Here is a 144,179-nt window from a genome sequence, read left to right on the forward strand (position 1 = left end):
ACAATTTATACAATAAAAACCACATTGTGATGACAAACAACTTTGAAAAACTTAAGAACTCTAACACAATTACTAGTCATGATTCCAGTGGACTCATGGAGAAACCAGGTACAGACTGAGACAGCTATTTTTTTGGATGTGGTCAAAGTGGGAATTTGTTTTGCTTGACTATGCATATTTGTTACAAGGAAAAAAATAAAAATAAGTTATTATTGTAAAAATCTTAAGGACTTGGGCTCACTTCAATGAGTAGAAGGCCAGCCTCTATCCACTATGCCAAGCTGTATTTCACTGAATCATTATGATGTGCTTAATGTTTCAGCTCCAAATTAAAATTTATAGAATAGTGCTGCTATCAAATTAATTTAACAGCATTATGCAATGAAACTCTAAAAGGTTTTTAAGTCTTTTAATAAAATATATCATTCCAGGGAAAATTTAGGTACTTAAAAAATACCCCATATGCTTATTAAATACACTTCAAAATCATTTGAACCATTGTCTATCATCCCAACCAAAATTACATATTTCTCTCTTAATTAAGGAAATTGGAAGACAAGGTTCAGGAAACATAATGATACAATTTATTACGAAACCATATGGTTAGTGAATATGAAATAACTCTTAAGAATGTAAGCTTTAGCAGTGATTTGTCTTTTGTAGCCACTGGTATGTTAAAGGTAAAAAATGTAAATTCTTTTAACTTTTTCATCATAAAGATATTGAGAAGGTACTGAAGCTCATGAGAGAAAAGGGTATCAAGAAAAGGTACTTATTATAAGGTTATCACAATTTAGAAAACACTAAAATCACGAACTTTTGCCAGAAAAAAAAGACAATGACCATCATTTTTACAATCAATCTGATTTAAGGAATGAAGCAAAGTGACAAAATTTTGACTTGTGGGCTCTTTTAAAAAGTAAAAGCTAATTTTACTTTTAATGAATGTCAACGACATATTTTAAAGCTGTCTTACCTATTAAATTGCCAGGTATAATAAAAATATAGTATTTTTTAAAGAAACTAAAGAAAAATGCAAAATCAATTTTTTTACAGAATAGTATAAATGTTTATTTTTCCTTATGATTTAATCTTGCTGCTTTGTTTTTACAATATAGAAAAGTGTATTTTCTGAATAGCTCTAGTAAATATAAATTTATTCTTCTCTACTTTTGGATGTAAATAGAACTAGAAAATGATATACCCAGCCCACCCCAAATATTCTTTTTAAAATAATTGAATGAATGTGATTATTAATCTTGTTGAGAGATTTGATGCAAATGGCTAAATACAAAAGGAAAACATTTAGGAAGTACTATATGGGGAGGAAAAAAAAATCTTAATACTTTTGATAGCTTGTTGAAAAACCAGAGAAACTAAAAGCAATCGATTGCACCTTCAACTCTTTAGAAGAAAAACATTCTCAACAGTGCCATCATACATAATCTACAATTATAAACCAAATTTCACAAACATTTTCTGCATACAGTATATATAAATACACATCACAAAGGTGCAATTAGAATTAAACACAGAATATGTACAAAATGAACACAGAAGTTTAGTTGTAGACAAAAAATTGCTGTAATTTTTTTAAAAATAACTTGATTAGGTATTATTTTATCCACTTACACTAATTTACATTTATACAAATTTTAACTGAACATACTAGGTTTGATGTGCTAAGATAGCTGTACTATCTACATTTAAAGTTACTGCACTGTTACTTTGAAAGTCCAAATAAGAAAAAGAAGATACTTTAATGAATAACGGATTTTCCCCTTAAGGATTATTTAATGTCTATCTTCTACCTGTTGAGTGGACATGCTCACACATATGTACGCACTTCACACATGCTACAAATTCCATTGTGGGAAATATAACAATCATGTACATGTAATAATTACCAAGAAGGCAAGATATCTAAAAAAATGGCTGAATTCCAACATGGTTATTTCTTTTTCATAAAACCTAGAGCTCTACTGAATCATATCCTTAAATAAAGGTTTCTGCGTTACAGAAAATGTTTTTAGTAATTCTATGAAAAAAATCAGACCTTCACGTATCACACTACCATCTCCTAATGACAGATTTGGTTTGGATAATTCTGATTCTTTACCAATGCACTAGAACATCTTTGATAAAAACATGTCGTATTAAATTTGTCTTTTAAAAGAAGCAAACATTGTGATAGCTTTGTTAGGAGGCACACTTCTGTAAATCAAACCAGATTCACAGATCAGGGTTCAAAAAGTTTTCTTTCCACAGAGAAAAAACAAATGATCAGATTTCACCAGCTCTCATGGCTTTGATATCTAGATCTGCCGAACCCTCGACAAATGATATACCTGATAAATACAGTAAAGATGACTCTGTAACATTAACAGATGTTTACTTTTAATCATGTCTAGTATTTCCATTTTAATATCTAGGAAACTTTCTGACCATTTATTTGTGTTCTAAATCTATACCACCACTTTGAAAAAGAAACTAGAGCAATCCCAGAGCACTTGTTAATCAGTCCCATTATACAGAAATATATTACCCGTCCTCGGATATTTAGCTTACAATTTTTATTAATACATTATAAGATCTTTTTAAAAACAAAATAATATTCATTTCAAAAGCTGTGCCTGTGGATTATTATCCTTCTCACACTTAAAATGTGGCAACAGGGCATGACTCCTCTTTTCATCCTAAAGAGTAAATTTTTAAAAGATAGTGCTGACATTCCTGTAACAAAATATTTCTTGAGTATTTTTCTTGAGAATTAGTTCACATGGATTTTTTAAGATCAAGCCTTTAACCAATTAAGTGTTTCTCGCCAACATTTCTTCAGCTTCCACTTGAATAAAGTAATGCAAGGCTTTCCACCATAAATAACAGATAATTTATAAATGCTCTTCAGGTAAAAGAATCAGAATGACAATCTAATTCTAAGAAACTTAAGCCAATAAATTCAAAAGCAAAATAACACAAGAAAAATTCAAAATCAGAGAGTTCTAAGTAGATTTACCTAATTTAAAGAACTAATTCCTCATTAAAAATGTCTTCTTTTTCAGTATTATGAATCCTAGCTCTTTTGAAAATAAGCACTGAATTCCCAATGCAGTCACGCTCTTCTCTCTGCGTGTCCCTTGTCTTAAGTGTTCCTCACTGTTCATTTTTGAGTTTTTGTGCAAGACTTAGCAATTCATGGCACAAGGGTCACTCTTGGCCTTTCCTGCAGAATTGATAACGCGCATTAAGCACCGTCCAAACTCCTCCAGGATCATCCGCTCAGCTGCTGCTTTTGACTTGCCCTTCTTGTCCGCCTGCTCTGCCTGGGCAAGAAGACAGTTACACGTTGCTTCCGCTACTTCCTTGGTCACAAACGTAAATGGTAATCTGAAATGGCAACAAACAAATCATCGGTAATGACACACAATAGGCTTGGTCTAACACTTGACTGAAATTTTCTTTTAATGAATAAAACTGCACGTTATCAGGACAATAAACAAATGCATTTGAAGTAACTTGTGAATCAAAGATCAAATTATGTTCAGCATTGGAACCTGATATTTCAGATGAAAACTAGTGATTCAGGTATGATCAATTGATTCTCTAATTGCTATTCTCTGCCCTGCACGGAAGCTATAAATGATTAATAAGTTACAGGTTCTGTCTTGAAGAATCACGGAGGGAAGGCTTGTGCAGAGAGACAGTAGCTATTTAAAACAAATATTTGTTGAATGAATGAAAGATAACAGACATAACAATTTCACGTTTTGAAAAATTCTCACACTGAAAAAGTCCTTTCAATTTTAAAGTCAAGAAAACAATTAGGAGCATAACAACATTTTTTTTGGCAAACTATCTGTAAATAGGAGAGTTTTACACATTTCAGTGTCTTTTCTTTATGAAATCACAAGTTCCAACCCAGAACTGCGGGGAAAAAATGAGAGCTGCTTTGCAAACAAACTGAGCTCCACCACAAATCCGGGCTTTGTCAAACACTGGCCTTTAATTTTGCTGATATGTTCCTAAGTTTTTCTTGAGGCTAAATAGAGGCTAGCTGCTGCTTTGTACAGTGTGTGGCACACAGTAGGACTTAAATACAGGCTGCCTGCTGAAAAACAACAGAGACCCCGATTGATCTTTCAAAGCCAACAGGCCTTGCTGGGCATGAGATGCAATGAATATTAGCTATGGGAAAAGGGTAACAATCTGCAAACAAGGTTTAAGGCATTTAGTCCTAGTGGAAGTCTTAATTATCTTTCTAAATCGTTTAAAATTAGGAAGTGCTGATAATATAGAAGTTTCATATTACAACTATGGGCAATGAAATGTTTTGTTAAAAACAGAACACTATTAATATAATAAACTTTATTTCTTTGTATTCAAGATTTCTTTATATTCAGGATTTTAATTTTTGATTATTCTGCTCATAACAATTGTTCCAGAGATGTCCTGCTGGTGGGTGTCTCTCTCTGAACTTCCTTTTGCTCTCTTCTGTGTATCTGTAAAATATTTCATTTATGCTTTTAACTTTTTTCTTTTTTAGGTATCACCATGACTAAATTCCTGTCCCTTATGGCCAATAAGCAGCAGCAAGTAAAACAAATTCTTGACCATGACTGAAAATGAGATTTATGCCCAGTAGTGGCAGGAAGGGACCAGGTTATTAAAAGCTTTGAATGCCTCTACTTGAGGGAGACAGGAAGACACTGGCATGCACTAGGTAGGTGGGGAGCAGTGTGTGTGACACAGCCAGATCTAGGCTTTCAAAGCACAACAGCTGGAGTGGGGACAGACTTGAGGCTGGGAGACTTTGAGACTTTTTCAATAACCAAAGCAAGAAGTGATAAGGGCCTGAACTAGGGGTGTGGCTGTATGAATTGCAAGACATATTCATTCCTGGTTTTTTAATGCTTTTAACAGAAACAGGTATTGCAATTTGTCAGATCTAGACAAATATAATAAAAAAAACTATCAAGAAACAAGTTAATGACCTGAACAGAATTTTAGAAAAGTTAGGAGGAGAACAGAAAGAAATATACACTGATGATTGGCACCTTTTAAAACAAACCTGGCTACATGTGAGGGCACAAAATATTCACAAACAATTCTAGAAAAGCAGGAGAAATATTAGTCACCTCCCCTACTGACCACGGTAAAGCCCACAAAAGCTCGGAACAGGCAGAACCTGAGGCCGCACGTCTCCCCCTCAAGAATTCTTCGGTACCTCTGAGGGTCAGGGATGATTCTTGAAGGGTTCTTAAGAGTCCATGAACTTGGAAAGGGGAAAAATGACTTTTTCTTTTCTTCAAAATAATTGGTTTCCTTGGTGACCCTATGTATTTTATTTGATACATTTAAAAATGTGATTCTGATAAGGGGTCCATCGGCTTCACCAGACTGCCGAAAGGGTCTATGATACCAGAAAGGTTTAGAAGCTCTATACCCAACCTCTGACACCCTGCCAGGATTATCAGCTGAAAATCATTTTAGTCAGCCTTAAATATTTACAGTGTAACAGTTGGAACAGCTGGTACAAAATGTCCACCATCTCCCACTCCCCAGTCTGTGACACTCCCTCAAGTGGGATCATGGAGTAAACCTTTTCTGCCATCCTAGTGTGCTGGAGGGGAGGGGGGAAGCTCCCCTTAAGCATGATGAAAATGCAGCCAGCTACAATTGGCTCTGAAAGCAGACACTGCCATCAGCTGCCACTGGTACCGCAAAGTCCTTTGTACCCTTCCTAACTCGCAAAGCCCACCCTTGGCCAAAGGGGAGGAGAGGGCAAGAGAGGGCCAAGCCCCAGACTAATGCTTATTATTCTTAGTAATGGGGGTGGGAAGCTAAGAGACAAAAAGTTAAAGGAGTATATGATAAGAGGGAAATACCAACTAATAACCATAATAATGAGTAGGAATGGGATAACCAGTCAGTGAACACACACTTAGGAGGTGTTTGCTGTGTGCCAAGTACTATACTAGACAGATGTTCAGAACTGCCAGGAAAGGCATCAATTAGTAAACATATATCTAATGCCTACTGCGCTCCTCTGTCTGCTTCACCGTCCTCAGCTGTAAAGTGGGGATAATAGTAGGATCTGCCTCCCATGGCTGGGGTGAGGATCAAAGGAGAGAACGTTTGCAAAGCGCTCAGCAATGCTGCCACTTCACAAACGCTACTTTCCTTCCCTCCTTATTATCAAGTCAGTCCAAAAGAAGGAACACTGAACTTACTTCCCCCCTCCACTAGTTAAGGCAGGTGTTGGTCTAGTGAGCAGGTCCGAGATTTGGGAGGACAACTTGGTCTTCGCTGCCGTCTGCTGCTGGACTCTTACTTCAGCCGCATCTGCCAAGTGCATCAAGGTCTTTCGCTCGGGGCTTTCTTCAAAATTCTTACACCCAATACATTTGCATATTGAGGAACACATTATTTTTGCCTAAAAGATCAAATAAAGAAAGGTTAAGGATGTAGCATTAATTTTACAGAAATAAAAATTGGTAAACAGGATTGTTACAATCAGGTATTTATTTTAATCTGCTTATATAGACACTTCTCAGCTTAAACCCACTCAAGATATGAAGGTGGGGGGAGCTACCCAGACAACAAGAAATGTTCCCTGAATCACTGCCTCAGACATTTACTAGCTGGGTGATCCTTGGCAAGGCTCCGAAGCTCTCCAGACCAAATTTACCAGGGAATCTAGGTGGGGAGGGGGCATGGAGGAGAAGCCCACCAGGGAAGGAACAGTTGCAAGTCCAATAAACTTTCTGATCCCCCAAAGGGGGAGTATAAGGAAAAAGCAAAAGAACCAGAATCTAAGGTGGGGACCCGGACTGCCTTTTAGAGCACTCTGATCAACACAATGACCAACCATAGTTCTGGAGGAGTAAGGAAGAGAGTATTCCCCACCTCCCAACAGAAAGGGGAAACATGTTACTTACCTCTTCAAAGGGAGGGGACTGACACAAAATTTAAAAAAGAGAGGCAATTCTGGACATGGCTACTGTGCAGATTTGCTTTACTTGACTATGTTTATATGTTACAGGGGATCCCCCTCCCTTCCTCCTTCTTGTTTCCTTTTCTTTTCTTTTTTTTGGAGCGGGAAGGCAGGGCAATTGAGGTTAAGTGACTTGCCCAAGGCCACACAGATAGTATGTGTCAAGCGTCTGAGGCCGCATTAGAACTCAGGTCCTCCTGACTCCAGGGCTGGTGCTCTATTCACTGTGCCACCTAGCTGCCCCTCCCCTTCTTGTTTTCAATGGGAAGAAGGAAAAGAAGCAACCGTGATGCCAAAAATAAAAGGGTCAATGGAACATTTTTTAAAAATGCACAGAAGAGGGAGCAGCAGGAAAAGGGACATCTGAGTTCTAACCAACACCACTTCCAAACAGACGTAGAAAGTGCTTCAGAATAAGTCTTGTTTGGGAAATCCAAGGCAATGAGTCATGTTTACAGCCCAGGTTGGCATGGGGAGACAGAGAGGTCTGTGGACACTGGGGACAGGATCTAGCCAGGAATCTGCATTTCCAGCAGGGGGCAGCTTAAACTTGTGCGGGGTTAAGGAGGAGCTAGTAACTAACAGCTCAGCTGCTCACAATCCAGTTCCAGGTCACAGATACAGGGCTGAGTATGGAGGCCTCATGGTGAAACCAATATGCTCATAGAGAAGTGATGGACTGAGTGAAGACCGAGACTTTTTTGGGGGAAATGGACAACATTGTTCCTGTTCTAATAACTCAACAGTGCAGTGGTTACTAACCTTTTTATGTAGGTGAACCCTCTGTTCACTGACACCTCCCTCCCCCCACCCCACTCTTAGAATGGCTAGATGGGGCAACTAGGTGGCGCAGTGAGTGGAGCACCGGCCCTGGAGCCAGGAGGACCTGAGTTCAAATTCGACCTCAGACACTTGACACATTTACTAGCTGTGTGACCTTGGGCAAATCACTTAACCCCAACTGCCCTGCCTGCTCCCCGGCAAAAAAACAAACAAACAAAAAAGAATGGCTTAGATGTCAGTTAAATTTTTATTCACTTAAATGTCTAAAGAATTTATCTCAGGGAGAATTTGTTAACCAAAAGAATGTGATTTATTCTTATAAAGAGATCACTGGAGTATTCCTTAACATAAAAAAGATTTGTGGACCCTGATGATAATGTATATAGTGATTGGGAGAATGACAAAGAGCTATGAATTCCACGATGCTTTTTAAATGGATTTGTCAATATTTTTATCAACACGTTCAAAAAGGTTAATGATGGTAAAAATAACTTTGAAGAAACGCTTTTGTATCAAACAGACTCACTTCACAAAGCCAACAACAAAGTCTGAAATAGGTATATGCCACTGGACCTGTCAAATGATACCAAGAATAATTTATCACAGGCACAAACTATGAAATATTAATATCCAGGAGCACAATTCAAGGGTATTAGAAGGTGACATCCCCATCAACTCAGGCAACAATATGTTAACAAAGAAATGGCTGATTAACGGAGATTTGTTTTTGAAGATGGATCTTATGATAGCCATTAAAATGAAAGAACAGCTATTCTTATTCTTAAGGACAATAGACTTATCAAACGATGCCAATTAGGTAATAAGGTGGTAGAAGTCATGCAACCTATCAATGCAGGTTGTAAGATTTTAGTTATCTACCGGATACCTGGAAAGACATGATGAAGTGGCTAGAATTACATAACAGAAGCTTTTTCTCCTTTATAAACTCACAAACAACAAGTCTCTGCATGACCACTACAAAGCCCAAAACATCCTCCAGAATTCCACAAATAAACTCACCCAGAAGGAGAGCATCATTGCCAGCGGAGATGGAGCCCAAAGCCACCAGCAGAGCCCTGCTCTCACATTTAACAACACTTTCAAAAAGATGTGGCCACATGATATCTTCCTAATCCCCCCAACTATGTAGAATGAAAACGTGTCCAAAGAGATGCTAATGGAAGGAATAATGGCATGGGGAAGTGTTTCCACAATCCGGCTAGCAGCTTCTGTGGGGGTGTAAGATCCACCCACAGCCAGCACCCAGAAAGCTGCCAACAGCACAGGTTCTTTTGATCTGCTTTACTAAGGAAAGCAAGGTGAAGGGGTTAACAAGCTTACTTTAATTCGGCATACAAATACCATTCACTTAGTTCAGGGGAAAAAGCCAGCACCGTGAACTTCAGAGCAAAATACAAACAAATCACAAACATCGACAGACAGACCAAATACAATTCATAGTTACCAACATCTAAGTTTAGCCTGGGAGCTCAGAACAAGGGCTGGCCCAGAGTCACTGGTGCCATCTCTGCTTGTGGGTCAGAACTCCGAAAAAGGCGACTTAAACCCACGTGGTCTAAAAGCCTCTGATGTCCCACGTAAAATAGGCCCACCCCTGAGGCAAGGAGGTCACCAAGGACTCCCAATCTGATCATGGAAACAAAGGCCAAACTCTTCAAGGGCACTTGGCTGAACTGAGTGCTAAGAGCCCATTCTGATTGCCAACACAGGAAGCAAGGTGAGGTCCGGGTGTCTGCCATTTTTGAATTATGCTCAAGATGCTTTCAGAGAATTTGCAGAATAGGACTGATCCTTCATACTTCCTCAGTTCCAAAACAGAGTTATATCACCCCCCTGTGCAGTAATCCAAAGAACATTAGATGTACAAGAACAAAGGCAGGTGAGTGACTTTTCACTGGACTGTTTCTAGCTGAACCCCATTAAGAAAAGAAGACAGTGTTCAGGTAACAACCATAACAGCGGCTGCTTTAACTCCGTGAGGTCAATGCAATCAGCATCCTCATTTTACTGATGAAGAGGCTGTCTCACAGAGGTTAAGCAGAAGAGTACAAAGGCATGATTCGAATCTAGGTCTTCATGACTTCAAGCTCTCTCCATTCTATCATGATGCTCCTCCACTTGGATTAATCACAATCACTGATATATATGTGTGTGTGTATAAAAATAATACACACACTTACATGTATGTATATGTGTATGCATGTATATATTTAAAAACAATTTTATATATAACTGTGGACTTCAGCCTGTGGAAGTCCTATTTGCTCATTTATGAATCGCATAGGATTCCTGGGCCACCTGAAACAATTCTGGCTCACAGTCCTAGCCCACAAGTTGGGAACTATGGAAAAAGATGACATTAAAGTAAATATCTGCTGCCCTTTAAAATTTCCCTTCCTTTAGTTTGCAAAAACACCAGTTAATTAAGAATCTAGAATATGAATTTATGAGTACCACAAAGGGCATCAGCTAATAATATGCTATTATAAAACCACAACTCTCCAAATTCAAGGCTTGATCTTATCTTAAGATCATGCTAATCAAGTGCAAATGAATTAATTCAGTATGAAATGTCACTATTCCAGAGCCACGTAGTGCTAAGCAAACTTTAGATATAGTGCTTAAAGTATCTGGAGTGTTAATTACATTATAGTCACAGATGTTAATTAGCTACTTAAGAGACCAAAATACTATCTAATGTCCAAGATAAAAAGATTAAATGTCAGTTAAAACTGTTCCTATAACACATAAGCAGGTATTAAAAACTGTGCTTACTTTAAAATAATCTACAGAAAAGGATGGTATGCTTACCTCATAGCATTCACAGTAATTTTTAAGACATCCTGACCGTTTACAATTACAGCCTTTGCTGTGACGGCGATCAGACTCTCCCTCCTTTCCTTTCCCTATCTTGGGTTTAAACGCTTCAGGATTTCTGTCAAGGCATGCCTATCAAAAGAGAACAACAAGCATTACTGAACTGGGAATCACACTGCAGTTATTTGTTTATGGAGCAACCACTCTGGGAAGCAACAGGGAAATATTCCAGGAAAGTGACTACAAGGTCCACACATTTTTGTCTCAGAGATCCCATTGAAAGGTACACACCCCAAGAGGATTGATACAAAAAGGAAGGGTCTGTACACTCATGTGACATGTAGGGCAGCACTTCTTATAGCAGCAAAGGGCTGGAAACAAAGTAGGTGCTTATCAGTCAGGGAATTGCTACACACACACTCTCTCTCTCACACACACACACACACACACACACACACACACAAATATAATGGAACATTAATTACTATGCTGTGAGAAATAATGAATATGATGAATAAAGAGAGGCTTGGGAAGATTTATACAAACTGATTCAAAGTGAAGTAAGCAGAATCAGGAAAACAATAAACCCACTGATGACAACAAAGAAAGAACAACACTGAAACAACCCAAACTGACTTTGACCTGATGATATTGACCATGCTTAGCCCCAAAGAAGAGATATAAAAAGGAATTCCCCTCTACTCTGATGATGTAGAAGTGAGAGGACCATGTGGAGCACAGAATACAATGTCAGACTTTGACGATGTATTAGTTAATTTGGGAAATATTTCTTTCTTTCTTCTTTTGTATTCTTTACTATAAGGCAGAGGTGGGGAACTTGCGGCCTCCAGACCACATGTGGCCCCCTAGGTCCTTGGGTGTGGCCTTTTGACTGACTGGGAAGTTTTACAAACAAACCCTTTTATTAAGGGTATTTGTTCTGTGAAGTTTGGATTCCATCAAAAAGCCACACTTGAGAACTAGAGGGCCACCTGTGGCCTTGAGGCTGCAGGATCCCCACCACTGTTAAAAGTGATGTTTCTTTGGGAACCAAAGGGGTAAAGGGTAGGACATGCAACGGAAAAACAAGTTTGTCAATAAAAATTTATTTTAAAATACTGCAGTAGCTGTGGTTTCAAAAACCATAAAATAATACCTTCCACGTTACAATGTCACCCGAAATTCATCTTCTCATAAAATTCTGAATCTCCAAACTATAGTATAACTTAAGGGTTTAGTTAAAGTGATTATGTTACATGTAGACATCTTCAGTTACTCTTTGTTGATATATGCTCATGGCTTCTGTTAATTACAGGTTAAGGGCTTCATTATAAAAATGAAATCAACTGTTTTTGAATTTTAATGAAATAAAGAAATAATCACCTTTATTGCTTTTTGCCTTTCATTTTCATGTTCCAAGTTATTAAAACAATTATTGCAATTGCAGTTGTTGCAGAACTCACCATTTGCAAAGCAATCACAGTATCTGAAAAGTGGGAAAAATGAAACATAACCCATGAATTTACTGGAATTTGATTACACTAGAATTACTTTAATCAGATATAAACTAGCCATTTTACGAAAAATATTTATAGCTGCTTGTTAATGAATTAGCATAATTAACTATGGAAATGTACTCAAACCTCAAAAGTCAGTGAACCTTCAAAGCTGATGGAATTCTGGCCTAGTAGCTCAGTTCAAGCAAGTGCTCACATCACAAGGCCATCTGGTCACCTCAAACTCTGAGCCGAGCCTAAGAGCAAGTCTGACTGTGCTCTCTGAGCTCAATACCTGCTTGTGCATTATCAGCAAGTTTCCATAAAGAGACAGAAGCTGGAGTCAGACTTCAATACCTCCATTGCACTTCTGTGCCTACTTCAACACAAGACAGAACCTTCACTTTCCCAGAGGCTGCTGGGCTCCCTAGAGCAAGTAGCCTTGGGCTGCTAGTACTACCAGATCAAAGGAAGAAGTTCCCTGGCCCTTCAGGCAGGCCCTTTTCACCTCTTCTCTTGATCAGAGTAGGTAGAAAGTCTCTTGTCACATCATCTCACTTGAGAAAATGGAAGAAAAGGAGATTAGTAGAAGAGAGATCTCTTAAGCCAGCTTCCTGGATAAATGACTTCCAAGTGAGCTCAGTACCATTTTCTGCTGCTTCTGGAAATTTTTATGACAAGTGGTCACAGTGACCTGAATGAAGTTTTGTGAAAGTACTTCCTAGCCTCTTTAGCATCTACATGTACCTAAGACGTATTTACTGTAGAAAAAGGCTGTCCCTCTAAGAAGGGGGAGAAGCACAAAGGATGTACTAGGCATATAATATATTATCAGATTAACCCATCACAGGGAACTGCTGAGATACTATTTTGGAAAAAATTAATCAAATTTAGGGCATTGAAATACACACAAGATTGCTACATAGATTCTTCCTGTATGCTAACAAGAGCAATTCCTTTAATTATTTGGTGCCAAATAATTGGGAAGCAGTATAGAATAGGAAACAGTTCTGGACTAAAAGTCAGAAAGACTTGGGTATAAATCCTGCCACTGCCACCTGCCAGGTGTGTGGAAAGGAGCAAGTCACTTAACTGTCTTAGCCTCAGTTTCTTCAGCTGTAAAATGAAGCTGCTAACATTTCACAGGGTTGTTGTTAGAATCAAATGAGATAATATATGTAAAGTGTTTTGAAAATCTTAAAGCACTATATAAATGTTAGTTGTTAATATTATTGTGATCTCAAATTTTAGTACTATGAAAATCACTCACATGACAACTTCATTTTATGGAAAAAATACCAATACCATCACCACACTTAAGAGGGAAAGCATAAGCTTATATGACAATGTCTTAAAAATCATTTGTCAGAAGATTTGTGAGCAAGAATTTTAAGTTAGTATTATTTTTAGGAAACTTTACTGGTTGCTTCAAATGAAAACCACTGACTTTCCCACTCACCCTCCAACCCCATCCCCAAATTCATATATGCACACACTTACAATTTTAAACAGAGTGACTTTGTACAGTTGCAGGGCTTTCTGGGCCGATTTGCAGACTCTGATGAGATTATCCTAAACAAGAAATGGTAAATAGTTTATTATACTTATTGCCCAGAGTTACTAAAGGCAATGCTGGGAAGCATAAGCTCTAATGTATCCTTTTAAGATGGAAAAGGATGAGGGAAGGCCTACATATATGTTTGTTATACAAGAACAGTAAAACTAAGTTCACTGAGGCATATGGCCAGCTTGGCAAAAGAAAACTTTCCTCAACAACTCTCAAAAACCACTGACTAAATTGGAAAGAGAGTGTCCACAACAACAACAACAAAACACCAAACATCACTGACGTGTATTTGTATGTGTGTATATCACTTAACCAATCTAATAAGACAATCTGAAGAAAAAGCAATTTGATTTATCTAATTATCATCCATCTGTGACACTAGGCAACCGTGGCAAAATAATCTTTAAATGTCAGTATTTTCTGATTTTTTTTTTTACAGAACTAAAATAAGGCCTAATGATTGCTAGAATTCTCTAAAATATAGTATTGACCAGACTGTATATAAGTGAAAAGGCAAAATCCAGGCCCCTGTAACAGCATTCTCTTTCAAGAAATATGGAGAGACCCAAATGTGGCATTTTCTGTTGTGTGACTAATAATTTTTAACTGAACTCTTAGGTTAGAGATAGGGTTGTCTTATTTTTCAATTTCACTGGACTCTAAAGATGGTCCTTGATAAAAGGAGGTACTGCGTGTCTCTGGGTGTTTTTTAAGTAACATGGGGAAAAGCTCAGTATGAAAATGAAGAATCCAAAGAAAAAGAGTTCTGGAGACTGACCAAAGAAAGGGAAAGAAATTAAATTTAGCATCATGAAAACTTTCCTCCAAAGAGAAAATATTCAAAGGGGGACTGGACCACATAAAAAGGTGCTTTTCTTTTTTGATTACATATTGGGAAATCCTAACTGAAAAGGGCATGTGAAACTGTTAAACAAATCTTAGCCTAATTAGTAATACAGTAACCCAGGGCTGCACAACCTGTAGAGGATGTTTTCCTCTACATTTTTCACAGGCTGCCCGAAATCCTTTGGCAGGCTACAAGTTGTGCAGGCCTGCAATAACCTAACAAACAATGGTACAAAAATTTTTGGTTTTCCCATGTTATGGGATACAGACATTTTAGATCCTGTTTACACACACACACACACACACACACACTCTCTCTCTTTTTGCCTTTCTTTGTAACCCTGGCACTTAGCATGGTGCCTGGCACATGCTAAGTGCTTATCAAATGCTTGTAGACTACCTCAACTGATCTATGTCTTGATGTATCAATTGTTACATTAAATAGATACTAAATTTCACCTAAAGACAGGTCATTCTTTTCTGGATACTCACCCATTGAATGGAAGTCTTGCCTGGGTCTGTATACTAGATGTCCCAGTAAAACTAGTGTTGCTTGCTATAGACACATATGAAGACTGCTGTAGCTAACAAGACAAAATGAGGAGGATTTGTCAAACTCACAAGGATGAACAACAAATTAATTCAATACTCAAGTGGATTCTTGATCTCTCTGATATAAGTTCTCCCTCTAGTGATGCAGATTGCCACCCATTTAGTCCAACTCTTGCCCTTCCTTGGACTCTCTGGTTTGTCAGGGGTCTCCACATATACAACAAGCTGGGGAACTGCCCCAATTTCTTTTGACATCACAAGATGCCAAAGGGGCAAAAGCACTGTCTGTTGGTTATCCCTCTCGCTTACCAAATGACCAGCCCATTTTTTTGAACACACGTTTCTTAGATATTTTCTTCTGCTTCAACTGTATGAAGGCCTATTATAACAGGTTCCAGCCTACTGACAGCCAATATATATATGCCTTGCTTTGCCTTGGCTTGATACTCATTCTTACTTTGCTGGAGACGTTAGTGTTACACATCTTGCAGTGACAGAATAACTCCAGAAAATAATGGTCATAAAAGGCTAAGTCCTAATGTATCAGGGAGAAGTCTGGGGTCATTAGAGAAACTTTGCAATATCCTGGGCTCAAATGATTGTTCATTGACACTGTCCATTCAAGAAGTGTATACACACAAGTTCTGTATATTGTCCAACAATCTTCATCCACTTAAGATTTTTCTGGGTAGACATAGGTCAAACTCTTCTAAATGGTGATAGATTTCAACCAGGAAATGGTTGATGTTACCAGAGCCGTGTGAAAAACATCATCTACAGAGGATCTCTTTCCAACTTGGCTACTGTGCTAGATCTCTCCCAGGACAGGTCAAAAACCTTTGCTAAGCATGTCTTCCTGGTTTTATGCCTTACGTAATATTAATGATGAGAGGGTTTAACACAGCTGTTACTTTATCTTCGATTTCAAGTAACTGTAACACATGCATGGGATGTGATGTCAATGTAGGTATGCTTCTTTGAGACCCTTGAAGGCAGAGTTTTGCTGTCCCCAATGTGATGCTTTTCTATAATCAATAAATAATACAATAGGATCTGGTATTCTCTCAGTGAACTATATGATGGTGGAGAGGTGTTCTTTTAGGGAATACTGCTTATACCTTGACCAAGAATACTCTTTTTTTTTGTTTGTTTTAATTTGCACTTTTTATTATTAATTGGGAGCATTTATTTTATTTTTATTTAATTTATTTAATATTTATAGTTCTCAGCACTGATTTCCACAAGAGTTTGAATTACAAATTTTCTCCCCCTTTCTACCCTCTCCCCCACTCCAAGATGGCATATATTCTGGTTGCCCTGTTCCCCAGCCAGCCCTCCCTTCTCTCACTCCATTCCCCGCCCCAATCCCCTTTTCCCTTACTTTCTTGTAGGGTAAGATAAATTTCTATGCCCCATTGCCTGTATATCCTATTTCCTAGTTGCATGCAGAAACTTTTTTTTTTGAACATCTGTTTTTAAAACTTTGAGTTCCAAATTCTCTCCCCTCTTCCCTCCCCACCCACCCTCCCTAAGAAGGCAAGCAATTCAACAAAGGCCACATGTGTATCATTATGTAAAACCCTCCCACAATACTCATGTTGTGAAAGACTAACTATATTTTGCTCCTTCCTATCCTATCCCCCTTTATCCAGTTTTCTCTCTTGACCCTGTCCCTTTTCAAAAGTGTTTGTTTTTGATTACCTCCTCCCCATATCTGCCCTCCCTTCTATCATCCCCCCTTTTTTATGTTCTTCCTCCTTATTTCCTATGGGGTAAGATACCCAATTAAGTGTGTATATTATTCCCTCCTCAGGTCAAATCTGATGAGAGCAAGATTCACTCATTCCCCCTCACCTGCCCCCTCTTCCCTTCCTACAGAATTGCTTTTGCTTGCCACTTTTATGCGAGATAATTTACTCCATTCTATGTCTCCCTTTCTCCCTCTCTCAATATATTTCTCTCTCATCCCTAAATTTTATTTTATTTTTTTTAGATATTATCCCTTCATATTCAACCCTCTGCTATTTCAGGGGTTCTGCAGTTCTAGAATTTGTTTACAGTCATTTTTTATAGGTGTTTGGAGGAACCTGGGGGGGGAGCTCACGCAAGTCCCTGCTTTCCAGCCACTATCTTGGCTCCGACACCCCCCAAGAATACTCTTGATGAATATAGAGATTACATTAGTTAAAATTTCACACAGATTGGAAAACAGGTACAGTTATCCCTTCCACATCATGGAGGTTAAGGATGTGACACCCCCGCAATCTGGAAAATCCACTTAAAATTTCTTGTCTCTCCCTTCATACCTGTATCAACAATCAGCTAGCAGATGCTGTGGGGGTGAAAGACCAACACAAGCCCAACAACAAGAACACTGCCAGCACAGGTTCTTTTGATCTGCTTTACTAAGGAAAGTAACGTTAGGGGGTTAACAATCTTACTTCAATCCAACATACCAATATCATTCACTTAGTTCAGGGGAAAAAGCCAGGACCTTACACTTCAGAGCAAATACAAACAAATCACAAACATACATTATAAACAGACCAAATACAATTCATAGTTACCAAGAAACCATCAACATCTGGGTTGACGAGCTGGGAGGCTCTTAGAGCGGCTGCCCAGAGTCCCATGCCAACACTCCTCCAGGAGCGAGAGCCTCAAGGGAGAACACCAACCTCTGGGTTTATATATCTTTTTCAGGGTCAAAGGTGACTCACACATGCGACTCACCCACGTGATCTAAAAGCATCACAAAAATGCGACAAACCCACATGGTCTAAAAGCCTCTGATGTCACAAACATGTCACTCAAACCCATGTAAACTAGGCTTTCCCTTGAGGCAAGGAAGTCATCAAGGATTCCTAATTTAATCAAGGAAACAAAGGCCAAACTCTTTAAGGACACTTGATTGAATAAGTGCTAAAAGCCCTCCTTAATTACCAATAGAATACCAGAGAAGAAGTCTGAATTATTATGGTATTAAGACAGAACACTGGTGCAGCTAGGTGGCACAGTGAGTACAGCACCAGCCCTGGAGTCAGGACCTGAGTTCAAATCCGGCCTCAGATATTTGACACACTTACTGGCTGTGTGACCTTGGGCAAATCACTTAACCCCAATTGCCCTGCCTTCCTCAAAAAACAAACAAAAAGATAAAACGTGTTGATATTATACAATACCATAGACATGTTTCATGCATTTCTGAGTTTCTAAATGTTTTCTGTGTCTTCTGGAGCTTTTACAAAATTCCCATTTAATTTCTTTTGCCCATCCATGATTGATGGGGAAAGTTGCAATGTGGAAAGGATAACTATATAAAGGCTGGTTTTCTTGATAGCCTTTATGTCTTTCTCTTCTTTACATATCTTAGAGAATCAACTCTACAATGACTTCACAACTTTGTTGCCTCCAATCCAATGCAATTCATTTCAATAAACATTAAGCATCTACTATGTGCCAGACACGATGCTAAGCCACCAGAACCATGATGTTCTTGAGAAGAGCTGCTGATGGAGAATGGAGTACTTTGCAAAGTGCTGAGCATTCAGAGCCCTGTGTAAAGGTAGGCTTTCGGAGGAGTTTACTGCTCCACCCTCCAGACCTCCAAAAAGAAGAAAGGCAACTGAGGGAGGTGAGAATGTGATGAATATCAAAAACTGAGTCAATCAGTATGGCAATCAGTTTTCACGTGATCAGTTTATCTGGGGGAGGCAGGAGGTTCTTATGGAGTCAAAACCAAGCAGGGCTGGTAACGGAACATGGAGAGTTCCCTCCAGGAGGCTCCTTTTCTGTGAACTGTCATCAAGCACACCTGCTTTTCCTATCCTTGTTCTCTTCAAGGCCATGTCTGCCTCTTGCATAAGCACATTAAGGGCTGGCATGTACAAGGGTGGTGTCTTCATTGTCCTTGATGGGTTTTTTTTTAAAGCTTATTATAAAAATTCTCACAAATCATTCTATGTCTTTTGTAGGTTTGTGGTTTTCCTTCTACCTTTAATACTGGAAGCCCTCAGGGTGTCTTTGCTTAAATTAGTCTCTTGACAAGCTTTCTTCAAATGAATTTTATTGTTCAAGGCTTCTCTGTTTTAGGTGGCAGTATTTACCATTTCCCACCTTCCTTCTCCAGAAGATTTCATAACTGACTTATATTGGTAAATAAGTTGCCTTTGGCTGTTCTATGTGTTTAGTAAGCAAATCGAGTGGGTTGTTGTTTTGGACTAATATAATTTTTAGCCTCTTGTAGTCATCCACAGGTGGTACTCTGTTAATTTTCATTTCTCTAATGCCAGTCCAAGTTTTACAGAACAAACCCTTCTATTAAGGGGATTTGTTCTGTGAAGTTTGGATTCCATCAAAAGGCCACACCTGAGGACCCAGAGGGCCAGATGGGGCCTTGAGGCCGCAGGTTCCTTTTAATCAACAGTGATTTAGAACATTTTTTCATATGTGTATAGCTTTAATTTCTTCATATGAAAATTGCCTGTTCATATCATTTGACCATTTATCAATTGGGGAATGACTTGTATTCTTATAAATTTGACTCAGTCCTCTATATAGTTGAGAAATGAGGCCTTTATCAGAGACACTGGCTGTAAAAATTACTTATCAGCTTTCTGATTTTCTTCTCATCTTGGATGGATTGGTGCGCCCCAATGTCCCCGCCAAAATAATCTGGTTAATTTGTGTCTCATACTGTTTATGTAAAGTTTAGCTGTTAACTACCCCCCCAAAATTAAGTTTAATTTGTAATTTCTTGTGTGAATAAAAATGTCCTTTATAACTGAAGAGCTGGTTAAATATCTGCCTTTAAAAAGATTCCCTGGGTGCAGACTCTAACGAAATGTGCTTCCAATAGGATGGCAATCAAATTTCTGTATAAAATGTTTCCAATCAGTAATGTCCATTCCTATCCAATATTTTGCATCAAAACTTGTATAATTAGGTCAGGGTGGAATTGTTCTAAATGTATACCTCTTTTTTCTCATTTTAATTCTTTCTTCTAAATTTAATTTTTAGCTCTACTTTCACAAGTTCAATCTATTAGTAAACATTTATTAAGCACCTACTATGCGGCAGGCACTGAGCTAAACAATGGGGACACAAAAGTAGGCAAAAGATAGTCCTTGCCTTCATGGAGCTCACGATCCAATGGGGGAAAGCTGATCTGTCTTACTGCATAAGCTGTTTCAAGAATGATTTTCATATCACTAAGAAATCTGTTCCTCTTCATCAGTTTAATCGGTTTCTTCTTGTCCCCCAATGCTATTCAGTGCCTGCCACGTCTAGAACTTTGTACCTATTTCCTCAAAGTATTCCAGATGTTTAGTTGTAAGGCTTCTATAGGGGCTACAAGTCTTTGGTCTCTCATTCCATACCCCTGACACATATTTTTCAATGTCTTCATCTATGCCTACATTTGCAATGAAATTACCAAGTTTTTTTGAAATGTTGATGTAGTTTGGAAGGTCTTGCATGGTTCTATCCAGAATTTCTCTACTTTATTATCCTCTGCATCATACATTGGTTCATAAAGCTGTACTTATTTTCATGGTGGTCTTTTTGCAAATGATTTTGAAATGATCAAATGTTCTATGAAATACTTATTGTTGCCTTCAGAGACATGAAAACTGTTGACTACTTTATTTCTATGACCAAAGAGAACCTGTGAGCCACCCTAGCATTTAGCTTTAATTTTTCTCTTTCGGGAGTTGGGAAGCGCATTTAGGGTTAGAGTCGGGATTTTATTTATGGTAACAATGTTGTTTAATATGACTCAGTTCCTCCAGCAGTGTGTCCACTCAATTGTCACATCTATAGCAACAACAATTAGTTAATGGTTATAAAAGGTGTGGTGACTCTGTGATTCTAGGACCCTCTGCTCCCTTTACTATTGTCCAGCCAGTGTCACTGCAGAAATGGAAGAGGCTACAAAGGATGAGGAAAGGTTGGGAGTTTTATTTTCATTCATGAGTTCAGCCACTGACCATGGCCATTCATGGCCAAAGAATATATTACACCAGTGGCCTGCCTGCTGGTGATGAGCCCCTCCTGTCTCAGGCCCAGTGGTCCTTGACAAGCAGACAATCCCCTACTGGGAACACATCTCCAAGACTCTCCAGCAGGATGGAACTTGCCAGAGCTCATATACCTGGATGATGTCTTTGAAAACCTGAACTGCATCAATGCTGAGATGAGACATTGGTGGAAGGGTTTGTTTTCACAATTTCATACATTAGATGCACAATTAATGAGCATATTTATATATATTTTTTAGAACATTAGTGTCAGACAAAAATGAAGGTGGGTGTTTTCCCACTACTGGCTTCTCTGCTCATATCCACAGGCCACTGAACACAGATAGATTGGCAATGACACCAACTAGGTACACGACAAATCTACGGTGTTCAACCTCACTGTCCCTCACCGCAGCAAAGCCATCTTTCCTAATTGATTTTTTTGTAGTCTTTTTTTAAAATTTAATTTATTTAATATATTTAGTTTTCAGCATTGATTTTCACAAGAGTTTGAATTACAAATTTTCTCCCCACTTCTACCCTCCCCCCCACTCCAAGATGACATATATTCTGGTTGCCCTGTTCCCCAGTCAGCCCTCCCTTCTGTCACCCTACTCCCCTCCCATCCCCTTTTCCCTTCCTTTCTTGTAGGGCAAGATAAATTTCTACGCCCCATTGCCCGTGTATCTTATTTTCTAGTGGCATGCAAAAACTTTTTTTTTTATTTTTGAACATCTGTTTTTAAAACTTTGAGTTCCAAATTCTCTCCCCTCTTCCCTTCCCACCCACCCTCCACAAGAAGTCAAGCAATTCAACATAGGCCACAAGCGTATCATTATGTATAACCCTTCCACAATACTCATGTCATGAAAGACTAACTATATTTTGCTCCTTCCTAACGTATCCCCCTTAGCAACGAAAAACGTGAGAAGGGATTTAACATCCCTTAGTTCTAGATAATATTCCTGGGCTATTTTCTCTGCAGTCCATGTTTCAGGAGAACATTTATGATTGTTAAGTAGTGTGAGAGCCTCCACCACAGAAATTTTGCCCTTGGGAATGTTCTGGGAAGTCATGAGGTTAAAGTGATTGCCTTTTAGAAGTCTGAGCTCTGTCGACTGAGGTATACTGGCATCTTTCACTCGCACAGGTGGAACAGGATCTTTGGACTCCACATATACTTCTCTTAACAATGTGAGCAGCTTATCATCTTTTCTTTTAACTATTTCCTCTAGTTCTGGATGGTGGCTGAGTTGCTCTGGCATCAAGGCCTTAGTGAAGGGGTGCTTGTGGGCAGCAGACGGCTTCACCTCGCTGATCTCCCTCTCGGCACAGTTATCCAGGTTGAAGTTCCAGAAAGCGCGGGTCACCCTGGCCCCCATCTCTCCCTCAAACCATGATGCATTAGCTTGGGAAGCCGCTGGCACATGGAACGCGGCGGGTAGTTAACGTTCTAACCAGCTGGGTGCCACCGAGTCCCTAATTGATTTTCTATCTCATTCCTTAGAGAAGCTTTTCCACACCTTCCCTTATCCCCTCAAAGCCTTCCATACTTCCCTATCTCCTCTCTCTCTCTCTCTCTCTCTCTCTCTTTCTCTGGTGTGAACTTTGCCTCTTATTTTGCTGAAAAAAAATCACTGATACGGGCTTCTTCCTCTCCCACTCTCTTCTTCTCCCCCAGTCTCTGACGTAGAGTTGGCACTTCTTGTCAAGGACAAACCCTCTTCATGTGCACTTGGTTTCATCTTCAGCAGATCCTCAATTCATCCCCCACTCCCCTCTCGAAGGGGAGTCTGTCGTTTTCTTCCCCAGAGCCTTCAAACATGCCCAAGGCTTCCTCATCCTTAAAAACACCTTTACTAAACCACACCAACCCTTCAAAGGGTACCTCTCCTCCCCTTCTCACCCAAACTCTTTGAAAAAGCTCTCTATACTCATTGTTTCCACTTCTCTCTTCTTGTCTCCCTCCTCAAACCTCTGTGATCCGGCTTTTTATTTCACAACTCATGCAAAACATCTCCCTCCAAAATTAACAGTGACACAAAACCAATGGTCTTTTCTCAGCCCTCAAGCATCTCGACCTTTCTAAGCCACCCTCTCCTCCTGGGTGACTTAGAACTTCAAATGGTGTTGGGATTTTGCTCCAAATCTTATTTGTGTCTAAAACGCTGTACTGAGATTTCCTTCTTAGAATCAAAATCACCCTTTCCAAGGGGAGCAAGGTTTTTATGTACAACATCCCCAGGTGTCACCACTCAGCCAGTTACTTGATTCATTATCATATTCATACTCATCATCCTGAGTTCTACAGTCATGTGGGACAAACAGAAATGGATCCCTGCAGGCCTCATGCCAACCTAGAAAACCACAAATTAACATTATGTTGTATTTTTATTTATTTCGCCAAACATTTCCCAATTGTATTTTAATTGGGCTTTTTAAATGTACATGAGTTAGATATTTCTGATCTTGGGCTGTGTTTGGAAATTTTTTTATTGATCATTAAACTGTGACCTCTTCCTCAGTAATTAATCAGTTAGCTCTGAGAAGCTACCCCTACAAGTGAATGTCAAAACTCTCCATCTCCTCGTGGATTCCCCATAGATTAAAGTTAAGACTCAAAACTCTAACTCCATTGGGAAGGGCAGTTAAACAGAAATTTCAAAGCCTCTTAAAGATATAGTAACAGTATATATATCTTTGTGTAGAAAAGTTAAGCAAAATTAATGAATGTGTCTTTAACTTACAGAAATGTCTATTATAAACTGGGTAATTAGTAGTTGAAATTATCTTGGGGGGGGAAATCAAGAAAAAAGGTGACAATATGAAACTAAGGATTGCATTACAATAATGTTCCTTGTGCTTAGTCAATAGGATATGTGCTTTGAATTGTTTCTATCACTAAGTCAACAAACATTTTATTAGGGCTTACTATGTACCAGAGAAACAGAGATGATAGATATTAACTGATCAACACACTCTTCCCTAGTTCTTCTGCTAATTAAGGATGTGCATTTTAAAAACAGCCATCTGGAGTAAGGTGCTAGTTTTTGTCCATGAAACTCTGTAGCTTCATTAATGCCCTAAGCTAAGCTCAGAAAGCATGTAAGTAATATGTATATAATTGCATATATATAAATACACACGATTGGTAGGTTTTATGATGTTTTGGTTGTAAAATATCTCCAGAGTTCCTGTCATGAACATCATCTACATCTTAGTTTTTATCTGAGAATCATAAGACAGGAAATATGATTAGCACCTTATTGAGCTAACAGGAATGCAAAAATTATGCTACACATCTGATGGATTCGTGAATTTGCCTCTAGAAACTATATATAACTCAGTAGGGGAAACTACATTTTCCCATCAAATTCTCCTTTATTCCTTTCTTTTACCTTATTTCTAGAGTACTCTGAAATTCTCGAAATTTCCTTCCTTAATATTAATAATGACAACCCCAAAACCTAAACTTTTATAATGCCTCACTGCTTTCAAACTGCATTCACATACTCTAGACTTTTGGCTATTTGACTCTGGACTGTGTGTAAGTTTTAGTAAGCGGAACTACATTTCCCATATAATTGCTTGGGGGTCAAGGCCCTGCAACTACTGGGAATCAGCAGAGGCTCTGAGCTGGCAAAGGGCCCGGCTCACATGAGGCTGAGGGCACCTGACTCCCAGCGCAACGGTCTAAGTATCATGTTATGCTTCCATGAAGGTCAGCGCTGCTGAACGCCTCTTCCTCTGCCTCTGTCTATTGAACCTTCTTGGATGTCCTAGTCGTAACTTTTGAGTTAATTATATTTATAGTAATTATAATTCCTGTATAATTAAAAGGGAGGCAATTTGGCATAGCAGACATAGAGCTGGCCCTTAAAGCAGGAAAGCCTGGGCTCGAGACCCACTTGTATGCTCTCTCCTGGCTGTGTGGCCCTGGGCAAGACATCTAAGCACTCAGTGTCCTTGGCAACTCTCTCAAAGTACATTATAGAGAAGATGCCTATCAGCATTTGTTGGGGGGAATTTCTTTATCCAGGAGTTCCCTGTGCCAATGAAACTGAAAGTTTGGTTGATTTTATTGTTCCTCACAAAGCCCCACCGAGCAGAACGGAGGGGAGGAGGACATGGATTGGTGTGTAACCTGCCTAGGGTCCCCAGGCAGGACTTCAACCCTGGTCACAACATTTAGGAGGCTAGCCCTCTATCTACTACCCTCTGCTGTTTTTATGTGTAAGTTTACAATTAAAGTAGGTAAGACATGTTTGATGGTGGTTTCCAAAGACTTGGAGACTGCACACTCTCTAAAAGACCAGAAAGTTAAAGCCTTCACAGGGTTTCAGTTAATGGATCATTTACTTATTAAGCACCTCCCTCTCCACCTCATCTTCAAAACTAGGCACCATGTTGAACAAGAGTTAAAAAAAAAAAAGGAAAATCAACCAATAAGAATTTATTGAGCACCTGCAATGTTCCAACATCAATACTAGGTGCTAGAGGCAGCTAGGTGGTGCAGTGAGTACAGCACCAGCCTAGGAGTCAGGAGGACCTGAGTTCAAATCTGGCCTCAGACACTTGACACACTTACTAGCTGTGTGACCTTGGGCAAGTCACTTAACCCCAACTGCCCTGCCTTCCCCCCCTCAAAAAAAAACAAACAAAAGAAAAAAAAGATACTAGGTGCTAGAGATGTAAATACAAAGACTGAAATATTTCCTACCAGCAATGAGCTTAAGTTCTAATTTGGGGAAGAGCATTAGGGCCAGCATAAATATAAAGTGAATAAAGAGAAATGTGGACGAGGTAGATGCTGCTGCTGCAACCTAGCTGCGAAGTAACGGGGAGGGCCTGAATGCCAGTGGTAGCTGTGTGTGGAGGGAATGTGCTGAATGCAAAAGATGGGTGAGGGAAAGGAAGATCAGGTCAGTCGTGTAGCGAGAGGCAGGGATGACTGGTGGGCGGTACACATGTTCCACTGGTGTTCATGTCATGTCAAGACATGTATAAAAGACCCCGAGCACATGGAGTATCCCAACATTCACGGGCTGAAACAGGCAAGAATCGTGCAGGAGAAAAGGACAGGGGTGAGTTTCAATTTGTAGTACTGGAGAGAACACCCTCCCTGCTACGATCATGGATCCATCCAAGGATCAAAACGGCTAAATCTCTTCCACATACCTGAGTGACGTACTGGGCTGGAAGGACGGCATATCCCACGTTACCCGTCCCAGGGGCTGGTGCGAGAACAGTCCCTGGGGGAAGGTTAGTGAGGTTTGGCTGAATCTGTGGCAGTGGTGTTGCTGGCATAATCAGCCGTTGTTGGGGCTGGCTAGTTGTAACTATCTGTGAGCTTGTACTGATTGGTTTGGGAACAACCTGAAAAGAAGAAAAAAGTATATTACGTCTAATGAATTTTTTAAAAGTACTCTTCAAGTCAATAAGAAGTTAGGGGGCAATTATTGATCACAGAGTCACAGATAGAAAGCTAGAAGTAAACTCTGAGGTCAACTGTCCCAACAACCTCATTCTTCATATGAGGAAACTGAGGCACACAGGTTAAATAATTTGCTCAAGGTCAGAAGGTATTACGTGCCAAAGCTACTCATTCTTAAACTAGCAATTAGAGATGCAGGTCTAACACTGTAGCAACATTTTAGGTGAGACAAAAAAATCACATAATACACACTTGTTTGACAGTTTGTGCTGGAACAATTGGAACTGACATCCGAACAGGGGCTGCATTGACCACTACCGGCTTTGCTGCTGAAAAGAAAATACAAAAAGGAGTTACTTCTTTCTCTAGAAAATGCTGCCAAACTCCTTACATGAGTTATGAATGGCACAAAAAAGGATTTTTCCTAAATGAGCTGATACTTCTGCTCAAATAGTTAAATCCATTATTTGAAGATAACATTCTTAAAGATCACATAGGAATATTCTATTAACTTTGACAACCTAATAAGAGATCTGAGAACTCTTTTTTGTCCCATCCCGTTTTAAGTCAGCAATCCATGTAACAAAATTACCTAATTCTTATTTGATTAAGAAGTAACCACAGTTATGAAAGATACCTTATCTGGCTCTCTTTTATTTATTTAGTTGCATGAGCTTTAATATTCAGCTTACCTATCTGTTTTTAGTTTATTGTGGTATATGGTATAATATAATGGTCTAAATCTATTGCTACCAGATTGCTTTCTGGTTTCCCCAACAATTCTTGTCACATGAATTCCTAAGTAACTTATGTGTTGGTGTTTATCAATGATTAGTGGCTATCAAAAATATCAATTATTTCTGATTGTTCCTCTCATTATTTTTTCACTGACTTACTTTCCTGTTTTTTTAACCAGTACTAAAGAGTTTTCATGTTTATTCCTTTATAACATAATCTGCTGCTTGGAGTCCTTGCTATTCCCCCTTATTTTCATTATTACTCAAGATAGTCTTTATTTCTTGAAGAAGCATTTTGAAACTTTATCTATAGATACTGAACATGCTTTGGTGGACTGAGTCCCAAATATTTTATGTATTTTGTAATCATTTTGAATGGGACATCTTTCCATTACTCCCTTGTTGATTTTTACAGGTATTTTGTAACCTGGCATTTTATGGATGCTGGTATTTTTTTTTTTTTGCTGGTTCCCTAAGATGTTCGAAGTAAGCCACAATGTCAAAAACAAAGAGGTATAATTTTGCTTCCTCTTTAACTATCTCTGTGTCTTAAATGTCATTTTCAAATGCTTGCCATTGCTATCATTTTTAGAATTATTTCAAAATCAGCAAGGAAAGGTGATATCCTTATTTTATGCATGTATCACTGTGAAAGCATTAGTATTTCTCCATTACATAGAATGCTAGTTTTTCATTTTAAACAGAAAACCCCTAGATCTTTTTCAGACAAATTGTCTGTCATATCTACCCCATTTGTACTTGTAAATTGTTTTACATAAGTGTAAGATTTTATATTTATCCATATTTAATTTCATCTTACTAGATTCTGCCCCGGACTTAAGTTTGTCAAAATCTTTTGGGCTACTTTATCATCCAATGTGTTGCCATTCCTCCCAGGTTAGTATCACCTACAAATTTGATGAGCACACCATCTATACTTTTATCCAAAGTGAAATAACACAGAACCAAGCAGAGACTCTTAGGGTACCTTCTGTCACAATGTTACTGAACTATTAATTACTAATTTTTTTAGTCCAGTTATCCAACCAGCTCTAAAGGTTTTCAAAAAGGAGGTTGCAAATAATGAAGGAGAATTAAAAATAAGATCCATTAAAAAGTAGTACCCTGAGCTACACTTTAAAAACATTTTTAATTATATTTTATTTTCCCTCAATTACATGTAAAGGCAATTTTTAACATCCATTTTTCAAAAATTTTGAATTCCATTTTCTCTCTCCACTCACCTTTCCCCTCCTACAGAAGGTAATTTGATATAGGTTATACATGTTAAATCCTGGAAAACAAATTACCATATCAGTCATGTTGTGAAAGACACAGACCTAAAGAAAAAAAACCACCGAAAAATATGGAAAGTGAAAAAAACTGTATCAGACCACCAATTCTTTCTCTGGAGGTGGGCAATATTTTCAGCACGAATCCTTTGGAATTGTCTTGGATCATCGTATTACTGAGAACAGCTAAGTCATTCATAGCTGATTGTTGTACAGTGTATCTGTTACCACGTACAGTGTCCTTGTGGTTCTGCTGAGCTGCATTTTAAAAGAAGCTGTAAATTTTATGAGAGTGTTTTCCAGACATAGGAGACCACTTGTGCAAAGGCAGAGAGGTGGGTGACATGGAATGTCATGTACAAGGAACAGCCAATAGACCAATTTAAACAGAGTAATGGGTACAGGAAGTACAGTCTTATGAAATAAGAGAGCTTTAAATACCAACCTGAAGATTACACACTTTATCCTAGATGTAGCAGAGGGAGCTATTGGAGATTTCTGAGTAGGGGATAGGGTTAGCTTCTGTTCTATTAATATTATTTGGGAAATTGTGTAGGAAATGTATTGGAGAAGGAAATGACTGGAGACAAGGCTGCCCAATTAGAAGCCTATTGTGGAAATAAAAAATACCACAATCACTGGGAGCCAAGATGGTGGCTGGAAAGCAGGGACTAGCGTGAGCTCCCTGCCAAGTCCCTCCAAAAACCTATAAAAAATGGCTCTGAACCAATTCTAGAAGTGCAGAACCCACAAAATAGCAGAGGGAAGCAGGGCTCCGGCCCAGGACAGCCTGGATGGTCTCTGGGTAATGTCTATCCTGCACGGAGCTGGGAGCAGAGTAGAGCCCAGCGTGGGTGGTGCAGACCAACCAGACCAGGAACCGGGTGGAACAGGCCCTAGTGCCCTGAATCAGTCAGCTGCAGCAGTTACCAGACTTCTCAACCCACAAACACCAAAGACAACAGAGAAGGTTAGTGGGAAAAGCTGCTGGTGACAGGATGACAGAGTTCGTGGTTGAGCCACCACCCCAGGGGTAGCAGAGGTGGGGCAGCTACAGAACTACAGCTGCAATTGCTTCCAGCCCCAGGCCCACCTGGTGGGAGGAATTAAGTGGCAGATCAGAGCAGGAGTGCAGAGCCTGCTGAATATCTAAGCCTAGTCCAGGTTGGGGGTTCTTGGGGAAGGAGGAGTGCTGGTGTGGCAGAGCTGGCTGTAATAGCTCTGAAATCAACAGCGCATCCCCCCAAGCTTGGAACATAGTACTCTTTATTCTACAAGCAGTCGTACCCCACTGAAAAACTCAAGGGGCAAGTAAGTTGGCTGGGAACATGGCCAGGCAGTGAAAACGCACCCAGACTCAGTCTCAGACTTTGGAATCTTTCTTTGGTGACAAAGAAGACCAAAACATACAGCCTGAAGAAGTCAACAAAGTCAAAGAGCCTACAACAAAAGCCTCCAAGAAAAACATGAACTGGTCTCAGGCCATGGAAGAGCTCAAAAAGGATTCGGAAAAGCAAGTTAGAGAAGTAGAGGAAAAATTGGGAAGAGAAAGGAGAAGGATGAGAGAAAACCATGAAAAACAAGTCAATGACTTGTTAAAGGAGACCCCAAAAAATTACTGAAAAATATACTGAAGAAAACAACACCTTAAAAAATAGACTAACTCAAATGGCAAAAGAGCTCCAAAAAGCCAATGAGGAGAAGAATGCCTTGAAAGGCAGAATTACCCAAATGGAAAAGGAGTTCCAAAAGACCACTGAAGAAAATACTACCTTAAAAATTAGATTGGAACAAGTGGAAGCTAGTGACTTTATGAGAAATCAAGATATTATAAAACAGAACCAAAGGAATGAAAAAGTAGAAGACAATGTGAAATATCTCATTGGAAAAACCACTGACCTGGAAAATAGATCCAGGAGAGAGAATTTAAAAATTATTGGACTACCTGAAAGCCATGATCAAAAAAAGAGCCTAGATATCATCTTTCAAGAAATTATCAAGGAGAACTGCCCTGATATTCTAGAGCCACAGGGGAAAATAGAAATTGAAAGAATCCACTGATCGCCTCCTCAAATAGATCCCAAAAAGAAATCTCCTAGGAATATTGTCGCCAAATTCCAGAGCCCCCAGATCAAGGAGAAAATACTGCAAGCAGCCAGAAAGAAACAATTTGAGTATTGTGGAAACACAATCAGAATAACCCAAGATCTGGCAGCTTCTACATTAAGAGGTCGAAGAGCTTGGAATATAACATTCCGGAGGTCAATGGAGCTGGGATTAAAACCTAGAATCACCTACCCAGCAAAACTGAGTATCATGCTCCAAGGCAAAATATGGACTTTCAATAAAACAGAGGACTTTCAAGCTTTCTCAGTGAAAAGACCAGAGCTGAATAGAAAATTTGACTTTCAAACACAAGAATCAAGAGAAGCATGAAAAGGTAATCAAGAAAAAGAACAAGAAAAAGAAACCGCAAGGGACTTACTAAAGTTGAACTGTTTTGTTTACATTCCTACTTGGAGAGATGATGTGTATGATTCATGAGACCTCAGTATTAGAGTAGCTAAAGGGAATATGCATATATATACACATATATATCTTTATGTATATATATGTATGTATGTATATATACGTATGTGTGTGTGTGTGTGTGTGTGTGTGTGTGTGTGTATGTATAGAGAGAGATAGAGAGAAAGAGAGAGAGAGAGAGCACAGGGTGAGTTGAAGATGAAGGGATGATATCTAAAAGAAATAAAATCAAATTAAGGGATGAGAGAGGAATATATTGAGAGAGGGAGAAAGGGAGAGATAGAATGGGGTAAATTATCTCCAATAAAAGTGGCAAGAAAAAGCAGTTCTATAGCAAGAGAAGAAAAGGCAGGTGAGGGAGAATGAGTGAATCTTGCTCTCATCAGATTTGACCTGAGGGGGGAATACCATACACACTCAAGTGGGTATCTTACCCCACAGGAAAGAAGGAGGAAGAAGATAAAAAAGGGGGGATGATAGAAGGGAGGGCAGATGGGGGAAGAGGTAATCAAAAACAAACACTTTCGAAAAGGGACAGGGTCAAGGGAGAAAATTGGATAAAGGGGGATATGTTAGGAAGGAGCAAAATATAGTTAGTCTTTCACAACATGAGTATTGTTGAAGGGTTATACATAATGATACGCATGTGGCCTATGTTGAATTGCTTGACTTCTTAGGGAGGGTGGGTGGGAAGGGAAGAGGGGAGAGAATTTGGAACTCAAAGTTTTAAAAACAGATGTTCAAAAATAAAAAAAAAAAGTTTTTGCATGCAACTAAAAAATAAGATACACTGGCAATGGGGCGTAGAAATTTATCTTGCCCTACAAGAAAGGAAGGGAAAAGGGGATGAGAGGGGAGGGGGGTGATAGAGGGGAGGGCTGACTGGGGAACAAGGCAACCAGAATATATGCCATCTTGGAGTGGGGGGGAGGGTAGAAGTGGGGAGAAAATTTGTAATTCAAACTCTTGTGAAAATCAATGCTGAAAACTAAATATATTAAATAAATTAAATTAAAAAAAAAAAGCCTATTGTGGTCAATGAAGCAAAACGTAATAAAGGCATGAAATAGGAAGGGAGGAAGCCAGGTAAGCAGAAAAAGGGGAAAGATGTTTTCCAAGCAGAATCCACATGACCTGTTGTCAGAGTTAAGAGAGCAAAAACAGTTAGAGGGCACTCCAAGGCTACATTAGTAGAAAAAAAGTGGTGCCACTAATATAAATGGCAGAGTCCGGAGAAGGGTACAGGGTTTTGAGGAAAATGCAATCAATTCCACTTTGGACATGTTAAGTTTGAGGTGCTTACATGGCCTACACAGAACCAGAGCTCAGGAAAGAGTTTACGTCAGGACCTCTCAGGTCAGAATGGGATCAAGGATGCATGTGGAAGAACTAATATCAGTGTGAAAATACTGCGTGACCAGAGGGAAGGAGAAGGATGTGGGAGCTGACTGCACAAAGATCATAAATAATCACGGGAACTAATATCACCAAGGGAGAGAATATAAATAAAGAAGAGCATTCAGGACAGAGCTCCTCTTCTTCATGCATGTGGTGGCTGAAAGAACATGATCCAGAAAGGGAGACTGAAAAAGAACCATCAAAAAGCCAGGAAAGGAACCAGAGAAAGTGGTCCAGGGATCAAAACAAGAGAAAGTACCCAGGAGCAAGGAGTGGTTAACTCCCTAATAAAACCAAATTAGGTATTAATTTCAAAGTTACAAAATTCTGAAAGTAAATCAAAGTACATCCTTCACACCTAGTAACTTCACAAAAGTAAAAATAAAAAAAATCTAAAAAGCTTAGGAATCATGACAAAAAAATAAGAGGAATTTCAAGCTGAGGATGGGTCAGTGTTGTAAAATACATACTGGTAGTTTCAATTGAAAATATAAGTGATTTGAAAGTTTCAAAAAAAAGGGGAGAGGAGGGAAGGACTGATCATAGGGGCAAACTCCTGAAGAAGCTAGGAGGGATTAACTTGGTCAAAAAGAATGCCTATCTTTTTTTCAGTGACTGAAGGAAAGGAGGAGAAAAGGAGGGGATGACACAGGGTTGGGAGGCAGGGAGGGAATGCAATTCTAATGTGGAGGAGTTAACTCGGTATGGAAGCATATGAGCAGGACCAGAGGGAAGAAAGAGGATATGGAGAAGTCCTGAGGAATGGAGGAAAGCAGACAGCCTCAGCCTTCCCAGAGGTAGAAGGATAATCTGCACTAGGTCTGGAGACTATCAATTTTTTGGACAGATTTTTAGCAACTTTGGAGCAGGGACAGAGATTGTATGTGGAGATTTATCCATGAAACATTAAAATGGATTAAATGCTGATTATGAAGCCAAGTAGAGCCAAAGAGAAGAATACAAACTGGGAGAAGTGGGATGAGTCAAGAACTATAAGTCATGATAAGGGAGAAGAATAGGTTTAATGTGCGTAAGAGAGGCGGAAGATGGCAAGATGAGTATATGAGGGTAGAATTTCAACATGGTTCTAAACTCGGAGGTGGTACAATATAAGAGATGGTGAAATCTATTATTAGAACAGGTCACTGAATAGCGAAGTCAGCTGAAGAAAGAGGTCATGGAGTCAGAGAGACTGAGGAATTGGGAGGTGGGGCTGTCAGAAGAACCATCAACACTAATACTGAATTCCCCAAGAGGGATGGCAGTGGATGCAGGGAAGAGGAAGCCTGGGAATTAGGCAGAAGTAGGCCCAAGAGGGACAGGGCTGTTAAGAATAAGTATGAAGCCTTGGGAAGAGGCACTGAGGGCACGCAATTTGCTTTTGAGGCAGTGAAACTAGATGTCTGGGACTGAAGAAGCAGGAGTAGGCTGAATGCAAGAAGAGGGTGGTAAGACAGGAGAAAAAGGGTTAGCACTTAGCAGAGTGCCTGGCACATCTAGGTACTTAATAAATGCTTGTTGACTGTTAAAGTAGAAGAAAGAATGATACAGCATTCTCTTTCCATAGAACTTTATGAATGAGAACTATCAAAGTCAATCTACTCAAAACTCGCAATGTAAATTTAAAATTCTGTTTTCTAGGGCCCACATTAAGTCTCACTATAAGTGGCCTTCTTGACTTTAAAAGCACAGCACATATTCCACCATCAATTTCAGGAAGGAAGGAAGGACAGCCAATATTTAAATCTGCATCATGTCTTGACTACTTGGCTTTTGATAGTGCTGTGACGTTCCTAACACTGGTTTGGGGCAGTGGATGGATGGATATATGCTATATAGGCCTATATAAAGTCTCAGAATAGGCTTCAAGGATTGAGGAACAGCTGATATAAAAACTTGCCAAGAAGTCATACTCATGTAAGGCAACTAGGTAGCACAATGGATAGAGCACTGGTCCTGGAATAAGAGAAACCTCAGTTCAAATTCAGCCTCTGATCCTTATCAGCTGTCTGAAGTTCCTTAATCACTGCCTGTCTGTTCCCTAAATTGTAAAATGGGGATAATAATAGTATCCATCTCCCAAGGTTGTTGTACAGATCAAATAAGATAATATTTTGAGAGCGCTTATCACAGTGCCTGGCTTGTTTCACATCTAATATAGAAAGATGTTTTACATGATTGCACATATATAACCTATACAAAACTGCTTACCTTGGGGAGGGGAGAGGAAGGAGGGAGAAAATTTGGAACTCAAAATTTTTTAAAAAAATTAATGTTGAAAATTTTCTTTACATGTAATTGGAAAAAATAAAAATACTATTTAAACTCAAAAAATAAAAATAAAATACTTGCTTCCTTCCTTCATGTACTATTTTTCCTCATACTTTTATATTCCTTCTCTTCCTCAAGAACTTAATTTTGAGAAGGAAAGTGAAAACTGTTTTTTAGATGATTTCTCTTGCGTGATAATGAGGTACAATTCATAATGGGCTGGCCGTGGAGTCTTGTGTTAGTTAGCCATGTGACCTCTAACTTCTCAGTGCCCTAGCAACTACCTAAGATAATCAATTATAGACAAGCTGACAATTTGCACCAGTAGGATTTTGCACATCAGGATTTCTCCCATAAGGATGAAATTACAAGTCAGGACAAAAATAAAATTTTCTTCATAGAGACAGCAAGGAATAAAGGGAGCCAGAAAAACCTGAATTCTAATCCTACTTCTCTGATGCTTAAAGTGTTAGATGCTGGACAAGTCAGTCCTCAGGACTTGCCTTACACCTTAAGCTAAAGAGGGCTGTAATCTGTGCTGGTGGTGAAGAGCTATGCACACTAATGGAATCACAATTTCTGATGAGCTGCATTTATTATAAGATAGTTCTAAAACTATGACTTGACAAAAAGCAACTGTAAATGTACAAACTAAATTTAATTTCCACTTACTTCCGGCAAACGATATTTACTTAAGGATAGTTCACATATGTTCAACTGCTTTTAACAGGCCTTCAGAGGCTCTGAAGGAACTGTCAATGATGACAGCCACAGCCAGCTCTTAAGGGGGAAATTATGCCCTAAGCTGAAAGCTATTTATACTAATGGAGTAATATTACAAAATCCCTTTCTTCATCAACCCGAGAGAAAGGGAAGAATTAGACATACAAATTCCATGATGAAATAAGTACATATTTGCCAGGTTTGGTACCTGGAAAAAAAAAAAAGATAAACCTAATCATTTAATTGCCTTTTATGAGATGATAGATTAAAAACTAAATGCTGAAGATGATCTAAAATTCAGACTTTCAAGGGGCTTAATGGTATATATGAAACAATATAACGAGAAGCTAGATCCATCCAAATCCAAGTGACCAAAAATCAAAACAGACAGCAGTCCCTTCTGGTAATGGCGACAGAGACTAAATGCACAGTAATAAGTATTAACTATCTATTGGTCCAATTCCCATCCAAGTTTTAACAACTGAGTAGCAGTTAAAATCTGTCCTATTTTCCTGCTATCTATAGTATCAACAGATTCAGTGCTGCATTGAAGTGATGACATTTTACCATGGTGTTAGCCAGAAAAAGAACAAATGACTTTAAAAACATGAAGCCCATCCCTATGACAATAGAATGACTCACCTTGCTGAAGAGGCTGAGTGTTTGCACTGGGGTTCTGACTGGACGGCTGGGCTGAACTACTGGTGGTAGCTGTTGTTGTAGCTGTAACGAGTCGGACATAGTGAAACTTGCTTCCAGGCACTTGAATCTGCTGAACATTAGGAGCAGTTGCCAGAGGAATAATAGTCTTAAACTGAGATGTACTCACTCCTCCAACAGTGATGGTCTGCAAAGCTGACTTCACTGCCTATTTAATAACACAACATAGTTTATCATTAATCAGAGGCCTAACATTTGCACTGTTAGCCTTTATTACAATCTGTACCTGTCAAGTAAAAGCATGTTGTACAACATTGTAAATTTTTATGAACAATCTGTTCAAAAAGAAAGGGAGAGAAAAGGAAGAGAGCTGGGAATGCGATATTCCAGAAGCAAAGGATCAATAACTCAACCAGCAAAACTGAGCATAATGCTACATGGGGGGTGGGGTGGTTATAGACCTTTAATGATTCCCAAGCATTTCTCATGAAAAGTCCAGATGTATGTGGAAACTTTGAAATACAAACACAGGAGTCAGGCACAACATAAAAAGAGGGATCATGAAGCTCTGATCAACACAATGATGAAACAAGACTCCAGAGGACTCATGATGAAAACATGCTACCCACACATCCTGACAGAGAGAGGAATGGACATGGCCAAGGAAGGAATTTTTTTGCTTGACTATGAATTATTTGTTATAAAAATTTTAGTATTCTTTGCTTTTCAGTAGGGATAAAGGGATGGGGAGAAAGGTCAGCGAGAAGGTAGATTTTCATTCACTGAAAAAAATAGGTTAAAAGAAGAGGATATGAGTTGAATGTAGTTAGGATAAAAAGAGAAGTAAGTAACCGGAAAAAAGAATCTTTGCAGCAAATTTCCAAGGTTATTTCCAAGATATATATGTATATGGGATGGATTCAAATTTACAAGAATAAGAGACATTCCCCAATTGATAAAAATGGTCAAAGAATAAGAACAGGAAATTTTCATGAGAAAAAGTTCAAGCTATCATTAGTCAATATGAAAAAAAATGCTCTAAATCACTAATAGAGAAATGCAAATCAAAACAACTTTGAGGTTGTACCTCACAGTCCTCAGAATGGTAAAGCTAACAAAAAAGGAAAATGATAAATGATAAAGGTACAGCAGATAGGCACTGATTGTTTATATGATAATAACAATATTATAAAGACAAACAGTCTTGAAAGCTTTAAAACCTCTGATCAACCACCCATAATTCCAGAAGACCAATGATGAAGCATGTTTTATCCACCTCCTAAAAGAAAGACTCAAGATGCAGAATGAGATATACAGTTTTACACATTAAATGTGGGAAATGTTCTGCTTAACTATGTATATTTCTCACAAGGATTTTGTTTTTTTTTTTTCTTCTCTTTTTCAAAGGGGAGAGGTGGGAAGAAAAAATAAATGCTTGTTAATTGAGAAAAAAAGTAAATTAAAAAAATGAATGACTATTATGTATACTGCATCATCTAACTGGATGACTGTTGGGGAACAGAGGACAACTCTAAGTAGCTCCAGAAAGAATGAAGTGGCTAGGCTAGAACTGAAAGGGAGCAAAGCTGCATATGCATCCAGTGATAAAAAAGATCAATATTGTGCAAAAACCCAGAACGTGAGATCTATGCACCAAGGTAAGCTGGATGTGGCCAAGCAGAAGATGGAAAGATTAAATATCAACATCTTGGGTGTCAGTGAACTTAAATGGACAGCACTGGTTGAATTTTTTCTTATTCCCTTTTTCTTATTTCTATTTCTTTTATTTTTTTCCACTTAATAGTATTTTATTTTTTCCAATTACATGTAAAGATAGTTTCATTTTTATAAAGATTTTGCATTCCAAATTTTTCTCCCTCCCTCCTTTTCCTACCCCTCCCCAAGACAGCAAGCAATCTGATATAGGTTATACAAGTACAATCATGTTAAATATATTTTCACATTAGTCATGTTATGAAAGGAGAATCGGAACAAAAGGGAAAAACCACAAGAAAGAAAAAGCAAAAAACAAAACAAAGTGAAAATTGTATGCTTTGGTTTGCATCCAGACTGCAGAGTTCTTTCTCTGGCTGTGGACAGCATTTTCCAGGAGCCTTTTGGGATTGTCTTGGATCACTGTATTGTTGAGAGGGAATTAGTGAATTTAATTCAGGTGATTATCACATAGACTACTGTGGGCAAAAATCCCTTAGGGGAAATGGAGTAGCCCTCATAGTCAATAAAAGGATGAGAAAAGCAGTACAGGGGTGTAATCTCAAAAACGACAGAATGATATGTTTGAGTCCAAAGCAAACCATTCAATACCACAGTAACACAAGTCTATTCTCCAACCACTAATACCAAAGAGGCCAAAGTTGATCAATTTTATGAAGACCAACAACATCTAAAAGTAATATCAGAAAAAGATGTTGCATTCATCATAGGGAATTGGAATCTAAAGCTGGAAATCAAAACATAATTAAAATAACGCTCAAGTTTGGACTTGGAATACAAAATGAAATAGGTGTAGAGACTAATAGAGTTTTTACAAGATAACTCACTGCTCATAGCAAACTGTTTTTTTCAACAACCCAAAAGGAGACTGACTGATCAGAGTGACTTTGCAGCCAAAGGCGAAGCTCTACACAATCAGTTAAAACAAGCCCTGGAGCTGACTACAGCTCAGATCATGAGCCTCTTATTGCCAAATTCAGACATAAATTGAAGAAAATAGGGAAAACCATCAGACTATATAGGTCTGACCTAAATAACATCCCTTATGAATATGAAGTGGAAGTGATGAATAGATAAAAGGGATTAGATCTAGTAGATGTGCCTGAAGAACTATGGACAGAGGTTTGCAATACAGGAGGCAGCAACAAAGAATATCCCAAAGAAAAAGAACAAGATAACAAAATGACTGATGAGGCTTTACAAATAACGAAGAAGAAGGAAAGTGAAAAGTAAAGGAAAAAGTGACAGATACACCTAACTGAATACAGAATTCCAGAGAATAGCAAGGAGAGATAAGATTTTCTTAACGGAGCAATGCAAACAATTAGAAAAAAATAAAATGAGGAAGACGAGAGATCTCTTCAAGAAAATTAGAGATACCAAGGGAATGAATGTTTCATGCAAAAATGGGCATGATAAAAGACAAAAATGGTAGGAACTTAACAAAAGTAGAAGAGATTAAGAAGTGGCAAGAATATACAGAAGAACCAAACAAGAAAGATCTAACTATGATGGTGTGGTTACTAATCTAAAGCCAAACATCCTGGGGAACAAGGCTTAGGAAGCATTGCTAACAATAAGGCTAGTGGAAGTGATACAATGCAGCTATGCTAGCACCTAGAAACAGGCCTGGGAACCATGTGGCAGCTTCTTCGCCCATTACCCAGTTTTGCATCATAGTTCTAGGACAGAGAGTAGTAGTTGCAGTTGAGAGGTAGCAGAGGCTCTACCCGAGTTTGGACCAGAGTGCAGACCAGGAAGACAGTGACCAGACCTCTCCCCAGATCACACCACTCTGGAAGCACCAAAAACCTAATTACCCACATCAAGCTACAGAAGCTCAGGCTAGCCATCCCCTCCAGAGGGAAGCAGAGCCTAACTCTAACATGAAGTTCAAAGTCAAGAAATAGGCTGTAAAAATAAGCAAACAACAAAAAAAGAACCTGACCATAAAAGGTACTATGGTGACAGGGAAGCTCAAGACACAAAACCAGAAGTCAATGACCTGAAAATATCTATAAACAAAGCCTCAAAGAAAAATGCTGACTGGATACAAGCCCAAGAAAAATTACTAGAAGAGATAAAGGTTATGTTTTCTTAAAAGAATAACAACAAAAAAGATTTTAAAATTCAAGTAAAAGTAGTAAAGGAAAAATTAGGAAAAGAAATGAGAGCAACACAAGAATATTATGGAAAGAAAATTAACAGCTTGGTAAAAGAGGCACAGAAAATGTTGAAGAAAATAACTCCTTAAAAATCAGCATTAAACAAATGCCAAAAGAGGTACAAGACTTTACTAAAGAAAATAATTCCTTAAAAACTAGAATTGGTCAAAGGGAAGCTAGTGACTCAATGAGACATCAAAAAATAATAAAACAAAGTCAAAAGACTGAAAAATAAGAAGAAAATGTAAAATAGCTCATGGGAAAAACAACTGACTTGAAAAATAGCTTAAGAGATAATTTAAAAACTACTGGATAACCTGAAAGCCATGATAAAAAAAAAAAAAGACCCTAGACATCGTATTTCAAAAAACTATACAGGAAAATTTGCCCAGATATCTTAGAGCCAGAGGCAAACTAGAAATTGAAAGAACGGAAGGGGACAAATGGGAAAACATCAAGTTTTAAATGTCTCAGATAAAGGTCTGTTATCTAAGATATAAAGGGGTGCATGTGTGCGTATGAACAAAAATCATTATCCAATAAGTAAGTGGTCAATGAATATGAAATCACAAACTATTAATAATCTTATAAAATGCTACAAATTATTAATAAGGAAAAGGAAAATTAAAACAACTCTGAGCTCTTACTCCACACCCTAAAAGTTGGCAAAGGTGACAAAAGATGGAAATAGTCAATGTTGAAGGGATTGTGGGAAGACACCAGCACACTGGGAGTGGAGCTGTGAAGCAGCACAATCCTTTTGGAGGGCAGATTTGGAATTTTGCAAATAAAGTGACTAAAATGACCCAGAGATTCCACTGCTAAGTGTATACCCTAAGAAGGTCATTGATAAGAAAGGCCCCAGATACACTAAAATATTTATAGCCACACTTTTTGTGGCAGCCAAGAATTGGAAACAAAGTAGCTCTCTATGGAATAGGGAAGACCTAAACCAATTATGACACATGAATGTAATTGTTATTGTGGAATATTATTGGGCTATAAGAAATTATGAGTATGACAAATACAGAGAACCACAGAAAGACTTCTATGGATGGATGCAGACTGAAGTATGCAAAATCAAGGAAAACAGTCCACACAATGGCTATCACAGCGTCAGTGGAAAGAATGGCCACAAAGAATCACACAGAACAAGCACGGCCTCAGAGATGACATGTGAGGAAATACCTCCCCCTACTCCTTTGCAGAGGTGGGAAGTCCACAGCTGTGGAATACTACATAGATTTTCTGACGTTTTCAATGTATTAATTAATTTTTGCTGTTTTTCTCTTTTCTTTATAACTCATTGTTACATGAGATAGCACTTTGGAAGAGGGGAGGGATTCTGGGAAAAATAAAAGATATCAATAAAAACTGATTTAGAGCAGGAACTAAGGTTTAAATGCTTTCCTACTGGACTAAGTCCAAATCAGGGACACCCTGATCAAGCTTACCCACATGGTTAACATGGAGGCATGGGAGATGTGCTCTGCTCCATTAATGCTGGGTCCTTCTCATCTTTTTTAGGTTATTGCAAAGTAAACCTCCTTCTATTCCTTATTCCAAACCCAAACATGAACCAGCACACCCTCCAACGTCTACTTCAGGCAACAGGAAGGGAGCCAAAGGCTACCCCAGCAGACCGGGGGATGGGTGGGGGCGGGGAGGGGGAGAGCCATGTGGAAGATTTGGGAGTCCTGTATATGCCCCATACCAGGAAGGGGTACTCACTGACTGAGGGATGAGAGTGTGGACATCCGGTGTCCAGAGACAGATGTGGGTGTGATCTGGGCCTTACAGAGGGCGTTAGATGACAAAGTGAATAAAGCACAGGACTCAAAGTCAGGAGGACTTGAATTCAACTCCTGCTTTACACATTACACATGTGACTCTGGACAAGCCACTTAACCTCTCTCAATCTCAATTTCCTTATCCACAAAATGGTCATGATAACAGCACCAACCTCATATACAGACAAGGCTGTTTTGTTGTGAAGATGCCAAAGCAGATGCCAGGTAAAGTGCTTTTCAAACCTCAAATAACTAGCATACAAATACTAGCTATTATTACTACCCTGATTAAGAACTGTTCCCAATGCTTTGCATGATTTCACATATATAACTCATATCATACTGTTTGTTTTCTCAATGGGTGGGTGAGGGGCAGGAAGGAGGGAGAGAATTTGGAACTCAATGTAAAAAAAAAATGTAATGCAAATAAATAAATAAAAAGCTGTTCCCAGATGATGGTAAATGATGTGAATTGTCACTTGTTGAATTTGCATAACCACATGTAGGAGAGAAGATGAGCACCTTGAAGACAATTAATAAATCTTTGGGAGTTCTCTGGGCACCATGCTGGGATTTAGGAGACCACGAAAAGCCTCCTGAACTTTGACTCTTTGGCTCAGGGCACTGACGGATGGAGACAAACTGCCAAGTGTACCTCGGCTGATTTGCCAGGGATTAGGGGTGCTGTATCGGTTTAAAAAAAGTTTTGCTCTTCGCTTCAGAACTATGAACTGAGACTTTCTCACTGAGATTTCTGGTGGAGGGTGAGGGGCCAAGGAGACCCCAGCAAAGGCTCCAGGTCCCCCTCATCCCCATCTTGGCACAAATGGCAATTGCTCAAACACAGCAGACTGTTCTAAACAAGTCTGAGAGGTTTTCTTTTTCTAGGATGAGTGAGCCAATACTGACACTAATCTAGAGCTCCTCAGTCTCAGAGGCAGCCCAAAGGGTAAGCACAGGGCCCAGAAGACCTGCACTGGAAGCCAAGCACTGGAGGCCTAAGGGTCACTCCCTTGTTGTAGCTTCCTGGTCACCCAAGTACAAAAGCCAGAGAATGAAGAATCTAGGGTTTCTCATCTAGCCTTGACAGACTTCTGATCAGGCTTACTTCAATGGCAAGTGTAGAGGCCAGGGCGCTATGCCCAAACAAATCTATGCTGGGCATATACGACCTACAAATGCCTAGTTAGGGCTTATTTTACCTCACCCAGGACAAAGCTGCCTCTTCCTGTTGGATACCCCATTGGATACTCTTAAAGAGGCATAATGCCTATTATCTCCACAGAGACCTGCCGTAGGAGGTACTAGCTGGGGGTGGATGCACAGATGCCACAGTGGTGGACAGAAACAAAAAAATCATTCCATGAGAATTCTTAAGCACCTACTACGCACAGCGCTAGGTACTGGGAATACAGGTACAAAGAGTGAAAGATCCCTACTCTCAATGAGCTTACATTCTAATGAGAGAAACAAGTACATACAGAAGGAGTGATGTCCAATGAGGCTGGAAATAGAAATTGTATAGGCTTTTAAAAGCTAAACAGAAGAGTTTATATTTTATTCCTGAGGGGATTAATGAGAATGAGATGAATGAGACTGTCAAAAGGAATTTTATGGATCTGGTTGTTAAAGTACGGGGTCCCTAGGGGAAAAAATTGATAGTTAACCCTAGTGCTGATGCAAAAATAGCAAAAAATGGACATACAAGAAAATCAAGTAGGTATTGGTGCTGCTCCTGTCCCTGACAAAGCTTGTTACCTGGCCACAAATGAACACAGGCTTGGCACAGAGATGGGGTCAAGGTCTCTTGGTGCATTTAACAACTACATCTCTACCTAGTAACAAAAGGCCGTATGCACCAAAAACTATGGAATGGCTAAAAGGAGAGTTCAGAATTTCCCGTGGTTACTGTATACTGATCCCCAAGCCATCATTATCCTGGGAGTCTTCAAATAGGGGATACAGACATGCCACCACTCCAGGTACTTAAGCTACCTTGACTGGGCACTAGGGAGAGTGATGACATGCACTCGGCTCCTGCGCTGGCTTCCTCCTACAGGAATGAATTATTGGAATTGCTACCCATAGACACTAAGGGGCCATCCTTGGGACTGCCATATTGGGTAACCCCACCTGGAGGTGGCAGAGGCACAAATGGAATCCATTCGAATGGTGAATCAAAAGAAATAATTAGTTTGAAGTAGTCTCATCTGAGAAAGGTGACAGGAATAGTTGCCTTAACCAAGAACATGGTGAAACCAAGTGTTCTCACCACAACTAATTCATTGTTTAACTTTATAGTCTGCCTGATTCACAAAGCAGGTGGCTCTTGGCATCTACAGGGACAAAACAGTGACTCTAATCACTTCAGTGATACTTGAGAGCAGTACAGGGTGCAGACAGCATGGTCTAGTAAGTTATATGACAGCTCTGATTTTGGCCAAAGCTTTTAAAAATCAACATCCTTATCTGAGAAAGAAGATTCTGATTACATTTTCACAATGCTCTCCTGGGGTTAAAGTCACCAGTGGACTGCCACATGGTAGCTAGGTGGGACTAATAAATGAAGGGTGCATATTTCAACACAATAACATCTTTGTTACTAGGACAATCAAGAGGATGTGGTCCATTCTTTAGATCCCATAGTCCCTCACATGTGGACACAAGGGTAGAAAATAAGCACAAAGATGATTCAGGGTCTTACAGGCAAGCTTGCCCCAAGCTGAGATATCCTTTCTGAGTTAAGTAATGTGGATTCCAATAGCCAGGGCAGACAGCTCTTGATCATTAAATGAAAATGGAACATTCAATGGCAGGCAAAGTTGGGCCTGCCAGAACTAGCTCTTTATATGAGTTGGTGGTTTCTGTGCCACCGAGAGAAGTGTCAGCATCAGGGAGTCCATCATGACCCCCACCAGCCAAATGGGTGCCTGCAGATACAGACCTGCTGTGGAGCAAGCAGGAAAGGCTGGATGAACAGAGATGGCTCTGCCTGATGCAATGGAGACACAAAACATTACAACTGCTGCTGCTATTAAGTCCACCAAGAGCCAAGGAAAAAGAGTGCTTGTTGCAAAGGGCCTGACCTCCTGCTGCACAACTGGTGAGAAAGGACTGACCTAATTCTTGACCAAAAGAGTCACTACAAAAGGTGATCTTCTCCACAGGCTCATGGACATGCAAGTGCAATCTAGGAGTTTAGATAAAGTCCACATGTGGAGGCCAGGCCTCTGCAATGCAGCCATGTGGATGGGTCACAGCTACACATCATGGAGGGTCTGGCCTTGTACTGATCAAGTCACCGACAGAGCTGCCGATCCCTCCTGAAGGCCTTGTGCAGTGCTGGACCCTTGTAACGCTGTGCCCGTGACCCACTCCTACTGTTGGGTAATGAAGTAATGCTTCATCAGGCTGCCTGTCACCTGGGGGAACAATGACATGGCCCTAAGGGACAGGAAGCTAAAGAGCACAACTACCATGGCTGGAAAGAAAGTGAAGAAGGACATCCAGCCCTGAAAGCATCTACCCACAAGTGCTGCAAGCAGACCATACGCAGCCCTGCCTGCAGTGACCATGATTAACACCTTCTCTGAGGAGGAGGCAGCTGATCAAGGCAAACACACGACAGCTGCAAGTCTCACCTGGACTATTACTGGGAAAACACTCCTTCCTTCTGGAGCCCTGGGCCAACAAATCCCATTTATTACTATTAACGGTCATTACTACTACACATTTGGTAGAACTTTACAGTTGTCTCAGCAGCCCAGTGATATGCAAGCATTATCACCTCCATTTTACAGATTAGGAAACTGAGGCTGAGGAAAGCTAAGGGCCTGAGGCCTGTCGTGACACTGTGCTGGACACTAGGAGGAATGGGAAAGCACAAGACGACACACTACAATGAAAGTTAAGGCATCAATTACAATACCCAGAACTACAAAAAAACCCCAATAATCTTTTTACCTTGTTGGGAGATTTCAGAGGCGAGATGGCTATTTTGTTTGGTGTCTGTGCTGTCGAGGTGAGAGTTGACCCTATGACCCCACTCTCAGATATTGTTATGGTCTTCGGGGGAGTTCCTGGAGCAGACTGTGACAGGACGCGCCCTGCAAAGCAAAGGAAGAAGGTCAAACAGGAGCGTGAACCTTCCTCAAGTGTTCTGTAGGACGTCCCCAGAGAGCACACTGTACCTGCATCACTGCATGCATGCTAACACGTAGAACCTGAATGTGATCAAAGGGAATGAACTCATAGAGGGTATAATCGAGCAGGCTAATGACTTTTACTGACACCACATCAAACCCCAAATCTACACAAATGTGCTAGAATTAAAAACTTGAGATAGACATGCAAGGAGAAAATTGCAATCTGGGTTTCGGGAAGCTGCCCTATAGGGAAGGTTTTAGAAAACCTTCTATCCCTGAACTTTGACCCTATGTACTACGTGACCATACTGTAGACAGGCTGAGGACTTCGTCTGATGAATTCCTATTGTGGCCACCAAAAACAAGTTGCCATCACATTTTTGTCCTTTTTAAGGCTTGAGGTCAATTTTGGATTAACACTTTCAAATATTCCTTTCTTCAATAATATTAAAGTTTTCCAGCACGTGGGATTGGCCCAATGTTTGCTTTTTAAATGCACACTATGCCAATCTGTGTGTGCTCTTTTCTGCGCTAACATAACCATCTTTTCCAACTTCAAATCTATTGATGCCATAATCTGGCAGTTTAGTTGCTTTTTAAAAGTTTCATTTTGTTTAATTCACAGATATGGAGCTAAAGGGAAGGAGGAAGAAGAGTAAGAAAGAGAAAATGACTCTTGGCAACTTTAGTTTTCTTTCCCTGAGAAATTAACAAAGCTAAAGTATATAGTCATTCTAAAAGCCAACTTCCTCTCCATTTTTTACACAGCCCATGAGCTGAAAAATGAAGATAGCAATTTTTTCATATTTTGACTCTAACATTTGGGTTGGGTTGTCAAAAGCTTAAAGGCCAAGAAGGTGGCATGTCCAGCGGAAGACCCCCAAACAACAAAGGGCCTGAAGTCTATGTCATACAAAGATCAGCAGAAGGAATGGGATATTTTTAGCCTGAAGAAGAGAAGGCTCGGGGAAGACATGATAGTTGTCCTCAAGTACTCCAAGGATGGCATGTGAAGGAGAGACGAAGCATGTTTTATTGGGCCCCAGAAGGCAGAATGGGGATGGGGTGGAAGGAAGCTTCAAAGAGACCAATTTCGGATTAATGCCAGAAGCTACTCCAAATTGGAAAGGGCTGCCTCCACAGAGGGTGGGATCTCCTTCATTATTACCAAGACTAACAACGATGATACCAAGAGAGGTGATATGCATGTAATAATAGTAATGATGATCATGATGTTGGTGAGGAGCTTGACAAAGACCACCTTGTGAGGGAGGCACTCTCATGATCCTTATCTGACATTGAGGAAACTAAGCCCAAGAAAGGATCCATGACTCCCCAGTTAGGAAGGCTCCAAGGCAGGATCTGGACTCAGGTCCTCTTCCCTTCACTACTCTATCCTCTGGACTACCCAGCTACCTCTCTATAGATCTTCAAGCAAAGACTAGACAACCATTTGTCAGGTACGTCATGTATGCGTTAGACTAGAAGGCAGAGGAGATCCCTTCCAACTCTCAAATTCGATGATTCTTTTCATTTTTAGGCCCTGATTTTATGCAACAGGGTAATTCACATAGCAGTTTAATATGTTCCTGACATCTTTCACATGGTTTTTTAAAGCTACATAATAAGTTACATTTATTGGTATTATTAGTTCAGCACCAAATTAAATCATGCATCAACATCTTGTCAATTACAAACTCAAGTATAATCTAGATACTCTTAACAACTAAAGCAGGGATGGGGCTATTGGGAAATCAGAACTTTTGATGATTTTCAAGAGCAGTTTGTTTCACTGCCGAATACAAATGTAGTATCTGCACAGCTAAAAGTAAACCTGTTACCAAAAGGAAAAAAAACCCACATCTTTTCACATCATTATTTACAATGAAGAGATCCTCAAGCTGATGGCACTTTATTGTTGAATGACACGCAAAATGAATAATTTCTAGTCTAAAAAAACATGGAGATTTCAGTGGAACACAGTCTGAATTGTATGAAAATAAAACATTCTTGGGGCAGCTAGGTGGTGCAGTGAGTAGAGCACTGGCCATGGAGTTCGGAGCACCTGAGCTCAAATCCAGCCTCAGACACTTGACACACTTACTAGCTGTGTGACCTTGGGCAAGTCACTTAACCCCAATTGCCCTGCCTCCCCCACCAAAAAAAATTTAAAATAAAAAAAAGAAAGAAAAAGAAAATAAAACATCGTCCCAAAATTGGTAAACCTTTCCTATACTCACTATGTGATAAGCCAACAATAGGGTTTAGGTGCAGTTTTTAGATATATAAACTCCAAAGAAGGTGCAAATAAAATTAAAGGAAAAAAAAAATAAAACAAAGTCCCTTAACTTTTAATTGAAATACTATGCTCTAAAGTCCAAACACATAACACTTATTATGTTATTATTCAAGTATCATGTTATTATGTAAGCATTATGTTCCCGCATCTCCAAGTGTAGGCCCGTGATTTTTTCTTTTTAAATGCACCTGAAATTCTGAGGTGGCTATTTGTATGTAATGTTTCATCTGTTTTCATTTGAGGAATCAAATTCCGCTTTAGAAGACAAGGTAATGGGCTAGTTTTGCACGGCTGAGCTACACTCTTCTGTGATTAACATACATTGAACAATTATGAATCCTTGAGAGCTAACTGAAGCTTATGTCAGCTGCCTTTCCCTTCCCACTGAAGGCTCACACAGCTGGAGACACTTAGGAATGTAGATCAGCTTCCTGTGAATCTGTATAATATGAAGGTAAAAAATGTAGCTTAAGAAACAATAAATAAATACAACCTGCGATGACTGGGGATACTTGAGTTGTCTGTCCTGTAACTGCTTTACTATTAATTGGTTTTGCGAAGATTAACTTGGTGATCACTGGACCAGAAGTTGGTGTTCTCGTCTTCTTAGCAATCTGAAATGTATAAATAACTGTGTCGATCGCTATAAAGCACTCATTTACTTAGAATTAAGACAGAGCTAGCAAACAGCAACAACAACCATTTACTTAGCCAAATACACAAATGTTAACAACAAAAAGTAAGAATTTAATAAATGTCAGTTACTAAAATATTCACACCCTTAAAAATTTCACAGCTAAAAAAACTGCATAGCTCTTTGCAGTGTACATTATACATTGTTTGCAATAATAGCATTTAAAATTTCGGGAACAGAAATTTATGATTAATCAGAAGCAAAACAACAACACATTTAATAAAAAGTAAAACACCATTTGACTTTCTTTTCCCAAAACATGATGTGAAATGCTAAAAGGAAAAAGTAAGATAGAACCAGGATTCACTTTAGAGAAATAATCTAGTGCCATTACTCCTGAAAATACTATTTTCAGTCAATAGTGAGGTCACTTTTAAATTACTACTCAGGCCTCTGGAAGTATAATACAAATATATATTAAGGATTTTTTTTTTAAAAAAACCTTTCTATAATAAATAAGTATAGCTAACTGAAAAAAAGAAGTTTTCACAAATGGCAATTCCTAAGAGTCCATTCTGAAGGAAATGACCAGGTACTAAAGACTGCTCGTTTCAAATTAACATGCAGCTCCTTAATAACTTACAGACTTAAAATATTTTCAAGCTGCACAAATACTTTCTTAAAATCAAGAATCAAGACTTTGTAATAATGATTGGTTTTATACACAGACACACGTATAGTTAAATAATAGTTTAGACACATTGTCTCATTCATCCTTCCAATAATCCTATTGTAGCCCCACTTTTATGGATGAGTAAACAAAGCTAAGGAAGTTAGGTGACTTGGCCAAGGTCACACAGATGGTAATGGAGGTAAATTATGACCTGTTTTCTGCCTCCAAGTCCAGTACTTACTGTATTGTATTGAAGTATATTATAACAAATATTACCAACATGAATATGAACAACATACTGGACACAACATGGAACAATCTGATTTCCTGCTTTGGGAGCCCAAATTCCAAACTGAATTATTTCAATGAAACATATTTACTTTACATTATGAATGCAAAATCCTATGGGTGGGGAGGAATTACAGAAAATAGGAAATGTAGCATAGAGTCTAACAACGGGCCTGATACAGAGAACAATTTGAGGATCTATTTAAACAACTTGGCACATCCCTAAGTGAATGCCTAGTTAATGGGATAGTGAAAAGTGAAAAGCAGTCCTCATTTGCCCTTAAACATGTACAATTTCAAAACTGGTAAGAATTTTACTGGTCTGCTGAACATTAATGGATTTCAGGTATGAAAAAGGTATCATATACTTAAGTTCTTAAAAAGTTAATGACAATTAATTTGCCTTTTTTGGATATAAGTAATACTTAGGTTTTCATGATACTTTCCATAATTCTAACTTATTTATAGTGTTTGCTAACACAAATACTTTCAAAGCAGAAATTTTTTTTTAAATTAGGCTGTTCTATCTCCTTCTTCTCATTAAAGAGGTTCGAGGGCTGCTAGGGCAGACTGCTGAATACACCCTCAGACAGGGTCACTATATTGGGTGTTTCTGTCTTTCTCTGATAACAAGCGAGTGGTCAATTATTAGGGAAGAGTAAGGTATTTCTAAAAATTACTATGATGTTTAAAAAAAGAAGCATCAATTAAACTTAGTTTATTATTTGATCTTTTTTTGAGGGGGGAAGGCAGGGTAATTGGGGTTAACTGACTTGCCCAAGGTCACATAGCTAGTAAGTTTGTCAAGTGTCTGAGGCCACATTTGAACTCAGGTCCTCCTGACTCCAGAGCTGGTGCTCTACTCACTGCACCACCAAGCTGTCCCAATAAAACTTAAACAAATAAGCTGCTCCCAAAATTTAAAAATTTCACAAACAAATGTAAAGTCTCATCTTTCCCCTATGTTTAAGGCTGCTAAGTAATGGAGCCCAAGGGCTTTCACATTAAAAAAAAAAAAAAAAGGTTCTTGTAATTGGAACATAATTACATTTGGAATTGAACACTACCAATGTATAAAGGATATTTTTAAATAGGCTTAATTAATTAAAAAACTGAAACAAAAGAAAGCACCAACAAGAAAATCTGCTAAAGAGGCAGCCAAATCAGAGATTCTGAGTGTTCACAACTCTGGGTCTAATAGAGCTCATAAAACTAACCTTCGACCCTACAGGAAAGTAGCGGGGAAGGGGATAAGGGTGGGGGGACAATGATAGAAGGGAGGAGGTAGTCAGAAGCAAACACTTTTGAAAAGGAACAGGGTCAAGGGAGAAAACTGAATAAAGTGGGACATGATAGGATGGAGGGAAATATAGTTAGTCTTTACAACATGACTGTTATGGAAGTGTTTTGCATAATGACACATGTGTGGCGTATATTGAATTGTTGCCTTCTCAAGGAGGGTGGGTGAAGAGGGAAGAAGGGAGAGAATTTGGAACTGAAAGTCCTAAAAACAAATGTTGAAAATTGCTTTTACATGCAACTGGGAAATAAAATATACAGGCAATGGGGTATAGAAATCTATCTGGCCCTACAAGAGAGTAAAGGGAAAGGGGATAAGAGAGGGTGGGCGGGTGATAGAAGGGAGGGCAACTGGGGAAAGGGACGATCAGAATACATGCCATCTCGTGGGGTGGGAGGGGATGGATGGGGAGAAAATTTGTAACTCAAAATCTTGTGGAAGTGAATGTTGAAAACTAAAAATAAATTAATTTTTTAAAAAAACTAACCTTCAAGCTGGAAAAGAGGCACTTACAAGAAAAGGGTGGCAAAGAGATCACAAGGTCATATGAGAGCATGAAAACCACAAAGTGCTACATAAACATCTGTTATTATTAATAATAAATAAAAGAGAGAATTTAATGGGCTCTTTCGGCATCTTGAAAAGAGAAGCCTTATTGTTCTGGTACCTTCAGTAAATGTGATATTTGGGATAAGTAAAATGTTACAGGTAACTGAAAAACGCTTCCTGAATTAACAAAACTATTTCAATAATTTTTTTTTAAATTGCTCAAATATTTGTTGAATGGTTATAAAAAATTCTACTACAAATTTCTCTGCCTATTTCATAAACAGTTTTCAAAATCTGGTCTAGACCAATGATTTAGTACTGTTAAGTAACTCTAAATGAGTGAACTCCCTTTACCGCTGTAGGTCTTAAGGGAGCTGTCCAGGGTGCTAAGCCACTAAGCAACTTGCCCGATCTGGGTCAGAGGAAGAACTTGAACTCAGGTCTTCTTGGGCTCCAGGATATTTGGAAGGGACGAGATCGAGGGCACAAAGAGAGAAGATCTGCTCTTAATGAGAAAGGCCTCTTCCTCCTCAGAGATCGGAACAAAGAAGGGGAGACAGAGGGCATCAGTTTCCTCATCCATAAAATGCAGTAATGCCTGTGGCAGCTACGACTTAGGGTTTTGGTGAGAACCAAACGGCACTGTGCAAACTTTATGGTGCTCTACAGACATACAGGCCATTCTCTGCCTGCTGTCCCATACTGCCAAAGCTACTGTGCATATTTCATTTTTTTCTTCAAGATAATCACAGTGATTCTTGTGCCAAATTGGCTCAGAGGTTCTGCGGTATTACCTGTAGGACAAGCCGCTCCAGACAGCTCTGGTCAGTCTACATTTTATGTCCTGTTCAGTGCAGACGCTGCAGCTGGGTCTTGATGTGACCACACCTCTGGAGGGTCACACTGCACGATCCACTCTTCCTGAGGCTTTGATTATACCTTCCCTTCTCCCTAGCCCTCTAACCAAGAGCTATGGGCCTTCTACTCTTTCTACTGAGAAAACAGCCTTAGGTTGCTAGGGGAAACCAGATAACCAGAAACTGTGAAATGGTAAATATTCCATATACATGAAAAAGGAAAAAGATAAAATAAAATGTATAGGCTTTGTGATATATGGGGGGACTAAATGATACAGGGTCAGAAAGACCTGAGTTCAAATGTTGCCTCAGACATTAGCTGTGAAGTCCCTGAACCTCTCTGTCTCAGTTTCCTTATTTGTAAAAGAGGGATAATAGTACTAACCTCACAAGGTTCCTGTGAGAATCAAATGAGATAATTTAAGTAAAGTACTTTGCGAATCTTAAAGCATGATGTAAATCTGAGCTTGATCACTATTATTGGGATTGGTATTTTCCAGAGATCTAAGTGTTTTGGCTTACCTCCAGGTTTGGAAGTTTCCTTATAGATGTTAACAGATGTAGAATAAATGGGGACATTTTATAGTAGTGTTTTTACGAAAAAAAGACAAGAAGACAGTCTAATTATAACAACACTAGAGTGATTCAAGAGAACAAGGTTCTAGTTACAAAACACTATCTAAAAGAACCCCTATTATGTATCAACTTAGCCTTGCAACTTTTCTAAGCTTCCTCTTTGCCTCATATCCAGCTTCTACTTCCTGTCCTCACTTGGAAGACTGAATCTGAGAGGGCCACTAATGGTCATGGCTTTGGGAGTCGCAGGGGGGAAGCCCAGTGTGAATGGGAAATAAAAGTTGGATCCCAAAACAATGGTTAAGAGTGACTTTCCAAAGAGAAAGGCTGCAGTGGACAAGGAAGGTCTTTACTCAGACAAAGTCTTAAGAGTTAAGTAATCAACCTTCCACCTCAGCGTCCCACTGATGACACAGCAAAAAAGGTGCAGTGACAGTGGATCCCAAAGCTAAGGTTCATGGTGATCCACAGTCAAAGGACAGAGATCTGCTGATCTCTAGTACTGAAGACTATTTGTTCAAACACAAAATTCTGTTCCATTCCTACAAAGCTATCCTTGGTAATTGGTTAATAAGAATGTTTCTTCTCATACATAAAAAACTTCCACTAAAAACATACATAACACGAAATACATATTTAAATGTTCAAAATTAAATTCAACCAAAACATTTGGTTTTGGCTAGCTCGTTTACATGCTGAAAATCTTCCTATATGACAGGTATCATTGTTTTCATGTATACACTGAAAGCAACATTCAAAAGTTACTTGTTAAGAATCTGGATATAAACAATGCTAGATACATACCTATAACTGATTGATATTTCAAATACATGCATTTTTAATAGACAAACCTTTTGGGGTATTTTTTACCTGCACTGTTTTTAATTGTTGAGTCTGTAACACAGAAGGCTGAGCTGTGGTATTAATCAGTTGACTTCCCGGTGTCAACGCTGACACACCAATGACAGGTTTCATCTCTGGCCTTCCTCCAATAGTAACTACTTTGATTTGCTGAGATTGCACTTTAGAGTCTCCTGACTGTGTCTGAGATGTGGCTTTCTGAGTCTGGGGCAGCTGGTTATTGGGTAGTGCTAAAACAATTGGTGGGCCAGACTTGCCCAAAGTTGTTACAATTAACTTCTGTCCATCTGGTTTAATTGTTTGATTGCCAAGTTTAAGATCAGATGTCTGAGATCCTCTGTTTAAAATAATCTGATTGGCTGAAATAGTCACAGGTGTCTGGGCACCAAGTTTTTGAAGGCCACTTGGAAAGGCTGTTTTTACAGTATTCAAATCTGTTTTTGTAACTATGGTATTCCCAACAACTTTGTTAGCGTGGTTACCAGACACTGTGACTGGTTCTGTGGTAATAGACATGGCTGTGGTTGCAGATTCACTGGATGAATTTATGTTGACAATTTCTTGTAGGTCCGTTTCCATGGGAATTGAATCTCCCATTGGGGATGAAACAATAACAGCCTCGATACTATCATCTTCCACTAAAGTTATACCAGTGTCCATGATCTCCTCTGGAAGTAAGCTGTTCACCTCAGCTGACACCACCTCCATGATAGTTCTTCCACTTGGAAGCTGATAACCAGGTACTACAATGAAAATAGGAGAAAAAAAATCAGCTACAAGAAGCAACTCAGCTCCAATGAAGAAATTATTATTTGCAAAAAACCAAAGCTATCATTCCAAGAAAACTCTATACCAAAGAGAAAGGGCAATTTTTTTTTTTGGCCAATGTAACTGGGTATTCAAGACCAACTTTCCCTCCATAAAGTTCTGGCAGCAAAGGTGGCTAAGAGCTGTAGTTCCTAGCCAGAATGAGTCCCCTCCCTTCTTTCCCTGTTGTGGCAGGACAAGACGCTGAGTTTGAGATTCAAGGTGGACTTGGAAAAGGACAAGCAGCACAGTGGCAGTTGGCGAAAGTGAAGTCCACGACGGTGTGAAGTGGGAGAGGTCAGAGTCTGGCCCGGAGATGGAGGCCTGGATCCAAGAGTCACAGCCTCTACTTGATGGAAGAAACTATGATGAATATTGTCAATTCACAAAGTCAGACAGGACAGTGAAGTTTTAGCCCTCCTCCCCTTGCCCTTATGCCTTCAGTTGCCATGGATTTCCTGTATGATATATCTATTCCTTCAACTATTCTTAAGGAAAAAGAAAGAAAGAAAGAAAAAGAACCATGACCAGTCTATAACTACTGGGTAGTATGTGTCTAAAATAGCTAGGGTTGTATCCTGGGAACACTGAGTTGAGCTGGGAGAGAAACTTGTGGTTTTGATTTTATTAATAACTTTTATAAACACCTAGGTAGCAGAAGGCTAACCACATGACCCAAGTCCATTTGTCCTAGGCTTTTGAGTCATAAAGGCAGATCCAGGTGATACGGCAGTCTTAGCAAAAGGCAGGACTCCTTTCTCAGAACTCTGTAGGCAGTTGTTTTTTAATCAATTTTTTTTTATTATTCTGAACTTAGCAAACATCAAATAAAATGGCATTTCTATATACAAAGTAGAACAGAAAACAGTAACTGTACATGACACCACGAATTTCTTTCATGCACCAGCTTGCTTTTAAGCAGTCTTGCTTGTCTGCATTTCCTTCTGTACTCTTCTTTGAAGTTCTGTAAATGCCTCAATGACCCTTTTATCTTTCTTTATGAAAACTCTATTGGTGGTCTTCTTCTTCCCCTCCCAAACTGAAAACACAAAAACAAAATCCTTGTAACAAATATATATGGTTGAGCAAAACAAATTTCCTTGTAAGCTATGTATGACGATGTATATTGCATTCTGCACCATGGGTTTGGCACCTCTGGAATAATGGCTGGTCATTACTTTGAGAGTTCTTAAGTCTTTTCAAGATTTTTTTTTATACTATTGGTTAAACAAAACATTTTCCTGGTTCTGCTCACTTTACTCTGCATCAATTCACACAACTCTTCTAGGTTTCTCTGAAAACACCTCATTCACCATTTCTTACAATGCAATAAGTGTTCTATTACATCCATATACCATAATTTATTCAACTATTCTCCAGCTGATAGATACCCTCTGTTTCCAGTTCTTTGCTACAACAAAAAGCACTGCTATAAATATTTTTGTACATAGAAGTCTTTTCCCTTGCTTTTAATTTCTATGGCCCTAAGTAAAGATTATGCACAGCTTAGTGGCTTTAAGGACATAATTCCAAACTCCTTTCCAAAATGGCTGGACCAATTCTGAGTTTCCCCAACAGTGCATTAGTGTGCCTTATGGGTAGAATTCATTCCTTTCATTGTTCTTTACTTTTGAAGTTGGTCTTTTCCTTGGACTTGGTGAGGTTAATAGCAATTTACACACCTCATAGTGTACTTTTCTTTTATCTTCTTGTACCTTAGTCTTGCTCTTTCTTGGTGTGCACATATCTAGTATGTGATAAGACATCTCACTTATCTTCTCCAAGATGAGGCGTTATATAAACACATGAATTTAAGTGATTTAAGAATGAAGGAGTTATCTACTCAATATAACTGAAAAATATCCTCCCATTTGACCACACAGATAACATGCCCATCTCTGTATGGATACTAAGGAAGTTAACAGAGTAATACAACACTAACCTATGCTATCAGCTGCTGCGACACTGCATCTCCATACTTCTCCAGCCCAGTCCACCTGCTCACCTGCCCTTGGACTGTGCTCTCCTAATTGGTAGGAGCTCACTATAACTAGCCAGCCCCAAACAAACCACAATTCATCCCACCCCCTTTCCACCTTTTGCTCTGGGAGGAGAAATCAAATTAACACAATCATTCCAGCAAAGAAATTGTCAACATTCACGCTATGATTCTACCTACCATCCCAAAGACTTGATGAAGCCACAATGCCTCTCCCTGGTTGCCACTACTGTGCGTGTGTGTGGTAGAATGTAAGCTCTTTGAGGATGGTCTATGGAGTTTTTGTGTCAGAATCCCCAGTACAATTCCCTGGCACTTTGTATGTGTTTAATAAATAGTTTTTCACTCAAACAGCAGATTAAACTGGGCTAAAGTCACATTTTGATAATAGTTCCATATCAAGGAAAGCTTTGTTTTCTGGTCACATTTCATCTATAAGTCCAGTCAGCCATCTCAGATGCCCAGGATGAGAAGCCTCCAAGCCTCCAGGCAAAGCAAGCAAACAGGCCTACACAGTCTTTGCCAGTCTGGGCCTAACTGCTTTGGCCTAAGGCCACGAAAAACCTCCAGAGAGAAATGACTAACATCACCTTAAAGTCTAAAGATAAGTATTATTTACAATGACATACTTCCAACCAAACCACGTATCCTGCTTTTCAGTAAAACGCAGAACTAAAGGGGACAATTTCTCCTGGTTCTCTCCAATTGCTGACACCTATTCCAGTCACTTGTGAGATTTTGTCTGTGTATTGTTAGCCTGAAAGCTCTTGGGGAATAGAGAATATTTCAATTTTGTCTTGGTAGACTCAATTCTTAACACAAGGCCTCACGCAAGATGGGAGCTTTAACAAAGGTTTGTTGGCTGACTAGTTTACTTCCACATATACAGATTGTTTTCCCTGACAAAATATACACTCCTAGAGAACAGGGACACTTTGATTTTTGTCTTTGCAACTTCAGGGCTTGGCGCCTAATAAATACTTTCTGATTAAGGGAAACAACATGAACTATAATTGTTATGGCTAACAAAGTCTCATTAATAAAGATAAACATTGGGAAAACATGGTTTTATCACTGTAGAACACCTGAAACACAGGTGAAATAATAAGGAGACTAAAAAGATTTAGTTTAGACATGTCGGAAACGCAAAACATTATCTTATTTCTGTAGTTTTCCTTGGGTTAAGTAAGTTTTCTTAAGACTAAATGATCAAGGAACACAATATGTTGGGAGAAAATGCACTCTAAAGCGCTGTGATTTGGTTAGCACAGGTAACTCCTGGCATGAGAATCCCTTCCATCAACAGACATCACTATAGAAGACCAGGGAATTAGTTGCCTGTAGCAATAAAGGTTATGAGATCTACCTAGAGTCACAGAGCTAGTGTCAGAGACAGAATTTCAATTCAGATCATTCTGACTTGAGGTCAACCCAGTCCAATAAGCCCAACACTTTACTATACCATCTACACAAAACTGAAAATTTTTGAAGAAATTTGACCTTATGTAAATTAAAAATAGCAATTTCAAGAACTGTATGTAATGTCCCAGATATGCAGGGGGGAGGGGGGCGGAGAACAGGCAGCCTCTTTGATAACTCAGAGGCCTTCTCAGCCTGGAACTTCCTTAGCACCTGGAGTCTTACTCTGAAACAGCCCTCCACCATACTGGTCCTTTTCCACTATTGGTGACATCCTTTCTGGGTTCCATCTTGGAGACAAGCCCAGACCAACCAAGCTTCATTTCCCTCCTGGTTGTGCTTCTGACTCAAGATTTTACCACCATGTTCCAGCACAGGTGCCTTTTCCCTCCACCACTACCCTCCTCTGCAGATCTTTTGCCATCTTCCCCCATTAAAATTTAAGATCCTCGAGGGCAGGGATTATTTTTCTTTTTTATCTGTATCCACAGGATTTAGCATAGAACCTGGCACATAGTGAGCACTTCATAAATGTGTGATGCCTGCCTGTCATAAAGGAATAACAAAGAATTCTAAACAAAGTTACTTATTGATCAGGCCAGGCACTGTGCTTCGTTCATGGGACATAAAAACAAAAATAAGACCATCTGAAGCCTTAAAAAACTTGTATTCTAATGGAATGTACATACAGACATACAAAACAGATACAAGGTAATGGAGAGGGCAGTAGGGGCCAGGTAGGTGGGAAAACAGACCTGGAAAGGCGTCGTGTGGAAGATGCTGCCCAAGATCCAGGGGACCTAACCCCAGGAAGGGGTGGACATTATCACACACACCCAAAGTTTGGCAGAGGGTGAAGCTTGGCCCTGAACTAAAGCTGAAGACACGAGTAAACCACTGTAGATATCCCCAAAAGTTCAACCTCAAAGGGATGAGTAACTGCATAACAACTGCACAGACTCAAAGGAAAAAAAAACTGATTTTCCACAAGGGCTTCATGAAATGCAGCAAGAAATGAAAAATATGAAATAAAAGTTATAGAGGAAATAAATGGAAGGATAAGAAGCTCATAAGGGAAAGTAGTAAACCTTACTCCAAAAATGGACTCCTTAAAACTACAAGAGACCAAACAGAAATAATGATTCCATTAGACAAGAAATATAGCAAACTAAAAGCCTGGAAAAAAGCACAAATATAAGCTATCGAATATCAGAAACAACCGACCTGAAAAACAGGTCAAAGAAAGGTAATTTAAGAATCATTGGACTCCCAGAAAACCATGATGCCCCTGAAACAGAAAAATTCTACTTCAAGAAATCATAGATTGAAATTACCCAGACTTCTTAGAACCAGGACGCAACATAAAGATATAAAGAATCCATCAGTCACCTCCTGAAAGGAGCCCCAAAAGACAAAGTCCTGGCAACGTCACAGCCAGAAAAATCCAGAGCTTCCACCCCAAAGGAAAAATACTATGAGTAGGCAGGAAGAAGCAATTCAAGTACCAAGAAACTACAGGCCTCTTTTCAGAATAATGTTTCTAAAATACCTAATACAAAATACATAGGGTTATAAGGTAAACCAATTATACTGAAATGCTATTATCAAAGTATTTCAAAGAGCAAGTTCCCAGACTCCAGGTTAACAGCTTCTGCTTAACCTACCTCTCCTGCAGCCTTCTCTATTTCTACTGAGGGCACCAGCATCCTTTTAATTATTCCCAAACTGAGTCATCCTTTATTCTTCATTTCTTTATCCCTCATATGAATGAATGAAAAAGCCTTTATTAAACACTTAGTATGTACCAAGAATTGTGCTAAATGTTGGGGACACGGATACAAAAGCAGAGATGGTACCCACCCAAGTGGCTCCCATTCTAATGGGGAAGACAAGGAAATTTCCAGGGCTAGTGAGTGGACCCCTGGGGGAATAAACTGTCTCCCCCTTTCCTGTAGTAGGAGAAAGTGCAGTATTGACTGGCTGATGGTTTCAGAATGAGAGGTGTGGGTAGGGCTAGGCAAGCATGTTAGCAAGCAGAGGAGCAGAGCAGGGAAGAAAGTGAAGCAAGCTTGGGCTTGCCTAGATATGATGGGCCAAGGAAGGCCCTCACCAATCGGGAATGGGGGGGGGGGGAGTTCTGGCCATGATAGAGTTAACCAGTCATCACGTTTGATCCTTTTTACTTCCATTATCTCTAGAATTGCCCTCTTTCCTCTTCCTGAGGAAGTTCATCCTAATTCAGCCCTCCACATCTCCCCTGACTATCTAACTACAACGATGCCTCCTAAATAATTTCCTGGCTTAGAATCTCTCCCCCTCACAATCTACCAGTCAAACCATCTTTCTAAAAGAATCTTCAATGGCTCCCTATCACCTCTAGGATCCAATGCAGGCTGACTTCACATCACCCCTCTTCATTCACTCTCCATTCCAGCCAAGCTGGTCCCATCCCCTTTTTCGTATCCCATGCCAGGAGACACTCTTTCTCTGCCACTTTCTCTGAGAAGACCTAGTTTCCTTCAAGGGCCATGGCAGGGCAGGACTGAATGCCCTGGTGGTTAGTGCTCTCATTCTCCTCAAATTAACTGAGACTTACTTTTTCTATGTATAAAAAAGTTAGCTCCCTGAGAGTACAAATTGTTTTTCCCTTTGCCTTTGTCTCCTAAGAGCCTAGCCCAGTACCTACAACGTATAGTAAAGCTCAATAAATATTTGTTTAATGACTAAATGAGATGTCTTTTGACCCGCATAAGTTGATGACAAATTGAAAAAGTTTGAGAACAATTTTTCAAAAGTGAAATGTTAGAAGCTAGTTGCAAGAAAGATAACCTTCTATATAGAAAAACAGCTACATATCAGAAAAGAGCTACTCTGAAATCTAGAATCCTCCAAATACAGGATCAGATCCAGCTCCTATAGGTTAAGACGTGAGGCTCTTCTCCTTGGACCCTGTTATCCAGTGATACATCTAGCAATAAAATCAACTTTCACAGAGACTGTCTGGGTGCTATCATCTGGGGAAAACTGTTCCCTCCAATTCTAGCTGACAGTGATTACAGCAGCAGGGCAAAGGCCAAGAGGTAATCATGCTCTCAGGTACAGACACTGCTGAGTGAAAAACTGAACTTCCTGGGTTTGTATGGCTTGGCCTGGGAGTTGGACAGCGCCAATCCAACCGACCCAAGACCCAGCAGCCTTCATGTCACTAGGCAGGAGGCCAGCCCAAGAGAAGCAGGACTCTTCTTCCTGATCCCCTCTCCTCTGCGGCCTTGCCTGGAGGGAAGGAAGGACAGATCACCCCACAAATGAAAGGTCGAATTAGAAAGCTGTCCTAAAATATTGTTATGCCTACCATATTATTTCCCACTTGGGAAAATGAAATTTCTGAGAAAGTACAGAGTTCAAATGCTTTGTTAACAGAGGGTATTGCTCTGCTATCAAAAGTCAGTGTCCAATCTACTGAAGTGTCCTTATTCTTTTCTGTGGGCCAGACACAACCTAGTTCTAGGATCATAGATTTAGGCCGTTTCGTTCAATCCCCTCATTTGACACAAGAGAAACTGAGGCCTCAGGAAGTTAAGCTACTACCCTAAGTCACAAAGATATTAAGTAGCAGAGCCAGAACTTGAACCCAAATCCTAGGACTTCCTCTGCCTCCAAATCTATTTTCCAATCATTTGTAGATAAAATACGGACAAGACTTCCACGGGGTGAGAAGACAGAAAGGGTTTCAAAATGTGTTAATGGAAGGACTGCCTACATCAGTAAAACCTTAAATCCAATACAGCACCAAAGTAGTGTCAAAAAGCAGTTATCTATGAAGTCTAAATTTTCTCTGGATATTTATTTCCAAGCAGTTCAGTTGCTGAGGAAGAAGAAAATTTTTAAAAAATTGTTTTCCTCTACCTTCCTTTCATTTCCTATGTTCTAACAAACAAGAGAAGCAAAAGCCTTTGGGGGCTGGGGAGAGAAGGGTAGTCTCTGTGTTCAAGAATCTGAAGGGTTATTATGAAGATGATAACCTGAAAGTCTCTTGAGTAAAAGAACCTCATTTTCAGTAGTACATCGTTTCCCAAAACTGAACACACAGAAGACACTAGAGTGATGACAGCATATTTAATTCCTATATAGTCCACTTGAACAAGAGCATTTGGTATAGCACACATCAATCTGCCCACAGGTGAATTTATGCCAAACACAACTAAACAAGTTTTGGGATCCTATAGCAGAGCAAAATCTGAAATAGGTATAAAATCAAAGAATCTCAGATTGTAAAAGGGCTTCAAAGATATATATTGCAATGTATTTCCAATGAAGACCTACCACATAAGAAATGTCATAAAGGATTTCACTGGAGATATATGTAAGAGACAGTAAGAATAAAGAATAACAGAATGACAGTCCCAGAAATGTAAAAAGACTGAGATGAAGATTTAGCATGGTAAAGAGGCTCTTTGCTGGCAATGTATGAGTGATCATGGACAAAAGTATGGATAAATTACCATCCACGTGAGTGAAGTGAATACCCACATTAATAAATATCACTCAGATCCACTGAAACAGAACTAGTTAACTCTTTAATCTGCCTCTGCCTTGTCAAAAACAAACTAACAACCTTTAGATGGGAAAAGGGAGGATAAAAATGGCTTATAGGGAAATGCAGTAATTAATCAACAAGCATCTATTACACAACTTCTGGGCACTGGGGATACAAATCCAAAGAATTCCCACTCTTAAAGAGATTTCATTCTTACAAAGACAGTAAGAGAACACCCAATTTGTTCTTGAAGAGTTCAGGTCACCAGGCGCAAACTGACTATATACACAAGGTGACTGAAAAAACTAAAGGATATGATACTTGAGCCATTGTCCTTTATTTCTGAAAGCTCCTGGAGAATGTGAGGGGGGGCCAGAGAGGTAAAAGGCCAATATCTCAGCATTTAAAAGATGGAAAAGAGGGAGGTCTGCAAACTACAGGCCTGTGGGTTTGACTTCAAATTCTAGAAGATATCATTGGAGGGATGGTTAGCGAACATCTAGAAAAAAAATTGTGCAGAGAGACAGATTCATCCAGTACAGGACATGCCAGAATAAGCTCATTTCCTATTTTTGGGAAGCTTTGCTAGCCTGACAAATTTTAGCAAAGCACTTGATAAATGCTACTCTTGTAGAGAAAATGGAAATATGTGGGCTTGACAGTTAAGTGGATTTGGATCTGGTTGAATGACTAGACCTATATAATAGTTTATGAATGGTTAGATATTAACCTGGAAAATACTCTATAGTGGAATACCATAAGGATTTGTCCTTGGACTTCAGCTGTTAAAAATCAATGAAAGGTAGAAGGCACAGACAGCAAGTTTTATCAAATCCTCAGATAAACTGGATAAGAGTCAGCATTCAAAAAGATCTTGATAGGCTAGCAAGAGAAAGCCCAGAATTTAAGAATATCCCAAAGGACCAAGCTACACTGAGTGACACAGTGCATTTTTTTTTCTTACCCACAAGGTAAAGAAAATAGAAATAGGAGGAAAACTTTTATTTTAAAGTAAAATTTTAATATTTTTTTATCAGTTGGCACACTTGTTGCTTCTAGTGCTAGAATTATGGGTGGGATCTAAAAAGATGAACTGACTATGGATAAATGTAATATTCTATAGAGTTCCAGCTATTAACTGCAAAAATAGAGGATGGGGAGGCTCCAGAAACAAATCACAGATTTGTTCAGCTGTTATTTGTTCTAACATGAACAAGAATCTCTTCTATTACATATTCAACAAGTGGTCATCTAGTCTCGGCTTGAACACCTCCACTGACCTTCAGAGGGAAGACACTTGGCTCCTAGGTAGCTCAAATTATTAAGAAACTTTTCCTTAAATCAAGCCTAAGTCTGCCACTGTACATTCTCAATCTACAGTCCTACTTATGTCCTTTGGGGCCGTGCTCTGTCTACTACGTGCATTTGAAAGATGGTTTCTCTGCTGGGAAGGTTTCCACTGGATGACAGCGCCATTCCCTCTTCTGCTGGACAACACTTCAAACACTTGAATACTTGTTCCACGTCCCCTTTTCGGTTCCTTCAACTATTTTTCATGACTGGCACATAGAAAATAGTTAAACACTGTTTAAGTAATACTTCTTGGTTCATCAATCAATATGATCTTAAACTCTTTTCACCATTCTAGATGCGTGACCCTGGAGCAAGTCACTTAACCTCTCAGCGGTAGTTTCCTCATCTGTAAAATAGGGATAATAACAGCACCTACCTCCCAGGGGTGTTGTGGGGCTCAGATGAGATAACATATGTAACGTGCTATATTAAGCCTTAAATTAGTACCTTATAAACGTTAGCTACTATTATCATAATTAAAGGAGATGCATTACCATTTGCCATCTTCTTTGCCATTGCATCCTCATGACCACTGGGTCTTTCAAACCCTAAAGTTGCAACCTCCTATGTTTTCCCCTTTCACAAGAGTTCCTTAACTTTCTTTTTAAAAGAATATCTTAAGATATTTTTAAATTTAAAAATGTGTTCTTCCCACTGATAAAAATGTGAAATTAAATGTCCAGAAAAAAAATCTTTCAATACACATCTACATAGTTGTGTACAAACTGACTGCCTCCTTGTTCACCTAAGTTTATTGTCTCTCTGACAGGTGGTGAATGACATGTTTCACTGCCATTCTTTTGAATTTGAAGTCCATTGTGTCACCAATCGGCATTCTAAAGTCTTTCAAAGTTGCTTTCTCAATAAGCTGTTATTGTGTGAACTGTTTTAATTCTGCTCACTTCACTGTGCATCAGTTCATAAGGTCTTCCCAGTTTTCTCTGAAATTATCCATTTCATCATTTCTGATGACATAATATTATTCCATTACATTCCTGCATTTGTTTAGTTATTCCCCAATAGGAAGAAAGATCCTTAGTTTACCATTTGGAGCCACCACAAAAAAAAAAAAAGCTGCTATAAATATTTTTGTACATGTAGATTTCTTTTCTCTTTCTTTGATTTCCTTGGAGCATAAGGCTAGAAATGGAATAGTTGGATCAAAGAGAAGGTACAGTTCGGTCTTTCTGAGCATAGCTCCCAATTGCTTTCCAGAATGGCTGGCACAGCTCTCCATCATTTCATTTTCTTTTTTTTGTCATCTTTTCCAGTCAGACGGATATTAGAGAGAATTTCAAAGTTACTTTAATTTGTACTTCTCTAATTAACAGAGCATTTTTTCATATGGTTGTTGATAGCTTGGATCCCTTCTTTTGAAAACTGCCAATTAATATTCTTTGACCATTTATTTACGGTTTTTAGTTTTACACAAATCAGTTCTTTATATAGCTTGAAAATGAGACCTTTATCAGAGAAAAGTGTTCCAAAGTTTTTTCCAGGTTATGTTTACCTTCTAATTTTTACTACATTACATCTGTTTGTGCAAAAGCTTTTACATTTTATATAATCAAAGCCATCCATTTTATCTTGTGTGATCTTCTCTATTACTTATTTCATCATGAACTCTTCCCCTCTCAATAGATCCAAAAAGAGAAAATATCTTCCTTGTTTATGGTAGAACTTTTTATATCTGTCATGTTTCCATTTGGTGCTTATCTTGATATGTGGTGTGAGGAGCTGGGCCTAAATCTAACTTCTGCCAGACTACTATCCAGTTTTTCTAATAATTACTGTCAAACATCACTCTCTCCAGTAGCATCTTCAAATTTATAAAACACTGTACTACCATCTTTGTTGACTTCATATGTTGTATACAGAATCTGTTACACAAATCAATCTCTTTACTAAACTATTTTCATGATTATTCCTTTGTAGCACAGTCTAAGATCTGAAATTGATAAAACTACTTCCTTCCTACCTTTTCATTATTACCTCAAGATTCTTGACCTTCTGTTCCTCCAGATGAATTTTGTTATTTTTTGTAGCTCTATAAATTACTCTTTGGTATGGAACTGATTAAATAAATTACTTTAGGTATTTTTATTATATCAGCTTGATCTACCCATGAGCAATTAATGTTTCTTCAATTATTTAGATTTGTCTTTATTTTCTGTATTTTGTAGTTAGCTTCATATAGTTCTTGGGTTAATCTTGAAAGACACACTCCCAAACATTTCATAACTTCTGTAATTATTTTAAAGGAATTCTCTTTTTAGGTCTTCTTGTGTTTTATTGGCTATATAAAGGAATAATGATGATTTATGCAGATTTATCTTATATACTGAAACTGTGCTGAAGTTACTGAAATTAGTTTTAGTTGACTCCCTAAATACATCAAAATATCATCTGCAAAAAGAGATAATTGTTTTCTCCTTGCCTATACTTATTATAACCTTCAATTTCTTTTTCTTATCTTATTGCTGTAGCCAGCATTTCTAATGCTGTGTTATATAGTAGTGGAGATAAGAGTAATCCTTGATTTATCCCTGATCTTACCAGAAAGGCCTCTAACTTTTCTCTATTACATATGAGTGCACTTGGATTTAGATAAATACTATTTACTTTATTAAAGCAATCTATTTTTTTCTATGATTGCAGAATTTCTAACAGAAAGCACCCTTTCAATCCTTATTGATGATACAGGTAAGATCTTCGTATCTGAACTAATGAAAGAAAAAGCAGAGGATAAAAACTAGAGACTAACATCCAAAATGAACACGGAGGAAACAAGTTAAAATCAAATAATAGCAAGTAGGCTACAACAACATTATAAGAAAGATGACATGCAATGACTAGTTTGATACCAGAAATGTGGGGCTGGGTCAACATAAGGACTATAAATATGACAAATCATGTTAGTAACACAAATAATAAAAAACTATGACTGACAGTCATAAAGGCTGAATATCCAATAAATATTGAATAGATGATGAAAATCCAATGGTCCTTTTTATTAAAAACTCTATAAACAATAGAAATAAAGCATTTTTTCCTTAATATAGCTCTTAACCTTTTTTGTATCATGGACCCCTTTGACAGACTGGTGAAGCCCATGCATTCTATCTAAGAATATTTCTAAATGCAGAAAATAAAATACATAAGATTACAAAGAAAAACAATTATAGTAAAATATTTATCAAAAAAAAATTTTTTTAATTTCATAGACCCCAAGTTAAGAATCCCTGACCTATAAGCATGTAAGCTCCTTGAGAACAGAACCTACCTTACTTTTCTATTTGTACTCCTCATTCTTTCCACAGAGTAAACACATAATGAATGTTTTTTCATTTTTTTTTTAATTTCTTTGCAAAGCTAGTAAGAGTTAGAGGCAACATTTGAAGCCAGGTCTTTCTTTGACTTGCTCTTCCATTATACCAGGCTGCCCCTCCTATCAAGCAACCAGTTGATCTTAAAATATTTATATAACAGATGAATACCACTTTAACTTCCAATATTGAAATATAAAACTACAAGAATTCAATTTTTAAATTTTTTTTATTGTTACTTAGTAAAAGTTCTGGAAATGCTGTAAGATAATGATGAAAACAAGACAAACAGGTCTGGGTTTATATTAATTCAATAAAATAAATGTAATGTAATACATATAATGTAATACAATGTTAACATATACATCTGTTTTCAAAACCACAAGCTAGTTTCAATGTTCAAGTTATTAAATTCTCTATCCAGAGTAGCAGAGGGGAGTGATGTCACACATAATTCAAGAATAATTTCTATTCGTCTTTGAAATGTTTTTATGCCTCCATTTTAATAGTGTGGGTGAGTTCAGTGTTCTAAGAAATCACAACACTTCAAACAAAATAATGAAACCACACTATGAAAGCCAGCAAAGTAGATGAGAAACTGTAGGCTGCTTCTGATACATCAGGTTTACAGGTTTGTAAAACCTTTTCAGCTTAGGGACACTTCATTGATAATCAAAATTCCATCTAAAATTTTTGAAACACTTCTTATGCTACTTAAAATTTGTACATAAAGTTATTCTTTCTGATGATGTAACATGCTACCCACTTCTTAGCAGCAAGGTGATAAGACAAGAGATTCAGGACAAGATGTGCATTTTCAGAGAGCGGATTTGTTTTGTTTGACTATATACTCACTTTTTTTTTTTTTAAACCATGGAGGCCTTCTATTTGGGGAGTGAAAGGGAGCAGCAGAGATAGTGATGTGGGGAAAAAAAGAGTATCAATGAAACATTTTAAAAAATGTATACAAGACAGCAGAGAAAAGTTCGGAAAAGGACAGAGACAAGCAGGGCCATTTTCTTCCTATCTCAAAATTAATATACACTAAAAAATATCTAATCATATGTAACAGAAGCTGTTTCAAATATAATCCTCCTTTCTATTCTTGGTATGTTGAAATAATTCATTTTGCTGATGTTTCTTAAATTATTTAATAAAAAAGAAATTTATTTTAAAAGAAAGCTAGTCTTTTATTAAAAAATGGATATGGGAGCAGCTAGGTGGTGCAGTGGATAGAACACCAGCTTTGGAGTCAGGAGGACCTGAGTTCAAATCCATCCCCAGATACTTGATACTTACTAGCTGTGTGACACTGGGCAAGTCACTTAACCCTAATTGCCTCGCCAAAACAAACAAGAAAAAGAAAAATGGATATGAAAAATGTGTAGTATGCTACTTTTCTGGAAAATGATTTTATAGATGTGTGTTATGTTAAAGATAGTAATTTTAAGTTTATTTAAAACTAGTATTTATCCATCTGGAGTTTTATACTGCCACTGTCATTTGGGTTTAACCTCAAATTCTGTATTTCTCTCCATATATTATAATGCTAGTGTCTCCCTTCTGAGATTACTCCCAATTCACCCTATTGTTTGTACATAGTTGTTTGCTCCCCCCCCCCCCCCCCCGCATTAAACTGAGTTATTTGAGGGCTAGGGCTACTTTTGTCTCTTGTATCCCTAACCCTCAATATAGAACTTAGAAGTAAGCCCTTAAAGAATACAACTTGACTCACCTATTATAATAATGTATAACTTTCTTTTACAAAAACAAATTTTTCATATACTTATTAGCACATCAGAGTGTTGAGCAAACTATAACTCAAAATCTCTCCATTTATAAAATTTAATAACCTAAGAAAAGCTCTATCATAGCATATACATGATGGTCACAGTCATTTCTTGGGCATAAGGAACTTCAGGTGAGGAAGCTTCCTCTATTCCATCAAAATAGATCCCTCTCCTACTCTCCAACCTAAAGCTCTTCAGAGTTGCTTAGGGTGCTGGGAGGTTAAGGGGCCTGTCCAGCATCACCCAGATACGATGTGTCAGAGTTGGGACTTGAATGAAGGTGTTTTCCCCTCAATCTGGAGCTAGCTGTCTCTATACGATGCCTGCCATTTCTCTCTTGTATTATGAGTGTCTCAGACTTCAATAATTCTGAACCTTGACGGCCCATCACATGAGACACTACGTTTTCATTTTTGTCTTTGTATCACCTGCAAATAACATAGTAGGAGCTGAAGAGATGAGGTGCTGACTAATACTCCCCTTCTGTTTTATCTGTTTTCTCTAAGGCTTGCTACAAATGTGGCAGCAAGGAGCAAATGGCACAAGTTATCCATATCTCCCCAGGAAGCCAGGGCTTTAGAAACAGTGGGAGGCATTAGGAATGATTATAGGAGTTTACACATTTGTACTTCCTACACCATTAAAATCACATGTTCCCAAACTGAAAACTAAAGGTGTGCCCATCTATTGGGGAACGGCTAAACAAATTGTCAAATGTGAACTCATGTCATCAGAAATTATGAAATGGATAGTTTCAGAAGAAACTAAACTGGGAAGACCTCTATGATGTGAGAAAATAAAGTCAGTCAATAAACAGTAAGTGCCTACTACGTGTCGGGTACTGTGCTAAGAGCTGGGGATACAAAGAAAGGCAAAAGATAGCTCCTGATCTCTAGGAGTTCACATTTTAATGAGAGGGACAACACACAAAACAAGTATGGACAAAACCGGGAGCCACTGGGGTTTGTTAAGTAGGGAGTGACATGGCCAGACTGGTGCTTTGGGAAAATCACTTTGGTGGCTGAATGGAAGACAGATGGCAGTGGGGAAGAGACCCGAGGCTGGCAGAGCCACCAGCAGCTACTGTATGAGTTCAAGTGTGAGATGCCAAGGGCCTGCACCAGGAGGGGGTGGCAATGTGGGAAGAGAGAAGGGGACCATTGCAGAGATGTTGCAAAGGTGAAATCAACAAAATTTGGCAAGAGATTGGATGGAGGGGGTGATATGTGTGAGAGTAAAGAGCAGAAGATGATGCCTACTTGCCCTACAAGAAAGTAAGGGGGGAAAGGATGGGGGGGAGTGGAAGGGGGGGGGTGATAGAAGGGAGGGCAGACTGGGGAACGGGGCAATCAGAATATATGCCATCTTGGAGGGTAGAAATAGGGAGAAAAGTTGTAACTCAAAATCTTGTGGAAATCAATACTGAAAACTAAAAAATATCAAATAAAGAAAATGATCACCAAAAAAAAAAATGATGATGCCTAGTCTGTGAGCCTGGGGACCATAGTGTCCTTGATAGTAACAGGGAAGTTTGCAAGGGGGAATTCTGAGGGGGGGGGAGCAAAAAAGGGGATGAATTCATTTTTGGTCATATTGAAGACATCTACAGGACATTCAATTAGAGATGTGTGACAGGCAGTTGGAGATGAAAGACTGGATGGAGGCCAGGAGAGAGTTTAGGGCAGAGGAGGGGAACCTGTGGCCTTGGGGCCACACTTGGCCCTCTAGGCCCTCAAGTGTCACCCTTGACTGAATCCAAACTTCACAGAATAAATCTCCTTAATAAAAGGATTTGTTCTGTAAAACTCGGACTCAGTCAAAAGGCCGAACCCAAGGACCTAGAAGGCCACAAGTGGCCTGGAAAGTGGCCTGGAGGCTGTAGTTTCCCCACCTGTGGTTTAGGGCTTGATAAGCAGATTTGAGAATCATCCTAGAGATGATAACCAGATGCGTGGAAGCTGAAGAGATAACCAAATGAAATAATATAGAGGAAGAAGAGGGCCCAGTACGGAGCCCCTGTGACCTGGATGAAGATCTGCAGAGGAATCTGAGTAGTCAGACTGGCAGAATGAAGGGGCAGAACTAGAATAATTCACAAAATGACATTATAGAGAAGAAAAAAAACAACCTTCCAAAGACTTTAGAATTGATTAATACAATCACAAACCACAAGTCCAGAGGACTGAAGATGAATCATGCTACCTATCTCCTTGCCAGAAGTGATGGGCTTCAAATAAAGAATAAGACATATTTTTAGACAGAGGCAAAATAGAAACTTGTTTTACCAGACTATGTGTACTTGTTGTAAGGGTTTTGTTTTTTGTCCTTTTAACTGTTCAATGAAGGGAGGGGCATGGGAGAGAGAACAAAAGCTCATAAACATCAATAAAATTGAAAAACAAAAAAGAAATTGTATGTCCAGATGTAGTGCATATTATACGTACATGCACACACATTTGGATATCATTTCTAAAATAAATTTTATAATATATTACGCACAAACATAAACAGGACATTTAGTAAATTAATGAACTTGTTTGGTTTTTTCCCATGTATCTCTGCAGTTGAACTTTTCTGATCAGTACATCCAAGTTTATTTAAGATAGGAGCATCACCACAATATCAACCTAAATTTTACTCTCAGAAATAACATTTAAAAAGAGAAGCAAATTCTACATCAGAGATTCACATTTTGCAGTACAGTCCTCTCCTGTTGTGCCCCATGGTGTCCTTTATTACTGGTAACTATAGCACAGTATACGCTAAGGAAGAGCAGCAATAAAATAAACAACTAAATGGGATTTAACCCTAAGTGGACAAAGATAATTTAACTTTTCGCTTCTTTATTCCTTTCCTTGTGGACTGGGAGATCGGATGTGGACAAGAGTCAAATAGCATGAGACAGGCAAAGATGTGTCACAATCTGCAATACTGGGAAAGACTATCCCTATCACTGAACTTAGAGCTACTGGACACATTCTTTCGACTAGGTAGGAGCCGCACTAAACGAATTTCAGGAAAAAGAGAGCAATAGAGTAGGCTCTCGGGGGCCACTACAAATAACAGTTCAAAAATGTGACCTACAGCTTTTGAGAAATGCACTCAGAGGTGCACCGCGGGACACCCTCGTGAAGGGCCCTAGCACAATTACCTGAGAACTGGGGCTCGGACGGATCCTTTAGACACGTCCTGAGAAGCCAGCGCTTGAACACTGAGCTGCCAAGACGGCACAGACACCCGGACAGCTGCTGCTCTATCTCCCCGAGGCTCCGGATCCCCCGGGGTCTGCGCACCAGACGCGTCTGTCGCCCCCGCGCACGACCGATGTCACCGCCCCAAACCCAGGTCCGAGGAGCGCGGTCACCCCGCCCCCGCCCCCCCCCCCCCCCCAGCCGCGCACTTGACGTCCCGCTCCCCGGCCAACAACAACAACCACAACCACCCCCCCCCACACACACACACCCCAGACCTCGGGGCTCCGGGGCCGAGGCTGCCCCAGCGCCCGGGGCCGCAGGGCGCGGACACCGGGCCCCCAGCCCTCCTGCCCGCCCGGCCCGGGGCCTCCAGCCCGGTCCCTTCCGCTCCCCTCCCCCTCCGCGCCCGCCCGGTGGCGACGGTGCGTCGCCCTCACCTCCGGGCGGCTTGGGCCGCGAGCTCTCCGGTGGCCCGGGCCCGCAGCTCGCGGCGCGGCCGGGCTCCTCCTCCGCTGTCGCCGCCGCCGCCGCCGCCGGGATGTCAGGGGCCGGGATTGGATTTCGAAAGATCCGCCATTTTCACGTCGTCATCAGAAGCGCGGCGGCGCGGCGGCACGGCGGGCGCGGGCCCGCGGCGGCTCTGCGGCGCCCCTCCCCCACCAGGGACACGCCCCCCCGCGCCGGCCCCCGCCCCTACGCCGCGCCAACCTTCAAACGCGCCGCGGGTCGAGCCCTCGAGCGCCGGCCGGCAGCCGCGGGCTTTTGTCCCGGCTCGGAAGCTGCGCGAGGCCCGGAGGGATCTCCCGACTTTAAGCTAGCGAGAGCTGCGGGCGTTTCTCCGTGACAAGCTAAGCTCGCTAACACCTCCAGGATGGACATTCCCCGGGCCCCTAGTGCCCAGGGTTCGGGTGGAAAACACCAGTTCCAGGGGGTAGCCAGGACAGGGGGCGGGACCCAGGCTTCTCCTGGGCGAAGGCAGGTGCAAACAGGCGTGGTCACCGAAATGCCATCGGTATAATGCAGATTTTATCACGGTCCAAACGACCAGTCCTCCAGTCCACTTCCTTTGACTTACTCCTTCCTACCCATAAAACTGTGACCTGCTGGACAACCCTCCGTGGGCTGTGCAACACGCTTTCGGACCTCCAAAAATGTAAACCTAGTTGCCATCTGATCCAGCAGCTGTTAACATTGTTAACAAAAAAGGGAAATCCACCCTGAGCTGAAACTGACAAACATTTCATAGTATCAAATTCTAATTTAAAATACGGATTTGCCACCGATACAGTAATATACACAAAATCTCCGAATTAATGTCAGTTCCCATAATTAGCCTGTCTTACTGAATGCAGTCCTAAGATCGATTAAAATAAAAAGAAACATTTTTTTTCTGGACCTCTAGCCGCAAACAAGTCAACAGGCACCAATAGAAGTGCCTACTACTAGCCAGGCACTGTGTTAAGGGCAGGAAACCCAAAGGGAACTCCCAGTCTCACTGAGGAGACAACCACTGAGGAGTTCAGCCAATATCGACAGAGGACAAAGTGGGAGATGATCAACAACCTGAAGGAAAATTATGTTAAATTACAACATTCAGTAGAAATGTCTTTGGATCACTAGTGCCTGGCATATGGCAGGTGCTTCATGTATAAAGTATGCCATGCATGAGTGTGTATACACACACATAAAATTGTTAAGCCATTGGCACAATGCCTGGCACATAGCACTATATAAATGTGCATGTATATGTATATAATAAAATGCTTAGCATAGTGCCTGGCACATAGCAAGCATTATAAATGTTAGCTGCATACACACTTATGTCTGTGTGTGTGTGTGTGTGTGTGTGTGTAGATTGTAAAGTGCTTGGCACATAGTAAGCATTATAAATGTTAGTTATATCTACATACACATGTATGTATGTATTGTGTGTCTGTATAAATTGTAAAGCAGTTAGCACAGTGCCTGGCCCATTGTAGGCAATATTAATGTTAGGTGTGTGTGTGTGTGTGTGAATTGTAAAGCACTTAGCACCGTGCCTGACACATAGTAAGCACTATTTTAGCTGTTTTATATGTGTGTGTATATATATATATATTCACATACACATATATGTGTGTATATATATACATACACATGTGTGTATATAAATTAAGTGCTTAGCACAATTCCGAGTACATAGTAGGCACTATGTGACATATTTTATAGCTGTGTGTATATATGTATGCATACTCATATATATACATGTGTCTGTGCACAAGCTGTAATGTGCTTAGCACAGTGCCTGGCACATAGTAAGCCCCATGTTAGCTGTTTTAAATGTGGGTGTATACACACACTCATATATATGTATGTTTGTATATAAATTGGAAAGTGCTTGGCACAATTCTGGGTACATAGAAGGCCTTATGTAAATGTTAGCCATTACATATGTGTGTATAAAAACAAAAATTGTAAAGGGCATTTAGCACAGTGCCTGCCATACATACATGCATACACCCCTATATGCCCATGTCTGTGTACAAGCTGTACCCTGCTCAGCACATTACTTGGCACACAGTAAGCCCTGTTATTTTATATGTGTGCATAAGCATATATACACACATACATGCATATACCTCTATGTGCCCATGTCTGTGTACAAGCAGTACCGTGCTCAGCACAGGGCCTGGCCCACAGGAAGCGCTATGTGAAGGGGAGCTTTATTATCATTTTTATTACTCATAGGATGGGCACGTCCCCAAGTCAATCATCGCCCCCCAGGCCTCTTCGAGTGCGGGTGGGGCAGGGAGGGGCTGCCCCCAGCTGTCACTCCCTTTCTGCGGACACCCGCCCCGCAGGCCGTACACACTCTCCGCCTTAGGGGAGGGGCGGGCTTCTCAGTCCCCGGGATCCCCAGCAGGGCACCCTGGCCCGGGATCGCCGTCACGCTCGCGCCCAGGAAGGAGCGCTTCTTTCCCCAAACTTTGCTCGGGCTGTCACTTGTCGGCTCCCGGGGCTGGAGCCCCGGATGGAGGGGGAAGCCCCCGGCAGGGGGAGGGCAGTCAGCACACAAAGAGGCCGAAGCGCAGGGCAGGCTACGGGGCCCCCCCTCCCCCGCGAGGGCGCAGAGCAGCTCCTCCGCTCCGTGCCGCGTAGCTGCCCTGCCCGGCTCCGCCCGGCCCGGCCCGGCCCACCGCGCAGACGCGCTGGCTGCGGCCCTCCACTGACAGCTCACCCCCCCCCCCCCGCACCTTTCGCGCACCCCCCCCCACCCCGCCGGCAGCCTCGGGGTCTCCCCCTCCTCCGTCCCCCCTCCCTCGCAGCCTCCCCCGCATTGGGAGCTGACACTCACCCCCCCACCACAGCCGGCGGCGCCGCCGCCTCCTCCTCGCCCCGCGCTCCCTCCGCTCCCGGCAGCCGCGGCGGCGGCGGCGGCGGCGCCTGCGAAACACAGACCCGGGTTTGTTCAAAATCACGCGCCCAGCGCCATTCCACCGCCGCATCCCATAATAGGCTGAGCCCTCCCCCTAGAGGTTCCCCGCCCCCTTCCCTCGCCGCCGTTTCCCTCCCAGGCAACGCGGCCGTAGCGTCGTCAATACGCTGGGCGTGGGGTCACCACGTGACGAGGTGCGTGCGTCGAGCTTTCGAATGGAATGTTCCACGGGGATGACAGAGGAGGGGAAGATCCCAGTGGGAAGAGACCATTGCTGCTCCCCCCATTCCCTTTTAAGGAAGTCTTCCCTGGCTTCTGTCCTTCCTCCGCCTGACAGCTCTGCAAGTGACATGCGAGAGGGTGGGGACGCATGATTAATAGTAATAAACGCTTTGTAGCGTTATTTTCTAGTGGCCGAACTGATTGGACGCGAGGAAAAAAGAATCCACCTGCCAGAAAGCCCAAAGACACCGGGGGTCATAGATGGGGTCACACCTGGAATGTGAGCCTAATCTATCCTCGTTCATTTCATTAACAATAATAGCACTTTAAGGTATCTAAGGCGCTTTACATAGATTTTTATGTATCCCTTGGCCCTCGCAGCAACCTGGGAAGTAGATGCTATTATTTATCATCCCCATTTTCCAGAGAAAGAAACTGGGGCAGAAATTTTTCACAGCTATTGTCTTGAGATAGGATTTGAATGCGGGTCTTCCTGATGTCAGGTCCACTGTCCCACCCCATTGCCTCCATGTTACAGATAGGGAAACTGAGGCCCATCGAAGTGACTTGGTCCTCAGAACCCCCATTTTACAGAAGAGGAAACGGAGACTGAGATCCCTTAAATGAGTTGCCTAGGAGCACACAGCTGGTAAGTGTCTGAGAAAGGACTCAAACCAGGTCTTCCTGACTCCAGGAACACGGCCCCACTGAAATTGAGGTACAGAGAAGTTAAACTGATTTGCCCAAGTTCATGTTGATGACAGTTTTTTAAAAGGAATTTCTTTGTCTGCAATATATGTGCTTTTCGTTTTTACACACAGCCAGGTGCTGAATAGTGTGAATAATGGATCCCTACAAGGCATCTTATTATTTCAAGTTTGCACTGCTTATTTCCCTTGTGCTGGAACCAATTAATATCCATTTCACACAATTATAACTTCCAAATAGTGTGAATTTGAATGCATTTTCATTCGTTCATTCAGTAAGTACTGGGGATACAAATACAAAAACATGACCAGCCCTTCCTTCATGAGTAGAGAAGAAGGGTGAACAACACATTCATAGAAAATGAAATACAAACTACATACAAAGTAATTTCCAGTGAGGAGGGTGAAAACCACAGGGGGAAGGGTTCAGGGTGGGTCTTGGGCTAAGCTTTGAAAGAAGAAAGGGATTCTAAGGGGTGGAGGTGAAGAGGGAGTGCATTCCAGGTAGGGGAGTGACCTGTCAAGAATGGTGTTTTAGGATTGTAAATATGTCAGCTATGGGAAGGATATATTGAAAAGGAGAAAGATTGGAGGTGGGGATATAAAGAAAAGGGGGAAAAGGCATTCATCTGTGATAGAAGATAGTTTTGACCTAGTCTAATAAATGGGGAAATGAATATCCAGCAGGGATTAATTATTCAATCCACTGATATTTGTTACTGCACTCCTTGTACCACACTAGGCACTGAACAGACTGTATAGAAGAAATATAAAATATGATGTTTGCGTTAAAGCGGATATGATCTACTTTGAGAAGACAAGATATACATACATGAATCACAAAACAAAACAGTGTAAAATATATTGTGTTGCATTGTATTGTATTATTTTCTATGATGTTACATCATGCTGGTAATAATAAAAACAGAAAAAACAATTCTATTTTATACCTAAAATGTTGCTATTACGCAATGTCATTTATATGACCATCAAGTAGGGAATGGCTTTTGGTTATATTGTTATTGAGTGGTTTCAGTCATGTCTGATTCTCCATGACCCCATTTTGGGGGTTTTCTTGGCAGAGATACAGGGGTGGTTTGCCATTTCCTTCTTCAGCTCATTTTACAGATGAAGAAACTCAGGCAAACAGGGTGAAGTGACTTGCCCAGGGTCACACAGCTAGTTAAATGTCTGAGGCTGAATTTGAACTCAGATCCTTCTGATTCCAGGGCCGGTGTTCTATCTTCTTTGCCACCTAGCATCAATTAGATAACTGATCAAAGGATATGAAAAAATAATTCTCAAAAGAAGAACAGCAAACTACAAATGACCATATGAAAGAATACTCTAAATCACTAAGAAGAAAAAAGCAAATCAAAACAACCCTGAGGTCTCAACTTACTGTGTACAAATTGGCAAAGATGACAAAAGATGGAATGGTCCACATGGGAGGCATTTTAGGGAAATAGAGATTTTAAGGTATTGTTGGTGAAGTCTGTGTGAATCAGTGTAACTGTGTAACCATTTTGGAAAGCAATTTGGAATTATGTTCATTGTCTTTGACCCGGAGATTCTATTATTAGGCATATATCACAAGGCAGGGAGGTCATTTTTAAGAAAATCTACTAAAATATTTATTAGCAGCATTTTTAGGGGAGACTTTTCTAAATTGGAAGCAAAGCCAATGCCCATCAATTGGGGAATGGCTAAACAAATTGCACAAGGAACAAGTGTTGCTTCACAAAAGGTATATAATAAGATGCCCATACCCACTCCTTTGCAGAGGTGGAAAAATTATTGCTCAAAAACCATATATTAATAAAATATAAAAGAATTAACAAATGGAATATGAAATTCTTAAAAACTGAAAACCAACAAAAATATATTGAAAATTAGAGAAACTGATAAAGTGGAAATCAGATCTGTGGGAATTCAGACCCCGAGTGGTAGTTTTGGAATTGGTAAAGACACATAGAATGTCTATTTTGTAATAGCTACTGGCTATCTACTGGCTAGCTGACAAGGAGAATGATGTTATTTTTAAGTTCCATGTTCCTTAAACTCGATCACCTTGATGCCCAACAGCTGTGCCCATCTTAGTAGTCCACTAATAGACTACTGTTTGGGAGACCGAAGGTTTCTTGACTCAATTATGTTTGAGTGCTGGATTTTGATCTCCAATTACTGCTAGTTTTCTTTACTCCTTGTAATCTAACCATCCACACCTTCAAGATCATACCCTCAACCCTTCTTATACACTGCCTGGCATATATTTATAGCAGCTAGAATTGGTCTTGTCATCTTACTGACTTGTTGCATATGATGTATTAAAGTAAAATGCAGAGAACTCCAAATTTGGCACCAACTATTTAAATATCTTGTAATAGAGTAGCAGGGCTTCCACACCCTTCCCATTTACTCTTTTCTGAATTCATTGTAGTCTAGCTTCTGACCTCGTCACCCAACTGAAACTGCTCTGTCAAAAGTTACCAATGATCTCTTAATTGACAAATATGATGACCTTTCTCAGTTCTCATCTTTTTTTACCTCTCTGTAGCCTTTGGCACTGTCAATCTACCTCTTTTCCTTGATATTCTCTTCTCTCTGGGTTTTCATGACACTATTGCCCATCTTCTCCTACCACTCCTCAGCCTCCTTTGCTCCATTTCATCCAGGTCATACACATACTAACCATAAGGGTCCCCCAGGGGGTCCTGGGATCCTTTCTCTTCTCCATCTATATTATTTCACTTTGTGATCTCATCAGCTCTTATGGATTCATCTACCACCTCTATGCAGATGATTTTCAGATCATTTTGTCTTGACCTAACCTTTATGTTGACCTCTAGTCTGGCATGTCCAGTGGTCTCTTGGAAATCTCAAATAGACATCTTGAGCTCAACATATCCAAAACTGAATTCATTATCTTTCCTCCCAAACCCTGTTCTCTTCCTAGCTTTCCTGTTGTCTTTCTTCCCTCCAGTGAATTGTCAAATAGATCTTTCTTAAGTATGAGTCTGACTGTGTTGCCTCCCATCCCCAATTAAATAAACTCTGGAGGTTCCCTATTGCTTCCAGGATCAAATATAAAATCTTCTTTTTGGCTTATAAATCTCTCCATAACCTGGCTTCTTCTTACTTTTCAGTCTCCTTACTTGCCCCACACCATTCCCACATGCAGGTTCTCTACAATCCAATGACATTGGCCTCCTTGCAATAAGAGAGTCCATATCCCAGGCCTGAGTGTTTTCACTAACTTCCCCCATGTTTGGAACTGTCTACTGCAACTCTGTTTCCTGACTTCCCTGGCCTTCTTCAAGTCTCAGCTAAAGGATCAGCCTTTCCCAATCCTCCTCAATGCTAGTGCCAAGAAGGGTCCATGTTTTGCCTTTCTCTGTGTCCTTGGGGCACCACACATGTTGTTGTTCAGTCATGTCTGACTCTATGTGACCCTATGGAGGATTTTCTTGGCCAAGATACTGTATGCGTCTGGCATTTCCTTTTGCAGTGTGTCCCCATTTTACAGATGAGGAACTGAGACAAATAGGGGTTAAAGTGACTTGCCCAGGGTCACACAGCTTGTCAGTGTCTGAGGTTGAATTTGAACTCAGATCTTCCTGACTCCAAGCCCTGTGCTCTATCCACTGAACCAGCTAGCTGCCAGAATGGCACATAATAGGGCTTAAATAATGTTAGTTGATTGACTGACACTGAAGAGAGATTTAAGGCAAGTCATTTGACAAGGGTCTTGATTAATCCATCTATGAGTACAATCCTCTTTCCCTAAGCTTGGACTTGATTAGGGTACCGGCAGACTAAGAAAAGGAGGAAGTCTTGATTAATTCAATTAATAGATATGTCTCTTGAGTCTATCTTTGACCAGGTTAAAAGAAACATCATTAAAGGAAGCTGATTTTAGAAAAATGATTCTTCAAGGATGTGTTAAAAGTTAAGTGACTACTATTCTGTTTGATTAATCACAACTCTTCATTAAAATTTTACCCAAACTATGTCTTATCTTATTGTAGAAGTTTGTCTTTTATTTGAGAACAGTAGAAATGAATGGAAATGACCCGTCAAGAAGATTTTCAAAAGCATGACAGATCTCTGGCCCTTTGGGTTTTCTCTTTCCAAGCACAAATGCTTAGAATTTATTTAGTTTATGTTTGTTTCTGCTATATTTGTGCCCAAAACACAGAATGCTAAATTTTTCTTTTACATATTATTTATAGTTTTCTTTCCTTCCTTCCTTCCTTCCTTTCTACTTCACAATTATAATTATTTATTTTTCTTGTGTTCTGTTGCTTAGGGTGTTTGCAAGTTGAATAATTTGCTCTTGTAGGTGTTTTTGTGTTTTTCCTGGAATACCCCAAATCTTTTGCTTCATTCTCCCCCCGCCCCATTCTATTCCTCTGTCACTCACTTTCTGACTCTTTTCCCTTTGCTTCACCTCCTTCCATGTGGATTTATCCTCTGCCAACCTGAGTCTGGGGAGCTGGGGCAGGGGCAGGGAATGGGATTGGATACATCTGGGTTTCAGTCCTTTCTCCTTGAGCCCGATGTATCCCCACAGGCTGATTCCCTGCCTTATTTGCTCCCTTGGCTCTCATCCTTTCCTTCTCTGCCATGGGCTGATTGAGAGTCTGCTGCTTTATGTAAGGTTAGGGAAAAGAGGGAGGTCATTCCCAACTGAGCTCCCCTAACCCAGGGGGGTCCCTAGCCTTAAGGCCTCCGCAGGCAGAAGGCATCTCCTCCTCAGGTCGCTGGACAGAGTCAGTTTTTGCTGCTTGCTGACAGTGGGAGGTGCACAGGGCATGAAAAGTACCAAATGGAAGGAGAATATTCCAGGGAAGGTTACAGGCACTGGCCTGAGAGTTAGTCTGTTGGTTTTTGTATCTTCGAAGGGAGAGGTCCCTGGTGAGGGAAGGACGGTGAGAGAGCCATTTAATGAGTGTGCTCTTTGTTAATTCATAAGGCTTTTATCTTATTGAAGTTCTGTTTTTGGCCCTATGGGTTCAGCTGTAATTTCTCTACATCTGGCACAAAACTCCTCATTTTGGGGGGGGGGGGTGGAGTTAATGGAGAACAGAGAAATAGGCCATCTTTCAAGGCATGTGCCCTGGAAGTCCCTGCTCCTTAATGTGCAGTAGGTATTCAGTAAAGGTCAACTGACTTTAGTACTCTTTTTGTCTAGACCTAATTGTCAGTAGGGCAGCTCAGTGGCACAGTGGATGGAATGCTGAGCCTGGAGTCAGGAAGATTCATCTTCATGAGTTCAAATCCAGCCTCATATACTGAGCAGCTGTGTGACTCTGGGCAAGTCACTTCACCCTGTTTGCCTCAGTTTCCTCATATGTAACTTGAGCTGGAGAAGGAAATGGCAAACTATTTCAGTATCTTTGCCAAGTAAACCCCAAATAGGGTCACAAAGAGTCAGGCACAACTGAAAATAATTGAATAACAACAATAAAGAGTGACTAGGGAAAGACAGCTGGATCTAGAGCCAGGACACGAGTTCATATCCCACCTCTGTTATCACTGTGGTCAGATTCCTTACCCTTTCTGGTCCTGTTTCCCCATCTGTAAAATGAGAGTCTTGGATACAGTGACCCTTTGAATTCTGAATCTTGCTCTTGTAAACGGTATACGTAGTGTTATAAGAAGACCTCCTTGTGTTCTGGGCTCACATTCATTACCAGCATAGTCTCAGTGATTTCTGTGAGGTTTTGGAAGCTTGTTTGTTTGAAAAGGAAAGGATAGGGCATTCCCTCCCTCCATCCCCTAGCCTGCTCCCTTGGAATGAGAGTGTCACTAACCAGGTCCAGGCAATCCTCTTCTCCTCCCATTAACTATGACCCTCTCTAATCACTGGCCTTGACTCCACCCCATAGAAAGATTTCTATGCAATTGCATGATGGGGGGAGGAAAACAGTGGAGAGTAGGCCAGTATTACAGGACTTATTAGCTTCCCTGCTCCTTCTTGATTTATAAATCCAAAGTCATTGTGTAAAGTTTTCTTGATCATAGAATCACATGTACTAAGTACAACCAGCTTTCTCCTTAGCGCTATGGCTGGGATCAGTGGCCATCCAATATAGTAGTCCACTGGACAATTCTTCCATCGTTTCAACAGTAAGGTGCCTTCAATGGGCTGATCCTTTATTCTTTTGATGTGGCCACCAACTGCCACACATAGGGCAAGCAAGCTGATGCAGGAGGGCACCCTGAGGGAGAGACCAGAGGCAGCATGTGCCAGGTAAGTTAAACCACCATCACCACCACCACTTTAACTGCCATCTTCCCTCAGACCCTGATGGAGACAGTAGGAGAAAATATTTCTCTAATATACTTTCATGTAATACATATTTATTGAATGCCTGTTAAAAGGAAAGAAAGAAGGAAAGAAAGAAAAAAGAAGAAAGGAAGGAGGAAGGAAAGGAAGGAGGGAGGAAAGGAAGGAACAAAGGAAGGAAGAAAGAAAGAAAGGGAAGAAAGAAAGAAACCACTCCTGTGGAGATGTTCTAGCAGGTGCTCCAGCCATAGCTACTGAAAAGTCAGAAAATAAAGTTCTTGTCACTCTCAAATGGTTCAGCATCAATGGAAATGACATTGAAGAAGAGGCGTTACTATCTGCTTTGCTGCTACACCCTGAAGACCACGGGACCGTTTCATCTGACTTGCTGATGAAACCAACAAGTACGCTGTCTTGTGAAAGTCCTTTGGCATAAGGGAGGACAGAGGTTCCCCTTTTGACTCTTGCTTTCTAGCATTAGGCTCAGAGTACCCATGTCCCTACCAGAGGTACAGTTGTCAGAAAGGAAAGTCCTTGTCCAGGGACTGGTTTATGTCTCAGGAAAGGACCATGGGCCAGCCAGGGATGGGGGGGAGAGGAGAAGAATCCCTTATTTAATGCTATTATGAATAATGTGTCATAGCCAGTCTAATAAAAAAAAAGGCTAGTTTAATATTCAAGTTTTATTGACAAATAATAGGGAAGAGTAGGAGAGGAAGGGGAAGGGAAGAAGGGGAGAAAAGGTCCCAATATACAAGTCAGACATACATATATTAACATAGAATAAAACTCACATAAGAGTGGCACTGTGTTGGGAAACATGGGGGCATATTCAGGTGGCCCATTCATGTGGGAAAGCTTGGTCCCAAAGGACCAGAGTGCTCCCAGGGACAGGAGATGGGCTTTCAGGGAGGGGTGGCGTGCTCCCAAGCATCCTTCTGGGAGTGAGATACCTAAACTCTGATCTTGGCGGCTGCCTGGAGCTGGCAAATTTGCATATCAAGGTTCAGGGCACACACAGGTGCAGGGGGAAAAGATAAACTGGTAGTTGGCGAGATATTATTTTTGGATGCACAGCTGTATAAACCTTAAAATATTACTGCCAGTATTTTTCCATGGCTTGATTTCATAGCAATGGTTTCCTTGTGTAGATTTTATGAACTACAACCTTTCTTAAGGGGAGACTGTCATGGTGGTCTTAAGACCACTGGGCTTTATTTTATAACAGATGTTGTCTCCCCCATTTTGGAATGGGAGCTCCTTGAGAGCAGGGGATGTCTCACTCCTCTATTTGGATCCCCAGTGCTTAGCTTAATGCTTTTGCATATTTTTGGTTGTTGTTCAGTTGTTTTCATTCATGTCTGACTCTTCATGACCCCATTGGGGGTTTTGTTGGCAGAGATACTGCAGTGATTTGCCATTTCCTTCTCCAGCTCATTTTACAAATGAGGAAACTGAGGCAAACCGATTGAAACGACTTGCCCAGGGTCACACAGCTAGTGAGTGTCTGAGGCCAGATTTGAACTCATGAAGATGTGTCTTTCTGACTCCAGGCCTGGCACTCTGTGCACTATGGCGCCACCTAGCTGCCCCTTTGCATGTTTAGTACTTACTACTCATTCATCCACTCTTGGTTGTATAACTTGTCTCTGTCCCTCATCCTTTATCTCTTCTTTTTTAACGAACAGTTGATGCAAACAAAGTTGGTTCAGATCACAAGCACCAAGGCTCATGATCTCCCTGCATATAGTCTGATGAAAATCCCAGACTTTTAGAAATGGTCCTGCCATGTACTTGTAATCCAGCTCCTGGAGTGTTTCACATAGCTTTTACTCCTTCTTAAGGTATCACCAACGTTTTGGTGCTACAGGAGTCTTTGGGACGAGGCTCCTGCATCCATTAGCGTCTTCCCTGACTAGTGGTGAATACTGAACTTGTAGTTGACTCACGCTACCACCCACTCCTGGTCAGCGTCATCTAACATGGCCTTGATCAGTCCGCATCAGTGAATCACTGTAAGTCCATACTTGGGGATCCTCTAGCCCATGCCCTGAAGGGGTCTGTGGGGTCTCTTTTCTCTGTCCATCAGTCTGGGGTCCTTCTGTTATGTCCCCTCTTTTTTAAGGGCTCAGTGACTAGGATTCTGATTCCTTTTAGTCACTTAACATTGGATCAGCTTTTATAGAGAAATATTTACTTCTGAGGTATTGTAACAACCAACGTACACACATTTCCCCCAAATCTTGGGGATCATAATCCCCCCATACCACAAGTCCCCCAAGAAGGGGAAGAGGCTCATATCTTAACTCCCTTCCTATCTAGCATTAGTCCCTCTGAATTCAAGTCCAAAGCCCCCCTGGGTTAGCCTCCTGGCTTCTTAGGACTTCCCTGCTGGGTTGGCTATGACGGTTAGCCTCAAATCTGGGGCTTGGAGATCCCCATGGCTTGAGCTCTAGAGACAGTGATTCCATTCCTTTGTACTAGAGCTGAAAAGGACAGAGGAAAAAAGCCCAAATCCCTAAGCCTGTTTCTTGAAACCTGAGAAAAATGGTTATTTTCTATTCTATTGATACCCAATTATTAAACTAGGCCCTGGTTTTTTAATTCTTTATTTCCTTATTTAGGGCCCAGCCCCTGTAAGTAAGCCAGTCTCTGAAGGACATGACTGATTGATGAGATTGCCCAAACTCTCAAGAAACATGTTTCTGGATCTCCCAACTAGGAGACTTTACTTTGATTTAAAGCATAAACAGAATCTAACCTAGGTGAATTCCTGCCCCCAAGCAGTGAGCCCAGGTCCATGCACTCCTCTATTGGAGCTTAGGATGTCCCTGCTCATGAAGGAGAAAACCAAGCACAGCGTTCTGGGTGGAGATGGATTCCCTTGTCCAGATTGCTGGAGGCAGTTGAGTCTCATGATCAAGCCACATTCACAGCAGCAGGAGCTGAAGACTCTTTAGCCCACCCCCTCATTAATGTTCACCAGTCAGGGTTGATTTTCACCTATCAGGGTACCCCCTTTTCCAAAAGTATATTAAGGCTTCTAGTCTCAGCATGTCTTTGGTTACCAAGAGAAACCAATGACTATCAATTTAGCCTAAAGAATAATTATTAATTATCCAGAAACTCTGTCTCTTGGTTTTTTCATTCATCACAGATTATATAGCCCAAAAAGGGGGATGGGGAGGTAGTCCTCAGGCCTTCCCTGCCCTCTCCAACCTGCACTCACTGTGAGTGAGTCATTCCCTAGATATAAATACCAGAAAGAGGGACAGTGCTTGGTCAGGTAGATAGAAAGATGCAGACAGTTCTGGCTATGCAGCCAGCAAAAAGAGGCTACTACCAAATCTTCTGGTAGATCATTGCAAAATGTCCACACATAGGCCAGTTCTCCTGGCTTCCAGAAGCAAGTGCCTCCTATGTGGGTGACTCCAGCTTAGGGAGCATGTACCATTGTTGTTGTTTAGTTGTTTTTCAGTCTGGTCCAATTCTTCATTGGCAGAGGTACTGGCGTGGTTTGTCACTTCCTTCTCCAACTCATTTTACATATGGGGAAACTGAGGCAAACAGGGTTAAGTGACTTGCCCAGGATCGCACAGTTAGTGTTAAGCATGTGAGTTCACATTTGAACTCAGGTCCTCTTGACTCCAGGGCTGGTGCTCTATCCACTGCTCCACCTAGCTGCCCCTTTGTATTCTTAAATTTTTTTTTATTTTGAGATTAACAAACATCAAATAAAATGGGAATTTGCACATACATAGTGTAGTAAAAAAAAAATGGACACTATACTGGAAACTGGGGATCTCTTGTTTACAGCTTTTTAAAACTATATATATAATAAATTCAACACTATATATATATATATAACCAAAAATAATAATTGGCTTTCCAAAAAATTTCTAACTATATTTTCTCTTAGTTTTCAAATAAACAAGATTTCAATTTAAAACATTAACATTCTAGTGAAAAACAAAAATAGATTGCATTTTGTAAGTGGTTAATTTAAAATACTTTTTGTGAGGTTACATTTTGTATTGACGTATTGACTGCGGTATGAATTATAATAATTATATATACATATGCATGCATATATATGATAGCACATCAATACACATCTTGAATAAAGATTTTTAACAGGTTCCTGAAGCTCTTTCCCTTCCTGGCTCCCCCCTTCCCTTTCTCTCTCTCTCCTCTTTCTCTCTCCTCTCTTCCTGTTCCTCTCTTCTGCTCTCCTCTCTCCCTTTGCTGGGGCAGCAATCTCTCTGCAGCCCTGGAGTCCAGGTGGAAAGGACTTTATAAAGAACTGCTAAGGAAGTCATTCTCGGTGTTTGCATGGCATGGGTTGACCTCATTCCCTGGCCCCACCTCCTCTGCATGATGTAGACCTCAGCTACTGCAGCATCAAGTTACAATCATAGGGAATGTGCAAATAAAATCGAGTTCTGATTAATCATCTGTCATCAGCTCGTGTTAATGTGCTAATTAAAACAGCAATCAAACAACTTTAAAGAACAGAAAACTTCAGAATCAACCTCTGCCCACCTCCAGCAGGGGAGAGCCAGACCAGAAATGAGGCCAAGGGGCAGCCCTGCTTTTCTTAGATCCCAGGGAAAGCAAAGTTCTGCAAGCCTTTTTCCTTCCGGTCTTACCTTTCCCGAAGAGGTACCATTAGATGAAGGACAGGGAGGGGTGACGTGGCAGCCGGCAGCAGAGGCATCCACTTGGACGCTGGCTGCGCATCCAGCTGCCTTAACGCTCCCCCACCTTCCCTCAGCCTCTACCTCCCCATCCAGGCTTCATTCTGTCTCTTGCTCTGCTTTTGTTCTCCCCTGCTGACCTCTTCCCTCTCCTGTGCCCGTCACCTTTTGACAGCAAGCCAAGAGGTTGTTCCAGTCTACAGAACTTCAGCTCACAGCATAAAATTGTTGTTAGTCAGAGGGATCCAACCGGTTAGATGAAGAAAAAAAAAACAACAGAATCTTTCCAGAATAACCTCTCATCATTCCTTTATTTTGCCAGTGTTTTGTTTGTCTTACACCACTCTGCCTTTGTTCAGGTTTCATTGTGATTATTTTCACGTTATTTTGTGTGCATATAAATGTTTTGTGTTTTCATTTTTTATTATTCTTAACTTGACAAATATCAAGAAACATGAACAATTACATATATAACTGTGTATGGAAATTCAAATCTATTATTATGTACAGGTTGCTTTTTTTGAAAATTATACTGTATAATAAAGTCAGCATGTTAGTTCCAAGGCTGTCCTGCTTGTGTTTCCCTCTGAATTTCCATGTTCTCTTCCTTGCATTTAAAAATGTTTCATTGATTCCCCTTTCCTTCTTTCATGATTTTCAGTCTCTTGTAACAAATAAAAACAGACAAGTAAAACAAATGCACAAATTGGTCATGTCTGAAAAGGTTACACATATCTCTTTTATTTTTTCAATTAACCATGTTCTCCAAGAAGTACAAGAAATAGCCACATCTTATTCTTTTGTATCTCCAGAGTTTGTTGCAATACTTTATATACAACATAGGCATTTAAGAGATACTGGTTAATTGTCACAGTTGGAAAACAAGTAATCAGACATTAGGGGCCCAGGTGGGTCAGCTGAGGGGAGAATAACTCACATTTTCAAAGCTAGTCAACCACAAGAGGTTCAGGCATAGTAATAGTTACATTCCATCACCTTTAGAGGTTATGTGGTACAGTGGAAAGAACCCCTCATACAATTAGGTTCAGATACAACCCTTAACAGCTTCCTTAACTGTGCAGCCTTCTGCAAATCACTTAATCTTCCTTATGGGTAAAAGGGGGTTATTGGTCCCTTCCTATAACCCTTTGATCTGTCCACAATACTATTTCTGTAGTTGGGAATCTAAGATCTCCTCATATCCCCTTGTGAGCTACTTCAGCAAAGAAAAAGTTTGTATCACTAATCATCTATAGATTTCAATGATCCATGTTTTCCCATTTAGATTACCAGATGATTAAGAACTGGTTACATTTCCCTTCTGGTTTAAAAATATACAATAACTACATTTCAATAAATAAGAATGACCCAAGTAAATAAGAGACTGATTTATAAGATATTGATGCTTATTTCTCTAACAGGGGACTGACTGATACATGCACAGAGCACCTCTGATAGGGGTGCCTGTTTCTGGGAGAATCATAATGAATGGTCTTGGAGAGTACTTTGGAGCAGCATGCACATTCTGTAACTGGTTGGGATCCACCAAGGACATGATGGACAGAGGCCTCTTTGGCTGCAGTTGGAGAATCAGAATTGAGGGCATCTTGCAAAGGCATCAGTCTCCTTTTTGGAGGATCTCTGCACTTGGTTTGACTTCTTATTAGATGGTGGCCTGGGAGAGACTATGGTACAAGGAGAGTTGGGTCCTCTCCTTTTAAGGCCGACATGTGGTCCTGTGAAAATGGGTCTAGGTCTTTGGTTTTTTGTTTTAGGTGGAGGAACTGGAGGCCAGGTCTTTGAGTTTCAAAAACCAGGAGTCTGGGTAGTATAGGAGTTGAGGCTATGCTGGGTTTTTCAGCTAGCCTGATGTTGATGTCCCAAGGAACAACATTTGGAACCAGTCCACAAGGACTAATCTAGCAGTGATGCCCTGTTTGGATGTGAACTTAGTGTAACCAATGCTACATAGAAACTGTGCCACCTGAGTCCACTCTTCCTAGAAAACAAGGCCGTTATTAGGGAGAATGTGCCCTTCGAGGTGCTGGGGAGGGGAAAGTGTTTGTACTTTTGTTCTTGCTATATCTTTCTCTAAAAATTGTTACGTGGTGACACGGAACTGGGGTGCTGTTGATCAGTCACTGATAGCTAACAGTAAAGGGTGACAATCTGTGGGGTACAAGCTAATGGCAACAGAGAAAAGACAACCAGCCCATTAATGTGGCCATTTGGACTCTGGGAGAGTGGGCCAAACTGTACTTGCTACTATCCTTTGAGCACTTGTAGTTAGGACAAGCTAAAAATAATTGATGGCCTCACCATGGTCTTTTCAAATTCCTTTTAAAAGGAATCAAGTTATACTAGTTACTTGGCCAGGTGACAGTAGAGGGCCTAGATAGAAAAAGCCAAGGCTGGAGGGTGTATATCCTTTTTTGAGATTCTTTTCATTTTGGTGTGGGCTGTACTAGAAGGGCCGCGAGATCTTTTCAGCTCTAGAGGTAGCACCCTCTGATCTGTGTATAATCGAGGAACTGTGTAGAGGGCCAGCTCTGAAAAAGTCCATTCTGGGATAAGATACAGGCCAGAGGCCTGTTCTTGCCCTTGGGCTGATAACTCAGTACGTGGGCTCTCCATCCCTCCCTCAGCATACACATGCTGCTCCAGATGAAGGCTCGTCAAGCCTCCTCAGTACACACATGCTCTCTCCAATACTGCCATGGTACACACATGCTAAACACCACCTGTGGGCTATTAACACAATATTGTTTACAACAAAAGGGGAACAAAAGCACGAGGAAGTCATGCGTTATGCAAATGCCTCACATGTGGATTTGTTGATTCTGCTTGCCTAAAAGGTATATAAGCCCTGTCCCTCAGTTAAATAAATGGAGCTGTTCTTTACTCTTCCACCCGGCCTGTGTTTTGTGTTTTTCTTTTCACTCTTCCAGGCATTGGGCCATCTCCGGCCACTTTGGCACCACAGCCGCTGGTTCTTGTTCTTGTTCTTTTTGGTCTCAGAAGGCAGCCCTAGGGCATTAGGTGAAAACTGCAAAGAGGGAAATGTAGGCCTGACGTAAGGAATGATTTTCTAACAATTACAGCTATGTTAAAGTGTGATGGCCTCCCCCAGGAGGGAATGGCTGCTGGTCTCTAGATTTCTTCAAGCAGAGTCTACTCAGAATGACCACTTGAGTGTTGTAACGAGAATTCTTTGATGACGTAGTTTGGAGCAGGTGGCTGCTATAGTTCCTTCCAATGCTGAGATTCTGTGAAATATATTAAAAGTTGATTAAAACACATAGAAAAGGAAATGTGCACACATGTGCAATACATGATATGTTGTCTCATCCATACCCTGTAAGCCACTGGATTCTATGGCCCCAGAACCAACACAATGCGGAGCATAGCACCAATTTTGATGGTTACCAGTTCAGAGAGAAAATGGAATAGAGTCTCCTTCACTCAGGGCAAGAAGCAGGAACACATGAAGACAGCCTACACTCTCTGTGCCACAGCACTAATAACAACTTCATTTATATAGCATTTCTACATTTGCAAAGCACTTTACAGATTATCTTAACTGAGCCTCACACCCACCCATGGAGGTAGGTGTTATTACTATCTCCATTTTACAGATGAGAAAACTGAGGCAGGAAGGGGTGAAGTGACCTGCCCAGGGTCACATAGCTAGTAAGGCTGTTTTTGAATGCAGATCTTCCTCACTCCAGCTCTAGCATCCTATCCACTGTGCCACCTCAAATTCTAGCCAAAAAAAAAGGGCTCTGAGTTGATTGGGTATTGGGGATGCCAGCTTCAGACTTTGGCCTCACTCCTAGGCAGTGAGGTGCTCTACTAGAGTGTTTTTGACGTGGAGTCAGGAAAGACCTGAATTCAAATCTTGCCTCAAACATTACTGCCTACATGACCATGGACAAACCATTTACTCTCTTTCAGCCTCAGTATTTCTCTTCTGTAAAATGAGGCCAATAATAGCACTTGTCTTACAATATTGTTAGAATCACACAAGATAATGTATTCACGGTACTTTGCAAACCTGGTCGTTGCTCATCTTTTGTTTTTTTTAAAGTCCCAATGACAACATTGGTGATATATTGACTTGTCTATTTACTGGATTTAAGTGAGGCAGAGCTGCACAAAGCTGTTAGCCTCACTCTCTCTTTTAGAGTCATCAAAGTCCAGTGGCAAGACAAAAGTGAAGATGACTGGGAATGGCCTAGGATGCAGTGGATAACCTTGGTGTCTTTCATGTCTGACCAAGCTCTAAGCACTCCACAGGGCCTGTTTCAGCTGCCTTTGTGGCTGTTTGAAGAAACTGTTCTCTTCTGACCATTCTGCTGGGGGAAGTTTTCACATGCTTGGGGTAGACATACCTCTAACTCACTGATGGGTTGGCTAGTCAGTTACCTTCAATCTGCCCATCTATTTTAGTGGGGTGTGGCCACAGTACAGCTTTGGAGCCACAGGGGAGAAATGCAATAGTCATAAACTGAAATGTTGGAGAGAAGAACTTGAAAGAGGTTTAGGAGGAAAGAAATAAAGAGTAAAAACCTGGCATCAAGGGCAGAGAAAGGGGAAAAGAGCTGCAACAGAGAGAAAACAAGGCATTTCACTTATAACAAGAGTCAAACTCCCCTTTTACTAACTTTATTTGTAAAGAGCAGGGTGGGAGCAAAATGAAAAAAATGTCAAGAAAATTAGTTGAAGAGAAATAAACATTTAACATGAATATGAATGGGATGAATTCACTCAATAAAATGGAAGAGGAGAGCAAAATGAATTAGAAAAAAAGAATCCAACAATGTTTAAAGAAACACTAGAAACACAAAGATTCTCATACAGTTAAAAGGAAGGGTTGAAGCAAAATCTATTATACTTCTCCAGAAGAAGAGATAGCCATTATGACTTCAGATAGGGCTGTAAGTATAGACATAATAGAAACAGATAAACAGGGAATTTATGTTATGCTTAAAGGATGGATAATAAATCAACTTCAACACCTAATAGCATAGCATATTTAAAGGAAAAGTTAAATGGAGAGAGAAAATAAATAAATAAGTGCTGAGAAAACTGGGTGGCAGCCTGGCAGAAACTAGGTTTATAACACCTGACACTACATACCAAGATAAACTCCAAATGGATACACGACCTAGAGTTAAGCACAACATAAATTAGAGAAGCAAGGAAGAAATTGCCTTTCAATCTATGGCTAGAGGAAGGGTATATTAATAAATAAGCATGAAGAGAAGCTCATACAATAGAAAATGAACATTTTTTATTGTATGAAATTAAAGTTTTTGTGTGAAAAAAACCTAATATGGTCAAAAATTAAAGAAAAGACCATCACAAATATGCATAGTCCAGCACAACATATTCCCCTATTGGCCTTGCCCAGAAATACTTGTGTCATTGCATTTTGAGTTCATTACCTTTGGCAGGAAGGGAGTGGTGTATTTCATCTTCAGTCTTCTGGATTCAAGGCTTATCACTGCATTAATGAAAGAGATCAGCTTTCAAAGTTATTTTTCTCTGAGGTTGTCATTTATAAATTATTCTCCTAGGTTTTGCTTAGTTCTACCTCAGTTCATAGAGATCTCTTCAGTTTTCTTTGAAGCTGTCCATTTTATCATTTCTTTGGGCACAATAATATTCTACCAAATTCATATCACTTATTGACTTAATAAGAGGAAAGCTGCTTAGTTTCTAAATTCTGGTTACAACGAAAAGAGCCGCTATTAATGTTTTTTCCTCTCTTTGATTTCTTTGAGGCAGAGCTCTAGTAGTGCAAAAAATGGGTCATAGGTAGAAAAAAAACCATTTTAGAAACTTTATGGGAATGGATCCAAATTGCTTTCCAGAATGTCTGGAACAGTTCACAGCTCTACCAGAAGTGCACCTGTCCCTGTTTTCCCACAACCCCTCCAGTTAGTCATTTCCCTTTTTTTTTTTTTTTTTAAATCTCCGCCAGTTTTCTGATCGTGAGACACATCCTCAAAGTTCCTTTAATTTGACTTTCTCTAATTATTAGCGATTTGGAGCATTTTTCCCCTTATGATTTTCGATAGCTTCAATTTCTTTCCTTTGAAAGCCGTTCATATCCTCTGGGCATTCGTTTGTTGTGGGGACGGCTCTCAGTCTTATAAATTAAGTTCCTTATGGATCTCGGCCATGAGACCTGGATCAGAGAAGTATGCTGTAAAGATTTTTTTTTTTTTTTGCAAACCTAAAGCGCCATTTAAGCGTTAGTTTTATTTACTGTTGTTGTTGTTATCCCACCTTGTGATACTTGAGTAGCCAGCTATTGCTAGAAAAACCCTGCCCCCAGCCCCTAACTGCAAACCCCAGTTTGTGTAAGAAAATCAGACTTAGTTCCTGCCGTTTGGCGTTCAGTGGGTGTCCTTGACACCCCCTCCCCCCCATGACTGTTCTGGGAGTATGGAGTATGGCCTTGAAGGACGAAAGCCTCAGCCCCAGATATTCTTTTGAATTATGTGACTGTTCCTAGCTCTTATCTCCTGAGTCATGTTGTGGGATGTACGGCAAACTGGACACAGAGATTCTGGGTTGTAATTCAGTTGACACTTAGTCAGCTGTCTGATATGTTGTATCTACAATCTATTAAGGAGTTTCCTTTGATCATGGTCATAAAAGGTACAGGCCTGCCGAGTCTGCGAAATGACATTTCAAGAGATAATTAAGCACTGAATCCTGTATTGTCTATATAAACTACCCTCTCCCTTTAAACGTGGCCATTGACTTGGGAAGACCCCAATGGCCGAGGGCTAATAAACTTCTCCATTCAAAACTTATACTCTGTGGCGTGTCTCACTCGCTTCTGGTATAACAACCTATGCCACCTGATGCCTCTTTTCACCATCTGTAAAATAAGAAGAGCCCTAAAACTCCAAAGACAGCCTCCCGTTTCCTAAACAGGCACTCAACTCGCAGGATACCCCTGTCCCGCTCCCGTCTTCCGGCTCCGCCCACACTTCCCCCGGCGGGAGAAGGAGGGAGGGAAAGAAACAGACAGGCGCTCTAGCCTCTTTCTGGCTTCTCCATGGCACTTCCGGTCCCTCTGGCCGAACGCTGGAGGCTCGCACTCGTTCTCTCTTCCGGGAAAAAGAGTGACGTCGTTTGCCGGGGCTGGGGGCGGGGCCGGAGCGAAGATGGCGGCAGCGGTGCGACAGGACTTGGGCCAGCTTATGAACTCGAGCGGGTCTCACAAGGACCTGGCGGGCAAGTGAGTGCCAGTCCGGGAGAGGCGGGCGCAGGCGGTGCGGGAAAGGCAGGAGGCCCTCGGGAGTCGCGGGCCGGTGGGCGGCCGCGGGTGTCGGAGGCGGGGCCCGCCAGGGCCTCAGGAGGCGTTGGGTTGGAGGGGGAGGGGAGCGGGGGCGCGCATGCGCGGCAGACCCGGCCGGCTCGGAACTGGGGCTCTTCTGGTCCTGCCCGGGGCTCCTGGGGATGCTGGGCGAGCTCGGATCCCGGCCTCTGGCCCTCCTGAAGACGTTATGGTCGGGGCTGGGCTCCTTTCTACGGTTTCCCTTATTTGTGCACCGCCCTGCATTACCTCCCGCTTCCTCCTCCCTTTGCAGTCCATTTACACCTCCTGCCCCCCCTTTCCACCGCCCTGCACCCCAAGATCTAGGAACCCCGGCCTCTGACTGGTCCTCCAACTACGCCGTCCACCTCCCGACTCCATGACCCCACCATCCCCCATGACCGTCCCCTGCCCTCCCTGGCGTCTTCCACTCTCGGCTACAGCCCTACAACTTATTTATTCTCTCTATTTATTCTTATTTGTGCGTAATGTTTTGCATGTTGTCTCTTCCATTAGAGCAGAGACTTTTCTTTCTTTTCATTTCCTTTTTTTCTTTCCTGTCCTTAATAGGTGCTAACTAAATGCTTGTTTGATTGACACTCATTCACTCCTGAATTGACGGAAGGGATCATTCAGGGAGAACAGTCAACAGACTGTCAGCCGAGCCTAGCTGGTCACTGAAATGGTTTAAAGATGGAAAATAGCACTTCTTCCTCTAGGGTCATTCTATCAATAAAACATATTAATCATGAAACATTTATTAAGGATCTCCTTTGTGCCAGGCACTATGCTAAGCACTGGGGGATAGGGAGAGAGTAAGACAGCCCCTCAGGGAGCTTACCATCTAATGAATCTAGTTTCCTAGAGAGGTGATTAAGCACCTGTTTACTGCTTGCAAATCATTGTCCTGGCTGTTGAGAATACCTTGATTGTAAAAGGCCTGGGTCTGAAAAGGAAGGGGGTGTGGTGGGAGTAGTAGAAAAAACACTGGTTTGGAGTCTGGGACCCTGGGTTCAAATTATGATTTTGCTCCCCTTCTAGTTCGGTCAAGACACATAACTGTTCCGCGCCTTAGTGCCCCCATCTGCAGGGGACTGGACTAGTAGGCTTTGGAAGACTCTTCCAGCTGTAAATTCTAATTGCTTTCAACAAGATTACAGCCTGTTGGGAAAATACTACAAGTATAGACATAAGTACCATAGACCATAGAATCCTTGGTGTCCTTAAAAGCTCAGCTCATATTCAGCCACTTACCTGAGGCTAAGACCCATTTGCCAGTAATTGAATGGTCAAAGGATATGAACAGACAATTGTCAGATGAAGAATTGCAAACTGTTAATTGTAGGAGAGAATGCTTCAAATTAATAATAATAAGAGAAATACAAATCCTAACAGTACTAAGGTTTCATCTCATATCCAGGAAATTGGTGGTGACAGAAGGAATAAATATTCAGTGTTGAAAGAAGTGTGGAAAGACAGGCACACTAATGCATCTGTTGATGGAGCTGTGAGTTAGTATAGCCATTCTGGAAATTTGGAATGATACACATAAAATGGTATATTCCAAGGAATTAATTGATAAAGAGAAAAGCTCCACATATGTCAAAATATTTAGATTTGTGACAGCAAAGGAGAGGAAAGGAGAGGAAACATAAGATTGCAGACTTTGAAAAATTTCCAGATCTACTAGGAATAGCCAGAACGCTGGAGGTCAGAGTCAGGATTCAAAACATCCTCGAGAGGCCAGAGTGTTTGGTCAGGTCTCATATCTGACATTTGATAGAGATTTAGATTAAAAAATAAAGTGCACAAATACAAGGTAACAGAATGTGGTAGACCAGAAGAGGAGCCAGAGCAATAGAGGTCATTTAAAAATGATAACTATGAAACAAAGTCTTGGTCTCATCTGAGAAAAAGGACAGGCCACGGGTTGTTTTGCTGGATGTTGATATATGTAGGCTGTCAGCCCCCAAGAGGGACCTAGATGCATGAGTCACGCTGGGTGGTCTCCTGCTGATGCCTGCTGTGTGTGTTGGTATGATGTCAGTGGACTTCATGCTTGATGTCTCGATGGTGCTGTTATCTGTCACGATTCCCCCCAAAGGTCATATTAGGCAGGCTGTTTTGATGTAGATTGGGGACAGATTGACTATCTCATAGTAAATACTCCAGTGTTACCAAAGATAAACATTTATTCATAGTACAGTAAGTATCAGTGGGAGACACATTGACTGAAAAGTAATAATAACTACTGCTCAGCACTTTAGGTTGTTAGGAAAGAAATCAGTTTTGTCAAAAAGTGAAATTACCAGTTATTGGTCATGTCGAGAACATGAATGGCTTCATATGCCCCATAGGAATGAATAACTGTAAGAGTGAATCTCAAATATTCCCTCTAGCAAATGTGCGTGTAGAGATTGTGTCAGCATATAAAAGTCCTCTTTCTGGGTCATGTGCCTCTAGTTTCACAACTAAATAGATGTTGTGATAGTGGACAAACTTTTTCGAATAAAAGCCTGACTCATCTCTGACATTATCTTCTGTAAATATAATCCAAAGAAGAAATGCTGATTTACTCCTGAAGCAAATGTGTATTTTACAAACCCTAGCCACTTTCATAAACAATCTGAGAAGTGGCTCATCAATGTAGCATATTGGGATACAGATATCTTTCGAAGTATAAGGTTCCCCACAGTGGGGATCTTCAAGTGAAGGCTGGATGAATACTTGTTCTCTTATTGGGCACAGGTGTCAGGCAGCCCACTGAACCAGATTAGATTAATTAGATTTAGATTAGTTATATTAGATGTGATTGGGAAATATTTAATGAAATAAAAATACAACATAAGTAACATTACATTTTAAATCTAAGTCAATATGAGATAATTTTCCCATCCTTTTCTAATATTTTTCTACAGTTTATTATGTTTGGTTGCATAGTTTAAAATACTAATTAGAAGGGTGAAAAGTAGACAGTGATTTTGCTTTTGACAATAGTGAACTTGTATTCACTCAGCAAATATGAGGCACTTCATACTACAAGGCATCATGCTAGGCCCTGGGGATACAAGAACAGAAAGGAAAGAGCCCCTACCACCAAAGATCTTAAGTTTTATTGTGGGAAAAGGCAGAAAAGTAAATACAAAATAGATACAGAGGAATTTTGCAGAGGGGAAGACAGCATCTATTGTAGGTGGTGGTACTGAATGAGCTTTAGGAAACAGGGGTGAGGTGGCAATGGGCATTAGTGTACAAGGCAAAGGCCTGGAGGCAGCACTTCAATTATTGTCTCCTGGGGACAAGTAGTTTAGCTGGGCCCCTGGCATTAGGTTTGTGAAGGAGGGAGATGTGCAGGTGGGCTGGAGCTAGATTTAGCTTTAGATGCCAAACAAGGAGTTTGTATTTTCTAGTAAAGGCAAGAAAGATCCACCCAAGGTTCCTGAGCAGGGGAGTGACATAGTCAGGCCTGGGCGTTAGGAATGTCACTTTGGGATATATTTGGAGAGTGAGGCAGACATTGGAGCCTGGGAGACTAAGGAAGAGGCTGTTGCAGTGGTTAAAGCCAGAGGTTGTGGCCGTGTAAGGAGAGGACAGATAGGGAAGATACTGTGGAGGTGGCACCAACCAGACCTCCCAGCTGGGACTGTATTTGAGCAGTGATGCTGTGCCGAGTTTGCAGACCTTGGTGACTGGGAGGATGGGGGTGCCCTCAGTAGAGGGTGGTGGGAAAGAGGATGAGTTTTGTTTTGGGCATGTTGCTACCTACAGGATATTCAAGTCCTTCTGCCTTAGTGCTCAGCCTTATCTTATATTACTCCCTTCCACACAGTGGGACGGACATGTGCTATACCCTCAGCAAACACCCTTTCTTTCCCCCACCCCCATCTTTAGCATCTCCCTGCTTACCGCTTCTTCTCTGCTGCCTGCAAACACACCCAGATCTCCCCCGTCCTTCAAAAACCCTCCCTTGACTCTAGCACTTCAATAATCCTCTCTCCTTTCTCACTTTTATAAATGAAAAAACTGTCTTATTGTCTCCTCTTCCTCTCCTTCATTCACTTTTCACCCCCTTACATTCTAGCTCTCTCCAAAATCACCAGTGGTCTTTTAAATTCCCTGATCTGTTGGCAATTAAAATTGGATTAATGCTAATTCTTCTTGGTCCCTCTGCAGCATTTTCCACTGTTTACTGCCCTTTCCTCCTTGGATTTTTGTGGTGCTGCTCACCATGTCTTTCCTCCCCTGAAAAAGGTTCTCTCTTGCCTCTAGGTTATAATAAACTCTCCTCTGTTTGACATTTAAACCCCTTTACGAGCTGGCTCCAGACACTTTTCTATACTTACTACAAAACCTGCCTCTTCATGCACTTGGTGTTCTGGCCCAACTGCCCTTCCCGCTGTTCCCCATGTAGGACATTTCAAATCTCATTGCCATACCATCGTATGGGCTGTCCCCCAGGCCTTTGGTAGCCTCATCTCTGGCTCTTAGAATTCCTAACTTCCTTCAAAACCCAGCTTAAATGCCACCTCTTACTTAAGGTCTTTCCGTACCATTCCAGCTGCTGGTGCTTCCTTCTGAAATTACCTTTCCATACTTGTTGGGCCTCCTCATGGATGGAAAGTCCTTGATCACAATTTTGCCTTTGTATGCCCAGCACTTAGCACAGTCATTCATTTGTATTGAAGGAGCCTACAAACTGTCTGGCGCATACATTAGGTGATTAATAAGTGATTATCATAAATACCTTGGAGTACCTACATTCAGATGACAGATCCATTGGAACATTGTTTAGTACAGCTCCTTGAGCTGTGTATTTGATCTGAACTTTGCTTAGGTTCCCAGCACAGTTTTCTGGATGCACATTGTGAAGGAGCCTCACCTCGTATACCCTGCTCACATCACATCCAGAATGTTTTATTCAGTTTTGGATGTCTGCCAAGGTTCTGACCTGGGCCCTCTTTTCTCTGGTGAGCTCTTCAGTTATCACGAGTTCACTTATGTCTGTGCCGATGACTCCCAGATCTATCTGTTCAGTCCAAATTTCTCCTGGGCTTCTACATCTCTTGTGGATGTTCAGTAAAGACCAAAAGCCCAACAAATCCCAGACTGAGCTTATTACCTTCCCTCTCTAAATCCATCCCTCTTCCACCCTTCTTGGGAGGCTGCCACCATCTTTACATCATCGAGAACTGGCGTTCTTGTTGACTCCTTTCCCTAATTCTACCCTGTCTAATTAGTGGCCAGGTGTTTCCATCCCTTTCTCTCCACCACTTGAATTCAGATCTCGTCTTACCCACTGTCCTTGGTTATCCCAGCAACCTCTTCTTATCTCTCCCCTTCCCAATCTGTCCTGCACCCAGCTGGCCAGCCATCTGCCTAAAGCACAAGCTTGACTTTGTCACTTTCCTGTTCTCGGGAGCCTTGGTGTCTTTCTGTGGGCTGTAGGAGAAAATACAGATTTATCAACTTGCCATATAAAGTCACAGTCTTACTCCAGCTTTCCTTTCCAGGTTCATTACATATTATTTCCATACATGAACTTTAGCCAATTAGGTCTGCTCGCTCTTCTGATTCTGCATCCGGTCTTTATGCCTTTTCATCCCCTTAACCTTTGATAATCTCATGCTTTCTTCAAGACATGTACTACTTCCTAGGAGAACCTTTTCCTGACTCTTCCAGCATCTCCAGATAATAATAATATGCATATTTATCTGTTTCCATGTTGTATCTTACTCCATCCCCAGGAAAATAACGAGCTGTTTGAGAGCAGGGACTTTTTAGTTTTGCCCTTGTATCCCTAGCTCCCAGTACAGTGTCTTGTACTTAGTAGGTGGTTATTAAATGCCTGTTGATTGTTGACAAGGATGTTGGCAAGCTGGAGTATATTGAGAGAAAACAACCAAGATGGTGAGAAGACTGGAAACCATGCCATCTGATGATTGGCTGAAGGAACTGGGCACATTCCTTGAAGAAAAGACTTAGGAGAGTCTTGATGTCTGTCTTTTAGTTTTTGATGAGGTGCTATTTTCATTAGACATTAGACTTGGGTATGTGACCCCAAATAGAACAGAACTAGGAACAAAGTAGGGGCAGCCAGGTGGTGCAGTGGATAGAATACTGGGCCTGAAGTCAGGAAGATCATCTTCCTAAGTTGGAATGTAGCCTCAGACACTTTCTAGCTGTGTGACCCCGGACAAGTCACTTAACCTTGGATAGCCTTACAAAATGGATCCATTAGAGAAGGATATAGCAAACCACTCCAGCATTTGGACAAGAAACTCCAAATGGGGTCACGAAGGGTCAGACAACTGGAATAGAGAGAGAGAGAGAGAGGTATATCAGCTGTATGTAAGGAGAAACCTTCCAACTATTAGAGCTGACATGGAATGGAATGCCTTAGGAGACAGTGGATTCCCTCCAAAGGCATTCTGATTGAAGTTGGAATAACATTGGACTAAATAACTCCTGAGACTTTTTGTTCTCTGAGGTAATATGCTAATGTTAAATCTAGGACTTTTCTAATTTCACTATACTTTCTTTTGTAAAATTCAGTTTTATTTTCAATTTGGAATTCTCTCCATTCCCCTGGAGAAGGCTGGAAAAATAAAGCCCGTTTACAAACATGTGTAGTTATGTAAAACAAATTCCCACATTAGCCATGTCCAAAAAGAAAGAAGGAAAAACATGCTTTAATCTGCCCTCTAAGACCATTACTTCACTCTCTAGAAGTGGATAGCATAGGATTTTTCATCATTAGCCCTTTGAAATTGTGGTGGGTCTTTCCACTGTCCTTTCTACTACAATTACTGTTTCTTTCTCAGTCTATATTGTCTCTATGTCCCTGTCAGACCAGAAAAATGGAACTCTGTCTTTAAAACAAAAAAACTGCAGAACATTGAAATAGATACCGATTCCAAATATAACTTTTAACCATTAAGAACTGAAATCCGTCTGTGCTTTCAGAAAACAGAACAGCAAGCTGACAGTTTTTGAGCATCAGTTGACTGTTTAGGTAAATTGATCATGTCTGTGGTTCCAGAGCAAAATGTTAATTCGATGATGGCTACATGCCTATAAAGATTTTTTTTAGTATTCTGTGAGAAAAAATATGGTAAAGTATCTTGTTGTTTTGTGGAAAAGATGGAGAGGGGTGGGATAGACAAGTCCAAGTTAGAAGAGGAAGGAGTGCTTAGAGTTTGGGGAGAAAGAGACCTGGGAATTGGAGTGAACTCTATCCCCAGTGCCATGTGGCTGTGGGGCCAAGAAGTTAATGTGAGCGTGAGCTGCATAAGGAGAGGGGCAGTTTCTGGGCAGAAGGAGGTCGGACCGCAGCTAGAGTCCCATTCTGGGTGTCGTATTTTAGAAAGAATTTTGTTAAGTGGAGAGCTTCTAGGTGAGCAAATTTAGGCTTAGATGGCAGGAAAAAATTCCCAACAGAATGGAATGCCAAAAGTGGAATTAATTGACCATAATCTATTCCTCTTCTCCCTCTGCCTTTCAATACTAGACCCTACTCTAGATGGAGTTGGAGAAAAATATCCAACTGTCATGATGGCATCCACTACAGATTTATGTTACACATCCTGAGCTGGGCCCTCACTGCTTCTAGACTATCCTGTTCTACTTCCCTTACTAACTTGTTCTCCCACCCTCCACAGTGGCTCTTCCACACCTTTTCATCCCTCCTCGGACCTCCTATGGCATCCCCTCTCCCCTACTCTGTCCGCTGAAAACTTTGCCTTATATTCCTACAGAAAAAGTTGCAGCCGTTCATCATGAGCTGCTTCTTCCCTCTTCCTCATCTCCTTTCACTCAGATGCCTTCTGCCACTGTCTCCTTCACCCCATCTCACATGAAGATGTGGCCTGATGCCATACCAAAGCATTCCTTCTGGCTGCACAGGTGATCCCATTCCATCTCATCTCCTCTAGCACATTGCCCTCTTTGTCATCCCCACTCCTTCTGACTCCTTCCCTGCTGTCTGAAAATATCCTGATGTCTTCCCCATTCTCTTTTTTTCCCCACTTTTTTTTTTTTGGAGGGGAGAGGGGAAGGCAGTTGGGGTTAAGTGACTTGCCCAAGGTCACATAGCTAGTGTGTCAAGTGTCTGAGATCATATTTGAACTCAGGTCCTCCTGGCTCCAGGTCCGGCGCTCTATTAACTGTGCCACCTAGCTGACCTTGTTTTCCCCATTCTTAAAAAGCCTCACTTGATCTCTTTGTCCCCATGGTCCTCCCATATCTCTTCTGCCTTTTGTAGCTAAACTCCTCAAAAAGGCTGCCAACAGTAGGTAGTTCTGCTTTCTCTCCTCCCTTACCATTTGTCTTCCAGCCTCCTCATTCCCCCGAAACTGCTCTTTGCAAAGTTACTAATGATCTCCTAGTGGCCAGATCCAGTGGCCTTTTCTCAGCCCTCACTCTGCAGCCTTTGACACTTGCTTACCCCCTTCTCCTCGAGGCTCTTTTCTCCCTAGATTTTTGGACACCACTCTCTCCTGGTTGTCTTCCCACCTATCAGACCACTTCTTGTCCATCTCCTTTGCTGGATCTTCATCCAGCTCCCTTCCTCTAACTGTTGAGTCCCACAGAGCTCTGTCCTCGGCCCTCTTCCCTGACCCCTTTGTTTCCCATGGATTTAATGACTATCTTTGTGCTGCTGATTCTCAGATCTACCTCCCTGCTCTGACTTCTCCGCTGATCTCCAGACTTGCATGTCCATCTGCCTTTCTGATGTCTGAAGTTGGATGTCCAGTTGACATCTTCAACTTAGCATCCTCCCATTCCCTCACTCTCACTACCTGGGTATCATCTTTGATTCCTCACTATCTCTCACCCCTCATATCTCATCAGTTGCCAATGCTGGTCAATTTCACCTTTGCAATATCTCTTGAATATACCTCCTACTCTTCTCTGATGCTGCCTCCCACCCTAGTGCAGGCCCTCATTTCCTCACATGATGACTGTTACAGTACCTGCTGGCGGGGCTGCCTGCCTCAGGGGTCTATGCTTTCCAATCCCTTCCCCATTCAGCCACCAAAGTGATTTTCCTAGAGCTCAGGTCTGACCAGGTTAACCCCCCTACTCAACAAACATTAGTCATTCCTTGTCACCACCAAGATCACAAACAGTGATCAAAGCCCTTCATAAACTAGCCCCTTCCTACCTTTCCAGTTTTCTTATATGTTACTCTCTAGCATTTATTCTTCCATTTAGTGATACTGACCCTCCTGCCTGTTCCACAGACAAGATCCTCTTTCCTCTTGGCTCCTGGCGTTCTCGCTGGCTGCCCTCCATGCCTTGAATGTGCTCTCTCTGTGCATCTCTTTTCCTGGTTCCCCAGGCTTCTTTCTAAGACCCAGCTAAAATTTCAAATACTCTAGGAAGCCTTTCCCAACCCTTCTTAATTCTAGTGCCTTCCCTCTCGTAATTATTTCCTATTTGTCCTGTAACTTGTTTGTACATATTTGCTTATTGTCTCCTTCACTAGATTATGAACTTCTTGAGAGCAAGAACTGTCTTTTTCCTTATCCCCAGTGCTTAGCATAGTGCCTGGAACTTAAAAAGTTCTGAATAAATGCTTATTGACTGACTCAGCTCCCTGTAGAGGTGGGTCTTCCTCCTAGGAGGTCTTCAGGCAGACACCTGACAGCATCTTATATTATCAGATATACTAGGAGTTGAACTAGATTGCTGCTGAGGTTGCTTCCAGCTCTTGGATCCTGGGACTCAAAGTCCATTGTTCACCAAGTCAGCAAACATTTCTTACGGGCCTGATGTGCGCCAAGCACTGTGTTCAGTACAAGAACGTACTCAAGGAGTTTACAGTCTATTTGAGGGATACAGCAGGTATTCAAGCAGAAACAGAGGAATTTTCAGGTACTGATAACTGCAGGGATCCAGAAAGGCCTGTGTTGGAAATGATACTGGGGCAGGACTTGAGTGAACTTCGGGATTTTCTCAGATCCGGGGGAAGAGGCAGTTCATTCCAGACATGGGGGACAGAATTAAAAAAGAAATTTTTTTTGGTTGTTTTCTGAGCCCGGTAGAGGTAATGAGTATGAGGTTTTCCATATTCAAAGAAAAGAAAAATAGGAGTGTGTATGTAACCACGAGTCTCTAGTCTGTACAGCTTTTTCTTTTTGTTAAAGCATATAATAGATTTAGCCTGTTATTCCAAAACTATTCTGTTTCCTCTTGAACCTCTTTATTTTCTCTCCTGAACGTTTTTTGAGGGCTTTATTGATACTCTAAATCTTTTTTTTTTTTGGTGGTGATGGGGGAGGACATTACTCTCACTAGCCCCTGTCTTCCAAACTCCCACCCTCCAAAAAACTTGTTTTTAACCTCCTTTGGAACAATTAATTATTGTCAAGCAAAACAAATCCAGACATTGGCTGTGTCGTGAACTGTATAATTCTTTACCTCCTGACCATCAAAGCTCTATCGAGAGGTGAGAAATGTCACCACAACTTTGTTTTCTACTTTGATCAGAGTTCTCAAGTTTTTCAGAGTTGTTTCTCTCACTTCTGGCTTGACTCACTGGCCAGTTAACTGTTTCCTTTCTAATTTTGATTTCGTCTACCTTATTTGTGCAAAACCTTTTCAATTTTAAGGAATCGAAAGTATCTTGTCTCCTGCTGTCTTCTCCATCCTTTGGTCACGAACTCCCTTGTGAAAATAACAAGAGAACTATTTTGTAGTTATTTGGAAAAGTATTTCCATTTCTTTTTTTTCTCCTTGGATTTTGTTAGTATATCTAAATGTTATTGATTTTTGTGTTTTATTTTGTAGCCTTGTTTGATTGTTGTCATCTTCTTTAAAATTATTGTTTCTATGTGATTTAGTCTTCATTTAAGATTGAATCCCACAGAGCCTTTATTGATTAAAATTATTATTTCATTATGGTCAATAAAGGATGTGTTTAGTATTTCTGCCTCTCTATTCTTTTATGAGACTTTATAAGTACATAGTCAATTTTTGTGATGATTCTAAATGTAGCCGAGATTATGTATTCTCCTTTTGATTTCACTTAGTGTTCTAGAGAGCTATCATGACTGTGGTTCTTGAAAGGTGCATCAGCAGACAGCAAATTCTGGCAGATTTTCCTAAGCTTTAAAGGTTTCAAGTGTGAACTTTGTGACAAACCTTTATGAGGCTCATCCTAGCCAAAATTCAGAGAGGCTTACTGTTAGAAGGTTGGCCCCCAGATGATGAGTTTGTCTTAGTCTCAGCAATTCATGGAGAGGATTTATAATCTGCATCAATAGTATCCTACATTGATGAAATCACAGATCCTTGTTAGTAATGAAGTAAAAAGTTAGTGGCTATAGATTCGGTTGGGTCCGAAGTGAGGATGCTATCCCATATTTGTTGGGTAGTAAAGCGTTATGTGTATTTCCTTGTCTTTACCTCTGTTTCAGAATTTCGGAAAGTCTTTTATTTTTTATCTATAATCTTTTGAGAAAGCATCTAGAAAACTTTCAGAGGTGTCTGAGGAAGATAAAATATAGTTTAAATTAGATTAAATACAACCACATTTATGTTTAGGAGTAATGAAACTTAGACTAAATATGTTCTGTGATATAGGATCATAGGAGATCACCTAATCCAGTGGTGTCATATTTATGTAAAAACTGAGACCTGCCTGGCTGCATAATGATTTAGAAAACCGCAAATTAACATTATCTCTGTTGTATTGCATTTTATTTATTTTGTTAAATATGTCCCAATTACATTTTAATCCAGCTGGTCACATCAGGAGGGCAGTTGATTCTCTGGGAGTTTGACACTTGCCTGTTTTTTATAGATGAGGAAACTGGTGGCCAGAGAAGTGAAAGTCATGGCCAGGGTCATGCAGGTAGTAAATAGCCAAGCTGGGATTCCAGGACACATCTTCTTGATGTAAAAATCTACTGTTCTTTCCACCTTTTCACACTACCTAGAGATCAGTTAGTTAAGGTAGTGTAAAGAGAAAGTAAGTCAGTTACAGTCATTTTAATTTTGTCTTGTTAGGTATCGGCAGATATTGGAAAAAGCCATTCAGTTGCCTGGGGCAGAACAGCTTGAGGCTTTAAAAGCCTTTGTGGAAGCAAGTAAGTGGAACTGAAATTTAATACTTGGTTTCATGTTTCCTGTATTGAGCTTTGAAAATGTGAGCATTTTTATGGTGAAGCTAATCATTGTCAATGTTGGTCCCCACCGTGTATTTTTTTTTTAAATATCGCATAGAGATTTTTAAACTACATATGCCATGTGATTTATTTTGAAACAAATGTCTTAGTGGTATATTTATAGTAGTTAATTTAAGTAAGTTATTTTTGAATTATGAAATTTCTTATCAAATATGCTTACTTCAGGCATTATTCAGATTTTAAGCATTTAATTTGCGATGAAATTTACCCTATAGTTTATAATTCAATTCAGTAATCATTTGTGAAGCATCTCCTGTGGTCTAGATACAGCTAGGCACTGGATATATAAAGAAAATCGGAAGCAGGGCCTGCCCTCAGAGAGTTTGCCTCCCCCAGGAAGGATGAGACACACACCCATACAAGTAAACTGCCGGGGATTGGGGGAAGGAGAGAGGAAATGTTTGGTGGTGGTCTAGCGTGAGCTGAGCCTCCAGGGAATTAATGAATAAAAAAAAAAAAACTATTTACTAAGCACTTATTGTGTACCAAGCACGGTGGTTTGTGCTGGGTACAAAATTTCTGGCAGTTCCTGCCCTCAAGGATCTTAAATTCTAGTGGTAACCAGGGAAAGCTGTTTTGGTTTCTTATTATAAGGGTGGTTGGTGGGGTCATGGGAGGAGGATTGTAATATGCCCCTTTCCAGGATCAGTGACAGAACTGAATTAATAATAATAATAATAGTAGCATGAATTATCTCATTTGATCATCACAACAACTCTGGGAGGTAGGTGTGACTATCATCTCCATTTTACAGATGAGGAAACTGAAGTAGAACCAGGTTAAGTGGCTTGCCCAAGGGCACACAGCTAGTGAGCATCTGAGGCCAGAATCTACACTGCCCAGCACTCTGGCCACCGTGCTTCTTCGATTTGATTTAAAATAAAATAGGGTTCTAAGACTGGCAAGGGGGAGAGGCTGATGCTGACAAGGTGGCAGTCACTTGGTGGGAAGAGAAGTGAAATGAGTTAGGGCTGGAGTGGGCCCTAGAAGGTGGCAGATCCCAGCCAGGGTGTGGCTTCCAGTCTCATTATTGGCAGCAGTTGAGGTAGCCTGGGAAGGGAGGAGTTTAAAGAATAGGAGAGATCAGGGAACTCATAGAAGTCATCAGTTTTCTTGGGCAAGTAGGAGGCCAGCTCATCAAGGCTCTGGAGACTGGAGATGTTTCATGACTGAGGACTTTTGGAACACTTGCTCTGATGCTTGTGCTAGAGAATGACAGCAGCTGAGTCCCAGGGTTTGCTGTGAAGCAGTGGCTGAGGTGAAGTGTGATAACATGGATTGGTGGTGCACCAGTTGGTGTGGTTTCGTGACTTTTAATAGGAGTATTTTAAAGCTTGGGAGTCAAGGCTAGAAAAGGAGTGACTGAGGGTTAAGGTTAGGGATATGCATCACTGGCAGACACAGTTTTAAGTGGCATTTATTGGAAGAGCTTCTTCAGCTGCTGCTGTTATTCCATAATAAGTCAGGGCTGGTGACTGGGCCTCTGCATGTGAGGATGACGTGCCTAGAGATGGGGCATTTGAAGAGCCTCTGTATCCCTCTAAGGAAGAAGCCAAGGACTGAGGCAGGTGGCAGGGTGGGGAGGAGCTCTGAGGGAGCAGCATTAATGACCAGGAGGAGGGCTTCTGGGCAGGGGCCAAGCTGTTACTGGGGCCGAGGAGGGAGCCCTGGCCTTGGCCCTTAAAGTTGAGTGGCTCCTCAGGGGAAGATCTACAGGCCACCTAGCCCTAGTACCAGAGGGGCCCTTTGGGGGCAAGGTGACCTATTCAGGGAGCCTCTTCTGTCCCTTGAAAAGCCTAGGGCCCTTCCCATCTTCCAGATTTTTATAAAAGGACAATCAGTCATCCCCAAATAAACTGCTCCCCAAATTCAAGTGGGGAAAACCAAAAAGCACTTGAGTACCTCAGTTTATATCTGTCCTTTTTCAAGGAACTTGGCTTTAGTCAGATGGAAAATGGGGACGCAGTGTGTTGTGGTGGAAAGGGTGCAAAATTAGAAGCCATGCTTGGGTCCCAGGTTCAGTTTATGGATGAAAGCCAGAAATGGGCTCCGGCAAGTGCCTCCCCAGGCCTAGGAGGTGTCCACAGGCTCTCGGCAATCTTCTCTGAGAGAAGCAAGGCGAGGCCAGCCCCTGCCCTCACTTCTCCATCCTGAATTGCCAGGCCCTGCCCCCCCTTCTCCATCTGTTTCAGCTTTCCTGGGGTGGGGTGGGGTGGGGTGGGAAGCTTGGAGCACCTGGGAGGACGGAGAGCTCTCCTTTGTGCTTAGCTACTTGGTCTAAGTTTTGACACCCCAGGTGACTGCTCCAGAAGAGCTAGTCCCCTGGTCCTCCAAAGATGGGCAGAGAGCAACAGCCTGGCAGAGAGAACAAAGTGAGATTTTAGTCTCTCTGTAGTGACACTAGCTGGGGGTCTTTCTTTCCCTCTCTGTAAAGTGAGGGGGTTGAACAGAGGTTCCTTTCCAGGCCTGACAGGCTGTCAGCCCATCAGATTTGGGTTCACCTCATCTCAGCCTCAATTTCCCTAGTGTCTCTGTGACCTTAGACAAATCTTTCCTCCTTTTCTCTTCTGTAAAATCGAAGAGTTGAGCTAGATGATCCCTAAGATTCATTCTGTCTGTGACACCTTGAAGGTTGTTTTTCTGGGGAGTCGGGGGAGGGGGTGGGCTCAAGTCCTTTTTCCCTTCCCTCCCTCGAAGAATCTGTTTGCTACAAAGCATCTACTCCTCCTTGGCTTCTTAAGTGCCAAGTGATGATTCTGTAGAAGTCCTTGCCAGGGTCCGTTTCAATATGAGCTTCCTCATGGCTCTCTTTCACTCGGGTGGGGACTAGATAGCTCTTCCTGCCCTGGCCTTGTGGTGTCTGGGGTCTCTAGCTCTTCCCCAGAGAGGAATGTCTGTTCTCCCCATCCCTTCCTGAAGTAAAGGAGCCTGGTGTGCCGTTTGCCCCTGACTGCAGCTATGGTCCTAACACTAAGGTCACCAGTTTCCTTAGCTGGTGGTTCTGAACGTAATCCATTACAATTAATGAACAAAAAATACATTATCGGCTTTTTGCTTTAAAAACAGGATCTTCAGTTCTGTTTTTAAAAGCAGTTTGTTTATAGCATAGAAATTAATGACTTTAGCAGTGCTTGATTAATTTCATTGTGGGAGGCTGTGTAACCTTTTCTGTTGAATTTTGCATTTTTAATTGGATTCATAACTGTTATACCATTATGTTTATGAGCTTTTAAAAGTGAGTGTAGGTAGGGGAAAGAAAGCATGATTCTCAACTATTTATGAAAGTTATCTTTGAATATTATTTTTTAAAAAATTAAATGTTTGATTATTTCTGTTGGGTACAGATAATGTTTTTTCATATATTTTGGCATCAAGATAAGAAATCTTTAGTGGTTTTGTCAAATCAGTCAATTCAGTTCAGCAAACATAAGGTGTCCTCTGTGTAAGAATTAAGCAAATAAAAAATTTTTCTTGTGAAATAGTTGAAAAGTATGTAAATTACTCATATTTCTTTGTCTCATGTTTTCAAACCAAGTGGTAAATGAGAATGTCAGTCTAGTGATCTCTCGGCAGTTGCTGACTGATTTCTGCACACACCTACCTAATCTGCCTGACAGCACGGCCAAAGAAATCTATCATTTCACCTTGGAAAAGATCCAGCCCAGAGTCATTTCATTTGAAGAGCAGGTAAAAAGCAAGGAACCGGAGCTTAGTTATAATGTCTAGAGCAGCGATTCCAAACCATGATTACCTGTCAGTTTTTAAAGGGCTTTTTAAGGGGTGTCATGAAATTTTGAAAAATAAAGTACATGTTAAAGAGATGTCAGACTGTCAAATGGTAGGGTGCTACAACTCCAGAAGGTCTGGGGATCACTGATCTAGTGAATTGCCCAGTACTTAACACTGTTCTTAAAATGCTATTAAAAATGATGGGTAACGCGAAGCTTGTGCTTAGAGTTTAAAACTAAGGAAATATACCTTCCATGGAAGAAAGAAGGTGGCGCCTGTGGCCATGAAATGTTGCACATACTCAACAGATTTGGGTGCAGCATTGATCGCTGTTGTCTAGCGGTCTGTATCTTTTAATCTTTGTCACAAAGGAATACTCATCGAGCAAGGAAGTGATATATTTGAAATGAATATGTTAAAAAAAAGGTAGTAATAAAATAGAATCAGTACCAATACTAATGAAGCACACAGTGGTCCAGTCAGATGGAAGCAGTAACATCTTACAGGGAATTTTTAATGAATTGTCATTTCTCTTTTAAGGATGTTACTACATACGTATTGCATCACCTATTTCTATATATTAGATTGGTTTGAGATTTTACTTTTTCTTAAATGTAAATCTTACCGAAAAAAATGGGGTGTTTTATGATAACTTTTACTACTTGAAGACTTTAGGTCACCATACTTGAACTTATCTACCCTGGATAAATTAAAATAACTTGCTGTATCATTTGAAATTCAATCAGATTAATAGTTTTTTTTTTTTAATTATTAAGGTTGCTTCGATAAGACAGCATCTTGCATCAATATATGAGAAAGAAGAAGACTGGAGAAATGCAGCGCAAGTGTTGGTGGGAATTCCCTTGGAGACAGGACAAAAGTACAGTCAATACAATAGATGCTTTTTTTCTTTCCATGTTCTACTAGTACTTAAGTTCTAATGGGTTCTGCTTGTTTAAAATGAAGAACTATTTGTTTTTTTACTTTATTTTAAAACTCCTGAGCTTAAACACAAATAAGACAAGCTCTTCTCTCTATAAAGCAGAATAGAAAAATAGGATTGATGGTGTGAGCAGCTGTGAATTTACACTATGGACAGCTGTGCTGCTCTCTCCCTTCAGGTATCTGTCATATCTGAAATGTAATTTTCAGAGCTGTCCTGCTTGTCTGTAATTACTTCTCTTCTCCTCTATGTATTTTAAAAACCACTTAAATGACTCTTTTATTTATTTTTTCCATTTTGATGACCCTGTCACTATCCTCAGTTCCCCCAATGAACAAATTAAATGAAAGAAAAACAAAATCCTTGTAAAAGAAATCCCCACATTGGCTACGTCTGTTGCTTAGTGAGCTAGCTTGCTCACTGGGTATTTCACACTCTGACTTCACCTTTTTCTCAGAGAGTAGTTAGTTATCATGTATAAGCATCTGTCTCCTGAAATTGTGGTTGGTTATTGCATTGATTAGAGTTCTTCCTAAGTCTGTCTTTGTTGGTAATGGTAAGGAAGTCTTCACTGGTGTCTTTCTCACCATCACAAAATTACATATATCTGGACAACTATTTATGTGAACAACTATTACTTTCAATCTAGTCTTTTTTCCTATTATTGTGACTCATTTTAAAAAATTTAGTCTCAATCTGTCACTTGATTGGCAATTTATTTATTTTTTTACTGGTGAGAAAACTCCCTCAATAAGCATAGACTAGCACTTCTCTGCAATTGATTGTCTTAGACAGTTGTCTGGGGGCAGTGAGGGATTCGTTGATTTTCCCAGAGTCACACAACCCATACGTGTCATAAGTGAAAATTGAATTCAGGTTTTCCTCGCTTCAAGGACAGCTACATCATACTTCCTCACATAGATTTATAGGGTTATTAGATCACATTTTTTACTTTTCCTTTGAATATTGAAACAGTAAACGCCACATTTCTGAGCTTGCCAAGGCCAGACCGACTAGTCTTTTCTTCACGATGGATATGGATTACTACATGACGAGGAAGCTGCGGTAATCAAGCTAGAACAGTCACAGAGTCGGCCCGAAAGCACTCTCTGGACTGCCTTCTGGGTAGAGGATAGCTGCGTATTTGAGAGTTCACTTTACTTTTCTCATGGTAAAAGATTAAAGAAAGACACAGCTGTAATGTTCCAGCTGATTTATCACTTCCAGTTTTAATTTTTTACCTTGTTTGTAAGTCTTTGATACATGAAGTACTTCATCCTGAAAGCATATTTAAAAAAAAAAAACTGATCTTTTTTTTGATATCCTTGTCATTTTCCAGCACCTCCTCCCCTCATAGAGACCTCTGTTATAACAGAGAAGCTTTGTTAAGCAAAGTAGCCATAGGAATGGTATCAGGACAGCGCACACCTTTCTCCCTAGAGTAGGGCAGCTCCGTCTCTTCACGAGTCACAGTCAGTGCACTGAGCTGGATTCTGGGTTGTTTGTTTTTTATACTCTTTTCCTTTGCATCATTGAGTCATTTTGTACATTTTTCTCTTAGGGATGCTTACCTCACTCTGCATTCAGTTCATACGTACCTTTCCAGATTTCTCTGAATCCTTCAGAGTCATCTTTTCTTACAATGCAATCACTTTTTGTGATTCATTACATTAGTGTGCAATGATTCATTTAGTTATTTCTTCAATCAGTAGACATCCACTTTATTTCCAGTTTCTTATTTCCATAGAAAGTGCTCTTAGAAATATTTTGGCATACGTGGAGCCTTTCTCTCTGCCACACTAAATCGCTATAAGGAGGATGAAAGATATTAAGTATTCTGTTGCATGATCACATTCACTTTCTGTTTCATCTGGCAGGTTTACTAAGTCAGCTGTGTCAGATTTCGAAGTAATCCTCTCTTATCTTTTGTCACTTGACTATAGGCTCTGTGCCCATAAATGTAATTTTGTGATGGTGAGAAAAATACCAGTGTGTACACTTCCTTACCATTAGCATTTAGGTTATGAAACATCTCAGTGGTGACACTACTGAAAAGCAGCTAATAGAAAGAGAATTTTGTGATACATGATACCTTTCATTCATACATAGCTTTTGATCTTGTCCTTAAAAGCACATTTGGTGACTCACATTATTTATTCCTTCAGTAGTTGTGAAAGGCAAGGCTTCCCAACTGTTTTGCCTTTGTTTCTCCTGACAATATCACCTCTAGATTTTTGTTATTATTATTTAAAAATCATTTCTCTTGCTTTTTCTGATGGCACAGCTAGTTTAAACTCTCACTTGGTTTAATTAATTAGGGAATGGCATGTTGGCCATTTGATTTAGCTGTTATTTTTTTTTTCTTAGTAGCAGTGGAGTTACTGTTCTTGTTTGGGAAAACAGACATAGGTAAAATAGTAATCATTAAAGCAAATATCTGCCACAGCAGTCTGGCAGCTTTTTGAGTATTTAGGTAAAGGAACTAAGATGTAACATAAATAAAATAAAGAAGGAAGAACATTAAAATGTTATCAAGGCTTGTGATAAAAGATAGAGGTCCAAATGATCTGCCTTTACTAAGCTCAGTAATACTTCATTTCTAATGATGTAGAAATGTTGTATAAATTTGGAATGCATCAGATAACTCCAGAACGTGTTAGGATGCCTTCTTTGAGAAGCTAGCATCCTGTATCATAGAAAGAACATTGTTTTTTAAAGTTGATGTTCTGTGTTTTTTATTTCTTAATTTCAGGCAATACAATGTAGATTACAAATTGGAGACCTATCTGAAGATTGCCCGTCTGTATCTGGAGGACGATGACCCTGTGCAAGCAGAGGCTTACATCAACCGAGCATCCTTGCTTCAGAACGAATCCACCAATGAGCAGCTGCAGATCCACTACAAGGTGACCCCACTTACTGGTCTCCTTATTTCTCCTTAAACAGCTCATAATGTAAACATTTGAACAATTATTTAATGGAATAGGGTTCCAGAGTAGAAGGAAAGGTTCTGTGTAAGTACAGTGGAACAGTTTAAACTAAATTAGAGAGGACCTACAAGAAAGCAGTTATTTTTTTTTTTGTTTTTGTTTTTTTTTTTTTTTGCAAGAAAGCAGTTATAATGAAGATCCAGCCATTTGTTTTTAAAGCTTACCCCATTGGTTCGTTGGACTTGCTTTTTAAATTTTATTTTTAAAAGATTTCTGCGTTAACTGTGGTGATGAAGGATAGAGAAAGCTTTCCAAACAGAAAATCCCATTCCAGCTCTTTTTAAATTCTGTGTCTTTTATTATATGGACATGTTCTTAATTTACTAAATCCACCCCTTTGGAAAAGTTAGCTAGGAATCAGCAAGCCTCAGGTCTCAGTTAAAACGCCACAGATCGATGCTGCGGTTTGTTTTTATTTTGGGGGATATTTCTACTAATAAACAAATTGTAATTGTTAATATCTTTTGCAGTCTTGTCAGGGCTCCAGCTACAAAGTGAAAGGGTGAAGAGATATGTAAGGTGTGATTATGAGTACATGAGAACAGTATGCAGAAATCCAAGAATGTAGTGAGAGAAGTTCTTAGTCTAAAAGAGTTTGCAAATGATCTCCACCAGAGGACCCCAAGAGGGCAGGCTGATCCGCAGGAATCTCAGGAGATTCTCGAGATTTGGAGGTGGGGAGGGAAGCCTGCAGAAGGAAGCCCAGTTACTTGCCTCAGAAGTTTTCCAGGAAGTCAGGGGGGGCAGTAGTGCAGGGGTTTTCCCCTCTCTACTTTTCCTTCCTTCCTTCCTTCCTTCCTTCCTTCCTTCCTTCCTTCCTTCCTTCCTTCCTTCCTTCCTTCCTTCCTTCCTTCCTTCTGTTTTCCCTCTCTTCTTCCTTCCCTTCCTCTCTCCCTCTCTCTCTCCATGTCTCTCTTCCTCTGTCCTTGCCACCCTCCTTCCTCCCTCTGTCCTGCAGCATCACGTACACAGTACTGTTTCAGGCAAAGGACGGATGACAGTGGGATGCGTTTTAGAGAAGATTGCTGTTCAATTATTGGTTGAACTAGAGCAGGTTTTCTTAATCTGGCATCTGGAGGCTTGGCTTTTGTAATATTTTGATAAATGTGTTTCAGTGGAGTTGGTTGCCTTTGGAGTCCTTTGTATTTCATTTTATGCATAAGATGTCTTTCTTCTTAGAAAATGGGAGGTAATTAGCTTCCCCAGACTTCTGCTCAGGGCTCCACAGCACACAGAAGTCACGGACCATTTGACTGGATGGATGTGGAGGGAGGTCCATTGACCCTTTGATTTTTAACTTTAAATTTTTATTTTTGCTAATTTAGACCTACTCTCACTGCTGCAGGTGTGCTATGCTCGTGTCCTTGATTACAGAAGAAAGTTCATTGAAGCCGCCCAAAGATACAACGAGCTGTCCTATAAGACGATTGTTCATGAAAGTGAAAGACTGGAGGCCTTAAAACATGCTCTGCACTGCACCATCTTGGCATCAGCAGGTAAATGCATCATTCACTCTCTGAATCCCATGTATCAGAGGAGGGCTCTTTAATAACTTCCACCTTTTGTAGGATAGAATCGTCTACATACGGATACTTACTATTTGGGGAGATAAAAGTTAAGTGTTTTAACAAAAAGGGAGGTCAGTGTCCTGAATCATAGCTATTTTCTTTAATATCCTATTTCTCAATATACACTTATGTCAGTGACTCTTACACACGTCTCTCACTGGTGCTTAAGCCCGCTGCCTGGCTGTATTGCAAGGGAGGAAGCAGAAACCCCAGAGCTACCACTTACTAGCCGGATCAGGTCATTTACTGTCTCTGAGATTCACGTCCTTCATCTGTAAAATAGGGTGATTCCTATATTCTTCACAAGGTTATTGTGAAGATTAAGTGAGGTCATCTCTGTGCAAGTGCTTCGTGAATTTTAACAGGTAATGAAGTGATATAAAATTGAATGTAACAAAAAAGGCAGAGAAGGCCCAGAGTCTGCCTCAGTTTGGTGATGAAATTGTAGTTGTTGTGCTGCTTTGAAGAGTTTGTGTTTTCACTGCAAGCTTCAGTTCTAGGCTGTCCATTCATATCTCCCATACAGTAAATAACAGAGTTAACATAGATTTTTAGAAGGCTATTTGTACCAACCTACGGAATATAATCACTCCAGTTCAGGAAAGTAAGTAAGTACTTGATATAAATAAGTTTTAGTAAGCCTAAACATGACTTTTTGAAATAATTCTGAAATCTTAATCTTGGTCTGTGTTTGCTGAAGAAATTACATTAAAAATATTTGGGCTAGACAATGTAAAACCAGTAGTCTTGATTTTTTAAAAAAACATATTACCAAATTACATGTAGTTTACTACTGCTCAAAGGCATAAATATTAAGTTTTCTAATAGAGAAATGTGTTGATGATGCTCTTGTTTGTTTCTCTAGGGCAGCAGCGCTCTCGAATGCTAGCCACTCTTTTTAAGGATGAAAGGTGTCAGCAGCTTGCAGCCTATGGAATCCTAGAGAAAATGTATCTAGATAGGATTATCAGAGGAAATCAGCTTCAAGAATTTGCTGCCATGTTGATGCCTCACCAAAAAGCAACTACAGCTGACGGTATAGATAGATTTTATGAATAGTAGTAAGCTTCGTAAGTGTCCTGATCCTGTGAGCTTTTTAATTTTTCTAGGCTAGTAGATATTAGGTAACATTAATTATAGACTAGCTTTAATCATATTTTTAATTTATGTCATACAGCTGGTCCTGTTGAAAGTGTTGCATGTCTTAGATGCAAAGTTAATTCTATTAGGGAAAATTATTGTAGGCCAGTAGATTTTTTTGATGCCATTTGCAAGAGAAGTGCCTACTTTCCCATACCTCAGGGTACTTAGTAAACATTGTAATCATCCTCAAACATCATGTATGAGCACAAATATTATTAATCTTGTTTATATGGAGAAAAAATGAGGTACGCTGTTCTCTTTTGAGCACCACCACATAGTGAGGTAGGGGCGAAGGCCAGAATGAAATCCATTGCCCCAGTTTCCAGTCATTTCCCAGCATTACAGCATTTCTACTCTTTTATTTTAGTTCTTATTGTCTTCATTATGCTCTCTTTCCTGGCCTCTTTTAAAGTGCTTTTAAGAGACAGTATGATCTTAGAGGAAAGAACAGTGATCTTGTCTTAGCTCTGGCACTGATCAGCAATATGCCTTTGGATGAATCACTACACATCTTTTATCTTAATTTTGTCAACTTTAAAATTGAGACGATAACCCATGTTCTAACTTATTGAATTTTTTGTGAGGGGTAAATAAGCTCTTTATTTTTGTTAAATGCACACCAATATTTTTTTAACTGACCTCACATAACAGTGGGCTACTCTGTTACTCCCTTGCATATTTTGTCTAATGTAGGGAGCCAGCCACTTCTAGGGGGATCTGAAATCCAGGAAGAGAAGAGTCCTCTTTCCTAGGTTCCCTGTTACCTTGTAGCGACTTTGGTGTTGTGGAGATGTACTAAAGCCCTCGTGGTTGGCTTTTGAGTGGATTTTTTTCCTATCCTTCTGATTTTCATAGACCCCTTCTATTTGATTTTTTGCTGATATCCTTTTCAGTTTAGGAAAACAAGGAACAGAAGCAGTAGACCAGTCGGTGCCTTTAAAAAAAACCCAATGGCCGAGAAAACCTCTGTTTTAAGCATATATTTTTCTTCAACTTTTATGGATTATTGACTGAATAGTTTACATTTTACCCACTTAGAAGTTAGAGAAACATACTGAAAAGTTTTCTTTACTCAATAATTTCCTTGGACAATCCAGTCCCCTGTGTAATGGAAATGGGTTTCCCCACCTTGACCAGAGGTCTCTAAGCAAAGCCTTGCTGACTACTTGTCAGAGATGTTGTAGCAGCACTTCCTAGTCAGTTATGAGCTGGACCACGTGGTCTCTGAGCTCCTGCGAAACTCTGGGATTCTGTGACAGTGATTAGTCATGACGAAAATAGCTGGATACCTGGAAAAAGAATGCATAAACTTTGACCCAGGATTGCTTAGGTTCTGCATTTATATTCACCAGATTTGTTTGCACTTTTGCTAATATTTATTTGAAATGTAGGCTGTGTAGTCAAAACCTTACTAATCAGTAAATGCCTACAGTAATATTTCTAGCTCAGGTTGTATGTTTTTTTTTTCATTACCACTTTTAAAGGTAAACAGTTATTTTTTAAAAAATCATCATTTACTCTTACCTTGGAAAATGTTCAGACATTTTTTCCCACTTTTAAAACTTAACAAGATTTACCTTGGTTTTAAGAAGACCCCAAAAGTTGAATTCATTTAGCCAATAAGCATTTTTTTTTTCAAAACTAGTTCCATTTGATTGAATTCAGAACTCATGTTTTGCTAAAGCCAGTTTATGTTGACCCAAGCCGACCTTTTTTGTGTGATTGAAAGGACAACACAAATACTAGCATAGGTATTATATACAAAGAAATTAATGTAATTTTGGAATGCAGAGCAAAATCGGTGGAGAACTTATCCTTGTCTGTTTAAATTTCTGTAAGGTTCCAGCATCTTGGACAGAGCTGTCATTGAACACAATTTGTTGTCTGCAAGCAAGTTGTATAATAATATTACATTTGAAGAGCTTGGAGCTCTATTAGAGATCCCTGCAGCTAAGGTATTTTCTTATGTTTGATACCAAATAATAATAATAAAGTTTCAGGGGGACAGAATGTTAGAATTAACTTGTTGGTCATTGAGCATCTACTAAGTACCAGATGCTGGGAGATTTACAAAGATGAATAAACCAGCCTGTGTCCTCAGGAATATCAAAATCAATGGGCAGATATGTATTAAGCATAGATGAATAACTGTGGTAAATGGCAGGATATGTTTGGTATCTCAGGAGGTCCAAACAAAGGGTTGTGGAAGTTCAGAGAAAGGGAAAATCAGGATGTGCTTCCTGGAAGAGGTTATGTTTGGTTTGGCTTTGGGAGATGGGCAGCTACAACAGATACTTGTGGGGAGGGTGGAGAAAGTGGAGGCAACCCCACGAGCAAAGGCAGGGAAGCGGGGGGCCTAGCCACAGAACAGGCGGACTAGTTTAGCTCAAGCCTGGGGGGCTTGCATGGCATGACTGGGCAATGAAACTGGACCAGTGAGGCCTTCCTCCCCCGAAGTCTGTGATCTTCTCATGTTCACAGAAATCTGGCCATAAGCATCCCAGTGCAGTGATACAGAATGTATGAAGCTTCTCTCTGTGATTATACCCTTTCATTCTCCAGGCCTCATTCCTCTTAAATCTGTGCTTTGCGATGTCACCATTCTGCTCCTTAGTGCTCCCCCAGGACATTTTCCTTATCAAGCCTCCCTTTCTTTGCATCCCATTTGGGGCCTGCACTTAATCAGGTCAGCTGTACACAGTCTTAAACTCTCCAGTTTTTTGTTTTTTTGCCCTCATGCCCTCAATGCCTTGCCACACTTTGAACCCTGTTTTCTGGCCTTAGCTACATCTTCTTGTGCTATGGAATGGCACTAGAGGAAGATGTCTGACCACACTTGTGTTACCTCACGTCAGCTGGGCCCTCACTGTTCCACAACAGTGCTTTCCTTTTTTGCTGTTGATTCATCACACTCTACATAGTAGTTATTTCAGATATTCTCTTCTCCCTTGTGAATTTCCTCATCTGTACCTTACAATCCCTTAACACCATCTCCCGTTTTTTCTGCCTTTGATCTAGTCTCTGAGGAGGCGGTGGCCCTTCTCACCAAGGCCAGCCCCATTACTTGTGCCTTTGGTTCCATCCTGTTCTGTCTCCTCAGCAGATTGCCCTTTCGTTTGGCTTCTATCTGTCCCTGATTGTCAGTCTCTCTATCTGCTGGCTCCTCTGCCACCTGTAAACATGCTTCGGCCTCCCTCCATTCTTAAACAGTCTTGACTTCTCTATGCCATTTCTTCATACTGTTATTATCCATTCTCTATTTCACAGCCTGAGTCTCAGAAAAAGCCTCTTACTGTTTCTACTTCTCTTTAACTTGTTTCCATTTGGCTTCAAACATCATTACTTAGATGGAACTACCCCTCCAGTGGTTACCAGCACTCCATTCGTTACTAAATCAGTGGCCTTCCTCATCCTTCTTGGCCCCTTTACACAGTGTTATCTCCTCCCTCAGTTCCCATTTTGTTCTCACCCAGCTTTCCTCCCACCTATTTGACTGCTGCTTCTTTGTCCCCTTTGCCTGAATCATAATTTGTGTCCTGCTTTCTAATCATCGCACGAGGCTCTCTTCCTTTCTCTCCCTCCAGCCTTTCTCTTGGTGATCTCAGCATCTCCCGTAGTTTTAGTTCTCGTTCTACACAGATGGCTTGTCAGTCTAGCCCTGGTGTCTCCTCTTAGGGTTTGTTCATGTATCACCAGCTGTCTCTTGAATGTTTCCAACAAGATGTTCTGGAGGACTCTAACTCAGCCCGTCAAAATAAAGCCCCTCTTCTTTCCATCCATTCATACATCCCCATTTATCTTGAAGGCCTCACCACTTAGAGGCCCTTGAATTCTCAGCCATGGAATGAGTTGTGGTCGGCTCATCCCTCTCCCCAGCACCATGTTCAGACCATTGCCTAGGCTTTGGAGTTCTGCTTCCACAACTTCAGAAGCATCCATGCCTTTCCACTCCCATGGCCACCACCTTAATTCAAGCCCTCATAACCTCTCTCCTGGACTGTGGTGACGTCCTCCTAAATGACTCCCAGCTTCCATCCTCTGTCAATGTAAAAATTTTTCTAAAACACAAGTCTTAACTGTGTCTCTCCCCTCTTCAGGAGCCCTCAGTGTTTTTCTGTTGCAGACTTCTCCATTGGTCATTGAAAACCCTTCACGGTTATGTTAGCTCACCAGCCCAGCCACACTACTCTTCTGTCACTGCTGCCCAAACTAGCTTGTTTTCTGTTCCTTAGACTCAGCATTCATTCCGTGTCGTATGTTGGTGCCTCTGTACAAACTCTGCCTTCCATGTGTCCTCCCAGCTTCTTTGTTTCAGCATTTAGGTGAGTGCCCACCTCTTACAGGAAGCCTGTGGGAGCCAGCTGCTTCCTCAGATTATGGATTGTCTGTTTAAATGTTGTAGCCCCACAGTAGAAAGTATGTGCCCTCACACTTGGTAGATAGAATAAATTCATGTTGGAATAGATTAGTTTGGAGTTTGGTCACAGCAAAGCCTTGAAGAAAATGACCTGGTTAGATCTGTCCTTTGAGAACTTGAGTGGTGCATATCCAGTTTGGGTGGAGGAGGGGAGGAGTGGAGAAGATGAAAACTCATTATAGCTTCTGAGAACTGAGACGGGTGGGAGAAGCCTAAGGAAATGGAAGGAAATAGCTTGTGTTCTGTAGCATAAAGGTGAAGTGATTCCGATTTCTTAAAAATTGTATTTTGTAGCAAGAGTAATGTAGAATGGAAACTTACATATTTTAATGTTCTATAGTTGGCAGTTGCGAAGAGTAAAGTGATGCTCTAGAACAGGGCTGTCCAACCTTAGGTTTTTATTGAAACAATAGACAATATATTTTGATTTACCATTTTAATGAGAGTTCTGTGGTAGCTCGGCTTCGTTTACTGAAGCATTTATGTAAATTTCTATGCTTGTAGACGGGCCGCACAAATTGCCGCATTTTGGACAGCCCTGCTCTAGAACAAGGATTCTTAACCTTTGTTGTATGATGGCACAGTCTGGTAAAAAAAAAAAAGAATAAACAGCATTTATAGAACACTTGGAGGTTTGTAAGGAAAGTACTTTTTGAGACAGTATCTCACTGGCTTGTCACAGCAAGTAGGTGGTATTATCACACCCATTTTATAGTTGAGAAGACTGAGGCAGACGAGGGGTTAGGTGACTTGCCCAGATTCACACAAGTTTGAGGCCCACTGTTCTGTCCACTTTGCTACCTACCTCCCTATAGGTGAAGCTTATGGACCCCTTTCAGAATAATGTTTTGTTGCCTACATATAATCGAAGAAAATGCTGAATTTCGGTTAGATTAGTATAAAGAAAGATGTAAATTTTTTCCTATTCAAGCTCAAATCCTAGGATATGTTGTAATAACTTTTCCTCTTGATTTAACTTATGTCATTAACTCTATTTACTAGGTAATTTAATTTTGTCCTCAGAATGTCTTAAAAACGAGGAGCTCAAGAGTGTCCATGTCTAAGAGACAGTAAGTTGGTAATAATGTGTGTGGAGGATCTTGAGATTGCCAAGAAAACCCAAACACCTCCTCTCGTAATTACAGCTGACAGTAATTATTGGGTCACACTTTATGGTTACACTTTCTAAGCCAGAGCCAAAGAGAGAAAAGGAAGTATCTTAAGTGATTCCTTGCCAGGTTGCTTACCAAACTTCATTCTTCTTTTACATGTATATGGATATATGGCCATATACCTATATTGGTTTCTATTTACCTTTAATATTGAAAAGTCGGCTAATAAGCAAAAGTTCTAAACACAATCCCTGTTCCTAACCCTCCCCCTCTGCTTTCTAATAGTAGCCCACAAATAGTGTGAAACTAACATGTTTACTTCCGGATAGGATTAGAAAAAGTCATAAGCGGTTGTGAAGTTTACTTTTGTAATAACAAACAGCAAGTATGTGAGACGTGTATATGTGTGTATATATGTGTGTGTGTGTGTGTATATGCATGTGTGTGCATATTTACATATGTGTGTGTGTATACACACAGGGAGACTCTAAAGCAGTGAAAATAGAACAGAACATTGAATGTTTGGTTTTCTGTTACCCAGTTTGGGCAGTTCTCAGATATGGTCAAAAAAATGTTAACTTCTGAGGAACCTGGTAAATAATCCGTGTCCTATCTATCTCCCAGATTTTTTTGGGGAGAGTTGAATGACGCCTTTCTTTTTGTAAACAACCGTGTTTTTGACCTACCTCACATGATAGTGGCCAGATATTTGTTATCTTTGTTGCTCTCTGGTATGGTGTTTTTTCCCCAGAAGGAAACCTCTTCTTAGGAGTATCTCTCTACAGGACAGCTGGGTGGCACAGTGGACAGAGAGCTGTGCTTGCAGTCAGGAAGATCCTTACTGTATGGCCCTGGGCAAGTCACTTAACCTCTATTTGCCTCACTTTCCTCAACTGTAAATTGGGGATAATAGCACTTAACCTTGCAGGTTTGTTGCAAGGATCGAAAGAGGTAATAGTAGGTGCCATAGAAATGCTTATTTCCTTCCTTCGCTTCTCATCTAAATTCTAGGAAGAGGTGGATCATCTTTCCTAAGTCCTCTGTCATCCTGTGACTGTTTTGACAATGTGGGGATTTAGTAAAGCTCCAGTGGTTGAATTCTGAGTTTGTTTGTTCACACCCCTTCAAAGTGCATAGACTCCCTTCTCTTAGATTTCCTTTTCAGTTTAGGAAAATAAGGACCAGAGATTGTGGACTACTTAGTGCTTTGAAAAAAATCCTATAAACCCCATTTTAAGTGTATATTTTTCTTTTTTCAGACTTCTGGATTATAGATTTAAAAGTCTTGAATTACACCTATTGAAAAGGTTGTGAAAAGAAAAGTTACGCTTAATTCTATATTGAATTTGATTTCCCTGGAATTCCATACAGTGTGCAGGGCCTGCCTGCCACAAGAGGTTGTAGGTTCTCCTTGTTCAAAGTCTCCAAGCAGAGACTGGGTGATGCTGCGTTCTTCCTCCGGGCTGGATAGCACCACCGCGCTTCTCCCAGCTCTGAGAGCCTGTGGTTCTGTCATTTCTTTTTTTTTCAGGCAGAAAAGATAGCATCTCAGATGATCACAGAGGGCCGCATGAACGGATTTATCGATCAGATTGATGGAATAGTTCATTTTGAAAGTAAGAGGAATTTATCAATTTATTGTTGTTGAAATGCAGTTCAGTAGCTGTTGATTTAAGGACGTATGAAAAAAAGGGAATGTCTTCTCCAGTAGGTGGCAGTAGTTTTATTTGTAACAAGACTGTTACACTGTGACATTGTGCCCAGTATAAGTGACACTAATAATTATTGTAATTTTCGAGGAATAGTAATGATATGTGTGTGCTTTTTTGCTTCTGTGGCACATATTTATGCTCTTCCTAATGAGTGTTTCATAATTAATTTACTCTTTTACAATGAGATATTTTTGTTCTAGAAGAATTTATAGAGGAGGTCTGACTCTGGGCTTGTAGTCTTGGTTTGACCCAGAGGCAGCTTCGTGTAATGGAGAAAGCGAGCTAGCTAGAAGTCAGGAAGTCCTGGGTCATGTCCTGCCTGTGACCCCTCCTGGCCGGGTGACTCTGGGCAGCTCCCTTACACTGTAAATCACAAAGCAGGTGCCAGTGTACATGGATGGGGGGGGGGTGTGTGTGTGTCCAGAAGGCCCTTAGACCAGTGGTGTCTGGCTCAAATAGAAATGGATCCTTGTGGGCACTGTCCCTTAGAAAACCACAATTTAGTATTATCTAGGTTGCTTTGTATTTTTATTTAATTTGTTAAAACATTTCCCAATTAGATCATAACCTGGTTCCTGTACTCTTCTGAGCAGTGAGGCCTATATCTCTGTCTTAAACCAGTGAAGTCCCAAGTCTTGTCCCCATCCCTTTCCTCCTAGGTAGAAGTACTACTGATTAATGGAGTCTTTATGTTTTTCCTCTTTTCCTTTAGCCCGTGAGGCTTTGCCAACATGGGACAAACAGATTCAATCACTTTGTTTCCAAGTGAATAACCTTTTGGAGAAGATAAGTCAGACAGCACCGGAGTGGACGGCACAGGCCATGGAAGCCCAGATGGCCCAGTGACGCAGCAGTAATTTGAGGGCTTTGACATGTCTTCTTTATTATACAGATTACTTTCACTACAACTCCAGAGAATCTGTATTCTGACCCTCCACATTTCAGTGTCCTCTTACAACAGAATCTATTTAAAGAAGCGGTATTTAAGAGGAGATGGTATGAACGAACACTTTAAAATTTATAGATCCTTAGTCCCCCATTTGGCGGGTGTCTTATCAGACTCATTCAGTTGTTTTGAAGGCATTTGTTTAAATTGATGGAGTGAAATCTCTGTGACTAAAAAGATTTGTTCTAGTCCTTCACCTTGTGGTATGTTGTATATGTGCTTTATTCCTCTCACATGTTCCAATAAAGAGGGGAATGAGCCAAATAAAAATGGTTTTTTGTGTTTTAGTTATTCAATATTTTTCTTTTTCAGTTTTCTATAGTTATTTAAGATAAACGTGCCTTTTCTACAGCTTCACATCTCTTTGTAATAGTTTTTTTAAATCAAAAATTAAACCAGATTGCTACATGCTCCTTATTTATATGCAAAGATATTTATTATATCCCCAAAAAGCCCATTGTTGCATTTGAGATTTGGGGAGTCTGTATCATTATTAGAGCTATATTGTAAAATAAGGACAGCAGGGAAATGGAATGAAAATTATCAATAAGTAATTTATATAAATCTCAAAAGGATGCAAAACTTTAGTCTTTGTAACTTAGAGACCAGAGTTCACTGACAGTAAACTAAAATTTCTGAGAACTAAATTATTATAATAATATGAATGAAAATATAAAAATTAATATCAACTAATATAAAATATGTACACAGAAAATCTTAGTCCAAATACTCTTTATTTTACATTCAAAAAAATCAAGCTGCATGTTAAAAATCAAGCATTGTTAGAAGAGTCACAGTAAGGTGAAGATTAAAACCTGCTGGGAGAACGTGCTAAGAATAAACATTCAGATAAAGCAAAAAGAGCCTTCACAGCATGGCACACCATCGTGATTCAACTTTGTTATGGCATGTAGCAATTTGGGAACAAAAGTCAGAGGAATACTTGAGGAAACATGTTTTTCAGGTGTTAAAACTGATGCCAATTAGCTTCATCAGAAACACAGACTTCATCTGCAAAGACAAAACAGCTGAATTAGAATCTTGTCATTTAAAATTTTAATCTTGTTCTAATTCTCATCTCTTCAACACTCCTTTCAATTTTCTGTCCATTTAAGGTTTTAGAGTTTAGTGAATAGGAAAATGGGCCAAAGAAATGAGCAAGAATTAAGATTTACAAAGGGGCTCCCTACTTTAAGCCCGTTCAGAGAGTGATTTCTTCTTTTAAAATCTTAGGAATCATTGGGTCCACCATTAGTTCATGCTGCCTAACTTCCAATGAGTCCTCATTCTCCTCCCTATTTTCTCTGTCTCTTTCTTGTATTCACCTCTTGTTCCACACCTTTTCAATTTCCAAATCCCCAACCCAACCCAGGGCCTCTCATTGTCAGTTGATCATCTCACTTTTTACTTTATTGAGAAGATGAAGGTCATTAGAGTTAAGCTCTCACGTCCTCCCTCTCCTCTCTGAGTGGCTCCATTATCTTAAAAAAAACAAACCTTCATATACACAGTGGAACACAAAAAAAAATATTGCATACAAAACCAAATTCCTCATTTCCACTTTTTTAAAAAAAAGTATATAGCAAATTCTACGCATTACTTTCAAGACTTAGCTGTATTTCCTTCTGGTTAAAAAAATGTTTTATTTTTCCTCCAATTACATGTAAAAATAATTTTAACTTTTTTTTTAAGTTTTGAGTTCCAAATTCTATCCTTCCCTCCCTTTGTATTTCCTTTTAAACTTCTGCCTATTCTCTTCATTAAAAAAAAAGTTTCAGTGCCCCCTCCTTTTTTTTTTCTGCCATCAATAATGCCCAACTGTTCAGACCCTCACCACCTCTTAGCCTCCTAATTGGCCTCCCTGCCTTCAGGTTGCCTTTGCTTCAATCCATCCTCTCCACAGCTGCCAAAATCTGCCCAAAGGCCAAGAAAAGGCCTTAGTGGCCTCCTTGTTGGCCTCTGGAGTAAAATAGAAGCTCCTTTATTTCGAGTTTCTGGGTTTTCACAAGCTGCCTCCCACCCGTCTTTCCAGACTGAATCTATATGGCTTCCCTTCACGCCATGTTCCAACCAAACCAAGTTGCCCTTCTCTGTATGACTTGTATGTGTCTCCCCCCCATTCCCACCTCTTGTAAAACCACTGAGGCTCAGTTCAAGTGCTAGGCCTTTACACAAAGCCTTTCACAAGTGGTCTTGTTTGAAATGACAGTTCAAATCCCTCGGTCCTTCAGGAAGCCTTCTCTGAGATTACCTCCACTTTACCCTGTGTGTCTGTATATGCATTCTTTGGGGCATGTTGTCTTCACCTATTAGGCTGAGCCGGGGACTGTGTATCCTTTGCCTTCCCATGTAAGCACAGGGCCTGCTTATAGCAAGTGCTCAATAAAAGCTGTTAACTGACTGCTTCCCCCACAAGGATTACTTGTATTTAATTTGTACATATTTTTGTATTTATTTAGATGTCCTTTCCCCAAGTAGAATGAGGTCAGAGGTCAGAGACAATTGTTTTGTTTGTTTTAATATCCCTAGTGCCTAAGACAGTGTCTTACACATAGTGGGCTCTTAGTAAATTGTTCATCAAATTGACCTTGGAAGCCTTCTATTTCAATCCCCTTATTTTTGCAAATGAGGAGATTGAGGAGGTTCAGGATTCAAACTCAAATCCTCAGAGTCCAAATTCTCTGCTGGATTGTGTCCTATCGAAAAGGAAAGAAAATGACATGTACAATTGGACTTCACCGTGATCAGTGTCTTCATCTGTAGCCATCCTGAGCTGATACTCTGATATTTCACAGCTGTCACTCTAGTCTGACCCCTTGAAGTCAGAGACAGCAACACATATATTTTACCTCCTTTTAGTACTTGGTAAAGGACTTTACATGTAGTAGGTGCTTAATGAGTGATTATTAGCAGATTGACCCAATCCTGTGTAGACTCCTAGGACACCAGCCACTGCAATTGGTTGTACCCATCCACTGAAATAGGGTGCCAAACTGAAGCAAACTTATTTTCCTATAAAGAAATCAGCCTTCACAATTAAGGTAATAAGAGATCTAAGTTTTCTCTATTGAAAAAGTTATCAAGTTTAAAAGGTCCCAAGTTGTTGTTCTTAAAAGACACGTGGGGTCCGTGAGGAAACCGGATTTACTCACCGTTAGCTTTTTCAGAAAGCGTTCATTTGCCTCCTCCTATTAATGTCTCTTTTAAGTTGGCAAAGAGAACACACAAGGCAACACGAAGTTGCCATGAAGTCCCCGCAAATGGATCCCTGTTGAAAGGAGTAAAAATCAAAATCATTAAGATCACAGCTTTTATTTTTTGTTGTTGTTTGTTTTCTTTTGTTTTTGGAGGCAATCAGGGTTAAGTGACTTGCCCAGGGTTATACAGCTAGTAAGTGTCAAGTGTGTGAAGCTCATGACCGAGCTTCAGTGGTTCCAGGATATATGAGAGAGGCTAAAGTAGATACAGATCCCCGGGCTAGTGATTCCGGTTTAATAAAATCACGTAAAATTTAGTCAGGGAGGTTTCCTTTTTTCATACAAATCTCCCTTTTTATGTTTAATTTTTCTAATACTTCATGGGATTAGAAATATTCCATTATTTCCAAGACCTATAATTTTGACCCACTGTTGCAGATCCATATAATCCAGCAGTGGGCTTTAAGAGTTGTGTCCACAAACTGAACTTAGACACATCCATGGATAGCAGCCAGAGCAGAAGTCATAGGACCCATGCTTATGCCTTTGGAGCTTCTACTGACAACAGCCTGCAAAGATCTCCGGGTCACTTCCACATCAAGATGGGGCATCGAGGATTTGGAGAAAGTATATGAACTGTGTCAGTTAATTAGGAGGCAGTGAGGTGGCCCAGTGGAGAACACACTGGGCCTGGAGTCAGGAAAACCTACATTCAAATCTGGGCTCAGCTGTGTGACCCTGGGGAAGTCACTTAATCTCTGCCTCAGTTTGCACAACTGTAAAATAGCATCTACTTCCCAGGGATGTTGTTCAGATAAAACGAAATAATATTTGTAAAGCGTTTAGTATGGCCCCTGGCACCTAGTAGATCTACGTAAGTGCTTATTCCTTCTCTTTCCCCTCCACCCCCCATCCCAGTTACTACAGAATAAACACCTCATGTTTATTTGTTACCAGTATTACACAGGGTGAAACTAACACAATGGGAAATAATATGTAATGTTCATTATATTTACAAATAGGATGCACAGAGTAAGTGCAGGGATTATTAAATATCAGGCATTCTATTATGTCCCAGAGCAAGGGTTCTTAACCTGAGGTCCGTGAACTTGATTTTTTTTTAATTGGAAAACTAAATAAAATTGCTTTTCTTGAATCCTATGTATTTTATACATTTAAAAACATTCTGAGAAGTGGTCAGATTGCCAAAGGGGCCCAGAACAGACAAAAAAAGTTTAAGAATCCCTGCTCTAATGGAATTCCAACTGCCACAGTAAAGCAGAAAGGCATAGTCCAGGCTCTCCACACCCCACGGTGCGTCTTAATTCCTTTATTCAGGACAAGAAACAAAGGGTGAGGCAATATGGCTGGACCGCCAACAGATTGCAAATGGTTGAGGATCTCCCCCCAGAGGGTCAAATTATATCAATAAACATTTATTAAGGGCATACTATGTTCCTGGCACTGGGCTAAGCACTGATGATACAAAGAAAAGACAAAAGCACGATTTCTAATAACACAAATACATAGTATTCATTTGTATAACTCTGTTAGGTGTGATTGTACGGCTGAGCAGGTGACTCACAGGGATGCCGTATCTGGTCCGGTAGAGGGTCCTCATGGCTACACTCGTTCCACACAAACAGCACTCATTCATGTCAGAAGCCACTTGGCATGCGAGGCAGGGGGTACAGAATGTCCCACAAATGCCTAATCGTGGAGAAAACCACAAGCAGGAGTTACTTTAGTTTTTTTTTTCTATTAAATCTTGAATTCTCCAAGGTCCTCTTAAAGAGAAACTACTAAATCCAGTGGTGGGGAGGAGAAAATATATTATAATGCATGCAATACCCATCATTTCAACATGATGAAACATCCTATCCTCTCTCCATCACCCCAGCCTGGTCTTATGTGCCCATTTAGCATGTAGGAACTTTAGCAAAATCTGCGTGAGTATTAACATGTTACTTGTTCCTCTTTTGGTCCAATGTGGCTTGTGAGAAACCCGAGTATGGCCTCTAATCAATTGTATTTCCTGTGTGTGTCTAGGTGCTTAATTGTAGATGGAGGGAGCTGGACCATTGGTTGTTGAGAAGAGAAGCCTAAGAATTAATAAGGTAGAAAAGGTGGTGGTTAAATCTTAATGAAGCTGTGTCATTTCTGAGGAATAGAATTATTCAGGCAGATTGAAAAAATGCAGAGGTGGAATAACAAAGAACAAAGCAAAATAAAAAAACAACAATGGGGAATCCTTGTATCTTTGCAAACCAAAGCAACCAAGCTATAGGGCAGAATTCTGCAAGGCTCTCTTAATTAGATGAAATAGATCACTGGATCCCTATTTTATCCCAATCAGTATTAATCAGCTAGTGATTTTAAAGGGGTGGTTATTGGTAGTAATTATCAATATATTATACCTACACTGAATATACATTTAGTCAAATTAGCCAATCAATATGCATTTAGTCTTAGTCATATACCTGTTATCAACACATATGTGGTTTATCAATTAACATTATAGTTATCAATATATATTTAGTTAATTATTCAGGAATGATTAAATAGGTTAGATTCTTTCTTATAAAAGGACCCCAGACTCTTATAAAAAGCCTCAAACATTTTATGAAAGGCTCCAAACTGTACATTACATAATCAGAAGGTCACTTACTAAGTGGTTTGCTTGCCTGATCCTAGGAAGCTGACTAAAGGACCTCTCTACCTTTTCCTCCTGCTGAGCAGGGGACCAAGCCCAGTGAGACAGATGTGACTCAATTACATGGAAAGTCCCCCAGCCATTCCATTACCCCTCCACCCTTTATTATCTCCCTATTGTCTGACATGGGGAGAAAGTTATGGGCATTTGGCCAATGAGTGATCCTGCTTGCTGGTCTTCAGTCTGCCTTTCTACTGGCTTGTTGGCTCATGCAGGTGTTTTGACATCTGCTCATCAGCCCAATCCCATGAGTCGGCTCCTCAATTTTGGTAGGAATTCTTGGAAGGTCAGGATAGGTCTGGTAAGGTCTACTTGCAAGTCTGTCAACCAATGGGGTTCTACATTTTGTGTAGATCGTCCTGGAGGGTCCAGGGCAAGGTTTATCAACCAATCAGACTGTATTTTTGGCCTGTTCCACCTGTATTGTCCAGGTTGCAAGCACTATAAAAGTAAGGCCCTGGAGGAAGGGGGCATCTCAGATTGTGAGGAAGGTCTGAGGTCCCATTTATTAAAGGAGACCAGGTCCTTTAATAAATGGTTATTGGCTTGGAGTTCTGCCGTACTGGTGTCTCTTGTAGATTGAATGTTTTTGACCTATACAGGGCAGCTAGGTGGTGCAGAGGATAGAGTGCCAGGCCCAGAGTCAGGAAGACTCATCTTCCTGAATTCAAATCCAGCCTGGGACACTTAATAGCTGTGTGACCCTGGGCAAGTCACTTAACCCTATTTGCCTCAGTTTCCTCATCTGTAAAATGAGCTGGAGAAGGAAATGACAAACTACTCCAGCATCTTTGCCAAGAAAACCCCAAATGGGGTCATGAAGAGTTGGACACAACTGAAAAATGACTAAACAATAAAAATTTAAGAAATACTGGCCTCCTCCCCGCCACAAAGAAATTGAGTACCATATTCCAGTACCTCATATAATTAAATTGCCTAGAAATAATGGAGACAGGCCCTCGCTAGAAACCAAAGAATACTGACAGAGAGAAGCTCCAATTTTTATTCATCCAGAAATGTAGTCTCGAGTCTCCAGGCTTCAAATCAAAAAAGAAATTCTGCAAGCAGCCAAAAAGGTGAAATTTACACATCTTGAGTTTGGTATGAGGAATATCCTAACCTTTCTCCATGTACAAGTTAGATAGTTTTTCCTTAAAAGTTATTGAGACATTCCTTGAGATTTGGTTGTCTCAGGGGACTAAAGGCTTAGATCATTGGATATCATTTCTTCATCACCTGAGTACAAAGCAGCCACAAGGAGCTTGGAGAGGGCTCTGATCCTTGGCTAGTAAATCAAGACTGAAACTTTCTTTGCTTAGCTGAATCACATCAAGGGCTTCTCAATGCCTACCCTTGTTGAATATCTTTCTCCTGATATGAATAAGTAAATCTCCTTTTGTTAGCTATTGAATTACCCAAAAATGTTTCATCTTGTTCCAAAATCAATCTAAACTACCAGACAACTGGCCCAGGTGAGGGCCAGCTCAGACAAAACAAGTACCCATTCACATCGTATAGAATTATTCAAGAATACAATGGGAGGCTGGAACACGATATTTTGAAAACAAGGGAAATCAGCCTGTGTCCCAAAATGAACTCTTCTGAAAAACAGAACATGCTTACATCATGAATAAAGGTGACTTTTTGGTGAGATCAGAAAATATCTTTTTTTTTTTTTTTTTGCACATGAACATTTCAGAACAAGGCAGGACCACCAACATTCAAATTAACCAAGGAGTTGATGCTTCAACCAGATAATCTTGAATACAACTAGAAAGTAAAGAGCAACTCAAGGTGCCAACACGGTGGACAGGGCGAAAAGCCTATTGTAATTTCTAAGTCACATCTCCTATTAGGGTCACTGAAGAAACAAGCAGTGATGTAAAATGAGGATTAAAATTTAAAAGCTAGAAATTTAAGGGAGAGATCACTTGACAAGAAAATAGCCATTGGACTTGAATCTTGGCTCTTAAAAACAGCTAGCATTTATATAGCACTTTGTTGTGGTTGAGTTGCTTCAGTTATGTCTGACCCCATTTGTGACCCCCTTTGGAGTTTTCTTGGCAAAGATACTGGAGTGGTTTGCCAATTCCTTCTCCAGCTCATTTTAAGTGAAGGTTAAGTAGGCCAGGTGATAGGGTTATCTGGGCTATGGCAGAAGGGTAAACAAAAGCAAAGGTGATGCACCCAATTAAAGAAGCTAGGTGATTTGCCCACTTTACATAGCTAGTAAGTGGCAGAGCTAGAACCAGGTCTTTTGACAACATCTTCTGACATTTCTACTATGCTGTGGTATCACTGTAAAGTGACCTAGCTGATATCTGTGTACGGGTTTTGATACGTGTTTAGAAGTAACTAGAGCAACCTAGACACTCTTCCTCACATATTTGGTCTCAGGTTGGGTAATCTCCAATGCCAGGAATGCCCTCCACCTCTGAGAATGAATCCCTAGCCTTTTTCAAATGCCACCTCTTATGAGAGGCTTTTTCAAGCTGCTCCTTATTTAAATCAATCAATCAATTATTTTAACTAAGTTAATTTAAATAAACTAATCCAAAATTACTTTTTATTTAAATAGTATATGCTATATGTATATGTGTGTACATGTCACTTTCCTTGGTAGAGATTGAAGCTGAATTTTTGATTTTGTATGTACCTAGTGCATACAACCTCGAACCTAGTGCAGTTTCTGACACATAGTAGGTATTTTTAAAATGCTTCTTTATTGATTGATGGTATTTTATTTAATAAAAATGAAAGAATTTAGATCTAATTATAAACATGCAGACTTACTTATCAGTGATAGAATAAAGCAGATCTCCCTTTGTTATTTCAATGTTGAAATATATTTCAATATAATCTGAGGCTCAAGGTTATTTGCATAAGACTCTCCTCACTGGTAGGGAATGATATTTCAATGCATCTTGTTGCTTTGTGTGAGGGTCACAGTGAGAGCTTGGGAGAGGAGAGAGCCTAGTTACCATTCTTCACCAATGAGGAGAATCTTATGCAAATAACCTTGAGCCCCAGGTTACACATAAGTAAGTTTACTAATTGACAAGTACAAGGTGTATAAATCATTTGGTGATCACTATTAATGTGTTAAAAAAAAAAAGGCAGCATCATATTGACTAAGAATTGACAGATATCATTTGGAACATGCTCTATAGGGACAAAAGAATGGAAAAGAAATTTGATTTTATATCAGTCACATTCAATATTAACTTGGCATCAGGACTTACAGACTCCGCAGTCGCTGCAACAATCAAGGAGATCGGTCTGCCAATTGGAGCCTTGTGGGTAAACACCCCTCTGGGGCTGAGTCATGACTACCACTGGCGGTGGTGGCTGCATTTTTGAGGTAGGTTCTTAGAAGCCCACAGCCTGAAAAGGAAAGGAGAGAAGTGATGTATCTTCGAACACTTTGTGGTTACTGATGGCATTGATGTTTAGGTCATTTGGATCAAGCTGTTTGTCAGTGTACGGTGTAATGGAAGGAGCATCATTGTTGGCATTGGAAGACTTAAGTCTTAGATGTGACCTTTATTAGCCAATGTGACCTGGGTGAGTGATCTATAAAATGGTAATAAATTTGTTATAAGGGAGGTGTCAGTAGGGTGCTCCATTACTGATGTAAAAATAGAAGACATCAACATGACGTTTTTGGGGCAACTAGAGGGCACAGTGGATAGAACACTGGCCCAGGAGTCAGGAGGACCTGAGTTCAAATCTGGCCTCAGCCACTTGACATGTTTTAGCTGTGTGACCCTGGACAAGTCACTTAACCCGATTGCCTTGCCAAAACCCCCCATTTTAAAAAATAAAGAGTAATAAAAATTAAGTGGGAATAATGATAATATTTGTGCTAGCTAGCTCATGGAGTCATGAAGAAAGTGCTTTGCAAGGTTTCATTTGCTCATTCCTTCAGTCAATCAGTTAGCTCAGACCTATAAGGCTGTTGGTACAGGAAACTCCCAAAGAGTAAACTCCCTCTACCAACATAGACCAGTCTATGCTTTGAAATTTAAAGAGAGTTGCCTAGGGGGCTGAAGATTATGCATCCTGGAAATCTCTTATGAAACTCAACATGCCAAAAGAGAATTCATCATCTTTTCCTCCATCCCAGTCTACCTCTCTTTATAAATACTCTACCTTCCTTATTTCTGTCCGAGGTAACACCATTCCTCCAGGCTCCAGGACAGTCTTGGCCTTATCCTTGACTCTCACACTACACAGCCAATCAATCACTAAATCTTGCTGCTTGTACCTCCACAGGTTATCTCAAGTCTTCTTGAGCCACCCAGATGCCACCCTAGTTCAGGGCCCCATCTTCTGGCACTTAGACTATTGTCACCATCTCCTAATTGCTCTTCTTGCCTCAGATCTCACCTCCTCCAATCCATTGTCTACACAGCTGCCAAAGTGATTTTTCTTAAGTACAGATCTAACAATGTTGTTGAAAAAACTCCAGTGCCTCCCTTTTGCCTCTAGAGCAATTTCTTTATTTGACTTAAAAATATTTTCCCCTAAATATTGAGCATTCACTTTTTCCCCTCACCTCCTCTTGCTCACAAGAAAGGAAGGAAAGAAGGAAGAAAGAAAAGAAGTAAGGAAGGGGGGAAAGAAGGAAGGGAGGGAGGAAAGAAGGAAGGGAGGGAGGTAGGAAAGAAGGAAAGACAAAAGGGAAGAAGGTAGGAAGGAAAGGAGAAAAAAGGAAGAAAAAGAAAGAAAGGAAAAGAAAAGGAAAGGAAAGGAAAGAAAGGAATGAAGGAAGGAAGAAAGGAAGGAAGGAAGAAAAATAAAGAAGGAAAGAAAGGAAGAAAAGGAAGGAATGAGGGAAGGAAGAAAGAATATTTCTTATTTTGCATATTAATTCATCATCTCTCTGTCATGAGGTGGGCAGTCCTTTGGAATCATGGTTGATAATTCAGTTAATAAATGTTCTTAAGTCTTGTCAAGTTGTTTAATTTTATAATATTGATATTTTAGTATAAATTGTTCCTAATTTCTTGTAGCACAATAATACTCCAACATTATTATTCATGATAACTTGCTTAGCCATTACCCATGGGAACACCCACACCCACCCCTAGTTTCAGTTTTTTTTTCATGTGTGTGTAACCATGAAAGGAGTTGCTATAAATATTTTGTACATAGAAGATCTTTTCCTCTTTCTTTGATCTCTTTGGTCTATAAACCTAGCAGTAGCATAGCTGGGTCAAAGGCATGCACAGTTTAGGAACTTTTGGGGCATAATCACAAAATGCTTTCCAGAGTGGCTGGACTCATTCATTCACAGCTCCCTGTTTTCTTACAGACCCTCCAGCATTGGTCATTTTATTTTTTCTCATCATCTTTGCCAATCTGATGGGTGTGAGGTAGAACCTCAGAATGACTTTAATTTGTATTTCTCTAATGATTAATGATTTGGAGCATTTTTTTCTTATGGTTATAAATATTTTGAGCTTCTTCCTTTTAAAACTGCTTGTTTATATCCTTAAACCATTTATCAATTGAGAATAGTTCTTATTCTTATAAATTCGAATTAGTTCCTTATATATTTTGGAAATGAAAACTTTATCAGGGAAACAAGCTTTATTTTTTTTTCCTGGTTATTTCCCTACTAATCTTAGTAAGATTTGTTTTTGCAAAAAAAACAAAAACAAAAACAAAAACAAAAAAGCAAAAACCAACCCTATTTTTATTTTATGTAAACAAAATTATTGAGTTTATCTTCTGTGATCCTTTCTATCCCTTGTTTGATCATGAAGCTACCCTCTACCCCAAGATTTAATTGGTTATTTCTTCTTCATTTTTCTAATTCCATGTGAGCTTTTATATCTAGGTCATGTGTCCATTTGGAGTTTATTTTGTCTAAATCTTATAGGTATAAGGTGTATAGGTATAGGTATAAGTCTAATTTCTTCCATGCGGCTTTTGAGTTTTCCCAGAAATTTTTATCAAATAGTTAGGTGTAGCCATAATGGCTTTTGTTTTCTTTGAATGGCTCAGCTTGCCTCATTGAGCCTCTGGACACTGTGGCTTGCTCTTCCGGGGCAGGAGGCCCGGGGAGCATGCCGGGAAGCAGACAGCTTCCTGTGTGAGGAGTCATGGGGCTGGCTGAGGGGAGGTGTTAATGTCTATGCTAGGGGGAGGGGCCAACTCAAGAACCAATCGGCCCTGGTCATTTGGGCGGAGCTTGATGATGTCAGAGACCCTATAAGAGGGGAGAGGACAGCTCGGAGAGTTCTCTTCTTCTTCTTTTCCTTTTCCGGTTGGAGCCAGCGACAGTTACATCGTCAGTTACAGCGACCGTTACATCGTCAGTTTCAGTTGCAGCTTCAGTTACAGACACAGACACAGCTGAGGCAGGAGCTGCCAGTAGCAGAGCTGATCTACGGGAGGAAGCTGAACAAAGACTTCAGGCCAGTGGGTAATCTTATTACCATCGAGGGGAAAGCATGATTTTGCTTTACGCAATCATGCTTCTCTGTAGCCTCCTGGTTACTCTTGCAAGGCGTACTTATTGGGCCTGGAAGATTTTGATCAACATATCAAAATGGGGCTTCTGGTTCATGGGTTGGTTACTGTGGAGCCTAAATAAATGTTTTGATTCTTCTGCCTTCTACTTTGAGAGTTTCTTATATCCGGCGGTTCCGAACCTTTCAGACATGTTTATGATCCTCTTTGAGATTATAAACTCTGCCCTCCTGATACATTAGGTCTATTTCTATGAAACAGTAGTTTATAGCAGTGTTTACAGAGTTCCTGCATGAGTTGGGGTAGCTAGACTTCCAAGTATTTTATACATTCTGTAGTTATTTTAAATGGAATTTCTTCTTTTTTTTTTTGCCTCTGTAGTATTATACCACAAGGCTGATGATTTCTGTGAATTTATTTTATATCCTCCAACTCTGCTAAAGTTACTTATTAGCTGTGTGACCTTAGGCAAGTCACTTAACCCCAATTGCCCTTCCTTCCCCCCTCCAAAAAAAAAAAAGAATAGGTATGATCGTTAGCAAGAATATATATGAGTGGAAAAAGAGGTGAATCGTTCATGTAGGAAGAATGGACAGCCCAAGATTTATACAGGTACTTGGGAAAACTAACATGAGAGAGAGGGCAGGGAATAAGCATTTACATGGCACCTATTAGGTACCAGGCACTGTGCTAAGTGCTTTACAAATATTATCTCATTTGATCCTCACCAGATAGGGGCTATTTTTATCCCTTTTCTACAGTTGAGGAAGCTGAAGCAGGCTGAAGTTAAGTGACTCATCCAAAGTCATACTGCTGATTACTGTTAGAGATAAGACCTAGAGGAAGTCCTCTACTATGCTGAATAGATTCCCTGTGGAAAATCTTTGGAAGAACATGGAGAAGAATCCATGAGGATTAGGGGTGGATATATATATATATATATATATATATATATATATATATATATATATTTTTTTTTTTTTTAAACATTTATACACTGCCTACTGTGTGCCGGATTCTGTGCTAAGTACTTTACAAATATGATCTTATTTGATCCTTTCATCACAACAACACTGGGAAGTACATGCTATTAATTGAAGCAGATCAAGGTGAAGTGATTTGCCCAAGGTCACACAACTAGTAAAGTCTAAGTTACCTAGCTACCTCTAGGCAGCTGCTCTATCAAGTTTCCCAATTTCTGCAACTTCAGAAACCTGGGCAGCCCACCCAAAGAAAACAATAAAATGCAATCTATGATGAACAATTTGTTACTTACTTAGATGGAAATGACCTCCTAGGCATATTCACTTAGTCATCTTCGCTACTTTTAGTCTTAACAACAAGTCCTCTTAGCTGGTTTGGGACCCAAGAATTAACAGATTTTTTTTGTTAGGTAGGTTTGACCAGGGATGACCTTGTAAATTGAGCAGCTAGGTGGCACCATAGTACATAGAGTGCCAGGTCTAGAGTCAGAAAAACTCTTCCTGAGTTCAAATCTGGCTTCAGAAACTTACTAGTTGTGTGATTTTGGACAAGTCACTTAACCCTGTTTGCCTCAGTTTCCTCATCTGTAAAATGAGCTGGAGAAGGGAATGGCAAATCACTCCAGTGTCTTTGCCAAGAAAACCCCAAATGGGGTCCTAAAGAGTCAGACACGACTGAACAACAATAATCTGGTTAATCAAAGGTTAACGAGTTGAAGTCTTTGTTCTGCTTAGAAGACATTTTTTGGTAAAGGAGATAAAGGAGAGGATGTCGCTGTTGATTACACGTGCAGATGTCTGATGATGGGCTCTGCCCCCACCTCACTGCTGCCATCTCTGGCTGGCTGCTTCCCTCGTCCCCAGGGACCCCTTTGCTGCCCTCCCTTTTCTCTCCTGCCAGCTCCGAGGTAAGAACATTCCTGGGCAGACAGAGAGGACTATGAAGATATATAAGCCTCCCTGCCTAAGGACCTGAGCCTGCTGGGATAGTCTCTTTTGTCTCTGATCCTGCTCTACTTGGCTCTCAGGTCGCCATTTTGTAGGCCAACTAGGAAGGTGCATATCAGCTACAGTAGCCATGACTCACTCTTGGTATAGCAGAAAGAGGTCTTGGGTTTGAATCACAACTATCTGTGTCACCTGCCATGTTTGTGACCTTAGGCAAATTACTTAGTCTGTCTGGGCTTCCGTTACCTCTGATCTTAGCCAACAAAATTATGATTACATTTATTGAGTGCTTGCTGTATGCAAGAAACTGTTGGCACTAGGAACACAAACAAAAGAATGAAAACCTGCCCCTTCCCTCAACAGGCTGCTTCTTGAGGGGGATGTAACAGATGAATGGGTAAGTATGTACATACATGGCAATTTGAGGAGGAAGGACAGACACTAACAACCAGGGAGACAAGGAAAGGTTTACCCTAGTCGTTGGCTTGTGAGATGAGCCTGGGAAGGAGGCTTGGGATTCTAAGTGGTGGAAGTGAGGACTAAGTGCAATCTAGACCTGGGATAGGAGGGGAGTGCATTCTAGGCCTGGGATGGGGGGAGTGCATTCTAGGCCTGGGATGGGGAGGGAGTGCGTTCTAGACCTGGGATGGGAGGGGAATGCATTCTAGAAATTATTATCCCCATTTTACAGATGAGGAAATAGGCAGTCAGTGGTTAAATGTCCCGCTCGGGGTCACAAAGCTGGTAAGTATCTCAGGCAGCATTTGAACTCAGATCATACTGGATCCAGCTCCCAGCACTCTTCTCTACACTACCACCTAGCTACAAGAATCCAAAAAGATAGTCTGCAGCCATAGTGAGAAGAATTTTAAGATGTCACACAGTCTAGTTGATACGTTCTCCTAGGAACAAAAGGGAGCCACCAAATTCTTAAGCAGAGAAATGACACTGTCAGGCTTGTGCTTTAGACAGATTATTTTGTCACCTCTGTGCGAGCTAGTTTGGAGAGGAGAGTCTGGAATTGGAAGCCAGCTAGTCTAGGACAGAAGAAATGAGCTGGAACAGTGTACATGAGTGGAGAGAAAGCAGAGACTGAGAGATATGGAGACTCAATACATCTTGACAACTGACTGGATATGAGGGTTGAGAGAGAAAAATATGAAAGTTATGAACCTTCAGGACTGGAAGGATGGTGATGCCCCAACAGAAAGGGGGAAACACGGAAGAGGAGGGCATTTCTGGGCAGGGGGAAGACAATGAACTCCATTTTGGACATATGGAGTGTGAGATGCTTACAGGACATCCAGGTGGAGGTGTCTGCCAGGCCACTGGGGATTCAGGACAGTCACTCAAGAAAGACAAGATGGTTCCATCTCTAGGTCTGGGAGTCATCAGTATGGAGATGACTGAACTCATGCGAAATGACTAGGACACCAAGATTCAAGGGTACAGAGAGAGGAAAATTAAAAGTTCCAGAAGATCACCTTGTCAGGACATGAAGACCCAGAAAAGAAGAATGAGAAAGATCGGGCAGAAAATTAAGAGAATCAGGATGGAAATGTCACAAAAAAACAGGAAGAATGCAATCATGATCCAGGAAGATAGGGGCAATTGTTGCAGAAGGCTCAAGAAAGATGAAGACACAGAAATCACTGGATTTAGCAATAAAGAGAACTGGGTGAAGAGAATGAAGAAAATGAAGAGAATTGGAGGGAGCAATTTCAGCCGAGTGGTGAGGCTAAAAGCCAGATTGGAAGCCATGAGTGACAGTAGAGGAAATGGAGGCAACAGGTGTAGAAGACCTTTGTTTGGTTGTTAAGGGAAGAGAAGTACAGCATGATAGCCTGAAAGGATTGGCAAGACCAAGTGAAGATTTTGCTATTGTTGCTGGTGTTTTTAAGGTGGGGAACATCTGAGCGCATTTGAAGGGAACAAGGAAGAAACCAGGAGATATCAAAATACTGAAGATTAGAGAGTCATAGACTGAGGAGATGGAAGGGGGTAAGATCAGGGACCCAAGTGCAGAGGAGAAGGACAACTCTTCATCAGAGACTGGACCAAAGGAGAAATAATTGAGGGAGAAGACAACAAAAGTATCCTGAAACAAACATTGATGTCAGAGGACCTGGGTTCAAGTCCTACCTGACATCAAGACGCTTTGCCTCAGTTTCTTCAAGTATAAAATGAGCAAGTTGAACTAAAAGGCTCCTGGGGTCCCTTTGAGTCCTATCATTATCTCCAGCCTCCATGCTTTTGCAGTGGCTGTTCCCCATGCCTGGAGCACACATACTCCCTCCTCACTTCTGCTTCTTAGGCTGCATTGTTTTCTTCAAAACTCAGCTCAAGCATGCCCCTTTTTGATTTAATAATATTTTATTTTTTCCAATTATATGTAAAGAAAATTTTCAACAATCATTTTTGACAGATCTTGAGTTCTAAATTTTTCTCCCTCCTCCTCCACAAGATAGCAAACCATCTGATATAGATTACACATTTGCAATCATATAAAACATATTGCCATATTAGTCATATTGTGAAAGAAGAAACTGAACAAAAAGAAAAAAAACACCCCCAAAAAAGTGAAAACAGTATGCTTTGATCTGCATTCCGACTCTGTCAGCTCTTTCTCTGAATGTGGAGAGCATTTTCCATCATGAGTCTTTTGGAAATGTTCAAGCATCCCCTTCTACAAGAATCCTTTCTTGACTCCCCCACCCTCACTCCCACCCCCACCCCCACCCTCCAGTTACTGGTGTCCTTTCCAGACAAAATGACCTTGGGCTTATTTTGCTTGTACTTATGTGTACACACAGTTTCCTCTTGTAGAATGTAAGCTCTTAGAAGGCAGCCATGTTTCATTTTGATCTTTGTGACTTGCATTTAAGAGACCTTTGAATGCTTCTCGATTGAGTGAGGGATTCTCAGGAGCCCAGGAGGGGAGAAGAGGGAGCTCGCAGGCACTTCTATTTTCTCAGCAAAATAGGAGCTAAAGTCCTCTGTGTGAATGAGGATTAAAGGGAGTGACATGGGAGGCTTGAAGAGGGAAAAGTGTTGGAGGGTGCATTAGTGAATCAATTAATAAAAGGTCAAGATTTGCATCAGGGAAAGCCAGTGGAACAATCAATCAGTCAACAAGCATTTATTGAGTGCTTACTACAGATCGAGCTGCCGAAATGAGGTCAGATAACACAGGCGAGGGCCTGGCTTCCTCTGGAACCATTGGCAAGGGGCAATGTTCAGTTATTGTGTGAGTGCAAACAAGGCAGAAGGTGGGAGTAACACAGGGGTTGGGTTGGGCAACGCATGGCTGCTGATAGGACTCTAGGCTAACAGAATTCGGAGCAGAGGTCAGGGGGTGGTTGAAGTGGTTAGGACGTGTATGTATGTGTGCATCTATGTATGTATTCACGCATGCATACATGTACATATGCACATGTACATATATACACGGCTACTCATGTATATGCATATGTATGTTTATATGTATATATGCGTGTCTATGTGTATATGTGTGTATAGATAGATCAAAGAGTACCAATGACATCAGGAGGCTGACACCTTGACATGTATGTATATATGTACACACATACACATACATATATGCAATATACATGTATACAACCAACACATATATTGTATACATATACATACATATTTAATTTTTTATTATTCTAAATGTGAAAAACAGCAACATACACAAATCTCCCATATAGAGAGAGGAACAGAGAAAAAAGATTGCATGTGAAACTGTGAATAACTATTTTGTGGTTGTTGTTCAGTCATTTCAGTCACATCTGATTCTTCCTGACCCTATTTGGGGTTTTCTTGGCAAAGATACTAGAGTAGTTTGCCATTTCCTTCTCCAACTCACTTTACAGATGAGGAAACTGAGGCAAACAGGGTTAAATGACCTGCCCAGGGTCACATAGCTAGTAAGTATTGGAGGCCGGATTTGAATTCAGGAAGATGAGTCTGGATTCCTGACTCCAGACCTGGCGCTCTATC

The 144,179-nt window shown here is 40.5% G+C and overlaps 4 protein-coding genes across 5 annotated transcripts in view; 1 reads left to right on the top strand and 3 right to left on the bottom strand.

Annotated features, from left to right (window-relative positions):
* Window positions 1–1,052: 1,052 nt before the first annotated feature.
* On the bottom strand, window positions 1,053–73,095 carry LIN54 (lin-54 DREAM MuvB core complex component). 2 transcript variants are annotated; one of them, XM_036764359.1, is made up of 13 exons: window positions 72,871–73,095; window positions 54,018–54,751; window positions 48,764–48,884; window positions 45,790–45,932; window positions 36,120–36,345; window positions 26,780–26,856; window positions 26,272–26,469; window positions 15,017–15,108; window positions 13,612–13,683; window positions 11,999–12,101; window positions 10,610–10,747; window positions 6,231–6,433; window positions 1,053–3,387 (listed from the first exon to the last, which is right to left on the bottom strand). In XM_036764359.1, the coding sequence occupies exons 2-13, from the start codon at window positions 54,714–54,716 to the stop codon at window positions 3,186–3,188; spliced, it is 2,274 nt and encodes a 757-aa protein (XP_036620254.1). In that variant the 5' UTR covers window positions 54,717–54,751; window positions 72,871–73,095; the 3' UTR covers window positions 1,053–3,185. The 2 variants fall into 2 exon arrangements, with proteins under 2 accessions (XP_036620254.1, XP_036620255.1); XM_036764360.1 differs by having other exon boundaries at window positions 1,087–3,387; window positions 26,780–26,853; window positions 72,871–72,932.
* Window positions 21,972–22,475, bottom strand: LOC118853224 (NADH dehydrogenase [ubiquinone] 1 alpha subcomplex assembly factor 4-like). The gene has a single exon (XM_036763226.1). The coding sequence runs from the start codon at window positions 22,473–22,475 to the stop codon at window positions 21,972–21,974; it is 504 nt and encodes a 167-aa protein (XP_036619121.1).
* Window positions 73,096–94,904: 21,809 nt separating the features above from the next.
* COPS4 (COP9 signalosome subunit 4) lies at window positions 94,905–126,140 on the top strand. Its single transcript, XM_036763894.1, has 10 exons — window positions 94,905–95,024; window positions 107,115–107,194; window positions 110,829–110,980; window positions 111,799–111,902; window positions 114,718–114,871; window positions 116,301–116,451; window positions 117,389–117,559; window positions 119,506–119,621; window positions 124,727–124,811; window positions 125,620–126,140. Exons 1-10 carry the CDS (start codon window positions 94,951–94,953, stop codon window positions 125,751–125,753), a joined length of 1,221 nt encoding a protein of 406 aa, XP_036619789.1. The 5' UTR covers window positions 94,905–94,950; the 3' UTR covers window positions 125,754–126,140.
* A 428-nt stretch (window positions 126,141–126,568) lies between these two features.
* The window catches only part of PLAC8 (placenta associated 8), a 20,600-nt gene continuing 2,989 nt past the window's right edge, over window positions 126,569–144,179 (bottom strand). Inside the window, exons 2-5 of the mRNA XM_036765521.1 lie at window positions 135,006–135,147; window positions 130,636–130,760; window positions 129,006–129,121; window positions 126,569–126,864 (exon numbers count right to left, since the gene is read on the bottom strand). Coding sequence (XP_036621416.1) covers window positions 129,017–129,121; window positions 130,636–130,760; window positions 135,006–135,117 — 342 coding nt within the window. The 5' untranslated portion in view covers window positions 135,118–135,147 and the 3' untranslated portion in view covers window positions 126,569–126,864; window positions 129,006–129,016. The remainder of the gene's footprint in view (window positions 126,865–129,005; window positions 129,122–130,635; window positions 130,761–135,005; window positions 135,148–144,179) is intronic.

The sequence above is a fragment of the Trichosurus vulpecula genome, chromosome 6 (assembly GCF_011100635.1).
Source record: "Trichosurus vulpecula isolate mTriVul1 chromosome 6, mTriVul1.pri, whole genome shotgun sequence".
Lineage (NCBI taxonomy): Eukaryota > Metazoa > Chordata > Mammalia > Diprotodontia > Phalangeridae > Trichosurus > Trichosurus vulpecula.

Coding starts and splice junctions, on each gene's coding strand:
- COPS4 (XM_036763894.1), top strand. CDS start 94,951: ATGGCGGCAGCGGTGCGACAGGACTTGGGCCAGCTTATGAACTCGAGC. Junction 114,872..116,300: donor AGCTGCAGATCCACTACAAG/GTGACCCCACTT, acceptor TCACTGCTGCAG/GTGTGCTATGCTCGTGTCCT. Junction 117,560..119,505: donor AAAAGCAACTACAGCTGACG/GTATAGATAGAT, acceptor AATTTCTGTAAG/GTTCCAGCATCTTGGACAGA.
- LIN54 (XM_036764359.1), bottom strand. CDS start 54,716: ATGGAGGTGGTGTCAGCTGAGGTGAACAGCTTACTTCCAGAGGAGATC. Junction 26,857..36,119: donor CACTCAGCCTCTTCAGCAAG/GTGAGTCATTCT, acceptor TTTTCTTTTCAG/CAGCAAAGCCGGTAGTGGTC. Junction 10,748..11,998: donor AAAGGCAAAAAGCAATAAAG/GTGATTATTTCT, acceptor CTCTTTTGATAG/GCATGCCTTGACAGAAATCC.
- LOC118853224 (XM_036763226.1), bottom strand. CDS start 22,475: ATGGGGGCCAGGGTGACCCGCGCTTTCTGGAACTTCAACCTGGATAAC.